This window comes from Aulonocara stuartgranti, assembly GCF_965226115.1.
Source record: "Aulonocara stuartgranti genome assembly, chromosome: 13".
Classification (NCBI taxonomy): Eukaryota; Metazoa; Chordata; class Actinopteri; order Cichliformes; family Cichlidae; genus Aulonocara; species Aulonocara stuartgranti.
In genome coordinates this window covers 16980674-17114004 of record NC_138949.1, presented here as the reverse complement: position 1 = coordinate 17114004, position 133331 = coordinate 16980674, and the positions used below count along the sequence as shown (strand labels likewise).

The window sequence follows — 133331 nt, the reverse complement described above, 5'->3', positions numbered from 1 at the left end:
ATTGTATATTGTGTTTTAAGTGGCATCTGGGTGGTTTTCTGACTCCACACAGATTATCAGAGGAGTTTTAAAGGTGTGTGGTGAGATGCCAGTTTTGTCATGCAGGAAGTTTGCAGCTTGGTTAAGGAATATTGGTCCTAAAGAACAACACACGAGTCTAGAATAAATAAAAGACCAGACACTTGGAATAAATTAGTTGTAAAATTGTTTCATGGGATTTCTGAAATCTGTGGATGACACCATCGTAGCTATGTCCATTTTTATACTGTCTATTGTCATTGTTTGGTCAGCTTTTACCTTTTGTGTAAGCAAGCAAAGACATAGAAATGAACGAAAACATTTCTATATTTTAGACTTCTAAAAATAAAAAGCAGTTCGATTCTTCTGAGAGACTGCAAAAGCTGTAGTTTAGTAGTGCTGGTCAGTAGTGTTAATGCAATATGTGGAGAAGCAGGAATAACATGTGTAACATGTGTACCTTATATACTGTAGGGTTTGATTGCTGGATGGCCATTGGGTATGCATGTAGATTTCAGTTCAGGAGACAACTGGAAGGCCAAGGCCATACTTGCAATAAACACGAGGAACAAAGGAACTTTCTATAACAGAGTGGTGTACCAAATGGCACTAAAGGATCAAGTTATGTAGCAATACTCTTATCTTACTACCAACAGGGTATAACACTAGTTTCAGGGTATTATTTGTGCAAACTTGATAAAAACAAAATAAATATTTGACAGAAAGCAAAGTATTTAGACACCAGGCAGCTATCAGTGTAGGCTGTTTAGCAGCAGAGTTGGTGAAAGGTCAGAGGACTTTATAAACTCGTATGGCACATGACCAGTGGTTTTTGACAGCTGTAACAAGAGTCAGTTGATCGTTTTTTGGACACTGTCGCTTCAAAATATTTGTCTCTTGCTGTCACTCTGGCCAAAGCCACATCTCAAGCAGCTCTCAGCAGCATTGCAGTACTATTATAAATAATCAGAGGGGTGTATGATGAGCACCAAAATGTCTTTCTTCTAAAACCTGGCTGCTGCACGATGCCTGGGAGGAAGGAAGTAGAGGGAGATGACAGCTGACAGATGCATCGCTCTTGGTGGCCACTAGTGCTTTTTGGGGACTTGGATTGGATCAGTGGTTGATACTGAGCAACCACTTTTCAATGTCTCCTTCACGAAATGCAGCTGAACAAGGTCCAGAGAGTGTGTAGTGCCCAGCCATGTGGCCTGAAGAAGATGAGAAACTTTGTCCTTCGTTTTCAAACTCCCACGTCTTTTATCTTAATTCTGCTCTTCTGCTTGAGAACTTGCAACTTTCTGTAAAGGCTTTCACGGTGGGTGGGTCATCGGGACCATATGAGTTCCCATGAGAATGGTTGATCTGCCCACTGCTCCAGAAAGGTGATGTAGTTCAGCCGTTTTGTTTTCTTGCTTTACTGCAGCAAGCCTCTCACATGACATGACCCACAGTTAATTTGGATTCCTGAAACCCCAAAGCCAGCACTTTATTCTTTCTTTGTGTTTTATGTCCTTTTTTTCTTCTGTGAAGCTGCTTCGGATTGGAGGAGCTTTATCAGCCTTACTTGCCTGCTGGGATGATAAAACCCCGTGGTGCCGAGTCTAATGAGTCCAGCTTGTTGATTTATTCCTGCATTTAGACCTGCATGTCTCTCTCCAAATCAGTGTTTTCATTCTTTTCCTCTTTGGTTAGGTCAGCGACACAGGGAGGAGTGGATAAAGTTGTTTTTCTTTTACAGACATTCTGTGTTTCACTCAAAACACTCATACAACCTTAGTTTGCCCACTCTCACCAGCTGGCAGCCTCAGACTGTGGAAGAAGAGGGCTTTGTGATTTGAGGGCGGCCTGCTGAGCATGCTCTAAACACACCCACGGTGCTTCAGGGGAGAGGAGCTGGGAAAGGAGAGGCCTAAGAGAACACAGAGGCCTCAAAGCAGCAACTAGTGACCCGGCCTGCTGCTAACACTTTACATTACTGGCCCAATACCATTACAACAAACAAATAGAAACTACTGTAAAAAAAAAAAAAAAGAGTTATAAGTGCTAAAGTATGTGGTGAACTGGCTGCCTCCAAGTCAGGTGAAGAAGCAGAGACAGAAAGAAAGCAGAAGTTTGAGGCTCAGCAGACTTCTATAATGTGCAGGGCACCTCGGCGTTTAAAAGCATAGCCAAATAAACTGAGTGCCAGAGCCAAACGTATAACTGGACCTCAAAAAGTCTGCATGCATAACTCAAAGATAAAACATGTGAGAGGAGAAAGAATAATAAACTCCTGGCAGGAGGAGGCCCGAGCTGAGCTGAGAAAGGCCTGTCAATCGCTTTGTGTATGTGTTGGTGTGCGTATTTGTTCAGAGACAGAATAAGATTGATGAGGCTGTCGTCTTTGGTGGTATCATGGCATCATGGTAGCATGGTAACACTGTAATAGCGTAATGGGGTGGAGATTTGAACTGGGGCGTAATGGCTCTCAGATGTGTGTGTGTGTGTGGCAGCACTCAACAGGTGTGCCCTGGCTTGTCATCACATCATAGTCTTTCTTTTCACATTCATTAGTGCTCTATTTAAAACTATTAGAACCCATATTGACCATGTAATGTGGGAACTGAGAAATTGATTCTGATTTGAAACCCAGAATTCTGTCTGCAAGTGAACATTATTAGATTTCTGTGAAACGTTGGGAAACATCTCATCAGCTGCCAGGGAGCTTGGGTTTCGTGTTTTTCCACGTTTTCGTTTCATGGCCAGGCAGTATAGTGAGATTTTCATACCCAGAAACCATCTGACATTTACACCTGGAATCGAGTTTAATGACAGCAGTGAAAGTGAGCAAAAACAATGAAGAAACAATGAGAAAGAAAGATGCAAAAATAGAAAACTGAAGGGAGTTCCATTTGAGTTTGGTGGTGGCCTCGTTCTAAAAGTCATCCAATACAAAGGTGATAAAAATCTTGCCTTTTAACCATGACATCAGCTGCCAAATGATCCGTGATATTCCATGACACAGTTCATTCTGCCAGTCTGCATCAGCCAGTCTGCTTTCTGCATGTGTGACAGTATGGAAAGAATTAGTGTTGAGATGTTCGGCTTCAGCTTTAATATATTCCAGTCCAAAACTTTGTCCTTCATGAGCAGCTAGTGCCATTTTTTGTTTATCTAAAATCCAATGCTAGGAGTCACCAAATCAATGAAAATGTCATTCTTTTTCATTTGTCACCCTCCCACAACCTCACCAGTGCTAGTACCGTATATCTATTAGTTTCCATTGACTTTTTAAAGCTGTATTTCTGCCTTGATATGTATTCACACTAAAATGGTCCCTCTTCCCCACTTCTCTTGTTAAATGTTATGTTTCCAGCCTGTGTTCTCTCTGCAGGCTTTACCTGGTAAACAGCAGAAACACCTAAAATCGTTGGAAAATGTGCGTCATGGAATTGGGGAGCACCCCTTCCCTTTACCCAGCATTCTGCTAAAGTATAAAACACTACAGCCAGATGGAAACCATAAACCAAATAAAACAATTCAAATAAAGTCAAATAAAGTAAAAATATGGATCTAATGAGAAGCAAGAAGGAATATTAATAGTACGAACTTTTCATCACACCCTGGGCTGTCAACATAGGTCTAAAAACTGTAGGAGGTCCTCAAATACACTTCTGGGATTGTTTGTGTCTGTTTTTGTTTATTGTAAATTATTGTATTTTGAAATGTAATGAATAAATTCAAAAGTAAGGAGGAAATGGATTGACCTTTTTTGCTTCCACCCTGACATATCTGGCTAATAAGTGGACTGAGCTTTGTCATGTGGTTTGTAGTGACCAGTTGTGGTCCAATGAGAGTTTTCTCTGTGCAAATAAAATCCAAAACACAGGAAAAAGCTACAAATTTATGAACTCATCACCTGATTCAGATCAGAGTAAAGAAACTATGGGTGTGAAACAGCCCCTGAGCTCTTGGAATGGTTGGGAAAACGAGCACTTGACTTAGAGACTTGAGAGGGTTCAAAAGTATTATGGAGTTTATATTATTTCTACTGTAATCAGTAAGTTACTAATTCTGTGTACTTACAAGCCCAATACAAAATACTCATTAAAGTGATACTTATAAATGAGGTATATTCATAGATGGTACTATAGGCCACCCCATGTGTTATTTTAGCTTCTGTTCAATATGCAAATAAGGACCCAGATTTACGAGTATTTAACATGCTTGCAATGCACTCTGAAAAGCTGTAGGTGTCTGGTACTGCAATCACTTGAGGTTCTCAGACAATAAAGAAGAATGAATTAGAGCTGCACTGAAGTTCAGTGCTGCTGCACTTCTATGCTCCAGCTATTTGATGTCTTAATAGCATCAGCGAATGCAAACAACCTGCCGACTTCCTGCACGGTTTTATCTTTGTCCAAGAGAAGCAGAAATTAGCATACCTCACTCTCTCTGCATGTATGCATGTCACTGTCTATTAGTGCCTATGAGCGTTGGTGACTGCACGGGTGGAGGAAAAAGCTGTCGGGGAAAGCCCTGGTGAGGTGTCCCCCTCTAACTGTGGCAAGCTAGTTAGAATTTCCAGGCACTTATAAGAAACACTGTTATTTTAACACGCACATGCACACACGCACATACACGTGACCTTTTTTGTTGAAAACAAGGCATCAATGTTCTCAATTTTGTCTTGGCCTGTCATAGGTCTGTGACTCAATATACATCACAAGACTGTCTACGTAGACGAGAGGGTCGAATAGTTTTTTTTCTCTAAAGGAGTGCGATAGGTGATTCCCGAGAAACTGAAAGAAGTGAATAAAAGCCTCTTTATGTGTTTTACGGCCCCTGTTATAAGGTCACAGGCTCAGAGTAGTCACAGCTCAGTAACGGTTTGACACGGTTGATTTCAGGGATCTGATTGATGCTCTGCAGTAATGATCCCCATATCCCACACTCTGAGGTGTGAGCTTCACTAATTATTAAACAGAATGAAATATGGGTTTGTACTTTAGCAGTAGCATTAGAGGCTTTTGACCTGGGCCCACATGTTTGTTGTTTTAATTAATTTTCTGCTTTTGCAGAGGCTCTGCCTCATTGCATAAAGGTGTAAAAATTGGATTTTTATTGGTGTTACCCCGTTTTCAGATAATAATGTATTTCACAAATATAGGAAGCATTTTTATTAGGGGATGCTCCCCTTACTTACTCGTCAGCAAACATAATGCTTTGCCTTAACTGGGTGTAGAAGAAATTTGATTGATCGTGTGTGTGGGTGGAAAGAGGAAGATAATGAATTCATCAAAGCATTTTTGGCTGTCAGCTCCAAACTTCCTTGACATGTGTGAGAAAATGTCATAAAGTCTGGGTAAGGTCACATACACGCTCACTCACAAACAGAACACACTTACGAATAAAATAACATAAAATACACACTTTTGTATAAAAGTTTTTTACTTAAGCTACATGATTGATGACCGTTCATGCATTTTTTTCTTAATTGTGACAAATGCTTCTTTAAATGGGAATTAATGAGCTCTGCTTTTCTTGCATACATGCACCTAAATGGCAATTTGCACCCATAATGCCTCGTTTGAAAATGAAGATATTTAATGGCAGCTGTCAAAAAATCCCAGAAGAAGCATGTGTCTGCCTTTGCTTGTGGTTTCCCTTTGCAGCATTAGAAATAAACAGTAAAATGCAATGTTTTTATAATTCTGTGGATTAGCATCACTGTTCCATTTTCATTGTTAATTTACATTTACAGGAAAGAAAATATTAGATGCAAGGAAAGTCCATATGAAACACACCCAGCAGATACAGATATACACATCTCTATCTTCTCCTGTCTCTGGCATGGTCGTGCTGCCTTTGCTTTGTGCTCTAAACATCTTCCCATCCTCAAAGAAAGCCTCTGATGGGCCTCTTTGACATGCATTGTTTGTGCAAGAAAATTTAGACCCCTAGCTCCTGGCCTTGGCCCTCATCTGCAATCCAGTTATAGGCGGGGCCGCCACTGTGACTAATGCCTAATAGATCAGCCTCTTTGAGTGTGTGCGTGCATACATGTTCGTGTGTGTGCCCGAGAAAGAGAGTAAGTGTGACTAATGTCTAGAGAATGGTATTTATACATTAGGGGGCCATTAGTGGCTTAGACTCCTGGGTGGAACAGCAAGGGGTGAGACAGGCATTGTCGCGGCCCCCATCACCCCTATCACACCCACTGCTATCCTTGCGGCACCCACAGCCATTTTTAGGATGTTGGAGAAACAAACAACAGCTGCCTAAGCACTGGCACATACTAAATGAACATCCAGACAAGCACTTAGATGTTTAATCCGATTTTAGTTCAGAGTCTTCAACTGAAGAGTCTTTTACATGGATTACATGTTCCAGTACTACGCTTACGTCACAATTTTATTCATTTTAAGCTCTTCTTTTTCTCAGAAACATCCATAGAAGATGAAAACTTAATTCATTCATTGCAAAGAGTTTTCTTTCCCTCCAATTCTGGGGAAAAAATTACACTATCAGAAAGACCAAAATAGAAATATTACTAAAACACAAGCTAAACAAAGATTTTAAATCTTGTCAAGCAAGCAACATAACATTTTAAATGTGAGCAAGCAAACCTGTGTTTTCAGGTCTTTTTCCCCATGATATAGCGTGAGTAACACCACAGAAAGTAATGTAGCTAAAGTTAGCTAGATAGCTAGGGCTAGCAAGCTGACCCTGCTGCTGTAAAACTAACATGCAGAGACGAGAAGATTAGTTTGTGCACTTAAATAACTTTTTTCTATGACTAAAGTAAACACCCTTCTTTTATGATGTTTATTTTATAAAGTATAGTCCTCATTAAGCCCAAAAAGGAGGACAACGCAGGGTAATCTTTATAGGCCAACCCTGGGCTTGTGACGTCTAATTCGAAAATGTCAAGATGGCATAAAGGACGATGCTCAGCTTGATGCTTCAAGGTTCTGCACCATCACACAGTATGCTGCCTTAATTTTTTATGTTTAGTTTGTGCCTTCATTGAATGCTTTTGGACACAATTACAAATAGAAAGAGTTACTGATGGCTGCTCCCTTTCCACGAGGTCACCGGACTGGGTAGCTCTGCATGTTTTTGATTTGAAAGTTTTACACTGGATGTCCTTCCTGACACAAACCTAATGGGGATTTGTATCTCCAGCTAGAATCAAACCAGCGACCTTTCGCTTGCAAAGCAAAGGTCTTACACACATTTACGCAATTGGAAACATGTTACAGAGAGCTTTTTTTTTTTTTAACTTCCTGTAAAAGAGAGTAAATTGGAATAACTAAGACTGTCTACTTTTCAGAAACACACAAAGCTGCATGCTAATATAAAAGTGCTCCAAGTTACACTTCCTCTATATAGCATTCATGCATAAAAAAAGATCTTAGTTTCTTACTGTATTACCCGAGAAGAAAAGTTTTATGTATTGTTATTTCTTTTCATCGTGTTTTTGCAGTCCATACTAGTTGTCACAAAAAATATTATCATTCAAGGGAAGGAAAGGCCAGCAGTTCAAAATACTCCAATAGGTGCATCCAGATAAGGAGTTTGTGTAACACAGGAAGTCAGTAATTCCCCAGTGAAGCTTGGTTATGGTGGTGAAAAGCTGTGTACACTGATAACAGAAAAGAACAGAAAAATGTTGAATGATAGTATAAATGAAAAAACACAAGGAGGCAAAAGAACACAATATTAAAAAAAATAAATTTGTGCTTAAAATGAACATGGCTTCCTGTTTTAATTCTAAAATAAATAAAGCAATAGTTGCTGGCCTGACTCACAATAGACATCAGTTTGATCAGTTAACAGAACTCAGCACATCTGTGTTATTTCTTATCGCATCGCTGCATTATATTTGACTGTTTGCTGCCATAGACTGGCTACTGGACTGGTAATGGATGATAAGGTTGTTGCTCAAAAAGTTAATCTATTACAGATTACATGGTATTTTTTTGAACTGCATTGCATTACTTAATTATGCCCCAGAGAAGGTAATTTGTTACTTTACTTTTGTGTTACTCTGTAACATGTCCTAAAATGTCTGTCACATAGTTACCAGTTAACAATATAAGCCTTGGGCTTCAAACACACTGACATAAACCTTTGTCCTAAAGTGGATGCATCCTTAATGTTTAAGTTTAAATGCAAAAATTAAACAACAAATCGAACTTTAGAAGTTGCTAAAAGAGGCCTCAAAGGGATTCTATTGTAGAAATATATGCAGGTATGGATGGAGGCTACAATGAATGCTCAAAACTGCCTTTATTACCTGCTGACTGTTGGAGCCAGTTTTGTGGCATCATCTTGTCTGGGCAGATGTTTCCAAAAGAGCGAACATCTGCACAGACAGCATGATATGTTGATGTTGTGCTAACATTATAAAGCAGTTGCTTCTGTTCTGAAAGTTAGTAAATTTCATATCTCTGGTCCTCTGAAGTTATAACCTCTCCACCACGTTCCTTCCCCCTGCATACAAACTGAAACCAGCCGATTGTAGTCCAAGTATGCGAAAAGAAAAATCTGTTTGATGTTTTTTTTTTCATTCTATCTACTCACCATGCAGCTTATTGAAGAACTTTTGTAGCTCAAATAAATACATAATTATAACTGTAACATTATTGCCTTACTGAATCATGTGATTACTATGAGTCACTTTGTAGCATTATGCCTGGTAATAATGGTGAAATTGGCTCTTTTTCATGGTGCCTTTCATCCAAGGGAGGGTCTGGACTGAATTGAGTGAGTGTGGCTTGTCCTTATCCTATCAGGATTAATGGCAGAGTTTACACATATATACTGGATGAGTTGAATTTAAAGTTGTCCATCCAAATGTAGAGTAGACTCATAAGATTTCTAAATTAGGACTTTTGTTTACCTTAAAAAGCTTGTTGTGGTGCTGGGCCCTGTCACTTGTCTTTATGTTTAATTGCAAAGACATGAGAGGATGTCTTAGAGTAGTATTATGCATTATGCACAGTGAGTTGAACTGGGTGGGCAGTGTTGGAAAACCCAAGTGTGTGTGTAAGAGTGAGGCAGTAATGAAAGGTGTAAAAATACCATCCCACTCCAAGATAAACCCTCTCTCCCACGGTCTGACATTTACAGAGCTCAGGATGGAGCGTGGGAGTACGTGAGGGGTTTGCCCTATGAGGGTGTGCCTGTGCTTGCTGTGCGTATACTTCTGTGTATGAGGTTTCCCTCCATCAGAGAGAAAAGGTCCATTGATGTAAGATGGTGCTGCTGATCCTGTGTCAAGTGCAGCTCAAGGTCAGATGGAAACTCTGGAATTTTCCACCGGTATATAGCTGTTTGTGTTTGTGTGTTTTCAGTGTTTGCATAGAAATGTATGACGTTTTAGAGTGTGTTTCATTCATAACTGAGAAGGGAAATCTGTTTTCATACTGCAGAGTTTTAGAAGCGGGGATGACGCTGCCTAGGAAACCCCGTGTTAGAGGAATGTGTCACAGCGATGCATACATAGTGAGATATACTGTATAACCGCTCTTACACAGATCTTAATGAATTTTAGAAAAATGTCAGTCATTGCAGCTTCTCACTGGTGTTTTGATGAAACCTCCTCCAGTGTCTGTCTTAGGGAGTCAGAAAATGGGTTTTTCTAGTGACAGGAATTCCTGTGTAAAGACAGGAAAGTTGCAGCCAGCTGTTTAGCAGTGAAATGTGGACTTTGATTGTAATCACTCTTACTTACACCTTCACATCTGCTCATGTGATAAAAGTGTCTATAAAAAGCAAACATGCATATGTGTACATATTATGTATTTTAATTGCTTCTTGGAAGTCTCATTCCAGCCACTTGCACTTGACCACTATGGATCTCGAAATTCTGTAAGCACGAAGAATCACTAAATGAGTTAAATGGACCCAACCTTCATGTAGTGGTTCATTTAGGGCCCCTGTTACATCCCAGAGACCAAACAGCAGTCCACAATTTCAGAGCTAATGACAGAACATCAGCTGTTTGCTAAGCAGCATGCTTGTCCTTTTTTTTTTTTTACATTCCCTGGGATTTTGTGCTGTGAATTCATCCCAAATTTTTATAGCAATTTGGGGAAACAACCCTTTGCTGTGGGCAGTGGCTCATCCACAGCAAATTGAAAAGGCTGGAATTTTCCCTCTTGCACTGTTGTCTCCCGCCTAAAGTGAAATTCAAGTTAAAGGGCTGCCTTTTCTGCAAAGTGTCAGGAATCCAGTGCACATCGTGTATGCTAAAGTGCAAGCAGTCAGTGCAAAAATAGCAGTGATCCCAACGGCTGAGGTGCAAAAGGAGATGCACCAACATGTTCAGTAGTTCACCTTATAATGATTGTCAACAAAAAATACCTCTGGCCCCATGTCAGATTTCTTTTTCTTTGAATTGCATTCATTTTTAAGAAACACTCTAATGCAACGAATTAGACACACTAGAAGCAAAAATGGACAATAAATGCTGATTATGAAATGGAGTTTACCTTTGCTAACACAGGATTTTTGAGGAGCTTGAGTGTATCAAAAAGCAGAAACGGAAAAAAAAGCCCAGAAAGACCTTGTTGGTTTCCTTCTCTCAAACGGCCATGTTTGACATTTTCATGTCAAGCACAAACAGCCTTTAACCATCAACCTTTGCTCCAACACTGCAACCCACACAGAAGACCCACAAACGCAAACTCACCAGAGACCTGTCAGGTCACTAAAATATGACCTTTGGCATGATACATCTGATAAAGTTCCCCACTTTACACGCTGACAGCCTTTGCTGAAGTAATTTACTGGGCTTCAATAAAGGAGCACTCAGCTCTTTTGCCTCTTTTGGCTCAGTGGTTTGTGACAGGCGGGCAAGTGGAGGAGCAGCCCATTCAGTGACCCGCCATAGTTGATGTTCATCACAGTGACACTGACCTACTTAACTGCCATCTCCTCTTGAATGTCAAAGAAATCACTGCTTGACATTTGGAGGAAAGCTTGGTCAGTATTAGCCAGGAAGGACAAATAATAGCCTGCACACCCTCTGATAACGACTACTGGCAGAAAGGAGAAAAGAATGACTTTTTAGTGGGTAGCTGCATTGTTTGCGTGTGATTGGTGTTATATTTCAGAAGCTAGGTTAATTTGCCTGGAAAGTGCGCTCAGAGCATAAACACAGGCTTAGGAGAGGCCATCACCGCTAACGTCTCAACTCGAATCAGACACAGATTGATGGTGGTGAGGCAAAAAAGGCTCCTCTGCTGCGTATTTAGCAAGCGGCGAATGTGGGAAGCAGTGACCCGAAGCAGAGGTCTCATCAGTGCCTGTCCCTGTCTGAGCCCCCTCTGCCTGTCAAAGTCACATTTTAATCGCAAACATAATTTGAATTTACACTAATGAATACAAATGACTCCCAGGACTCCACAAGCTGAAAGTAATAAATTATTATCGATGCTAACAATCGCATTTCTGAAGCCCTTTTTCAATTAGCCGCCCCTGTGGAGACGATCGTGGAGGGCCCACTCAAATGAAGATAAACGATGCCCCTCGTATCGCCGTGCGCCTGCTTCCCTGATTTAATAGCTTTCTAATTCAGTAACATCTTCGACGTGACGAGGCATGAGGCTCTTTCCCAACCAAAGCTTGATGAGAAAGTCACTTAATTGAAAGCAGGTGTTAATCAACCTTGCTCTGATGTGGCGTGTGATTTAGGAGGGAGTTTGACAAAGAGAACATCGTCCTTGCCACTCATTGACACAGACCATCCAGTTCACAAAGGGCCCTTTTTGCTACACTTAACAGCTTTTGGAGTATATCCTGCGCCATTTAACCAAATATCCCATTATCACTGACTAAGATGTTTAAATGTGACCATTCAAATATTTGCAAACTTTATTTAGTAGATTATAAATTCATTTATTTTTGGCTACACAAGTAGCCCCCTAAAATTGCACTAAATTGTAATGTACTTTTAATTTCTTGTGGCACATATGTACCGTTGTTCCTTCTGGTAAAGCTCATCAACAAAACCAAAGTTTATGTCCACTGACAGGTGCTCGTTTACTCTGGCTGCTTGGAGAGGGCGCATGATAATTACGGCAAATTATGGTTGTGGAAAAAGGTCTTTGCTGAGCTCTGTTGATGGACTCGGGACTTGCTGCTCCAGAACATACAAACCAACATCAAGAATGCAAAATTATTCACCTCCTTTAGCCTATAAGGACTGCTATGGCTATGTTGTGGTTTGCTTCTAATGTAGCTGTGTGGCTAAAAAAAAAAAGACACTGTTCATGCTTTATTTTAGACAAAATACTCCACAATGCTCTGTGCCCATTTCCTAAAATTCAAATCACCTGGACCTTATTCCAGAATTATCCAGCAATTTTACATGGATCAGTGGCCCTTGTGATATTGGAGACTAACTTTGCTTTCTTCACTACATAAAAGAACTGTACATTGTACAATAAGTCTTATAACAGCGTCTTACAACTTCAAGCCTTTTATAACTATGCTTTTGTGTTGTCTTCTTGACTAGATGTGTCATTTTTCTCAAAAGAAATACATTCTGTAAAGCTGTTAGGAAATTCCCTGCTCATTTTATTAACTGGGCACATGAACCACAAGAAAACGGAGACCAAGCTGTAATTGTATTTAGTTTGTCTTTTGTTGTATGTTTGTTGTTTTCACATTTAACAGGCACAATAGAACGGAGCAGGAAATGAAACAAAATTTACTGGATTCCTCAGTGAATTAGATCATTTGCACAAAGCACCATAGGGTGTAATTATAGACCCCACTTGCAAGTCAAAACAGAAAACCTAATGACGAGCCCAGCTTACCCATTACCTAACCAACTTAAAAGGGGTCCTTTAATCATAACCATCTTCCTTTGACAAGTCTGTGGTTTTTGAAAATCTTGAAAGCCACAAAAGTGACAATCTGCTCCGAGAGCGGATGAATGGCTCTCTGTGTCTCTGTCAGTGGGCCGTCATCACAGTGGAGCCTATGGGGTCGACTCGCAAAAGGGCATGGTCAACAGCAAATCAGAAAATCACATTAGTGCGCATTTATTTAGCCTGAAAATGAATTAAATGCCAGGTTTTGAAGTCCAGAAAGAGCTCAGATTTCTTCTGTGATGGTAGCGTGTGACAGCTGATATCTGTAATGTGGGAAAGCATATTAGGTTGTTTCACTGCATTGATGACAATGAGTCATCTGCTGTAGCACACACATAGATAAACATTCGTTTTCTTTTCAATGCTCTCACTCAGCACATGGCTATTCAACAGAAACAAGTAAAAGTGACAGTCAGAGAGGAAGTGTCAGGGATGGCCGCAGATGTAACCTGAATTTTTTATATCATTATAGTAACGACTGCCCGGTCCTTTCAGCTCTGCAACTCTTTGTGGCATCTTTTTGATGACAAGTGCCGGTGTTAGGTCACTTATCACTTGCAGAGCATTCTTCTTGGGTTCAAAGGGCAGCTGTTTTCAACCAGTTAGATTCAGTATGTTTTCATTATTCAGAGCAGAGGCAGTACAATGAAATTTGCTGCATCAATCAGGGCAGCACAGCACAACAACTAGCATTCAGAAGACAGAAGGCTAACTGCACTACAGTACAATACCATAGAACATGAACAGTTTAAAGATAATGTGTCAAATAGGTTTATTATTCATCTGTTATCATCATTGATAAATTGGTGGTGCGTGTCAGTCATCATGTTACTCCATAACATCAAAGACAATACAATATTTTTTTCCTCTCATTTTTGCTCAGTGCTTGTTTGTTATCAGTTATTCTTCCTTCCAGCATACACAAGGATGTCATTAAGTCTTCCAGAACCACATTCAACCATTGCGTCTTGACTCAAGCTACTCAGGAAAAGAGATAAGGTGAATATGCAAAACCATGCCAGATTTTTTTTTTCCATATCATGCAAAAATATCCATCTAGTGTTCTTGAATTTCAGGACAGGACACGGTGAGTGTTATTCCTGTTTTAGGGACACTGTGAAAGCTGAAACTTTCATATCATTTGTTCTGGTCTAGCAGTCAGGGATAGTTACACTCTGATGATTTTCTTCTGCAGTACTGTAACACACCTCATTTCTTCACCTCAGTGTTTACAACAAGTTTCCTGATTTGTGGCTGCGGCTCAGGTGGTGGAGTGGGCAGAGGGTCAGTGGACTGATCCCCTGGCTCCTTCTATCCTTGTGTCAAAGTATCCCTGGTCAAGATAAGAACCCCAGTTATTTCCCTGGCACAGCTATCAGAGTGTGAATATTAGGAAAATGCACTTGGGCAGAGATAAAAGCACTGTAGGAATGACACCTGCAGTAGGAGGTGCTTTGAGTGTTCAACTTGAGTAGAAAGGTGCTATAGAAGTAATACTGCATTTTCCAAGTAAGATCTTTTGTTTTTTGTAAAAATGCATTCATTCTTTTAAGAGACCACATGTGGTGTATTTAAATGTTTCTGAGCAAAAAAAGTTCGAGTTTTTTGTGAGCTGAGCTCTGAATCTAAACAAACACTTAAAAAATCCAGTGGACATCTACATCATTTATAGTAAAAATTATGACTTTACACTTCTATTAAATCTATGTTTGTGTGTAAATTGTTTATTAGATTTAAAAAAAAATCATATTACTTAAAGTGATGCATCATCCATTAAATGCCTTGATTTAAGGTTTTCACCCCATGTAATGTGTGAAGAGATACACAGAGGTGAAATATGAGGCGACAGCGAAGCTTTAAAGGAGGATGGTTAAGTGTGTCTGTGTGTGCATATGTGCTGCAGTACATAACTTATGTCCATTTAAAAAAAAATGCTACACAGGTGGAAAGTGAACTGGCTTGTTTCCGTGTTACACTGTGAGAACACAAGATTTACCGTTTTCTTCAAATTTTTATGCCTTTTAAACACATTTTCTGACTCATTGCCTCTGTTAAGAATTTACTACCATTTTTGTTCCCAGTTTGAAATGTCTGTATTGTCAAACTCTTAAGAAGTGTTCCATAAAATATATCCCACTTTGATCCTTGGCCCTTTTTCTTGAACTCATCTGTTTTCACAATGACAATAGGACCCAGCAGCTTTATTTTAATGGCAGTGTTGAGTCCTTGAGCCTGTCAGTAATTCCTGCCTTGTGTTGTGGTTTGAATTTGAAACTGACTATTTAATAAAATGACACACACTGAATTGAGTTGCTGGTGTTTTTGCTATAACTCATAGCAATAAGAAGGTCTGAGCTGGGGAGTGAAAAGAAATAGGAGGAATGGGGGTGGGTAACTGGGGGATTGTATGTGTGTGTGTGAGTGGATCTGGTATAGATATCGTACACAAGAGCAGCGGCTGAGAAAGTGGAGAGAGGGCGAGCAAGTAAATCTGCTCTGTGGCTTCCCCAGCATCAGGTTTAAACGTGCGCAGAGTGTGCAGCGTTTTCCGAGGGATTTCCATGCTGTCACAAAAGACCCCTGTGAGACCAGCTTATTTACTCTGCAGTAAAACTCGAGAGGGAGTAAACCGTGCAGTAAAAGTAGAAAAAGGGGCACAGTGAAGTTAGATTTAGGGTTGCCTCCGCCTCTCTGTTCTGTGTGTGCCATCAGGGAAAACCCAATCTGCTGCCCTTGTTCCGTTATTCGAGTTGAATTATGTTGTGTTTGGAGTCAAGGGGTAAAATGTGTTGTATAACACACAAACAAGCTTCAGAATAGCTTTTAATTAAAGAGAGAGGTATTACATTGTTCTCAGTTATTGGTTACATAGTGGCTGGTACAGTGACAAGATATTAATTCAGCATAAATAAGCAGTTGTGCAATCAGAGGTTATTATATTTCACAATGCTACGCATAAGCACTTGCTTAACTGTACAAGATGCATTTTCACAGATGAATGCAAAATGTGCTTTTCTTTTGTTCTTTCAAGAATAACCATTTTCAAATATATCAACGAGTTTCAAATAGAACGCGAACTTGCACATAACAGAGGGTTAGCTATCGTTGGAAACCAACCAACCAGCGTGGAGTGAAAAGATGTTTCATACACAGTACAGAGGCTGATGGCTCTGCATGGCCATCCACATGGCAAAAGTACAGTACTGCATATGTCTAACCAACATGCTCCAAACAGTTTGGAAAACTGGGTAACCAATCCAGACATTCAGTTTCCCTCCTCCTCAGGAGTATTGCTTTGTTACATTCCACATTTTGATCATGTTCAAGTCATTTTGTCAAACTCCAGGCTGTACTGTAAGAGTCTGCATGCAATAAGAGAGCTGGTGTGTGTTTGTTAGCAGCTACAGGAACAAAGCTCACAAGCAGTGACATCCAAAGGTTGAGGTTCAAACCAGCAGCTAGAAATCATTTTAGATTTGACTTTGACCGTTGCTTTGTACAATATCTAAAGTGGCAAAATGGAAAGTTTGTAAACCTGGGAATATTTTTTGCATTTTTGGCTGAGTTTGTATTAAAATAGCCAAAGAATACAGAGAAACGATGCTATCACGTAACAACTTACATGTAATAGCCCAGCAACTAATAATTTAAATTACATCTAAATCATTTTTGTACATTTTACAAAAAAAAGGGAATATTTAGAGTTCAAATTTTAGCAAAATAGTGAATTGAAAATTTATGAATTTTCAAAAATTTGTTATGTGGGGTCATTCTTTATCTGTATTTGGGATGAGCAAGTTGTGATAATGTTTAATAAAATGTTCTTTGTGATAGATATTGTATAAAATGAGCACACAAATTAAAAAGAAAAAAAGACTGGAAGGCAGTGTGCGAACACCACACTGTTTCAGAGTTACAACTTAACGAAAAGGTGAGATGTAATGTTCCTCTGGTTTGAATTAACCAAAGTCCACCTTACAAACAGACCAAAAGCTGCTCGTTCACTCCAACCACTATCAGCTGCTCTCAAATCTGTTTCTTGTCCTCCGTCCCTGACCGCTTCAGACAAGTGGGCTGGGGTCAGTATGGAGCAAGTGATGCGTATCTTTCCAAGGCACTTAATGCTTTTCATTCCCTTAGATGATTAATTAAAGACAATCAATAATGTTCTTTTGCTAATACCCTTTTCTGCAGGGTACAAATGCACTTAAATGAAATGATAACACAACCTTGAATCAAACGCTAGTCATCGAGGTTTGAAACAGACACTAACTTTGGTATGATGATCTTACACTTGTGCACTTTGATGACATTACTGCCAAGATGTAAATATTACCGGATTTAAAATAACATGCAACATAAAAATGTAAAGAACATGGAGAAAAAAGATTAGATTTAAAAAAACACAATGTTTGAGACAGAAGGCAAATCACTAAACCTGAAAAGGCAAAACAACCTCAGTGATCTAAAATAACGTGAGATAATCACAGCACCAAGAACACATACACAGACAAAGTCAGTTGAAATCATTGTAGCAAAGCTGAGAAGTACAGATTGCATATTATAGCCAGCTAAACTAAAGGAAGCCAAAGAAAACTGTATCATCAACGTATCGCTCTGCTGGGCGCGACTGCACGCGGTCGAACATTCACAGCTTGTTTCTTACAGGTATGGTGGAAACATTCTCAAACTACTTTGTGGTCTCTTGGGTCTTCTGGTTGCCACTGGCTGCCGTGAAGCTGTAAAATCCCCTGTAAAACCTCCAACCAGACTTTGTAGCAGAAAAGGTATTGCTCCTGAAATAAGGGGGACAAAGGACACGTCTAATTTTGCTCACCATCTATTCCAAAGCCTGAATTTTAACCCTTCTGCTGGCACTGACCTTGGTTTGAATCATCCCGTGCCGCTGAAGTCTCATCTCTTTCACAATGTTGCTTACGTTAATCTAAAGGTAAAAAAAGAAAACTGTTAAGTACAGATGAAAATGCATGCATGTTTTATTTCAAATAACAGTGATTAATGAAGTGGCTGCAACCATGTTAGTGCTGCTGGGTCGCACTTTGGCACAGCGGTGGTTTAAGAATAGCCAGTTATAATAGGATCTGCCCCTGCTGACCTATGTGAAAAATTTCACAGCAGTCTATCCGATAATTGTTTTTTATTTTTCCGGAATGTGATAGAACTGTGCCAGTTGCATGACTAAAACCACTAAATGCCAATGAAAACCCATCAAAGTGGATTCCACTCACAGGCAAATCATTCTCGATGAGGCTAAGGATGATGTCAGTACAAATAAGAACTCCTGTACGTCCTATGCCAGCGCTGCAGTGCACAGTGACAGGCCCTTTATGGTGCACCGCCCTCAGGTAGCGGATGAAGCGAACCAGCTGCTCGGAGGAGTGCGGCACGCCGTGGTCAGGCCAGTGTGTGAACTTCAGGTGTCGAACAAAATGTGTTTCGGCAGTCTGGAATGGCAATTCATCAAAAATTTGCACAAAACTTGTATTTATTCATTTTTTACAGTAAGTCAGAAAAGAAAGTGCCCCTCTCTCACCTCACTCTCCACCATACGGATGATCTTGATGTGGAAGTATTCCAGGTACTGTTGGTTCTCGAGGTGAAGCTGGTACCTGCCTACATCCAAAGGCACACCCAGCTTCTCTGGCCAGTATTTGTGACATTTAATCCTTCCCCGCTCTACTTCCTGGGTCATCATGGAAACGACATCGGATTTATTTTCCCAGATCATCTGCCAGAAGGTTTGCACAGTAGAAGGTAAAGGGCCCTGACAGGAGATGTAGAAGAACTCTTCATCGCCAACTTGCATGCGGATGTAGCTGGCATTGATATAGTCCTGATTCTCTCCAACCACAACACGAGTTTTGTCGTCTAAAGGAAGAAAGAGCAAAAATAACACGCAAAAATAGTCTCGGTGTGTTTTTGAGTTTGAGCCACAGCCACTCAGTGGTTAATGAAGCCTTGACTTGAGCATTTTTATCACCAGCATCTCGATGTTTTGAAACCAGACGTGATGAGCGAGCGGTGCATCTGACTTAGAAGTCGAAGACACTGTGAGTTTATGAGGTAGTGATTAATTCTATCACAAATCAGACAGCAAACCTCTGGAATTCATGGTGATAACACAGCTTGTAATATTATTTGTTCCTGATGCTCCTTCATTTATTAAAAATATAAATCCTAGATAATTACAACATCACATACTTGGCAGACTCAGAGAAAATTATAAGTGTGGTACCAGTGAGTTATTGAGAAATAATTTGTTCTGTGTAAATTAAATTGCTTAACTGTTGTACACAAACATCTTCACTCCCTTCTTTTTTAGAGTCAGCTTAAAGTGAGACAATGAAACAATGGAATGCCAAGTCCCTGAGTATCCATTTTTACGAGCTTTAAACCATCAACGAGAAAGATGGAACCCCTAAAAAAGGGAACATAAAAAGTGCAAGGTTTGAATAAATAATAACATTAAATTTTTACACTCAACTTACAGGGTAGGATGTCTCTGTAGCGGTTCTTGTCTCTGTTCTCAGGAGCTTTTCCCACTAGGCAGTTGTCAGAAGGCTTCAGATGCTCCAGAGCCTTAAGTATAAACATGGACATAATAACCACAATAACTTAAGATAATGCATTTTATTTATTTTAATAAACGCTGATTTTCTACAGCATGGATGTTTGTCTGCCGCTTCACAGTGGAACCCATATTGTAGTAAGTTACATAATAACTTCCTTTTTATGAATCCAGTAGTTCACACAAACCATGAACTCTTTGACCAGTTCCTGCTGGTCCAGTTGATGCTGGAGAATCTGGATGAGAGCTTTGACTCTGGAGCCTGAGTACTGGCTGGTCTTTGCAGGGGTAATAAGAGCTAGACTGGCCAGTTCCTCCTCTGATACTATGGGAGGGCCTGAGAAAAATATAGATTAAAAGAAGTGGAGAAAAGGGTCACTTTAACCCTTTAATGCAAACATTTATCTATTTTAACTCAGACTTGTCATTACAGTACTACAGAAACAGGCACCTGTTTGGGATGAGGCCATTTCCTGACCTTTGGTGCTGAATACATCGTCGTCATCATCTTCACTGCTCCAGCCGTCTGACTGGGGTTTCCGGATGTCTTTGCAGGAGTGGTCCAAAAGTTTGCTCACAATTTGTTTCCTGGGGGAGTCAGGGGGCAGGGCAGGGGTGAGACCAGACCATTTTTAGTCTTCGGTAGGAGGGGATGAAATCATGCAAGGCTGAGCTTCCTTTCCCTGCGCCTTTTCCACCTAAAATACAGTATAAACAAAAGGCTAAAATATATTTTTACTACTGCTGTACCTTTCTTTTTTTAAGCCTGCATGGAATAGTACTATACACTTCCTAGCTGTTACACTAACTGACATTTTCTTCTAATGGGGATCACAGTTTACAAGCGTCAACGTTTATCCCACAGTCATCTTTTATTTATTGCTCTTTGCTGCCTCCTTATGGATAATGCTGGTACTCCAGCATACAAAGATGCAGGAGGAGGGGGGTTGAAGAAGAGGACACGAAATATGTAGACAATACAAGAGAGTAGTACTACCTTTCAGAAGCTCCATGCAACATGTCAGTGACATTGAGGGATGGGCAGCAAGCTTGATGAGAAGGGGTGCTGTTACAGCTCTCCTGTTCCACAGACAAAAAGCCAGAGGAGGCAACAGAGGGAAGGAGCAAGATGTTAGCAGCAGATGTTAGTAAAGATGTAAAGAAGGGTACGATTTAATTTTAATAGTTAATAATGTTGCAGTTAGTTTATATACAGTACTGTACAAAAGTCTTGGGCTGTCTTTTCTTTTTATTTTACTAGGAAAATGAGAAATAGGTGTAGTCGGGTATTGAAACATGAGCAACCACACATGGAAAATGCTGCATACAAGACAAAAACAGAGTTTGTACAACTGTAATGAGCTTGAAAGTCAATATTTGGTATCACCACTTTTATTCTTTAACACAGCCTGAACTCTCTCTGTTTTTGGGATAATGGTCATGCTGAAAAAGAAAGCCTTTCCCAATCAGACGCTTTCCAGGTAGTATTAAATGGTAATGCATTGTACGTCCCCCAACACCCCCAAAGCTGAAATGCAGCCACAATGACAGGACCTTTACCACGTTTTACAGTTGGCCGTAAACCTCTGCTGTGCTTCTTTCCTGACCTCCTTTGTACACACTGATAAAGTTTTGAATCAAAACGTTCAAATTTGCACTCATCATGTCATAAGACCTGTTGCCACAGATTTTCAGTCCACTTCTTGTGTAATTTTCCAAAGCTCTGACTCTTCTCCCTGTTCCCTTTCCTCAAGAATGGGTGAGTGACACTTATTCTTCCTTGAAGACGATTTCTAGGCAAGTTTCAGCAAACAGTAGACAGATCAACTGAGATGTATCTCTCATGTTAACCTTGATTAGGTACCTTTTTAAGGTTCACAGGTCAGGGTTAAATGACTTAACATGCAAAAAACATCCCGCTGAACATGATCAGGTACAGGGACTGGAGCGAAAATGAGTAAAAAAGCAGCCAATGTCCAAAGAAATCTCTGATAGGCCTTCAGAAAGCTGGAGAACGATTGCTCAAGACCACTTTAAGAATTACAAGAAAGTCTGGCTACTTTGAAGCAAAGTTTAAAGAAATGAGAAGTTGCTCAAGACTTTTGCACACTTCTGTATGCTTGTTAGTGTCCACATTACCTGTTTACCTGTAGTCTCATCGGTTACAACTGTCAGTAGGTGAGGTGAGGGAGGGGGCGATGTTAGAACAACATCTGCTTCATTAACCACAGGGTCTGACGTTGCCTCTAAAACAGCAAATGTAGACAAAATGTCAACAAATAACAAGATTAAAATAATCACGCTTTTTGTTAATGAAATATTACAAATCTCTCTGAGTCTACAGCTTGTTTTAAACATCTGCTTTCTACAAATCCTAATAATAACACTTTATTTTAGAGTAAACTAATAAGACATAAGAGGCTGTATTTGTATCAAATTACACAGAGCTAGAAATAATGTTTTTATTAGGCAAATTTTACAAGCCATACCATCATTAGGCATTATTCAAGACTTTGCATGAGCTTATTTGACACTACAGTTGTGCTGTAATGTGTTGCCAATAACCCTCTAAGAAAGTGTGAGCCTCTAATAATAGGAGTTAACGAGGGATTTGACTTTATGTCTCAATATAGAGTTGTAATGACAACATAGTAGCTATCATAGCCTGGTATTAGGGGATTGGAAAGTGGCATGATATTTTTAAAAACGTGTGAGAGTAGACTGTCAACAAAGTACCACCTACACGTTGTAAAAGTCTGGACACCATCAAGATTTTAAGGGATGACTGAACATGTGATCCACTATGCTTTAGATTTCTTCTAATGACCAACGAATGATCCAGTAGTAAGGTGAAAGTCAGAGACAATTTGTAAGTATATCTTACGGCACTAAATCTGGTTTTCAAAGCGATCTTAATGTATATGTAAGGCACTATAAACATACTATTTCTAATTCTAGTTATGCCTAATTAGACACAAAATATGGATTTTTACATCTTTTACCATAAAATTTAGCGCAGCTTAGGAAATGTATTTGTCAGAGAGCATACCAGGGGGACGGTCCACTGGCCTGTTCAGCATGAGGTCAGGTGAAGAGCAATTATCAGGGTTGGACACAAGAGCAGGCTGCTCAGCTAAAATAGCTTCAGTTTGAGCTGACATGTTGGGCGGTGTAGGTGACTCGGAGTAGGTCAGGGGCAGGACGTCTCTGCAGATGGTGAGCTGCACAGTCCCTTCAGCTTTGCGCAGGATTTCCACCACCTTACTGTGGCTCAGTCCAGACACAATCACACCATTCACCTAGCATGGGCACAAAGAAAATCAAAGCCTCCCCCTGACTATGGAGGTAAAAAAAAATTATTTGCATTACATACGTTGTGTTGTTACCTCTAACAGAATATCTCCCACTCTCAGGCGACCGTCCTGCTCAGCTACTCCACCTGAGCAAATTTCTCTCACCCTGAGCATGCTGCCATTTGTTCCCCCGACCAATGCAAAACCGAGACCTCCTCCTTCTGGTTTAGTGAACTCCACTTGCATGATGCAATTCTAAGAAGACAAGAATTGAGAAATAAGGAAACAGATTCTCTTATCAGTTTTATAGCTGTGTATTTACAAGGCCAGATTGTATTCTACATTAATAAATTGCCACTGTGTCGTGTACATAAATGAAGAGTAAAGAATGCTTGTCAAACACACAGATAGAGAATACATTAACAGATTGACACTCAGCAGACTCATGTTACAGTGTCCCCTTAGACGGACAATTGTTTAAGCAAAGCAGAAGGTGTACAGGAGAAAAGACCAGGCTAGTGGACAGAAAATACATTTGTTAGTAAACTTACATCCTGTTCTTGGCCGAGAGAGAGACATCTGAATTGTCCAGCAGTCTGATACACAGCTTCAGCTGAAAAAAAAGCCCATTCAGACAAAAAAAAGAGTTAACATGTATATTATTATGCTTTTAGAAAACATCAAGCAAGTTTAACAAAGGGAACTCCTGGAGTTTGGCTCTAAACCAGCAGTGGAACTTTCCTTCTCTACCGATTTGCATCCATGCCACCTTCTGCATCAAAATAAATTTCAAAACAAGACACTTGGAGAAAAAACAGTAACACACACCAACCTCCCACCTCTTCGGACATTTTGAAAGAGAAGTGTTGAGCGGTGTATTTCTTCTATGACAGCAAAACAAAGCTGATCTTTTCAGACTGACCCTCTCCACTTTATACACCGTCACCAGGCAACTGAGATACCTGCCCTATAGACCACTGGCTGTATGGTTCTGACTCTGTGTGCATGTGTGTGCGACGCCTTTGGCCTTGCAGTCCAATACGCCAGTGGAGGGCCAGAGGCTCGCTAATTATTAATCCTGCTGTGAGAGCCCAGGATCTGTCTGTCAGCATTCAGATCACACACATGTAAACGCACACACAGCTGCAAAGAGAGCTATCTGTCAGCACCAAGCTCATGCTTCACCCTGACAATGGGACAGCCATCAAAGGGATGAATGGTAACTAGTTACTGTGCTGATGATGAAAAGAGTTTGGAAGAAGCAAAAAGAGAAATAAATGAATGCGAGAAAGAAAAAAACTCACCATCTTCAGTAGGAGAGTCTTTCTCTGGGGATACTGGCTCTTCAAAACGAGCAAAGGACTTCCTGTCCTTTTTCCAGTCAAACAGACCTGTCGAAGAAAACAAAGAGATCAAACACTAAAAAATACCTTTGCATTACACACAAGTAATTGTTTTGCTTCCCAGAATTTTAAGGTTTTCTGGTAATGATTGAACCTAAATTATCATTGTTGAGCGCAAACATATTTGGTTTCTAAGCAATGCATCATTGCATATACTGCATAGAAACCAAACTATCCTGTTTAGCTGTCCTTGGAGTCCCGATCAAGTGAAGTCATGCCATAAATTCTTTGGAAGCACTTACCGTTCCACTTACCCCTGGGGGTCACTGGCTGCTCTTCTCTGTAACAGACACAAGAACAGACTCATTCAAAGAAAGAGAGGCAAACACTAAAAACATTATCTCTCGAACCATTAATACCTGATGACTTTTAGTTTCACTTTACGTGGAGCGATCTCACAAGCTTTAACTGCATCCTCTAGTGTCATTCCCAGCGTGCACCTTCCACAGATGTACAGGATCTTGTCATTGGGTTGGACACTACCCTCCTCGCTGGCAGGGGAACCTGGCACCACCTCCAGACAGTAGATGCCCTGCCATTTACTACCAATGCCACCTGTCAGCTTTATTCCTGGAAAGGGCACGCACAGAGATTAATTCAAATAATATATGACTGATGTGCTTCTATGCCGTAAGTCGAAGTTTATATAAAGTCCCACCCAGCTGTCCTGAAGGTGTCTTGTGTAGGACAATATCAGGCAGGCTGTCACAAGAGGGTGGAGCCACCAGGTTGCTCACTGCTCTCCCTATTGTCATACTCAGTCTCCTTGGAGATGACCTGAGAATAGTCATGGCAACGTCATCTGCCACACTGGTAACATCGTGGCCATTTACCTGGTAAAAGATGACAGACAAAGAACAGTTGTCATATCAACAGGACACGCTTAATGATTACTTTAAATGTGCAGGCGCAAGTTTTGGTGCATACTGTGACGAGCCTGTCTCCTGCCCTGAGTCGTCCATCTGCCTTGGCTGGATTGTCCAATATTTCCTGTATGTAGTAGCAGTTGTCTAGTTTGCTTCGAGTGATGGTGAACCCAAAGCTTCCACTTCTGGACTTAGTCAGAACCACTGACAGCTCAAATTCTTTAACCAATCCCTGTGAGAATAGAAATTAGAAGGTCATGATTTTAAGAAGAAAACAAGAAATTTTTTAATTTGATGGCAGTGGCAAAAGTTTGTGTGGGGGATATAAAAAGCTTCAAAAGTCAGTGGTCCTAAAAAGAAACACCTGGAGGAACATTTGACACTAATAAGGTTCATTAGCACCAGGTCAGTAACATGTATATAAAGAGTATATAAAGATAATCTTAGAGATGCAGAGGTTCAGAGAATCTGTGGCGACGCTTTTTATATTTTAATGTTTTTTGGAGATTTTTATCACAATTTCTTCTGATAATGAGTAGGTGGCACTCACAGGGATCTTTTTCTTTGGAAGAAGAATCATATGATCCATGCCTTTTAGGTTGGTCAGATGCTGCCAACACCAGCCCTTTGATTTTAACATAGAGGGGAGACCCTGGGTTAACTTAGCCAGTCGATAAACAGCGTGATGTAACTGCTTATCCTGATTGCCAATGTTAGTGAATCCAGAATGGAAAGATACCCGGGGTATGTCAAACTGTCTTCATAGTATAGGGCAGAGTAGCACTGCATTAAAAACAGAGCTGACTGTCGTTCCTGTTTTTAATGCAGCCTGCTCCATAGGCTCAGGAACGCTTCCAGAAATCATCCTCTGTGAATCCAGAATGTAAATTCAAGCTTACATATATGAACATGATACAGAAACACCACCATCTCCTCTAGATGTCTTATGAGGGACCATACAGCTTGTTATTGGCACTGAGTTCAAAAGCCTGCATCTCCGTTGGTTTAGGGTTACATTAGTGCCTATGGAACTGGCACCTTGCATATTTGGAAAGGCACCATCAATGCTGAAAGGTATATACAGATTTTAGAGCAACATACGATCCCATCCAGAACACCTCTTTATTAGGGAAGACCCTGCATATTTCAGCAAGACGATGCTAAACACCATACTGCAGCTATTATAACAGTAGAAGAACCGAGGCGCTGAACCGGCCTGACCTTTCACCAGTTGAAAAAATGAACAACATAAGACATAAAAATACAAAATAAGACTCTGGACTGTTGAGCAGCTAGCTATTAGACAAGAATGGGAAAACATTAATCTCTCAAAAGTCCAGTGATGGTTCTCTTCAAAAAACTTAATGGAAAACTAGCAGGCAAACTAATATTGATGAAAACACAGCTAAATTTAAGCAGTGGCATAAAAATAGAACATCATCGACTTGCCTTTCTTCGACTCTCTTCCTCTTCCTCATCATATTCGTCATCATCATAATCTTTGTATTCCTTTTCTTTCTTTTCTGGTTCTTCTCTAAATTGGATCGGAGAAGCCGGGGGCAGCAGTCTGGGGGGCAGCACTGGGGGAGGTGGACTAGGACAGGGAGCCACAGAGATAATCTGAGCTGTGATAGGGGTCAGTGGTGGAGGTTGAGGTGGGGGCACCATGGGGCGGCTGATCTTGGACATGGCTTTGTAGTGACTTGGAAGAAGCCCCTGCTGGATTGGGTGGTGCTTGGTTTTAGGGGGCTGTGTTGTGAGTGGCTGGGAGGGATGTGCCAGGGAACAAGTGGTGGGGGTGTCAGATAAGAGGTTGAGGGCCAAGGTGGTGGGGTTGGGGTGTGGATACTGCAAGCTACTTGATGTTTGAGAGCTAAAGTTGGCTGTTTGAGTGCTAGCGGTGGGAAGCATGTGAGGAGGCTCCAGTGTGGAGCTGATGGTCAGGTACTCTTCATCTGCCATGATAGTGAGTCCATTTCCCATGAGGCAATAGGTGACACTTCCATCTGCCTCCTCTCTGACTCCACTGCCGATTAAAAAAAACATTTATTTTGTAGTCTACTTAAAATTAAGCCAAATGTTCATGTTCATCCTAACAATAAAACTCTGTCCTGATAAAAGACATCTGCACGAGTTTTGAAAATAACCACACAACATGCACATCAACACATGACAGCTGGCATCTGAAACATTACCTGGTATACACAGAGTTGGAGCCAGTCTTAGGACAGACATCAATAAGCATCACAGTAGAGCTTGAGGTTGTTGCGTCCTCCTCCTCCACATCTTTGCTCTTCTTTTCTGCTTCTGCTTCCTTTTGTTGCTCGAGCTTCCCAGCAGCTAGTTGGGCCTCTGTTGGAGCAGGTGGAGACCCAGAGCCAGGCGAGGTAGGTGAGGCAGGTGATGCTGGCGAGACTGGTGAAGGAGGAGATGTAGGTGATGTTGGTGAAGGAGGTGAGCGAGGGGAAGATGGTGGAGTCTGTTGTGTCTGCACTTCTGCCTTGAGATCCTCCTGGCTCTCTGGGAGTTGTGAAGCTGCAGGAAGTTCTGAGTTTTTCTCTGTTTTGCTGGTCGGCTCCTCCTCCTGGTTGGAGGGCTTTTTGAGGAGCTCGCTGTAGTCCTCCCCCAACCTGATGTCCAGAGACCGCGATCGAGCATCACGGAGGGATGTAAGAGTCTGTAGAGTCAGACAGAAAGTACAATGGTTTGTCTAAAAATGTCTGCCTTGGGACTGGATTTACAGTGATTCATGAGTATATTAGCTCACCAGTGAGTTATTATCTCCATCATTCAGTGCTCCTGGTCCAGGTCGGCAGATCAGCAGATGAACCTCAGAAGGAGCACCACGTAGCAAAAGCAAAACCCTCTGAGACAAACAGAAAAGAAACTTTGAATTGGTTAAAAATGAGACAGACTTACACTCAACAAAAATATAAACACAACACCTTTGTTACTGCTCCCATTCCCCATGGGATGGACGTAGAGACCTAAAATTCATTCCAGATACACAATATAACCATCCCTCCCAAACAGTGGTCACAAATCAGTCCAAATGTGTGGTAGTGGGCACATCTGCTATATTGAGATAATCCATCCCACCTCACAGGTGTGCCACATCAGGATGCTGATCTGACATCATGAGTAGTGCACAGGTGTACCTCAGACTGCCCACAACAAAAGGCCACCCTGGAATGTGCAGTTTTGTCTCACAGCAAAATGCCACAGATGCCACAAGCAATGAGGGAGCGTGCAATTGGCATGCTGACAGCAGGAATGTCAACCAGATCTGTCGCCCGTGCATTGAATGTTCATTTCTCAACCATAAGCCGTCTCCACAGGCGTTTCAGAGAATATGGCAGCACATCCAACCGGCCTCACAACCGCAGACCTCGTGTAACCACACCAGCCCAGGACCTCCACATCCAGCAGGTTCACCTCCAAGATCGTCTGAGACCAGCCACCCAGACAGCTGCTGGAACAATTGGTTTGCACAACCAAACAATTTCTGCACAAACTGTCAGAAACCGTCTCAGGGACGCTCAACTGCATGCCCGTCGTCCTCATCGGGGTCTTGACCTGACTCCAGCTCGTCGCCGTAACAGACTTGTGTGGGCAAATGCTCACATTCGATGGCGTCTGGCACGTTGGAGAGGTGTGCGCTTCACGGATGAATCATGGTTCACATTGTTCAGGGCAGATGGCAGCTGAGAATGTCCCAGTTCTTGCATGGCCAGCATACTCACCGGACATGTCACCCATTGAGCATGTTCGGGATGTGCTTGACCGGCGTATACGACAGCGTGTACCAGTTCCCACGAATATCCAACAACCTCGCACAGCCATTGAAGTGGAGTGGACCAACATTCCACAGGCCACAATTGACAATCTGATAGACTCCATGCGACGATGTGTTGCACTGCATGAGGCAAATGGTGGTCACACCAGATACTGACCGGTTCTGGGTCCCCAGACCCCCAATAGTGCAAAAAACTGCACATTCCAGGGTGGCCTTTTGTTGTGGGCAGTCTGAGGTACACCTGTGCACTACTCATGATGTCAGATCAGCATCCTGATGTGGCACACCTGTGAGGTGGGATGGATTATCTCAATATGGCAGATGTGCCCACTACCACACATTTGGACTGATTTGTGACCACTGTTTGGGAGGGATGGTTATATTGTGTATCTGGAATGAATTTTAGGTCTCTACGTCCATCCCATGGGGAATGGGAGCAGTAACAAAGGTGTTGCGTTTATATTTTTGTTGAGTGTAAAATGTGCACAGATATCTGACCAACATATGTGTAAAAGCAACGCTGCTAATACCATTGTAACTTCTTGGCAGTACAGAGAAGATTAAATGACACAAGCACAATGACACAAACTGCTTTCTATTTCAAGTGGTACAAGATTAAAGGATTAGTGAAACAATGAAGTGAATGAGACTTGAGAGAGAACAAGGTCACTTGTGTTACTTATACACTCGGCAGTCCATTCATAATTATCCATTGTTCTTCCACAGGTTTACACAGTTTTAAGGCTACATTGGCTATTTTGCAAACAGGTTTATTTTGCTTTTTAGCTTCTTATGGTCCAATTGTCCACACACATTCTTGTCCTCTTATAAATATAAGAAATAAAAAACAAACTAAACAAAAAATACACTATCTGATATAAACATATAAATTCTACCTGATAGGGAAGATTCTTGAGAGGCTCTTTGTTGACAGTCAGGATGATGTCTCCTTCCCGCAGCAGGCCACTTTCCTGCGCTGGCTGACCTGGGAACAGACGTTTGATGCGGACCACGCTGCTGCGGTCTGGTCCTGAGTGCAGCTGGGAGATATAAAAGCTGAAGCCGAGGCCAGACAAGCTCTTCCTCAGCACCACCTCACGTGTGTTTTCTACGAACGAGATGAAAGGAAACACTTGAGCATTAACATGTGAATTATGATCTTTAGCAACGTGCTAAGAACATTTTTCAATTCAGTGTCACAAATGCATGTATATTTCTTTTCTGTAATTATTATTTGGTAATACATTTTTCCCAATTTATTTGACTTTTTTTCCTACTATTACCAGTAAAGAAGGGAAGGCTACGTGCCAGCGAACAGGAAGCTTTAAGGTTTCAGTGGATGCAATCCCAAGGGACTGAGGCGGCATCAGCCCTAGATGACTCTGACAGCAACCACAATGTAGCTGTCAGATGACTCACAGTCACCTCTGGGCCATGTGTGCATGAGTGTGTGTCCCTGACACTGTCTATCTTTTCTTTTTTATTACGAGGGTAAATGCCCCTTCGTCTCCCCTCTCACCATCCGTTACAAAGCTGTAGTCCTTGGCTCGACCACTCAAGGTCGTTTCCATGGAGACTTCAGTCCTGAGGGGCTGTGTGTGTGATGCACTGTGGACCAAGGTAGGGCAGGGCGAGTCAGGTCTAGGCTCCAGAATTACTGTGGGCTCCCTCTCGAGCAGCAGGCTCACCACCTATAGGGAGCAGATGACGCACATACTTCCCCTTAATATGCTTGATAAATTTAATTGAACAAATAGCGTCACAGCGGGAACAGAGAATAATGTGTAGCAGCACTGGTTCCTGCCATTTTTTCACTGTGAATAACGCTTCCTTAAAAAAGGTTATGGTGGAAAGGTCTAAAGAGTCAGGTCAAGTCCTTGTAATAGTGAATTCAATAGTTTGGACTTTAGTGCTTTTGTCATTATGTTAACTTTTATGGTTTTATATTTAAGTTAATTTAACTAAAACAGACTCATTAGGGAAGGATTATCATCATGGATCACGAAAACATGGATTTAAAGAGATGAAGAAATATGTAACCTCTGTGAAGGACAGTCACTTAGCACTGATATTAATGTAATCATATCAGCAAACGAGAACATTTGTGTGTGTGATTGTGTTTCATTGCATGAGCAAGTGTTCATGCCCGTGTATGTATACCTCCCCAGTCCTCTTCAGGAACTCGACAGCTTGATGGTGAGTCACGCCCCTCAGGTTGGACCTGTCAACCTCCAGCAGTCTGTCACCTGTCATACGCACAAACACAAACCTCATCATCATTAGCAGCATCCGAACCGAAACGGTTTGCGATGTGTGTGCGTGTGTGTGTATATGTGTGATGACATATCACCAAACTTTAAAGTCTCTCCTGCTCACTGAGGCACGAAACAAGTCACAGCACAGAGGTTTACAAAATGTAAATAACAGCAACAGCAAATGTTTTATAATATAATTTCTCAAATACATTTTTATGATCTTTGGGGTTTAGACTTTTATTATCTTACTGTTCAATACACAATCACTTATGTAATATGCTGCATATGGAAGCTTAAGAACTTTTGTGTCAGATTCATACTTTATAATGCTGCGATGATGATGATGATGTTAGGGGGACTGTTATTAAGGATATAATTACAATGTAACAACTGATAAACTTAGAATTTATCCAGAATTTAGAAGTTTGATATGGATCCTGCACATTTTAATCATTTATTTTTTTATAACCCTTTACCTTTTTCAACACCTGATCATATCTTCTACTTCCAAATTAAAAGATTACCAATTTGAATGCGACCATCCTGCTCAGCAGCACCTCCAGGCACCAGACTCTTGATGTAAATGCCTCCATCATGCACATTAGTGTTAATTCCTCCCTTTGGCAAGATAGAAAAAAAGAGGAAATTCATTTGGCTGACAGTAAAGCAGTGATCTTACAAAGTTTATATGATTCATATCAATTCAAATTCAGTAAGTCAAGATAAAGTATTTGACATCATATCAAGAACATATTGTATTTTTACAGCTTCCTTATCCAAAATGATTTTTCTTCAAAAATGATTCCGTAAAGAAACCAAACTCTACTTTCTTTTACAACTAGAGAAAATGAGGAAAGCACTCTTCATTAAAACATTTCACTCACAGCAACACTGATGCCAAGGCTTCCACTGCTTTTCTTCAGCTCCACTACAAACCGCTCGCCTGTTTTAAGGCTCAAGATAGAGGGCGACCGAGAGTAAATGTCCTGAAAAAGACGCAGAACAGAGGATTAATGTTAGATTACAAGAAATGATTTCATGAAAAATTACATACAGTAACATGAAAATGTATTGTAATGTTTAGAGGTTATTTCTGCAAGTAAAATGTGAAATTAAAAAACATTTTGATTTAGAGTGTTCGTACTTGTTACTTGAGACTTTTGCAAAATGTGGCAGTTATTCAAAACAATTCTGTAAATGTATGCAAGTTTAAATTAAGTGTCTGCAGCCTATAATATTATAGGTAACAGTGTAAATGTTGCAGTTATAATGACTTTGAAATAATTTAACATCTGTACTGAACTGAAAATAAATAGATCGTTAAAGTGTTCCTAAAAAAGAAAGGAATGAATGAGGGCATATCTTTGGGACACTTCTGAATCCTGTGAATGACGACTTCTCTTAGTTTTATCCAATTAATGTGAGCACTTAATCTGTTTATCAGTTGGCATTGGACTCTAATATCAGCTTTGACAGCACTGCTTCTTTTAAAAACAGTAAAGTCAATCGTCTCTAACCGCTGTCTTCTGAGCACTGGTTCTAACCTGGGCATCGTGTATTCGCACCACAGGAATGTGAAGCTTCCTGTTGTGTTTTGGAGTTGCCATGCTGGACAATGTGATGACATCCTCGAGTTCCTCCACTCCGGGACGGTACTCTGTGCTACTCAGGGTAGTCTGTGACCCAAAGTTCCTCTCCAACGCTAATCCAAGAGTACTCTGACTCAAAGAACTTTGTCTGTCCTTCAGTGACTCTGAGAGGAAAACAACCAGGTGGCATTAAAACCATGAAATAACTACTACTCTGCACAGTATGATCTGATAATAATTTATAAATATTTGAAGGATGGACGGAGAAAGCAGTGGGCCGATCTTACGCTTAGGCTGGGACACAATGAGCTCCACCTCATCGGGGCTGCTCTGTAAGATGGCAGCAGCATCACTGAATGTCACTCCTTCCAAACTAGTCTTATTTAGTGAGATGAGACGTCCACCTGGAAAAATCAGCAAATCACCTTCAAGTCCTTATGACAGATCACGTCCAATCTAATTGTGTATCTTGCTCTAGATATTTTATTATACATTTTCATCCCGTATCTATATTTTTAATCTGCATCGTTTGAACTTTGCACCTGGTTTAATTCGTCCATCTTTCTCTGCAGGGCCATCAGGCACAATGGAAGCAATGAAGATCCCAAGGTCAAGTTTGCCTGTATTGTCCTCTCCCACTATCACAAAGCCTGAAACAGGAGCAGAGAATATGAAGACTTTTACTAAAGAATCACTTGTTGTTGCTGTTGTTGTTATACCAGGAATTTTATCTCTCTCAGCTAAATCTGAGCTAATAAACTCACCAAAGCCCAGTTTGGGATCTTTCTTCAGGGTCACGCAGACTATCTCTCTCTCTGGTGGGGTCCGGGTTGGTGTATCAACTGCAAAACGTATGTTTTTAATATGATAAACAGGCAGCAGTAAACTATTTATATACTTTGTTTGCCTCGTTATTGTGCACTGGGTCACAGGGGCAGGTCAAATGTATGGTGTGGGTTTAGGTCATAAACAGACCAAAACATTAAGACTTGTACGCACTTTAGAAATGTTCAAATCAACATATCTGGAATTAGATCTAAACACATGAAGAAAACATGTGGACTCCACATAGGAGAGCCCCTACTGAAAAGAAGAAGAACTATTGTTGTGAGGGGACAATGTCAGCCAGACAACCAGACTGTCACTCTACTTTAACTCTGTGACCATCAAATTTCAAAAACCTAATATGACTTAGAGGCTACCAAACAGATGTCAGGTGCTCCATGCTGATTTAGTGTGTTACTCAAAGACTTGTTGTATTTATATTTTATTTGTCAGCTCACCTCGAATGGAGGATGAGGCATCAGAGTCCTGCTTCTGTAGTGACATACTGGACATCATCCTGGGAAGAAGCTCTGGCGTACTACAACATATGTTCACGGTAACATTTAGCTAAATCCACCTATATTTTTGTGATAATAACATAAAACTCATTATTAAGGGCTACCTCCAACACTGTCGCTCTTTTACATCCCTGAGGTCTCCCGTTTCGGGCAGATCCTTGTTCAGCTCTCTACTCATCTCTCTCCTCATCTCTCTCTGTTGGCGGAGCCGAGCCTCCAATTTGGCAGTCAGGTCGTCACAGGACTTGGACAGGGAGTCTGGTTGACCGGGCGCCAATCCTACATGGTTCAACATGCCCTCTGAGCAGGATATCCGCCTTAAGTTCAGGTTACGACCCCTGTAGGCGGATATGTACTTTTCCATGTTTTCATCTGGAGAAACAAAGTAGAATCAGGTGCTGCTTGCTCTTTGTTATACTTGGTTAAAACCTTTTTTTTAATATTAGCACTGCTAAACCCTGAAACAATATTTTTTGCTCACAGTACTCATTTCTTTCTCCATTTAGGAATAAATATGATCAGTTTTTCCTACCAATCCCATCTCCAGAAGAAATGAGAAAACAATCAATCAATCTAAGACAAGTTATCCTATCCAGTGAGAGAAGAAAAAACAAACACATTTTAAAGTCTTAATTGGGATCAGGCTGGACAGAGAAGAGCTCTTAGTCTGATTTCTCTTTTTTTTTTGTGCAGTTTAAATTTTAAACAATCAAAATATTCCCACCTGGGATTAAGGTGTGGTTTAGCTGTCGTGACGTCATCTCGCTGTGAAACTTGTGCTGTGCTGAGCAAAGGTTCAGGAGGTATTGTGCTATTTTTGAGCTTTCCGTTACAAAACCATGCTTTTTCCCACTGGGGCCACCACACTCTATAATCAGTTTACGCCGCTGAAAGACATAAATCATTATTTAGTTCCTCTGAGCTTCATAGCAATACTACCTCTGCAAAGTAATGTCTTACACAGCTTAGCAAAGTCTGACTGAAAGGCCATATTTTTTTACCCCAGTGGATATGGAGTCAGTTTCCCTCCAGAGGAAGCGTCTGGTAACAGTCCGGACGTGGTTCTTCATCTCGTACACGATGATTCCTTTGGCACAGACTCCCAAGACCAACTCTCCAACCACCGACCTTTTCTCTCGCCCCACACGGTGGAACATAACTCCATACTCTGGTAGCTGCTGTGCAATCTGATGTGCACATGGTTTTCAGATTTTGTGGGACTCAAAATCTGGGAGTTTAGCTCTTGATCCTAACTCTCATATATACATGTATTTATAAACTAAGCAGGACAGTAAAACTGTCAAATTAAAAAAAAAAATAGTAGTAGTAATAAAAAAGTTCACCGAGACTTATGACTATAGCATACATACAGTAACTAAAGGACAATATAAGCTACTTTTTAAACGAGTCTGTGTACATGTGTGGGAATAAATGCATTATTAGTGTGGTTACCTTTAGGTACTCCATTTCTGCCTCTTCTGGCAGCATCTGTGCATGACTTGCATGTAGTCTTGGCAACTCTTCCTTGACGCTGGGCAGGGCAAGCTTCTCAAGCATCCTCTTGGACACATAGTGCTCTGGTTGGTAATAGTTCTTGCCATATAACTAAAAAAGAGACACAAAAAGGATGAGGATACACACTGACAGATAATGCTGCTCCTTAAAGACATGCTGCAAACATGATTGTTATGTCCTCTGTACCTCTGACATGTAATCACCAAACTCAGCCTGCAGCGCAAGAGCAGCCAGGAATAAGCCTGTCTCCTCATTACAGTAAAGCCTGTCCTCCAAGATATCCTTACGCAGCTGTAAGTAGTACTGGTGACGAGTCAGTTTGTGCCTAGGAAGGAGGAACAAAAAAAGAAGAAAAAAGGCAACAGTGGGTTTAACTAAATACATTTCTGAAAATGAGCTTCCCGCATATGAGTTAATCGTGAAACCACTGCAGCACTTACAGAATGAAGGAGATATCATCAACAAAAAATTTGACTCGAAGAAACACCAAAAAGGATGATATCTGCCCTTTTTTCCAACTGTCAGGGGCAACTTTGGAGATTTTTGTTTCATGTTCCAAAAAGAAATATTCATCATCTGCAGAATGCCAAAGAAAAGCTTCTTTAGCCACATTTGTCTGAAGTGACTAAAACATCCAGTTGCGGAAAGACAGATTCAAAGTCATTTCAGTTTTTTCTGGAAAGGTATTCAGATAAATTACATATTCAAATTTTTTTTTTTACTGTCAATCCTTTCTCACAACCAGTGCACTCAAGATAGATCAGGTCCTATTTATTATGGGCTCTTACCATCTAGGAAGGCAAGACCAAAGTAAAAGTGTTCCACCAAGTTTGCGTGCGCGACCACCATGTCAAACACATCTCTTGCTCTGGACTTAATATCACAGCGAACCACCACGTACTGTCCATTAGGCATCACAACAGTCACTTCTCTCTGAGACGAACATGAACGGCCCTTTCTGGACTGTGGCGTGTACACACAAAACACACAGACACACACGTACATGTACATACATATACAAATACTATACATGCAATTATGCAAATAGACACAGTTCAGCATGCGAGAAAGGAAAAGCTAAAAGAATAGGAGCAAACAGAAGTGTAAACCGAAATTGCTTATGGGCAAGTGAGCCGAGATTATTCATTTACCACAATAGATCCTGGAAGCTCAAGAACAATTTGTTGCTCATCTGGCATTCTGACGAACTCGGGACCCAATGCCTGGAAAATAAAATTAATTAAACAAAAAAAAATAATATGTATATATTATTAGCTGGAATACATCTGACAGGTTGTCATTCCTCACTAAATGATCAACTGTATACAGAGATTTTAGTTCACCTGCACTGACTACTCTACAGTTCACTGTCATTCTAATACAGCTACATGCACACAGATCCACAGCATGCACGTTTACTCCGTGCCCTGCAAAAACATTTCACTTGACTTATGTCACTGATACATTCAAGTTCGTTTCTGAGCTTACCTTAGATTTTCTCTGGCTCAGACTAAGCGAGGAGTCGCTGAATGTGATGGAAGGACTGTGAGATCTGCCTGATGTCTTCGGAGAGATGTCGTGATGGGGACTCCTACCGAGCCAACTGCAATTGCTGTCCCTGTGACGAACCCCACGAGGGATTCTGAAGGGAGAGAGGTGGGTGGGGAAGGACAGATTGTGTAATAGTTGTGCAGGCGAGTTGGAAAAGTCAAACAACGAGAAAATGTCAGATCCCCTCAAAGTCAGTACAGACAATAAGGACGGGGGAAATGAGGAGCGGAAAGATTTATCTGTGCTGACATGAATGCACAGATAGCATCCTTCTACACTCTTGGTAGAAGGTCCAGTGATGGTGTGTATATATGCATGCATATATACATGCCTTTCTAAAGAAGATTGGTACAACGATGTGGGAGAGCTTCTCGGTCTTTGTCTCCATGGTCTTTGAGGTAAACTCCCTATAAAACATATTAAAAATGTTGTTGTTTTTTAAATAGTACACATATATATGTTCTGACTGTAAAATGCATTAAACAAAAATAGATACAAAACATAAAAGCATGCATAATTCAAGGATTACATCCAGACACTAAAGTGATGCATTTTGACATGAAACAAACTTCTTTGAAAGACATCCTGTGACTTCTGTTCAGGATTTGGTTTCAGCCAAACGAAACGCATACCTGACTTTGAGTCAGAGTCCGTTGAATATCTTCTACCTTCAGCACTTCCTTCGCTGAAGTCTGAAAATGGCCCTCTCTTTCCTGTCATCCAGGTAAGAAATAAAAGATGACAGCAATGTTTAATCTGGTTCTTTGTCTCTGCTGCCCTGAGACACTAAGATGTTTGGACAGACCTGCAGGAGGTTTTAGCTTGGAGCATCTCGCTCAGTATCTGATTACTGGCTCTCGCAGGATCCTAATCCTGGGCTTGCTTTAGGTTAAGATTTTAATCCTGTTGTCCGGTGTTCAGTCTTGAGTCAAACCAACAGTGACTGCAGCTACGTCCAGGAAATATGTAGATGACACCTCTTAAAGGTCAAATTTATTTAGGACGCATTAGGATTATTTAGAAATTAAATGAAATGACTCAGCTTTTTATGTGTGTGTTGTATGGACCTAGTTTAAATCAAACATTTATCTCAACTGTATCACGCTCACCATGAAGTCTTTCTCTGATCATCAGACTTCTGCCGCTCAGAGGGACATTGCTGTCTGGCAGAGATGTCTGGTCCATCTGGAGGAAAAAGAACCCCTGCTATTCACAGACACTTTCATTTTTTTTTCATTAGTGCACAGTATGGCATTAATTTCACACACAGAATAGGCTGATGAGAACATAAAATATCATCAGACATGACCTTAGTGTAGAAAGTCTTTTTTTTCCGACTCACTGATTCATGAAAAACCTCCTCCACCAGCTGCCTGATGACTTTGGCGGGGGGCAGCAGGATGGAGGCTTTGAGCTGGGATTCGCAGGCTTCCAGGATGGAGTTGAGGTTTACCCGGCGGTGAGACAGGTCCTCACACATGCTGAGGAGGAGGCTGTTTAGATGGTCACTCAACTGAACCGGCTGAAAGTGAGAATTTAAATAATAATTACAACAGCTGAGTTGTGATGGTTAATGAGAAAATAACTGATGATTTTATATAAGGGGCTACTACCTGATTTTGAGGTAGGTGAAAATCAACTGACCAGTAGAGAGTCATACCCAGTGAATACACCAGCATCTATGCAACAGATAAAACCAGGTTTACTTTTGCATTCCTTCATAATGTGTTATAATAGTGACGATACTTATATATGAATGAGAGTGAAGTTTTTCCAGTAAGAAGCAAGTAAGAGTAAGAACAAGATAGATACAGTAGATCAACGTGAGCTGGTTTGCACAGAGAATCTTTAAAACAATAAAAATAAATCTATTTCAAGCATGATTGATTAAATCGGGGGTATGCCATATACTGGATGTATAAAATAGAAATGCAGATTACTGAAGCAAAAGGGAGCAGGCAACAACACATTGTGCTTTCTTTTTTGGAGTTTTAAGGCATATTTCTTGAACATGAATTCTATATAGTGGTTTTTCAAATACGAAATATTGTTATATATATAAATGTATGATCATTTTCGCATTATAATTTGTTTTTAATAGTTACTTTTTTGGACAATGTACACACGTAAGGCTCACAAGTGCAGATTTCAGGTCGTGATTCTCTTTCTTCAGCCACTAGATGGCGCACTTACACCTTATTCGACCTTCAGCTCCAGACATCCTAAGATTTTCCACTCAATGAAAGAGACACATCAGTTTATGTCTGGATTGATTCTTAACGTCGCGAAGTCACTGCAGAGTTTAAAGTTGCTAATAAGCTGTAAAGCTACAGGCTCTAGTACTCTGCACTATTTGAGAAATCTGCCTTCCACTTTCACGTGAGATACGGGTACGAAAACACGCGCACTGACCCTCTCTGTGGCAGGTTTGGTTGAGCTGGCACGGCCCTGCAGCATCTCCGGAGCGGCGAATGTGGAAACCTCATCTGATAGGCCACAGTTCTTAAATGCTAAGGTACCAGTGGCTGACAGCAGCAAGGAGGTGGGGCTTATGATACTGCACATATTGTTTTGACCTGGAAAAAAAGGAAACATTTATGTACTATCGGCTTTACTGTAGTTTTACACTAAAGTCCCACTGAGGGAAGCAAGAATGCACGATATGTTTAAATAGTTTCATAGATTTTCCACTGGCGCAACATGATAGTATGGTCGTGGCGTTATAAGGCATGATGTATGTGAGGCTAAAATAACAGGGAGTGAGGTGGGGAGGGTCCTAAATGCTTTACCCTTATAAGAGACATCCACTAAAGACTCTGCAGTGCCCAGCAGCAAGGACCAGACCTCCTCCTCCAGCAGAGGTCCCCCTCGTGCCTCCAGTACTTCAGCTAATGTAACAAACGTGCTGCTCATTCTGCACACACTCCACGTATGCACCTGAGGGGGAATGCACACGGAGAACATATGCATAATACACACCGTTACATATGCAAATTGCGACTCATTATAGGCATTTTTGATAGTAATATTCTAAAGAGAGGGTTAATTTTCCTCGCTTTACATGCAAATCAGGTATGTACAAGAGGCTGTATGTGAAAGTAAGACATGCACACATGACACTTAGTTGTTATTCTTTATGCCAGACTTATTATATATTTCCCTCAATATTTTTGATTTTAGAGGGAGAGCTGTAAGAGATTCTGGGACATTTCATAAACACAAAAATCCTTTTCACTGATTCAGACTACTTTAGTGCTTTGATCTTACTGCCTGTCACTTTCTCTGCCACTCCCATCTACTAATTGGCTTTTCTCTGACCTGGGGGCAGTCCTGAGGAAGCTTTCATTCTTGCACCAAAGCAAGTGTGTCATTATCCCAAGTTAGTTTGTTACATACTATGCAGTTACCACATCTATATACAGCACTTTGAGTGCTGCATATAGATGTATTTTTCTTACTTTGAGCATTATGGTGGTTGCTGAGCAGTTTACTATTTTATATAGATGAACATCCAGTTGGACTGGACCTAAACTTGCCATTGTTTGGGACGACTGTGATAAAAACAAGTAATGACGCTTATGGGTGGTCTCAAATGGATAAACAGTCTTACTTGCTTTCTATGAAAACATGAGGAATAACACTGTGAGTAAAACAGACATGTTGATTTTCCCAAAGCTAAAGGTTAAACTGAGTTTTCTCAGTGGCCAATGGCAGAATCTGGTTGTTATTGGTGAATGATTAAGTCCAGTATAACCTGATCACCCGGCCTCTTATTCTACCAGATCGATTGGTTTTATTGTGACTCTAAGTTAGTCTAAATCTTTCAAAGCAGTAATATAATAGGCTTGTTTCTACAGATACAAACCAACCTAATTACTTTAGACCTGATTAAATCTCCCTCTTAAACTGAACTTATCCTTGGCTTACAAGATTAAATTCGGTAGCAAAAAACAAATACTCTAATCAAATTGTAAGGCTATGAGGTTTAAAATCTAAAATGATACAACTGTAAAATTACATCAATGAGATCATAGAATCATCCTGCTGCAGATTACAGAAGGGTGCTTTGAATGAACCTTAAAAGTATGAAATTTGTCTGTACCCCCACCGATCTAGTCTTCAGTAAAAGTTCAGCAACTGTGCTTCTGTAGAGCTATTAGAGTAACTTTTGTAAAGAGGCACACTGCTACTGGAGCCTGAAGAAAAACCTGGTTATTGGATGGTAGTTATAGCAACAATAGTTTTATGTGTTACTAAATTTGTGAGGAAACTGTAAGGGAATCATGCTGTACATACAACAACATGGATCTGCTGATGGTCTAGGTCAAGTATGTGAACTCACCATCAACATCAAACTTTCAGTTTCTATTAGAACATCTATATTCCCGTGCAGACAATGATAATTACATTATAATTGTAGAACATATAGACATTCATTTAAACTCATTATAATTGGAGCGTGCAAACACAGTGTTTTGTCCTTCATACATTATGTTTGGACTAAGATACGGAACATACTATGATTTAATGAACCACTAGATGACTAGCCTTCCTACACTGTTAGTAAAACATTCTTACTTAATCATGAAGCAGACAGACACTTGATGTAGATTCACATCCAAATGCTGCGATATATTCTGGGGAATTTAGGACATCACGCTTCTTCAAGGATCTAGGTCTCATGCAACCTTCTTTCTGGCTACAAGGTGAGAATAAACCCTACCTTCCAGTAATGTGAATCGAAAGTATGATACAGTGGGCGTAAAGCTATCATGGTGAGTGATTGTTTGTTGTGATTACAGCATAAGCAGTCTATAACATACAACCATTTTCACCCAGACCATTTTTGTCCTTACAGGCCTCAACATCACAGCTACACATTTTATAGTTCGTTCTCTTTACAGTCTTGTGGCTGTATCTCTGGGGTTTGTGCCTAAAGCAGATTAGATATCTTCTCAAATCTGCAATCAATAAAATGTAATTAAAATATGAAGACACCAGTATCACACATGTGGCAAACAGCAGTGTAAAATGAATTGATAAAGAGCGTTACCTGGTACCATATGTAACCTGTGTCAGCGGTCTGATCCTTAGTATTATCTTCAATACTCCCAGGGATTCAAAGTAATCCTCGTGATCATCGCATTGTTGTTTTGATGTCCTCGCTGTGAAGGCTGCTCGGTTCTGGCAGGCAATTCATCAATGACATTAACTATACATGGTGCCCCATTCATTTGCACTATTACCACACTCACCACGCTGAAGATCTGAAACTTTTTACTGTAATTGGCGCTATTCTTGGCGTCTCGTCTTTAAACACTTGATTGGATTAGCCTCGCGGTTTGACAACGACGGGTCAGAGCCACCAATAGCCGGTGGGGTGAGATCAGCTACACCGATTTAACTAATCCGTCTGACGCCCAAAGGTGCGGTGGATCCCCGGTGTTGGTGCGCTACAGAGAAGCCCGGGTAGAACGGACGATCTCGGCCACGCCAGTGGGCAGGAGCTCGCTGCTGTGGGGCTGCTCCTCAACAATGATCATAACACTGCGGGCTCTCTTCGAACAGGGGGTAAGAAACCGTAGTAGCCTCGTCTTGCTGCGGGAGTCTGTACTGGGACGTTTATCCATCGCTGTCCAGGTCGGGGTTTTTTTTTTTGCGCGCAGCTTGTCTCTGCAGGGTCTGTACCTACGCAGGGACAAAGATGAATAACGACCGTCCAGGGTTGTGAGGTGGGCGCTGGGAGAATTTAAACTACTCAGCGCTAAGTTAACATAATTTTATCTCATGTCCTTACTCAGTCACATGCCTTCGCAGGCTCCGTGCAGCGTACGCTGGTGTAGTGTACGCCGGTGTGGGTGAAGGAAGGAACTGATGGATGGACTGTAGATGGTACCCTTTTTCATAATATGCTGTGGATTTCTGCAGAGCATTCATCCTTTACAAATTACCCAACAGCTTACAGGGGATAATAAATATTGACTTCGATTCAATATTATATCTTCTGTTCCGCTACATCAGTGACTATTCCGGGAAAATACGAGTCCAACTTTGAAATAATTTTATTGAAACCACTGTAATATAGCATATATATGATAAATACTGACAGTTTAACTAAGGTAAAATAGAAATTTAAACTAGCATCATTGATGTAAGAAACCCATCATTTACTACGTTGAAAAATGGATAGATAGATAGATAGATAGATAGATAGATAGATAGATAGATAGATAGATAGATAGATAGATAGATAGATAGATAGATAGATAGATAGATAGATAGATAGATAGATAGATAGATTAAAGGAAATATCTTCAGTTCTAGACTATTAAAAATATCCGAATAACCTAACAGACTTGACAAAGGAGGGAAAACAGTATAAAAAACTATGAATTCCCTTTGCTTGAAGCTGTTCCAGAGCTTCACTTCATACCTTCACGTCATACCCCTGTGAAGGATTTGCAACAAGGTCAGTTTTAGGAAGAGGTTGGGATCTGTTTCCAAGGTGTTTTGTTTTGGACACTATTCTGTCTGACCTGTGTGTTCAGTGATCCACACAGCCTGGAACTTCCACTGTCTTTATGGCTGTGTGGGTAAATTGTATGACATTCACTTTGATTATTCACTTTTCATTACAAACTGAAAGCTGGAAATCACATTTCTGCATTGCTGAGCTTTGTTGACTGGAAGTATGATCATTATTTTTAGGGCTCTGATTAATTTCCCTTAACAATAGAATATTTATTAATTTTCGGCACTGCCACTGTGTTCATAACGAGTATAAAGCATGCAGAATAAATATATTTTTCAAACGGAAGTTGGCCAAAACTATTTTTAAATAGCTGGATACATAAGCGGAAGCGAGGATGGATGTAGGAGGAGGAGGTGGGTGTGTCTCTGTGCACGAGTGACGTCTTGTTGGTGGGACGCATGCCCCGTGCGCACTGCGCGTCCCGGCCTGTCAGTGGCAGTCAGATGGAAACGTAGGCAATAAATTTGGTGAGGTCATGTATTTTTAAGCCGCGCAGCCGAATAAATGATCATTCAGCGGCGGCATAAACAAATAGCCCGCAGCCCCGGAACGTTTCACCGCTGAACGAGCAGCCGGGGGATCGATAGTTTGATGATTTGATGACAGAGGTAAGAGGAGGATTCGCACCTCCGCTCCTCAGACGTGCTTATTGTTTGGTCGTGGGGGGAGGGTCACAAGTGGCTACGTTCACGCCGCTTCACCGAGCGGCTGTTGTGTTACATTGTAGCCTCACTGATTAACAGAATCCCTCTTGTTTGTTTTAAATGTCGTCAAAGTCTGATAGTCCGTGTACGGTTCGCTCACAGATTCAGGGAGAAGCCGACCGGTGTCATCACCGACTGTGTCAAAATCAGGGCCTGGCTGTCATATCGCGATGTGGCCGTTATTATCACCGTCAGCTATCTCTGCCATCGACTGGACAAGGCAGAGGGGTCGTGTGTCCAAGGTTAACACTCTGACATGGGTTGAAGATGAATAATAGCGGTCCTTCACTCGGTCTCTGTTATTAATGTGTATCGCTGAGGCGCAGCGCGGTCATTTTCTTCTTGTAGTCTTTTTCCGTACATTCTCTGCGCGTATGCGCTGGAAAGCAGGTTGTCTAAACTTTTGATTGAGCATATTTTAAGGTTGCTATATGACAAAAAGTGTCCACGAGGCAAACTCTAATAAACATGTACATGGCTGACATATCCCTTGTGTCTGTTGATGAGTGATGCATGTAAGCTGGGACAATGGGAGATTGTATTCTGCTGTGGTAAATTGCAAATGCTGGTTTTCTTGTGTTCATGTTTATATGTATCCTAGGAGCTGACTGAATGAAGTATAGACTTTGGAAGCTATTTGTTAAATCGATAGAGTGAAGCAACTTTTTCTTTTTATAGAAAATAAATGGTGAATCATTAGAAGGCAGTGAACTCTGTGAATGACCTGCTGTATTTGTGCTTTTGCAGAAAGCCTGGGGCTGCTCGATGATTCGCAGCACTCTGCATGCCTTTAAATCCGTCCAAACTCCCAGCTTCTTGAGTGCTGCATGAGACTACTAATGTGGCTGCTGAAACCCTTATAAATACTGCAGCTGACACATAACTGCAATCTAGCAGTGAGGCAATTGATTTTAGGGGAATTTGCTGCTGCCACGTGCAGTTCTAGGCATCAATACCGGTTATTTCACATTAGGGACATTGATATTAACACAGTGTGTGACCAAGTATGAATATAGGGCACAAGAAGATATCAAGTGCAATTTCCTCACTGTAATAATCTGGCTCGAATTATCATCACAGATAGCCATTACTGCAAAAAATAATGGCTTAGATCATCCGTCATATGTGCAGCTAATAACTATTCATATCACAGCCATCGCTACATACCAACAGCGGTGCCGTTTAAGCCGTCATAACTTGGATGAGCACAATTGTCTTCCGGTCTGGAATATAAAAAGAAGCAGCATGTCTATTTTCATATTGTGAGGGAGGTGGATGTTATGGACGTCTTTGTGACGTTGGAGGAACAGAAGGAGAGCTGACTCACTTCATTCTGGCAATTATATCCCTCATATGGACTGTCTGTCGGAAGAGTGGAAGAATGAGAATGGGGAGGGTGATTATGTCACTTATGTAAGAACTGAAGAAAGTGAAAGGAAGCTGCTTAGTTTTTCTCCTTTTTTAGGTTTTAGGCGTTTCAGTTTGATGAACATCGTGCGCACCAGTCGGCATCCATGTGTTGTGTATTATCTGGGCTCGCAGTCTCATGGTGGAAACTGACCCAGTTAACATGTGCCCGTGGAGGACCTGCTTGTAGAACTGAGCTGGATTCCTGGGCTGGGGTCCAAACTCAGCGGAATTATCACCGGGCTTGATTTTCCATGTGATAGAGTCACTCTCTGAGTTGCTTCATATGATGAAGTAGACCTCCCCGCGGCCTGCTGTTCTGCCACCACGGCTGACGATATCAAATCTGCCGTCTTGGTGCGTTTCAGAGTTTGCTGAGATGATTTTAGTGTGAAATTCAGCACTCTCTTTTCTCCTTTACTCCTAATCTGCTTTCTCTGGAGCAGGGAAGGACAAGTGGGATATCTATTGTGTAGTTCTGGCTCTGCAAAATATTTAAACGCGTCTCCGTCTCCACAGAGGACATTTTTGGATGCACAGAAGGCAGTAATCAAAGATTTCACCATGAATAAAAACAAGAGAGAAAAGGAGTTCTACAGCGTCGATGTGGGGGACTCAACATTCACCGTGCTGAAGCGATACCAGAATTTAAGACCCATTGGATCAGGAGCACAGGGTATCGTCTGGTGAGTGGTTCAGCCTCATTCTTATTCAGTCAACAGCTGCTTGGAGAAATAGCGGTCACTCTTTCCATTAGTCCACGACAATCTAATTTAATGACACCTTCTGTTACTGATAAAACTAAAATTCAAGCCCACATCAGTTGTAAATTGTGCCACTTTATGTTACAAGCTCAGACCTCGAAGGTGTTGAACTTGAGTATCGTTATTTTTTTATCATGTCTTACACCCATTTATGCTGATTTATGTGCTCTTCAGCTCTGCTTACGACCAAATCCTTGAAAGAAATGTTGCCATCAAGAAGCTGAGCCGGCCGTTTCAAAATCAGACCCACGCCAAGAGGGCGTACAGAGAGCTAGTCCTAATGAAATGTGTCAATCACAAAAATGTAAGTGGGCTAAGTACTCAGATACTTTTCACCAGTAGGAGACATTGTAATGGTTTCAGTGTGTTTGAGTGTGCGTGCGACCCAAGTTGTATTTTATTTTGAAATGTCACGATTTTGATTAATGCAACTTTATACCCGCAGATCATTGGTCTGTTAAATGTATTTACACCACAAAAATCATTCGAAGAATTCCAAGATGTGTAAGTATCAAGTTACACAGGCAGTGTACAATCTAAATATAATAAATCCTGTCACGTGTTTTCTTGAAATGCCTCTTTAGCTTAAACTGTAAATGGTTTCCGCTCCGTCAGATACTTGGTGATGGAGCTGATGGATGCCAACCTGTGCCAGGTCATACAGATGGAGCTAGACCACGAGAGGCTCTCCTATCTGCTCTATCAGATGTTGTGCGGAATAAAACACCTCCATGCTGCCGGCATCATTCACAGGGTAAGCATCAGCTGGCCATGAACACACACACTAATGCCAGGGAGTGTTCTGACCTGTTAAACCTGCTGTGATACTTGACGCTGAGGTGTTAGGGCAAACGGTCATCCGGCACGCCTTTAAGTGGTGAATGCAGTCTTTCAATACAGTTTTAATGACTAAACCCCAACAGAAATCGGATTACCTCATAATTATATTGTTATTATAAAGCATATGTTGTTATAGCTACTAAATGACAGCGCAAACATTCCTAATAAAACATCTTTGAACAAAATCCTGATTTTCTATCCGTTCTTGTAAGCTGATACAGACTTCTCACCTCCTCTGACGATGGAAGCTGAATCATTTTCTCATATGGATCAGTGAGAAGCAGGTGTGAAATGAATGGGTGCGCTGTGATTTACAAGAGCAACGCATCAGTGCTGCAAGAAACATGCAGCCAAGTGTGCTTGTGGCACCCATACCTGACAATTGCCGCTTACTGACACGAGTATTGATCAAACATTGTTCAAGAAAGAAGCATTATTTTCTCCTTAGCATGAAACATCAGCCTGTTGCCATGAGATTTATGTGAAAGTGAGGAAAGCATCTCAGTAAACACGTCTGCCTTTTGTTGAAACGGAGAAGGAGGTTCTAAGCCTTTTTGCTTGTTTGCTCCTCTGTAGGACCTCAAGCCCAGTAATATTGTCGTCAAGTCAGACTGCACACTAAAGATTTTAGACTTCGGCTTGGCTCGGACAGCTGCGACGGGCCTCCTGATGACACCGTATGTAGTTACACGGTACTACAGAGCACCTGAGGTTATCCTGGGCATGGGCTACCAAGCCAATGGTGGGTGATTTCCTTTGTGCTGTATCTTATTAGTCTACACCGTCTGCCTTTTTAGATTTTCAGTGTAAAAAAATGAACTTCCGTTGCACCATAGTATGAGGCTTTAGAGATAAATCTTGCTTGCTTTAAGCTGCATGCTTCTTTACACAAAGGGAAATTGCTTGCTAACTCACCTTTTATATATAACTAACCTGTTGCTGTGCATTCTCCTTACCTCTTATTGGCTTTGTTCAGTGGACATATGGTCAGTGGGCTGCATACTAGCGGAAATGGTTCGGCATAAAATCCTTTTCCCAGGAAGGGACTGTATCCTTGTGTCTTTTAAATTCTTCCTCGCCGTTTTTTTTAACAGTCTTTTATAAAGTTTCTGTCAGATTTTTCTCTGTTTCATCATCACGTCATTAACTGTCTGTTCAACAATGCTTTCTCCCACTCGAGCTCACCCACATCCGGCTGTCGCGGCTTCGCTTCTGTTCTAATCGCCGCACCTCTTCTGTTCCGTTTTACATTCTTCTCACTTTGTTTTATTTTTGTTCATTTGTGTCCTTTTTTTCCCTTCTCTTCACCGTTTTTGTTTGCATGTCCACCTCCCTGCCATCTAAATGTCCACCTCCAGTGGATGTATGGTCAGTGGGATGCATTGTGGCTGAGATGATCAGGGGAAGTGTGTTGTTCCCTGGCACTGATCGTATCCTTCCCCATCATTGATTTATCACTGTGTCATCACTTCATCTAGTGTGAAGAGATCCACCACCATCCCGAGAGTTTTTCACTCCGCCATTCCACCAACATTACCTCTGTCATTCCTTTGCTGCTTCCACATATCGAGATAAAATGCAGGCAAATCTAGATAATAAATGGTGGTAGCCGGCGAGAGAGTACACACTATAGTTATTTATTGGCTGAATAGAAAAGAAGTGAATAGCCATGCCACCATAGATCCTGTGTGCAGATATGTGAGTAGAGCTGTTAGTGTTTGCACCTCAAAGAAAGCTAAATGTCATGTTGCCCTTATGGTCTTTTGGAGCGTATGTATGTGGCCTTTTCCCTTAACATTTACGCTTCAGACATCGACCAGTGGAACAAGGTAATTGAGCAGCTAGGCACTCCATCTCAGGACTTTCTAATGAAGCTGAACCATTCAGTAAGAACGTACGTAGAAAACAGGCCCCGCTATGCTGGATACAGCTTTGAGAAACTCTTCCCAGATGTTCTCTTCCCTGCCGACTCTGATCACAACAAACTGAAAGGTGGTGTTTCTTGTCATGACTTAAACAACCAATAACTGATTCATCAAATGACATCCTTGTGATCAATAGCACGGGATCTTAATTGCCATCATTTTTTTTGTTAACCCCCACAGCAAGCCAAGCTAGAGATCTCTTATCCAAGATGTTAGTAATTGACGCCTCCAAGCGTATTTCGGTAGACGAGGCCCTGCAGCACCCCTATATTAACGTTTGGTATGATCCAGCTGAAGTGGAAGCGGTAAGTGGATCGCCGATACTGCGTGATTCTTGAATGTGTTACATGAGATTTTAAGTGGAAACTTGGCATCACTCTTGTACCACCAATGTGCCATTTAAACCATTTTTCCGTTCTCAGCCCCCACCAAAGATCCCGGACAAACAACTGGATGAACGGGAGCACACTGTGGAAGAGTGGAAAGGTTAGACAGCTTCCTGTGACTGTAAATGTTTGACTCTTAATTTATTATTTACCTGCCAGACAGAAGCCACACAGAAGTGAACCAGAAAGCTATGATGTTTGAAAGTGATACTTAGTATGATGTGCACGCTGTGGCAAATTACCAGGTGGTCAGAGTTTGTGATAAGGATGTTATGAATGGTGACCTAATCAATTTCTATTAAAATAAAGCACAAAAAAACATATCCAAAGAGATCCAGTAGAGCAGGATTGACTGTATAAATGCAAAGAAACATCAGGTGAAGCTCTGCATCTTTGCCATGGCTGCCAGATGGTGTATTTAGTGACTTTAGACACCTTTTTAAAGCCTCTCAGTTAGTGTTTTCCACTGTGGGAAACCTGACTCTATTGGGCATGAGAGGACTTAAGATTGTGAGTAAATATCACTTTCAGTTATGCAGCAGGATGAGCTCATCCTTATCCCTGCCAGGTGATAATGACCCCTCAATCATTTTTAGAAGGGTCACACCAGCACAGCCAGTCCAAATTAGTAACATGTTGCTATTTGGACCGTACAGTATGCAGTACACTCCAGCTATACGGGAAAGCATATGATGATTCCTCTTTCCCTCCCACCAGATTGAATGAAAACAAATTTCCTTTTTTTTGCAGAGCTGATTTATAAGGAAGTGAGTGAATGGGAGGAATGGAAAAGGAACGGAGTTATAAGAGGCCAGCCGTCTCCTTTAGGTGAGTGATCTTGAGAACTTAGGGAGATAAGAAGGTGGAAAGGATTCATCTGCAATATTTTTTTTTCACATAATGTTTGTTTATCAGATAACAAGACAAGTTGTAGTTTCATAAGATTCAGACACCCACTCTCTGTGCATGACTGAGTAATGCACAAATGGTTTATTAGTAAAGCCAGTGAGACATCAGGATGGACTGCACTGATATATCTTGGCTTTCTAGTCTTACTGACCTCTTAGAGGGCTATACAGTACGAGCTGAAGAGAGTGGGATGACCCACTTAACCTCCCGAGCCAAAGTAAATGATGCACATCCTGCTTGCCCAGTCCCATCCTAATATAAATCATTTGTAGCAGAAAGTAGCTTATTTTCTTGTAAAAGACCAGAAAATATCACTAACCTGTGTATTTTTGACGAAACGTAGGCGTTGATGTGTGTTTTTCGCAGCACAGGTGCAGCAGTGATTGACAGCCCTCCTCAGCCCACATCTTCCTCTTCCTCTTCGGCCAACGACATCTCGTCCATGTCCACAGAGCCCACTGACCCAAGCAGTGACCCCACCATGACCTCGGAAACAGACAGCAGCTTAGACGGTCACACCTCTTTGGGCGCGCTGGCCTGCTGCAGATAACGTTAGACACGCGGTGCACATACACGCGAACAACGCGGAAATGTCCTTTCTCATCAGCGTGTGTGATGGGAGAGGGTTTAGGCCAATGAAACTTGTCATGTTAGTTTGTAGAGCCGTGCTTTTTAATGTACAGATTGTCCCCCCATATAAAGCTGTAAATGACTGTGGTTTGCAATTGTATCATTATTACTGTATTTTTGCTGCAGAGAGTTTTGATGTGAAACTGTGATGTATGTTATGAAAGAGATGGATCTGATTTTTTTTTCTTCTTTTTTTAGCTAGTACTACAAATTCAGATGCCATACCGTTAGCACTACCATTATGTTGAGTATATTTTTGTATAGTTTTTTCTTTTTGGGTGGGGGGTGGGTTGGGTGGGGCATTTGAATGAACACTAATTCTGTCTAACAGTAAACTATAGCACACTTGATCTTGGATCTTGATGCAAACCGATGATTTTATTTTGATATTGTTCCTCATCTTGTAGAAAGTGCCCCTTGCTGCATCCAAGTTAGCATATTTATAGCAAACAGTCTAACGGTCAATGCCCTGACACTGACCTTTTTTTTGTTACTATAGCGTACTGTAAACTGATTGTATTCTGACTAGTTCTTTTACTTAGATGTAATTTGTAGTTGACGGTCTGTTGGATGAGCAAGAGCTGGATGAAAAGAGAGCGAGTAGAAATGTAGAATGAGTCGATGATTACTGTGAGCGCTGTAACAACCCTACTGGCTAGATTGAGTGCTGTTTTGGGGACATCACCAGACACCAAGTCTAAATTAGTCACTTTATCCTACTGTCTGATATTATCTACAGCTGTCTGATATTTAAGATATTTAATTTAAGTGCCCTTACTCAATTCCATGATTTTTAGTTCTCTTCCATTGCCGATGCTCCTCTCTTCTGTGGTGCATCTTTCTGAGTTCTACCTCACACATGCACTCATTCAAACATGTTTGTGAAGAAACAGTATCTTGGCACACATCATTTTGAAAGAAATGCAAAAAAGTATATATTTTTTTCTGTATTGTTTTCTGTATTTATTTATTTATTTGTTTATTTCAAGCTAGGATGCATTGTATGTAATGTACATTTAATCCAGAAGCACTATTTATATGCATTTTGTTTTCTGTGCAGTATAGTTCATGGATTAGTAAAGTTAGTGACAGATCTGTACATTTTACTGTAGATTGCACTGTACTTATGCTTTCAGAGAGTTGGGAAACAGACATTTGCTTTTGCCAGGATAACTTTTTGTAAGGCTCAAATTCCCAAAATGTCCTTTTTGCCTGATTTTTTTTTTCATGGTAGGGCACTCCAGGCAGTAACCCCTAGCATCAGCTCCCAAAATGCACTTTGGGGAATGTGACGCTGTCCTGACTCTTGGCCACAATTCAACTTTTTATTCTTTTTTATTTTTTTGCTCCTCCTTCATTGTCCTTAGAAATAAAACCAATAGAAGAGACTAAGCAGGATTTTGCCTCTGAGTAAATCTGATATTAGTGCAGGTACACGTGGGGAAAAAAGAGCCATTCAGCACTACTGGTACAATGCATTCTTCTGATTGGCCAAACACTGTCAGCAACGAGTTAACCTTTTATGGTGTCTTTTGGGAAGGTCACTTGCCTCACTAACAGACCAAATATATACATCAGAAAATGGAAACTGTCAACCTTCAACTCCTGCAAATAAAAGAGTTGAATTTTAACGTCTCACATTATTCTTTCTTTTACTAAAAGCTTACCTTTCTTTCTAGAATATCAGCATCAACAATAACGTATCTATGTATTATGTACCTCATAATTTTTAGTAAGGCCTTTTCTGGTTTCTTACAAGGAAATTTCAATTGCTAATTAAATGACCTATGGTGTATAACAGCAAGGAATGACAAATAAGAGGTGCTTGGTCCAGAGGAGTTCTTGTTTGGCACCGGCACTGGTCAGTGTAGGCACAAGAGAGCTGTACTAAAAGATGGCAATTAGTACTGCGCTAGAGGTATTTGGTCTTCAAAGCTTTGGGGCTGGTTGGGCGTCCCAGTAACTGAGCTCCTCCTCCACTGATGGACCAGATGAAGGCAGGCTGGTCTGGTCTATTTGGTCCGTGTTGCTCCTGTAGTTAGATCTCCGAGGGTTTTGAAGAATTCCTCCATCTCTTGCTGAAGGAGAATGTTGCGATTTTCTGCATCTTGATGAGCCCGCTCTGAGTTCCTGAGTCGGATCTCCAGCATGTGAAACTTCTTCTTCTCCTGGTCTAGCTCCTCCTCGAGGCGGTTTATCTGGGACTGGTAGTTGGAACAGGACTCTTCCAACCTCAAATGAAATAAATATAATTAATAATAAGTATTACATGTATGAATAATAATGAATAAATAAATAATACATTTTGATTTTGAATGGCTATTCTAAACAGAATGACAAATGACTCATTCGTACTTGCGGATACGGACTTCATAGCTCGCCCTCTGTTTCTTCAGTTCCTGCTTGAGCTGGGCCACCTTGCTTGTGGCATCTTCATTTGTTTCTGCAAGATCATCATCTTCATTGCAGCTTGGACTGTGATCCAAAGTATTTGCACAGTCCTTCAACTGTGTGGGCCTCTCTTGACTCGGTTCTAATTTTGTTGCTTTATCACTCCCTTCTGGCTCAGACAATGAAATTTCGTAAGACGTCCAGATGGACGAAGTGTCAGCAGGTAGACTTAGACTGGAGGGGGCCACGTTGTCATAAGCAGACAGTCTGTGGGATTGGTGGAGAGCTCTGTGAGACAAGGATGTTCGAGAAGAATCTTCATCAGAGTCTCTGTGAGAGTCTTTAAGAGTAGTTTCTTTAAGGGAGAGGGTTGAATCCTTTAGCGATACAGTTGAGTCTTTTAGTCTCTCCCCAGATGAGGTGGTACGTCTGTGTGCTCGGAGGGATGACAGACCATTCATTAACCAGTTGCTCCCCCCGGCAGCCGACACGTCCCCTGCAGATCCCCCTATTTTCCCTCTTGGCCCACCTGAGGTTGCACTGCCCTTGAAGGTGGATCTCCAGGAAGGCAATGCTTTAGCCTGTTTGCTAGGGCTAACAGCTGCATCGCTTCCAACTTTTCCTTCAGTCTTGATGTCTTCCTCTGTCTTGCTTTTGCTCTTCCCTTCAGTCTGACTTTCCTCACCCTTGTCCAGTGTAACAGGGCTCACTGCTGTTACTTTAATGTCTGTAGAAGAAGTGGAAGGTTGGGCTTTTTCATTAGGCATTTTGGAGCTTGTCCCTGAGGGATGTGGGTGGTCAGGGTCTTCTTGTGAAAGCCATTCCACCTTGCACCTTTGGCTCTCCTGGCGCTGTATGGGAACTTTAATCTCTGTTTCTGGCTCCTCACGTTGGTAAAGTCGTGAGTGTTCACTAATCAGCACAGTCATTAGGTGCTGCACCTGCGTACTTCCTGTTTAGAATGGCAAACAAAAATACAACAAATTTCTCAAGTTATCTTGAAACTTTGTACACACTGATTGAAATTCATGCTTTTATTCACAAATTTGCATTAAATTAGCAAAGATCGATGTGCTCTCTAACCCTCCATCATGGTGACTGGATCCTCCACTCTGGGCCGAAGGATATTAGGTCCAAACACAGTGGCCAGGTTCTGAACACTCATCTTATTCTCATTGGAGTGAGACTGCACCTCATCCAGAAACCTGAACAGACACAACCAAAAGCAAAACTTATTTTCATATAATCATCAGTGCTAAGCTTTGCTAAAGCTGGCTTTAAAAAATAATCAGGTCGGATGATTGAGAGGTCTCATTGTGACTGGTGCGTGGGATTTTTTTTCCATAATGTAAGGAGTTAGAGAAGATATGCAATTATGCACAGTGATGTCACTTCCCCTGATGAAGACAATGTGGGTGTAATGAATGTCTCTGGTTTGATAAGCTGACAAATCATCAGTTGTGAAGCCGTGAAGGCAGAATAATGAGTCCCATCCCAATGACATCAGCACTGATATATATATATAGGTGACAAGATACACTTTACGTACTTGCAGATGTACTCAAGGAGGTTGTAGTTGACCTGAGGAAGTGATTTCACCTGTTTGCCGAGCTCTGTAATACCCTTGGAAAAAAGTAGATGTTTATTGCTAAGAACAGATTTTGAAATGTACCAGTAAAGTCTTAAGTAGACAATTCAATACCATTTCTTTATCCTTGGTAAGAAGCTGAGCGCAAGAGAGAAACTGTGTGTATTTGGAGAATGGGATTATAGGCTCTGGCAGCTCTCGTATGTACAGCTTTAACAGTGATGCCACTGTGTGGACGTCTGTGGAACTGAAAGAGAAAAGGACTGCACAATATAGAGTACTATTCCATACAGATAATGAATTAGCATACTGTTGTGGATAAAATTCCCCCTCCCACTGCCTCACCTGTCAAACACTGGCTTCTCACCGCGGTCAAAGGCATCCTGCAGTTCTCTAACATGATTGGTCTGTCCGGGGGCCCTGAAAAGGCCTTCCTCCTTGAGTCCATTTTCACGGATGAAGCATACACACTGCTCAACCAGCACAGGGACTAGTCTCTGAGGGCCACATTGGGATTCATACAACATTGTCTCCTCTAGGTGCTGCCCAAAGACACCTTCAGTCACAAAACCAAGAAATTCATGTGACTAATAGCTCAAAAATTTTCTTATGCAAACCCCGTATCCCTTTTTTAAGGCATGCAGACCCTTCTGTGTTCATGTGTGTCTATATTAGGACATTTTAAAGACTCAAACCTCCACCAAGTGGAGCCCATATAGCTCTACGTATGGCTCTGACCCATTCTTCCATGTCGCTCTGGGAGCTGGCCATCAGCAGGAATGATTCATGGCTTATACCAGTTCGATCCTTTTCTCCAGCCCCTGCTGAAAAGAAAGCCATGCTTCAATTTTGTCTTGGTCCCTATGGAATAATGACTAGCACATTTCAAATTCACTATTAATCATATGGAATCAAACACAAAACAGATAGCACCTCTGCAAATTAGATTGCAAGTGACTTTGCAGAATTACTTTGTTTACAGATCCAGCTGCTAACATCAATATCAGTATTCTCAATAACCTCATTAGCTCAAGCGCCCCTGTAAAGTACAAAGACACAATCATGCAGCTCTGCCTTTTCTTCCTCTGGGTGAACACAGCTTGATGCCACCCGGGATGACATTTCAGTTTGACATTTAGTTCATTTCAGCACAGCTTTGATTACCGTTGTACCCCTGTGCCTTTGAAGAGGTGGAAATACTCAGCAGAGATAAAAGCATAAAACTTAACTCACATATTTTAGAAAAAGCAATACAAAACACAGGATTTGAAAAGTGGGTTTAGCAAGGATTGCACACGGCTCATTGTGGAGAATACATATTAGTACCCGCATTCATTGCTAAGTCCTGCACTGTGGTGCATAGTGTGTTGTGTGTGAGAGACAAACAACCCAGAAAGAGAAGGCTTCCCATGGGACACCAGCAACTGCAGCATGCTTTTCACTCTTTTCTCTCTCTGTCCTGGACCTTTCCTCACATGTGTTTTCACACTGTTTTTTTCAACTAGACAGTCTTTTCCTACAAGGTCACATGAGACTGAGGGCAGTGTATTTGCACATAATAAACCATTTATTACAAACTCTACATTTTTATTGCCAGCCATTTTCCTAAAATAAATGTGTTTTATATATTTCTGGAACAGCTAAATTGAATGTATGAGGGAAAAAAATCCACTTATATTCCAATGGAAATTTGATATTCATGCTTCTGTAAAAAGAAATGAAACAGCTGATTTTATGTAAGGTGGTAAATAAACAAAAGTAAAGTACTCCATAAAAAAATTAAAGTACATTTGGATATTAATATTCAAATCCATTGAGCAGCAGGAAGGTGTTCATGGTAAAAAGAAAGTACACCCCCTTTTAAATTGGGATTTTATGCATCTAGATATGATAAAAAAGAATCTGCATGTCTTAAAATTATGTAAATACAACCTCAGATGAACTACAAAACTGTGTTGTTATTTATTTAACACGTGCTAAGCCATAATGCAGAGGCAGTGTGTCAAAAATTAAGTGCACCCTTACTACTTTGATAGGAATTAAGGAGGTAAGTAAGAGCCAGGTACTGCTGATCAAATGTATTTAATTTCCTGATCATCAGACAGTGATCATCTAGAAAGTAGATGTTTGGCAGTTTGCTTCTGTGGAGGATTCAGATATTAACCAACACAATGCCTAGGAGGAAATATGTCACTAATGATCTTAGAGATGCAATTGTTGATTTCCAAACAATTTGAAGTCTATTATTTTACAGTTAGAAAGATTATTCCGAAGGGGAAAACGTTTAAGACCTTTGCCAGCCTTCCCCAGAAGTCGAAGTCCCAGTAAATTCACCCAATGGTCGGACCATGAAATACTCAGAGAAACTGAAAACAAACAAACAAAAACCTTAAGAGATAAGACTCTACAGGCCTCAGTTAGCATGTTAACAGTTAAAGTTCATGACAGTAGAATGACCTGTCCGAACAGTTGCCAATAAAAAGCATCTTATTTCCAAAAAGAGCATTGCAGCTTGGCTTAGGAGGGTTAAAAACCTTCTTTGGACAGACAAAATCAAACACAGCATTTTAGCACAAACTGTCAATTGTGATTTGGGCTTATTTTGCAGCCAGAGGACCTGAGGTCAAATGTGAGGTCATCAATCTGAAAGATAAAGCTTAGATGAAGCAGCAAATCTACAAGAAAATGGTTGAAAATAAAAATAATCAAAGTGTGAAATGTCCCAGTCAAGGTCGAGACCTCAACCATGAAATACTGTGGAGGGATCTCAAGCATGCTGTGGACAAATGAATGCCCACAAACCTCGATGAGCTGAAGCAATGTTGTAAAGAAGAGTGGGACACAATTCTTTGACAATAATTTAGGACACTGATAAAATCATACAAGAAATAATAACGTGAAGTTATTATTGCTAAAAGTGGTTTTACAAGATCATGTCAATGTGAATCACATAGTTTTTATACACTGCTTTGGCATTTTGGATTCATTTTGGTTAAAGAAATAATCATGTAATATGTATGTGTTGTTGTTGTTGTTCACTTCAGGTTGTATTGAAATGGTTTTAGACCTCGTTAAGGATCAGATTATTATTATTTTTATCACATCGTGATATATGAAGCCTTAGAATTAGCAAAGTAAAAACTGTAATATCTACATAGAGTACAGTGGCTCAAACATACACCTAGTGAATGCATTTAGCATTATCAGTATCAAAAGTAAAAGTGCTCACTGTGTACGAAAATGGCCCCAGTCCGGGATACATTATATTCTAATTACATTAATTATTAATGCATGCATTACTGGAGGATCTTGCTTTTACGTTTAGTTGCAGTGGGGCACATTTATTTACAGCTGGGTACTTTTATCTGTTAGAATTCATTGCACTTTAAGCTCATTGTAAGCATGATTTATGTATATCTATATATAGTGACATTTTGAACAATGACATCAGGGAGGCATCTTAATATCCTAAAATCATTCTTCACTGTGACCATCTAAAACTACCAGATGGTACAAGAGATACTTGGATCAGCACAGGTTAAACAGAGGTTTGCTGCATGTATAGTCTGATCACAATTTTAAGCGACACAGAGAAAAGTACCGCTAGGTAAAACATAAAGTTTGACTTAAAAATCTAAAGGGAGCCAAGTGCGAAGTTTTCTATTTGGCACTCGGTGCTAAACAGATTGTTCAGCATCTCTTGAACAAGGCTTATTTACTTACTTGTTTCCTTATATAACAGAACTGTCACTATGCCAACTCACCTGGAACTATTTCAAAAAGGTGGCGGCCAGGCTCGTCCTGATTGGCAGGCACCTCATTGACCTGACTACCCTGTAGAGGAATACAACCCTGCCGGAGAAAGGCGAGGAAGGTGTGAGATATCAGAGGTTCTGGACAAGGGCGTGTAGTGAATGTTAAATATTATGGAGCGCTGAGTACACGGGACTCTGGGCAATTGTCCAACAGAGGGAGGCAATGATGATGGAGGGAGGAATGACTCAGGGAAACATCTCTTCATCTACTTATCCTACTGGTGCTTCCTGATGTACTAGCATTTTTGATCCTTTCAGCACAGATAGGGTCAAAGGTCAAAAACTAAGTGCTTCAGACACAACCACAGGGTAGGTAGTTACCACATAATCAGTGTATGTGTCAGGGCAGTAACAACACGCTATGGCTTTAATGGAGACTGTGGGGAGGTCTTAATGGAGCTGATTTTCTGTGTTAAAGATAATGATATTTACCCAGCCATAGCTCGACACCAAGTATTTCATTTAGCAAACAGTTTTTAAAAAAAAACACACGGTCACTTTTATTTCACTTGGCTATTTAAGAGAATGGAAAACACATTTGGTTTTATTTTAGTTGAAAAACACAGTCGAGTGATCAGTTTTGGGTTCTAAATACTAATCGGATCAGTTCAAGAAGTTGGCTCAGATGTTTCAGGGGGAATACGATGGAATATAACAGAGCAGCCTTGCAACAGGTGTCAATATCTCATATGTGCTATTTTGCAATACCTGTGCTTTGCTTTCATCCTGATCCTTGTAGAAATACAGAGCTTCGGTCCTCAGGACAAACCAGCGCAGCTGCCAGTTTTTCATGATACTCCGCTGTCTCTTGAGCCAGCCCGCCTTCAGCGCTTTCTCATGATCCAGAGGAGAACAGGGCCTGGAAACCCTTGTCAACTCTCCGAGAACCATGCTTTTGGACCGCGCTGCATGGGTACACACATTGAGATCAGAAAAAGATTGACAGAGACAGTATTCCACAAAGACACGGGATAAGTAATTTTCTAAATCTTTCTTTGTAGTCTCCCTTGGGTACCGCTAAGCCCACAGCATGGGCCATGCATCAAGATTTCATCTGAATTCAGCCTACAAAGGGAATGCCTCCATTTCACTGCAAAGCCATCTTGTTTTAAGAAACCCGTCTATTTCTGTACATGTTTTAATTTGTTTCAGATATTAACAAGGGCATCCATTATTACCAGTCTCATTGCTATACATAGACAGGTTTTGCTTTGGATCAGACTGTGCTTTGACTGCTACAGCCGGAATTAAAATATGGATTATATATTAGCATCTGTATGCCAAAGGAATGGAGCAAAAACTGTGACAGTAGAGCGATCCCTGGGGAGTCAACCAGCAAGAGAAAAGAGAGAGATAAACACAAGGCACAGGCAGAGGGGAGAAGAGAGAAATCAATGGCATCTTTTTTCCTTGTTAATTGCATTTTGCTTTCTGCTGAGGACAGCAGGGAAGGTATCTTTAAAGGCCTGGACAGAGATCTCTCTTTCCTTTCCCTCTCCTGTTTCTTCTCTTCATCTCTCTCTTCCTCTCCCTCCCTCTCTCTTTCTCTCGCTCTGTTATCAGCTCTCTGTCTGGACTCCTCATTTCTATTTCTCCCCTTGCTGGACATCCTTCCTTTGCAGAGTCATGATTGCTGAGAAGGAAGAAGAATGACTGTGTGAAGCAGTCATTTCCAAAATGACAGCTGAAGCAGGCTCATCAAGGTTTATAAATACAGCAGATATAATGTAACCGTGTCTCATACTTCTATATAAAAACAAAACAAAACAAAACAAAACACATAGAAAGTAAAGCTTAAAAATTGTATTACTGAAGTAAAGTACAGCATCTTCAGCAGTATTTGAGTGAATGTAAGCCTTGAACAGAACTATAGTCATACGTTCTGGTGCAAACATGACAGCTATACATCCGCCCACCGTAGTATCAAAAGTAAAAGGGCTCACGCTGGTTAAGATTATTAATGGTGCATTACTGTAGCGTTTTGCTGTTTGGTTTCATGTTTGGTTGCAGTGAAGCTGACTGAAACTATTTTATTCACCACTGAGTAGTTTGCAATTTAAGCCGATTGTAAGTGTTGTAAAGGTATATATAAACAGTTTAATCTAAAGTAACAAGGTCTCACTGTGGTGGTAGCAACAGTAGTGGTATTTGAATATATTCTATGAGGTTTTACCTTGTGGATAGCTGCTCCAACCTTTAAATGATTGAAATGTAAATTATTTATGTATTATTGAAATAATTCAGTTATTAATATAAAATGTATTATATGTCATTACCATTTGAATGAGATAAGGGTGCAATAATACATTTATTAGTGATGATGATAAACACAGCTCAGTTCACAATGGTTTTCCTCTCAATTTTGAATCTATGGTATCTCAAAAGGACCACATAATATTTGCTAAAGCCCTTATGTTATCCACTCAAATGTTTCAGTAATCATCCAACTATACAGATAATAGAGAAGCTTCATCTACATCATTCACAGTTTTGTAAATGTCTTCCAGCATAACAGAGTAGGATCCAGACCCAGCTCTGAGATGCTGTTTGAATTTGCCCTAAAAGATGCTGCATAAAAGGGTCAGTGGAGAGCAGAGCTGGGAATCTAATCAAAGGAGGATACCATTACAGCAAAGAGAGAGAGATGGCAAGCGCACAAGACATGGCAAGCAACTACTGCACTCTCTGACTGTATTCGTGAAGGAGAAAGAGGAGGCACTTCTCCACCCCATCATCTTTTATGATCCGATTTTTACGGCTGGTCTAGAACAAGTGATCAGCTGCCAGGGGGGAAACGAAGGAACATCTTCGCCTAAAGACACAGAAAAATGAAGCTTCACGAAGAAGATGTATCGGAACAGCAATTTCAATAATAATCATTTTTTCCTCAAATTAAGGTGGCAGCTGTCACAACTGCCCGTGGCACCTGCAACAGTGTGCCAAACTGTGTGTTATCTAGCAACCGCTTGCTATGAAGAGCACAGGAAGTATTTATACACTGCATCATGATGATCTCGGTGGCAGGAGCTGTTCCTCTGATTTACAGCTTCCATATTAATCTTCACAATATCATGTGAGAGGAACATATATTTGGTGTCCCAACTTCTGTGGTCACAAATGGATTTTACCCAGCATTAGAGGAACTATGTTTGAGAGTCAGCTGTTGGGATTTACAGGGGCAGAGAGTCACGCATTCCTCCCAATTGGATCTCTGTCACCTGCCAAAAACCCACAGCCGAATAGCTGGGGGAAACCTTGAACAGAGATACAGTCATGCGTTCAGGTGCACACGTCAGAATACAAGTGATTTTGAGACCGATAATTATCTTCCCAGCACCGATGCTTACTACAACGTGCCTCATCTCCATCAGAATTAAATCTTCTAGGAATAAGGGTAGTGTAATCACCTGAGGAAGACATGTCGGATTACATCACCCTATAGTAGAGCCTGTTAACACTCAGTGAGCTCTCCACAGAACAGCTGAAGCCACTACACTCAGGATCATGCAAGAAAATGAATCAAATTGCTAGTAAAATGCTCACTAGGATGCAAGGACACACTGCTCTGCATGTCATTATCAGTGAAAGCACTAATGACAATATTGATGATAGACAATGAAAAAGACAGCAGACTAAGCTCTGCAGCAGCAGCAAGTTAAATAAAAAAGGAAAAGAAAAAAGAAGCAGAAAGCAGCAAGAAAGGAAGGCAAGACAGAAAAATGAAGCCAGGATGAAGGATGGAGGAAAGGGAGGAGGGACTGTGCTTACCCCGGCGTGCCTGTTTTATCTTGGGGCTCAGCATGGTTACCGTTGCTATACTGCTTCTTCTCACAGAGACATGACCGCATCCCTCTGTTCACACACTATTCCTCACATACACGCTCTACCGGCTCCTCTCGCTGTTGCCTCGCCCTGTTACTCCTCATCCTCTTCGAGCATCTCTCTCCCTGGCTCACAGTCTTGCACTCTGTCTGATTTTACACTCACACACACATACACACACACACACTTAACCTCACACTCTCCTCTGGATCCCCTCTTTCCTTTACGTCTGACTCCCCCTCTCTGTCCCACTGGCCCAGTACGCTGTTGTTCCTTACATACCTAGAGCCCTGCCTACTCTCTCCCTCTCTTTCTCTTTGGTCTGTCTCTTTATCAGTCACTCTGCCTTCTGCTGCACACTCTCAGTATCAATTTCTCACCATCTATACATACGTCTGGCTTGGTGTCCTCTGTCTTGTCATCCTTTTCTGTGTTTTTAGCTTCGCTATTGCTCCACAGTCTTCACAATCCCCACAGCTGGTTGTGGAGATTTGATTATGGGCTCATGTGAACCCTGATGTACAACCTCAGATCAATATATTTGATTCCACTGACATCAGTCTCACCACTAAGTGTTATGATGCAGTGCAAGTAGATGTGACACCGCGATGTCGACGTATAGCTGTAAATCTCAGAAGTTTTGCTGATATCTTTAAATGGAATTAAATACATTCAACCCCTGTGACAAGCAGGCATTTAGAAATGTAACATTTATTCAGCTGTTTTAAGACTTTAGAATAGACATATAAAAAAACTGCAATGTATGTGAAAATGTCTGGATATCCTTCTAGTTCTAAATTCATCAACATCAACTTTTTTTCCTAAGGACATCTTCAGAACTTCACGATTTTTCTATTTCTTCAGACCCGAAGAAGCACCTACCGCTGACTCCCCTGAGGTCCTGAGTCAGCCGAGCACCTGGTGAGGATCTAAAAATGAAGCTTATTGATGCACAACAATCAGAGACAAGTTATAAAAAGGTTTCAATTTCCTCTGTCTGAAAATGTCATTAAAAATGTCACTTAGAGGAAGTCAAGACAAGAACTAGAAATCCATTAATAACCTTTAGAAAAAACTGTCTGCTTGGGAGGAGAGATGGTGCATCATCCACAGCCACAAGTCAGTGTATGAAGTTTGTAAGGCAACATCTTGATCTGACAGCTATTATCAGATAAAGTAAAATTAAGTCACAATCACTCGGACTTTGGAGAAAAGTCCATTAGACTTTTCTAAAGCATTAGAGCAGTGGATCCACATAAAGTGGAAAACACTGAAATCCACTTAGAAAGCTTTTCCCCTGTCAGGAGATTAAACTGAGGCCAATCTTGCTGGGAGGCAACATCCCCATCCACTGGACCGCCCTAACATTAACATTTTAAAAGAATGTCTTTTTAAATCTCTGTGTTTTTTGTGTGTTTTTTTAAAGTATGTAAGCTTTGACCATATAATCCATCGCAGACATTTGGCAGAACAGATTTTGGGTGGACATATGTTCAAATCAAACAAAACTGTATTGTAAACACTCATATTAAGTATCCTGTTTCACTCAGGGTGAGATTTACAGTCGGACAGTAAATGCCAAACTACCTCAATCACTCAGTAATTTGTGTGGTAAAAACCAAAAGTCTCGAGGGTGTGATGTTCTTGTTCCTGTTCAGCTTGTTCTAAGGTTGTAGTCTGTTTAAAAGCCTCCAAATCATGAAATCAAGAGGGTGGATGAGACCAATATACATTACAGAGACACTGTAAGAAGAAAGAGCTGACTGAGATTTCTGTAACAGTCCGTTATTTACAAATGACACCAAACGTTAGGACTTTATGAAGGAGAAGCATTTGTAATAACATAACTTTGGCCATAGAAACAGCTTAAACTCTCACAGGCAGTACAAGGATCACACAGATGGATACAGAAACACTGATGAAAAAGACAAAACAAAATTACTACTTAACTTCATTTGAGAGCTCAGATGAAGTTAAGCTTAAAATAAATAATCAGCTTGTATTATATGGTGACATTCAACACAAAACAAGTTAAAAACTGAGCTTTACCTGCTAGTTCCTTTGCTTTGTCACTGATATATGGAGTCCTGTTAGGATTCATGGCATTGAACTTGTGTGCACCGTAGGTATCCTTCTCCACCGGGGCCATCTCTAGAGCCATAACACAAGCAAGCAAGCACATTCAGGCTCTAAACAATGACAATACTGAAGTCTCAGTCCTCTGCTTAATAGCCAATCTCCAAGAAACAAATCAAATGACATTCACATGCTCACAGAAAAGGGACCACTATAGTTGCTATCAGTAACGCCTCTGACTTGTCTCTCAGGAATGCTGATGTGAACAGACGGTGATAGAGGGAAGGAAATAGAGACTGTCATGCGAGCACTTGCCATGTCGTCTTGGATGGATAGACCGGACGACTCTCTCTCTCTGGAGCCAGACTCTCCGTGCAGCGAAAAAAAAAAAAGTCACACTGTCTGAGGCATCTGCAGTGATAGGTACTGCTTTATAGGGAAATAACACACAGCTGTGGGGTTCTCCCACTGTCCTTGTCCTCATTTTTAGTCTGTCTCTCACTCAGGAAGTGAGCTGGCCCGATGAAGAAGTGAAAACTGCTGACTTGTGTACAAAAATAATATTAGTTTCTCCTTTAAATGGCATCACTGTACTGCTCGTATCACTAACAAGACAGCAAAATAAAGCGCTGTAAATGGTTTTCCAATATGTAAATCAAGGGGGTCAGAAAATTGTGTGAAACATATTTTCTTACAGCATAAAAACATCGTCAGTATAAATAAAATAAATCGGGATATCAAGTGGCAACCAGCTGGAGATGAAATCAAGACAAGAGAATACAGAAGGTTAAAAAGCCTTTATGTGATCAACTTGATCACTCCATATGTACAAGCGGCAGTACAGCAGACACTGAATTATGTCACACGACATGGCCACTCACACAGACCAGACACACCAGCCTCTGGGGTGTGTGGAATATCATCTATAATCTAGAAATACAGTCCTGAGGGACACATAGGAAATGAGTGTGTGTAATTGAAGGCATGAAAAAAGCATATCCCATTAATGAGAGCAGAGGAAGTGTCATGGCACAAATGACTCGGAGCAGGTTAGAGAGGTAACGACATTAGGTTGGGAAGAAAGTCTTTTGGGTCGTCTGTTGTTAACCATTATCTCCAGCTAATCACTGGACTTGCTAATTTTATGAAAACACAGTAAACTTTGATCAGTTGTATGTTTTACAGTTTTACAAAAGTTTATTTAGAGCAGCAATAAAGAATGACATTTAAAAATGATTACTGGGATACAAAAACGAGTATAAACACAGGCTTTCATGTAGACGCTCGCTGCTAAAACACAGTGTCAAAAATATTGAGTACTTTACACAAACAATATAAAACAACGAGAAAATAAAAACACTGTTTCTTAAAGTATGAGTTTTCAGTGAGGTCTCTAAAAACTAGGCGAATGTCTACATTTGTGGTAGATACCCTGCAAGTCACTTTGTGAACTATTGTCCTGGCAAATCTACTCTATAGCCTATTTAATATCAAAATATATTAGATATACTAAAATCAAGTACCAGATATGGCATTAAAGTTACTGAATCTAAAAAGGACATTATCACAAACCACCTTACACAGAGGAACTAAGAGTGAGTATTTGTACTTGAGCAATACTGGAAATGTTTTCAAATAAGCTGCACAAAGGTCAGAGTGACAGTTTTAAATGTCTATGGCAGTTTTGTCCTCTCTGGCTTGTCTGCTGCCCACCCGTCTCCGACCCTCCATCAGAAATGACAGCACTATCACCCAGCGCTGTGCTAGTGACCGCTGTCGTGCGGCGCTTTCGCATTGTTTAAAGTAGGTGGTTGTTCCAGTGGCGACAGCATCAAACTGCTCAGTTAGAAGCCACACCTCCCAGATGAGTGTCAGTCCATTCATGATCATCATTACAACAACCCAGAAATCCTCACCTAACAATGTGAGCCACAATGAGAAGCTGTGGCTGCCTCCAGGCATCTTGCTGTACAGGTAACTTATTCCCGTGGCAACAAAAAGAAGGTGGGCAGCCACCATGGAGAGGATGAAGACCAGGAACAGGCGGTGGTTACCTCGGCCAATGCACCGGTTGAGGAAAAGGCAGTGATGGTCGTAGTCTTTAATGCACATTTCACACAGCTTGCAGTGTTTAGTGTAGTCAGGCTGAAAGAGCTGTGATGAAGACAGGAGAAGGTCATCAAAATATTAGAAAGAAGTAATGCATTTTTATGTATAGACTTTACCAAAAAAAATGGACAGGGCTTTAAACCTGCATTCTTTCTAATGACCCACATAAGGCCACTCAAAAAAATGTGTCTGCTTGGTAATATTCAACTAATTTACATTTTTCATCCCAGAAAAAAAATGTATATGTGTGACACAAGCTGTACGGAAGAAGGATGAGAATGAAGATGACAGATTAATTTCAAAGCAAGAACTTTGATTCAGCGAGCTAAATTTTATAATCTGGAAATTTAAATCTTGCATATAAAGTTCTATTTCATTTAATAGTTTTTAATCAGATATTGGCTCTTTACATGATGTGTTACTGAGGGGCTCAATAGAGCTGTGGTTACAGATTTGCCTAACAAGCAAAACATCCGCGGCTTGATCCCGGGAGGAGACACAAAGCCATTTTTGATTCCATCAAGAAGAGCATCTGGCATAGAAATCAAACATGTGGAGCTACCTGCTGTGGTGATATTTGTTAAAAAGGGAGCAGACGAAAATAGGCAAAAAAACTGAAGTATACTAATACTACTACTACTAGTCAGTTTAGTCTTTCTAAACTAGATAGCTTCAGTACTGTGGTGAAGTTTACATCAATTTATGCTGTTGTAAGGAGACATCCAGAGCAGATGGTGATGATGCTGATTAAATTCACTTACTAAATTCTACCTTTTATACTAGCTTTAGGCTGTCTGAATCTGGAATCTATGTGCTAATGTATCTTGTTCAATTTTTTCTTTTTGCTAAATCCACAGGAAACAGTGAATACTTGAGTAGCAGTACATGTCACAGCCTGTAGACAAAGAAAAATATATCAGATCTCACAAATCAAGTCATTATGTGACTTATTACCAAGTGATTCTTTTCCTCTCACCTCACTGCAACATCAGATCTTAGGGTTCCCCCACCTACCAAATCACTGCATATATTACCTGGCAGCTCTGATATCTGTGGTCTTAACACACGTGCGTGAAGACCTTTTCTAATGTGAGGGGAGTTACAATTAGCAGAAAGGCTATGCATAAATTTCAAGATCTAAACAGAAAGAGTGATAATTAGAAAAATAACTACATACAATATAAAGTGTGGCATGTAAAACAAGTTACCAACATGCCCATATGAATGTCTCACCTCACAGTATGGACAGAACCTTTGTGGGCTCTGGTTCTTCTCCACCAGATCAGCGATACAAGAGAACTGAGGATCTGATTCTGCTCTGTCTAGTGTCCCAGGGTCTTGTGTCAGAACCTTACAGAATAACCCAAGGAGTATGGAAAAGTGGACCATCGACACCTGGGTTAAACTACTGGTTGGCCACACACATTCACAACATTAAGGATAAAAATTTTAATAGCACACTTTACATACATTTAAACAGTCTCGGTAGAATACCAAATAAACTAGCTGCAGTTTACATCAGTGTTTGCTGGAATTCATATAAAATTGTAAAATGTATATATATGAAAATGTGAAAAATGTAACAGTCAGTAACCAAAGATTAGTGTAAGCAATTCAAAATGGTAAATATGGTTAAATTTTCATCTTTTCCCTTTCCTGAGTTACACCATTTTTTTTTGTTTTCGAGTGGTTTATAATGTTGCAGTGAAGTTGAGTTTTGACTTCTTCTTCGCCACACCTGCCTCCATATCACCATATCCCTATCCTCTTTTCCTTCAACCCTCTGCATGTCCTTCTTCGCTCCATCTGTGAATCTCTCCCATGTTCTTCCTCGCTGCCCATATTTAGCATCCTTCACCCAGTGTATCCACTATCCCTCCATCTCAGCCTTGTATCTCTAACTTTGTCTCCAAACTGCTCATACTCTTTTCTAACCCTGTCCCTCCTGGTCACTTGCACCAAACTCTTAGCATCTTCATCTCCCCCACCTGTATTTTTGTCAGCACCACCATCCACAAATAATACATCACAGCAGGTCTCACTACCATCTTGTAAACCTTCCCTATGACTCCATCTGTCACAAATAACCTTGTTCACTTTGATTACACCCAATGCTTTGGATGGTTGACCCCCAGGTACTTAAACTTTCACTACCTCTACTCCTCGCATCTTCACTGTTACACCTGCCTCCCTCTCATTCACACATGTATTCTGTCTTGCTTCTAATTACTTCCATTCCTCTTCTCTCCAGAGCACATCCACAGCTCTTCAGACTCCAGACTCACAATCACAATATCGTCTGCAAACATCGTCGTCCACGGAGACTGCTGCCTGACCTTATCTGTCAACCTGTTCATCACCAGTGCAAAGGAGAAGGGGCTCAAAGCTGATCCCTGATGTAATCCCACCTCCATCTTCAACCCATCTGTCACTCCTACCACACACCTCAACAATGCCTTGCTCACTATTGTCCTCACTCTCTCCAAGATTAGATTAAACAAAGGTCCCCTCTATCCTACATATCTCCATATGTGACTATTTGAATATAAAATGTAGTCACTTCATCATACAGTGGCATTCTATTTTGTCATAAATAGTGTATGATTCTGATGTGTTCATCCATGCAGTTGAACAATTGTGCTGAACTCCTCCAAGACTCACAGCTCAGCTAACGTAGGTGTGTGAAAAGCTGAATTATCAAGAAATATGTATGAGCAAAAGACCTAGTATATGCTAGCTTTTCAAAAGGATATTAGGCATCATTTTTCCATAGAAGCAGAGCAGAGAATGGATCAAACCAGCAATGAGGGTTCCCAAGTAGATCGGGTTAGGTAACCTAGAAAGAAGACATATGCTATGTGATATAATAGCAGTAAAGGATGATTATTTACATGCACTGCAATTTTTGCCAAACCTTTGGTATGTGGTCATGCGGTGGTATTGTGTGAAAATGCTTCTGGCAAGCCATGGGAAGAGCAAACCACAGATTAAACCCCCATAGCCTCCCAACATGGCTGCAATCAGCAGGATGGCAGCTCCACTCAGCGATGGAAAAAACAGTGTCCAGTAGTATAAAACTGTTAAGAAAGAAGAACACAAAACACCCTTTTACCTGTTTATAAGATCACATTCAGCATAAAACATCTAAAAAAAAAAAATCCAATTTCAGAGTTGTAACATGAACTGTTTTGCAATTATTATCTTTGTGTTTTTATTGTAAAATAAATGAATAGAGCTCATATACAGATCCAAATGTACCATGAGACTCTCTGGGCTTGTGGTGTATTGGCTCATTAATGTACCGACTCAGTAGTTTGGTGAGTTGCTGATGTCTAGAGAAAAAATACAGCAGAGTAATAATCAGCATCATAATCCCAAGAGAAAGATCGAATCAGGAAAAGCAAACATACTGGATATTTCATAGGTACCAAAGGATGCTAGAATGAAATGCAGCATCCTTCTAGTTTTATGAGGGGGGTGTCACATATTTCTGGAAGCAGCAGATTCACCTAAATGTTTTGCCCTGTTTGCTGAGCTCCAGTGGAGTCAGGCCGCTATGATTCTTCTGATGGAGCATCCCGCACCCTGTTCTCTGCAGTAGTATCCAGCACACTTCCACTCCACCCCTCTCTGCTGCGACGTGAAGCGCTGTCGCACCCTGCTGGTCAACTGCATCCACAGCACACCTCTGAAACATATTTGCAAATCCCAGAAAATGTACATAATTTAAGCCTTAGTTTACATTTTAAACAGTTTAAAAGTGGAAAAGTAAAAAGAAGAAAAAACAAATATTTGCAAAAAAAGTGAAAAAGATAAAAACACCAACAGAATGCCTATTATTTTCAGACGCATTAAAACAGGTACAGGCATTGGTGGAAATCACTGCTCAGGCTCTTGAAAACAGTCAGTGACTACACTTCAATGCTCCATCCCCAAAATGCAAGTTGAAACCATGCATTCATCATGCAAATATATACTCTGTGTGCTACATGCAACACACAGAGTGAGAGACAACCAGTCACACTATTTACATTATTAATAATCCATACTCTAAATGTTTGGGTTAAAGAAGCACAAAGATCAAAAGTTGACTAAAGCATAAAGTCACAGTACATTTTTGTATGATGACGTTCGTCATCCCGGCAGCTTTTACACAATATATATTTGACTCAACATTGTTATTAAAACTTTTAGATTGGGCATTATCTTGTGTATTACTGTGTAATAATACTGTTACACAACTAAAGAGGGTGAAAGAGGCAGACAGTGAAAACTGTATCATACCTGGTCCTTGAGCAAATACCGAATAACTTCTGTGTTTCCTGTGGATGCAGCCAGGTGAAGGGGAGTCACCTGGTACATGTCTGTGTCTGTGAATCTAAACATTCCTGTCTCCCACAAATAGTGCACTGCAATGCTGGGAAAAACAACTAACAGTTAGTGCATGCATAATACAGTACTTTGCAAAAGTCACCCCACATTTCTTTATACTTTCCTTCCAAGAAGCCAGACTTTCTTCTCATTTTTATAAATGTCTTGAGCAATAGTTCTCCAGGCTTTCTGGAGGGTTTTTGTTTTTGTTTTAATTGAATTTTGGCTGCTTTTGCACTCATTTTCTGTTCAGGACATACAGGAATGTTCTGTCTGTTAACCCCCTTAACGCTGACCTGGACTAAAAATCAGTCCAATAGTTTTTTGGGGTTTTTTTGGAGTGATCAATGCAAATTTGGAAATGTTGGTTCTATCTATTTATGTTCAAATCAGTATACATACAGTGAGTGTCTACAGCCATCTGTAAAACTGGCAGAGGCTCTTTCATGGCATGGGACTGCATTTCAGCCAGTGGTGCTGGGAATCGTGTAAAAAATTATGAATGCAGAAAAGTACGGTAGGATTTTCATCCACCATGCAATACCATCTGGACAGTAACTGACTGTCAACAGCTTCTTTTGTCATTGTGACAATGATCCCAAACACCCTGCCAGTGCAGTAAAAGCATACCTGGACAGAAACACATATAGTAAAAGACTATCAGTGGACTGGGTTCACCAAAGCCCGGACCTTCTTATTAAAGCGGTGTGGAATTATTTTGACAGAAAATGGGAGCAAAGGCAGACAAGATTTAAGGAAGAGCTTTGAATGTCCTCCAAGAAGCCTGAAGAACAATTCCTGAAGTCATCTTAAAGAAATTCAGTTCAGGCTGTGTTGAAGAATAAAGGAGATATTAATGACTTTGAAACTTATTAGAACTGTATATCCTCTATGTCAACCTTATATACTGTATTTCTATTTCTATTTATGTTTATACATGTATCAATAGATCACTGCACCTATTTCCCATTCTTATAGCAAAATATAAAGAAATTAGGAGTGGTTCAGGGCTTTTGCATAGCACTGTATATATAACTGTGTAGTAGCCCATGGCAAAAACGACTAAGTTTGTGATACAATGTTTCATCTACTTACATGCTCCCCCCAGTGACCGCATGGTGCAGTGATGTTTTTCCCTGTAGGTCTATGAGACGTAAATCGGCCCCATACTGCATCATTTGATGTATGATGTAGATGTTCCCTTGCCTGATAGTAGTACAAAGTGCACAAGCTCAAATCAAGCTCTCACCTTGAAAATCCAGGCTTTAACTAAATATGCAGCTGCTGCTCACCTGCAGGCAAAATGAAAAGCTGTCTGTCCTGCATCACATGTCAGGTTAGGACCAGCTCCTGCACTAAGGAAAAGGTCGACCAAGGCTCGGTTACCATGCAGAGCAGCATAGTGGAGTGGGGTAAAGCCACCCCAACCTGAATGATGAGAAACGCATTTACATTACACAATCAAGCTTGATGACACTGACCTTCAACTCTGACTTTGACTAACAATATGAGACTGGCATAAATGCATCGACTGTCAGCCTGTTGACGCTGAAAGCCCTCTCAAGTTTGGGGGTTGGAGTAGTTCAGCACAATGTGACTTTGTGCTGTGTTGTCACTGGATCTGTCCATCTCTTCATCACAGGATCTGTGCCAGACCATCTCACAGAAGAGCTGCAGCAGAGTTAGGTTTCTTTTTGGCATTGTGGCAAAATCAAACCAAGAGAGACCAGAAAATGATCAAATATACAATAACATCCGGTAAAACTATAGTTAACTCCCAAACACATTTGCACATTATTCCAAAGTTCTAAAGCCAGGCATGGCAAACAGCATAAAGTGGGTATAAACGTTCTCTTTCTAACTAATGTTTCAGCAGTTTTCTCGCAATAAAATGAGGAAATTGAGAAATCCCGTCGCGATAAGGTTGAATAATGACCTTTTAAAAAAGCCAGATCTGAAGTTTGCACTGTATCTCTTCCTAGCTTACCTTTTTGCTTGAGTATAGATCGGTTACTCTGAACGAAGTGTATACACTCTTCAATATTTCCTCTCTGTATACAATCAAATATGTCCCCACCGCTGACGGAGGACACCGGATGCATTATGATGGGTACACGGAGGCCACCTTCTAGTGTTACCACCGACAGAAACTGCAAAGGAAGCAAAATCAACTCCTGGGAAGCGGCGCTACAACATCATAAGGTAAAGTGAGAAGGGATCTCATGTATCGCTACAAAGCAACCGACATCTTTCATTGTGTCAAACTGATTGAGGCAATCCACGCCCTGGACACCGCATTGGTTGCAAGGTGTCACGTGGCCGCGCTTTGCCCAAAGCACGTGGTCGCTATAAATACCATGACGCCTCCAAAGTAAGCAGTAGCGCTGTGCTGTGCCGCGATACCAACTATTACTAATACCAGTACCAATACTTTAAAAACATAATAACAGCTTATGTGGGGGAAGCAGAATGTCGTTTTGAAAATAAAACATAGATGATCCTATTTCACGATTTCTTAAAAAATAAATAAAAATAACAGTCAAAGTAGCCATTCATTTTTCCTGACTCTTTGAATACCCCCCTTCCTAATTATCTCCCTTCATCTATTTTCTTGTGTTAATTTAGTCTTTCTCCATCTCTTCCTCACTTCTCCACAGATGGTGCATCAGGATCAGTTGTTGCTGGTACTACTGTTCATGGTGCAGCAGCCCAGATAGTTAACATGTTGGTTAATTTGACACATTGGGCTGCATTTCTTTTTCTTTTCTTTTCATTGTTTTATCTCAGCTTTCCATCTTTTACCCACTTCTTCCACACTGAACCTTTTCTACAAGCTGCATGAGCGTGCAGCAAAGGTAGAGGAGGGAATGGGCTGTAAGTGCTTGTATCCACTGGGTCGCTCTTCAGGCCGGCCCATCGGCCGAAAAGTGCATCGGGAAAATGCCCTGTATGCCAGAGTACCTGACTTAGAGGGTAGAAACAACATATTGATCCGATCGCAATGCCAGTGTTGGTATCGATATTGTCGATATTTGGATGGCCCCGCCCACCTCTAGTAAACTGAAAGTGGCCTGGGGAACTTACCAGAATAGTGTAAAAGAAATGCAAACACCACGGTCATTTAATGGAAGTGTAAGGCATATACTGAAGGAAAAGAGAGCATGCCTTTTTTATTACTTGCCCCTTGCATTTAGTCGTGTAAGATTATGTAAGAATAGCATGGTTTAACCTATAGTGCTCAGGAGGTGAGCTTGTTGGAGTCGGAGGCTAAAATAAGAGTCCAGCTTTTTAACTTCAGAAGGAGCTCGTCAGTTACACATGTCGTCAGCTTACAAAGGTTGGTTAACACTTCTCGTTTTGAAAGTGGTTACTATATGACAGCTTGACCCTACAAAAGAGAGGGCAACTTTGACTGGGGAGCTGACTCATATGTGTGAAAACGTATGTGTGATTTCCATAGCCACACTGTTATCTTTACTCTTTAATTTGCATTCGCTAATTCTGGAACCCTCTTTAAGTGCAGGCATTTTCACTTGTGATACTTAATCTCAGTACTAATACTGAGCTATGCGGAAGGACATTGCTAAACCATTTTCTTTGCTACATCAGCGTCTCTGCTCTCTTTACTGAAAAACACCGGTTCACTTAACTTATCAAGCTTGAAAGTCTGTGTAATTTTGAGCCTTTTCTTTTACTCCCAACTGCTGTTGATGACACGTTTCTGTATCGTTAATACTCACAAGATGGCGCCGTTTAGTCATTTAGCTAAACACTTCACAAGTGCCGCACACGTCTGTGTGCAGAGTTTCTGCTGTGGTTATTGGCTTTAATTCACATTCACGAATTGTGGTGTGTTCTGCAACGTTGCTAAAGGCTAGTTTCTGTATTTAAAATACTACTTTAGCATATAAATACATCAACTGTCAACTTGCATGGGTTGCTCTTCTCATAGGTTGGTTTTGAAAAGTCCTTCCTAAACACAAACAGTCCAGCCATTCTATTTATTACCAGCAAACAAACAAAAAGCACTTTGTTTCCAATTGTTTCACCAGCAAGTCAATTCCTTCACGCCAATTCGTGACTAAAAGCCAGGTTTGTGGCTTTTGTTGGTGAGTCATGGGCCATGCCACTGTGATTAAATATCACAATAACCTTACAAGACCGGTCTATAAAAAGAAAAGGGACGTTTCTTTGAGCTGCAGTGGGAGGGCCTCATCTAGCCAGCTAAACAACTGTTATTTCACTTCTGCTTCTCTAAGGAAGTGGGAAAGCACATGACTCGCACCAGCTGATTTGAGTTGCTCAAAGTTCAGTCTACTTGGTGGAGATTAGTAAGAGGCGGGTACTTTTACAAAGGGGGCTGCAATGTATGCACTAGTCATGTCTTAGCAGGTTTCTTCTTGTCCATTCCTCCTGACATGGGAACAGAAACAGACCACTCAAGTAGTTGGAATAACACAGCACAGATGACAACATCACCTTAGTGCCAGGAAAACCCCAGATGGCTCTTACACAAACTCAGGTAAAGAATGATCTGTTGCATCTAAGTATTCATGAATTTTGTGGGAAATATGAAAAATGTGTTGGCTTTAAGTTAAGCCCTCTGATTCTTACCACCATTGTTCGTTATGAGTACGTGATTCAAAATGGAAAGTAGTCAAAATAGAGCGACTATAATATGGAAACGACACTCTGGCTACAATTGCCATGCAGTACAATGGCATGAATGTTTAGCAGTAAAACTCCTCACCTCCTGATATGCTGTTAAGCAGAAGTGAAACACATTGCCTCGCAGTATTTAAATAAAGGGCTTATTCAGAGTCACTTACTCCCAACAATGTTGTCCTATTATAAGGATAACAAGCTTTTGATTTTGGAAGTGCAGTTGTATTGAATTGACTTAGGAGTGCTTATTGTGTCATTTTCACACGAGCGATAACTGGTGCTGGTCATTTAACACTACACTACCGGCCTATTCTTAGCAAAAGATCAGTCTTATTTTTTTGACAAAGCAATGGTGCGTGTGAAGCGTGAAAAGTATCACACAGTAGCTCTCAAAGTACTGAAAGTTGGACATCCTTTGTAAAATGCAGACCCTTCATAAAGATGGTAATCAGTAAATGAGAATGGCACATGACTGCCAGTGGTTTGTCCTTCTGCCTATTTCTGAATTGAGACAGTGTGACCAGGGTTGACGGCAGAAGGTTTAGCTTGGGACAAATTAAACTGAGTGACACAAGTGAAGAAAATGTGATTAGATAATATTGTGAAGATTATATAACCTTGCTGTATCTAAAAAGAAAAAAGATGGAACTGTCATATATATTTTTTTTTCTTACCCCCTCCAGGAGCAAACCTTTAGAGGGGAGAGGATCAATAAGGAAACTGGAGAGCTGAGTGCTTCGGGAGAGTTAACAGTCTCTGTGGAGTTGAAGTCAGAGAAAGTGGAGGGCTCTTGTAGCAACCCTCAACTCACACAAGTGCTCAAAGAACAACTGCAGGAGCTGAGAATTCAAACAGCCTGTACCCCTGACCACAGAGCTGTTACTCTGGAGCAAAGAAAGGACCATCTGCGGAAAGTCCTGCCTCTATACATACAGGTATAGACCACTATAAGCAAATAAGTGCATACTTGCCACGGATTGTTCTTCTGTTTATTGTTTTCAGAATTATGTCTTGCACCTCAGTAGTCTACCAAGCATGTTATGTATTTCTGAATATTGTATAACACAGAACAAATTTTCTTCTTGAGAGCCTTTATTAGATTATGTCATTCCAGTTTGCAGTGGGGCCTAAGTTCAAATTTATAATCAACTTTGAAATGGGTAAGTAGATTGCTGGAGACAGTGTGGCATCTGGAAATGCTTCAAACCACAGGAATGAAGACTTAAAGCAACATTAGATGACAGTCAGATGTTTCAACCTTAGGTGATCTTATCACTGAGTGGTTCCAGAACTATTGTGTATGTTGTTCCTGTATCTTTAGATAATAATAAAAAAACAAAAACTCCTTTAAATTGGTGGCTTCATGCCTTACTTTGATTAACTGGTGAAAGAGGTTTTTCTGTTTTTTCCTCTCTCGATGCATCCCAGTTATGAGGAACCCTTACTGTTTTTTGTAACACTTGCATGCACTGTTTCACCACTGTGCTCTTACAAATGCAGACATAATTAGTCTCCATACAACCACACGGAACCTGATGGCTGTGTGTGGTTGTATGTGAAAACCTCACAACCTCATAAGTCCATCTTTAGCAAACTAAGTAAAATCTGATATTTTCTCATGGAACTGAAGACTGTATAGTGTGTGGTACCTTTCATTATTTATAGTATAAAACAGCGGTCTAAATGTAATATTTTACTTAACTTAATGCCAAGTACTTAGTTAAGTAAAATATTAGTTATCTTAATGTCAAGCTGACGAGATTGGCTACTGAGAGGCAAAAATCAGTTGCATTTTAACTTACTCTTACACTCAGTTTCAAAGTAATTCGCAGAGAGAACTCTTATTAATTAAATTAGTTACATCAAACATGTTGATAGTACATCAAATCCAAATAAATATTTCTGTTCTCAGTTTTTACTTAAAGGTTTTCAGAGAGGTATTGGGACTGTATTTTGTTGTATAGAGAGGGAAATGGTGTGCACAACATGTAACTTAGTACATGGCTACATTTACAAAAATCAGCTTCTTCTTCTTCTTCTTCTTCTTCTTCTTCTTCTTCTTCTTTTATTAGTCTTTTATTTATCCAGGTAAAACATCTCACTGAGATTAAAAATCTAATTTCCAAGAGAGACCTGGCATCATGGCGACATAAGTCAAAATACATGTGATGGTTTCTATCCTCTTCGATTCCAGGCCTGTGAAGATGGTGGCCGATTTGAAGGTTTGGACATCAAGGAGCTCGCAGCTCTCACCGCTGACACTGTCATCAGCATTGTCCACAAGAGACTGGCAGACAGACCTGCAGGTACTGCTTCTTACAGTAAATATAGCACAGTAAATTAAGACTTTGGGACTTTCCTCCACCTACTTCTGCTATTTCTGGGTGTCGCTGTTTTTTTCAGTCAGTTATTTTGGCCACTTGGTAAATGGGATGCATATTGAAAATCAAAAGCATACAGTACAGTGTAATGCAGACTGTTCTAAAAAATTATGAAAACACAGAAAGAGGTTACCACTTTTCTGGTTTTATATTTCTATTTCTCTGTCTCTCTCCCGTCTTACTCTCTGTTCCAACTGTTGCCCGTTGTTTATGAAACTGTATATTTCTTTAGATAAGAAAGAGAAAGTTATTTGAGGAAGTAAATGCTTCTTCTTTTTGACACGTGATTTAATTTAGAAAAAGGCCAGCATGGTCCCTGTAGTAGCTTATTAGTGATTTACCTCTTCTCAAGTTTAACCTTCATTTCATTTTAAATGAGTTTACTAGAAACTGTTGTGTATTAAATAAATTCAATTTAGTTATACTTTACTGAAACACTTCTAACTTAAAAAAAATCTGTTTGTTAATTTGGATTTATAATTATGCCAGCTAAGCACATGGTAAAGAACTAAATTGAGCAAAACCGCCGTATTTAACTGTTTTTGAGTTGCATTAATGCCTTCAGATTGTCACAATAAATCTGTTTAATTTGTTTGTTTTTAATCTCTCAGAGGAGGCCCGTGAAAAGGTGGTGCAGTTCTTCAAGAGGCCAGATAATGACACAAATCATGAAATGGAAGAAAGTTTAGGATGGCTGCTGTTAAAGTCTCTCTTGCTGCTTACAGCTGACAGCTCAGTGAGTCATTAACAGTTTTAAAGCATAGTAAAGTTTCAGTCGGGTTGCTACTCCATATTTTTAGTTGATCAGGTGAATTAATTATGTGTTTGTTTTCAGGATATACTGTCATGTATAAATCAAGAACTCCCTGGTGCTTTGATGAAATGTCTGTACCTTCTAGTGTGCCTTCCATCTAAAAAGGAGAGCATCAAAATAGAAGAAACCTTTCAGGAAACATTAACACAGGTTAGTAACAACTGACTTCTCCCTTTAGATGGCAATGGGTTATTTTTGTTTCTGTGATTTTTGGTTTTCTGTTGTGCAAACTCACATTTTCTTCTTTCCCCAATTTTTGACAAACCATACTTCTCTCGTCTTTCTCTTTTAGGTTATTCTTCAGCTGTGTAGGCTGCCAGTCAACGTGGAGATACTGGTAGAGACTCAGGAACTGCAGTGTCTTATTATTGGTCTCACGTCATTATGGGATCAGACCAGTGCCACCTGGAGGTATCAAGCCTCCCGCATCCTCAAAGCAGTCTCTGCTGTAGCAACAAGCAACACTGTCCCCAGCTTACTAGGTAAGATAAAACACAAATATTTGCAGTAATTAACATTTTTGTAGCAAGTATAGTCTTCTTACTGATTTGCTTCTTACTTGTAATAGGCCTCATTGCACTCTTAAATATTGTGTCAAAACAGGATACATAGTAGCATGAGTGGGAAGTGATTTGTGCAGTAATGAATTAATTATAGCAAGAAACATGATCTAACATCTCAACAGAGTTGTACTGAAAGTCACATGAAGCCTTAATAAGCACAAATAATTCATTCGAATGTTCTAGTGCACATGGGTTTACTCAATTTATTTTGGATACCAAGATGCTATCAACACTTTTCCATGTGGTATTTTGGTCAATTGACTCTGTGCCACTTTGCTGTGGAATTAACATTCTACTGCAGTTTGTGGAACTTTGCACTAAGAAAAACATTTTATTAAGTCACTATTCAAGACTGCTATAAAGATGTATGGTTGAAAAAAATTGTTTGATTCAACTGTAAACTTTTATGCAAATGGATGTTGTTGTCAATTCGCTAACCAAGAACACTGCTTTTCTTATTAGGCAAGAACTGTGTTCGCATCTGCATCCAGAACCTCTTGCACATCACTGGTGATGTCTCAGGATCACTGCTAGCTGAGGTGGCTGTGGCTGTGTTTAGCTTCATTAGAGACACCTATCACCTCAGTCCAGCCCTGTTCATCGAGTTTGACACAAACAATGGTTACAAGGCCCTCGAGAATATCCTGAAACGGTGAGAATAAAGGTCGCTGACACAAAAAACAATGAAACAGAAGCTGAAGTTAATGATACTCAATTAAAAACATATTAAGCAGACATACTTATCTAAAGACAATTAAATATGTTAAAAGAATTGTATTGTTGTTTTGTTGGTCTTTGTAAGCAAGGAGATGCACATTAGTGAAAGTTAAGTGGAATTTATTAGGATACAACCACTTCAAGTAATGAAATGTTTCATATAAAATCAATTTGGTTGGCCAGCACAGAGGAAGCTTTATTTATCTTTAGTAAAGAGCTTATCTTTAAATATTTATTTCTACTCATCATTTCTTATCTTTGTTGTCTCCTATTGTTATAAAATCATTAGCTGTGAGGAGGGCGTGTCCTTAGAGCAGTTTCAGCCTGTGGAGGAGTTACTGGCTCTCATTGGGTCTTTCACTCTTCTTGGAAAAACTGAACTGAAAGTGGCTCTTTGTGTCACCAACCCCCAACCTTCAGGCTTTAAATTTGACCCTCCACTCACTAAAGGTAGGCCAAGCCTTCATAATAAGCTCTCTATTGTTATTCTCAGGACACCTGTCACTAATTATCACTTAAGAGCTGATTGTACCTTGAGGATAAACTCTGTATTTGGAAGAGATGCTTCATATTCCAAACCATCTAATTAATATCAGTTGCATGGCTCAGCAAAGACAGAATCAGATTTCCCTCCCAGAAGAACCACACAGGTCATCCCTCCTTTGCACGTTTGCCTTTATATAACCCACCCAAACTACACTACCCACTTCCTATGATTTCCCACACATCCTGACTCCCCATACAGCTACCCCCACTGCAGCACACAACGCCCCTCGGGTTAACAGGAAGCTGAGGTGATTATGTCTGGGATGATGAAGTGGAGGCTTCCCCTCTAACTCTGTTAGGATGCCCCACATCCATTCACCACTGGCCTACAGCAACCAGTCATCTATCATGGATGCACACACATCTCTATCAACACTCATAAATAGTGTCCATAACAAACACATACATATCATCCCAGCGTACACACAGACACGCACTCAACACCCATCTATCACATCAAGGAGTAGATCTGTTTCCAGCAGAGGGACCAGGGACTGTTTTATGCTGACCTTATTTGGTTTTGATGCAATTTTGTGTAATCGAGAAAATGAATCCTATTACTAACCAGCCTTTTATTTATTCATGACAAACACAAGTGTGTTTTGGCACCTAAATGTAAGGCCTCCTCTTAATATTTTGACAGTACAGTAAACAAACTCTATCAAGGTAGATCATGCTACTTTTCTTTTGCACTTATGCATGCGACACTATCAAATCTTTGCTTGTATAACTCAATAGGTTTGTGAGATTGAACATGTGCTCTGTTGTTTATGTCTTTGTTTTCCTATGACATTCACATTGTGATGCCAGGAATTTGCACGGATAATTCAGGTTTTAAATTCAAAACATCTTTTAGCTAAATTGACCTCAAACTGATATTGTTTCACATTACTCTGTGTCATAAAGTAGTATAAGAGTGCATTCCCTACCCATTCATATAGAACATATTTTCTCAAATCTGATCAGATCTAAAAGCAAAAATCTTATTTTGAGAAGTGTTCTAGTCTTTGGACACATTTTAGTTTCCATACTCGTGTCTCCAGGTTTGGCAGTGAAGAACCTTCGTGCCTTCCACTTGCTGCAGGCCTCCTTGATGCATTCTGAGGATTCTCTGCTTGCCTGCCAGCTTCTTCGAACCTTACAGACAATATGGGAGAGAGACCCAGCCAATTTCTTCCTCTTGGAGTGGACTGTTCAGTCAGTGGCCCAGCTGGCTACTTGTGTGTGGCGTAAACCAGCTCCCGTCCAGAAACTCTTCTTTTCCCTTGTAGAGATGGTATGATTTCTGATATTGACAGTAAAATACATATGCATCCTTTGTCATCAATGCAACAAGCATACAGGGCCTGATTAAATATCTTTTATTTATTTATTTTTTATTTTAAACAGGTGATATTTAAATTGAACTACATCCCCCATGAGACTTTGCGTGCGCTGTTGAATGTGTTGAAGCAGAGCTGGGCTGGGACTCTGGCCGGTGCGGTGGCAGGGATAGAATTTGGAGTGGTGGCTCTTAAGAGTTTTCACAAGTAAGCAGTGCAAGTTGTTAAAATATTTATCTTTTCAGTACGTTCCTGCTTGCTCGTATGTATGTATGTATGTGTGTATATATATATATATATATATATATATATATATATATATATATATATATATATATATATATATATATATATATATATATATATATATATATATATATATATATATTTATTAATTATTATTATTATTATTTTTTTTTTTTTTTTTTTTAAATCCTAAAATAAAAAATATATATATTGTTTTTGGTCTTGTTAGTGAAATTACTTTAAAAAAAGAATGCAGCCAAAAAACAGTTGTCTTTAAAAGCAAAAAAGGTGGGTTATTCAGATCATTTAAATGTCTGTCTTTAAATATTAAAAATGATGTGTACTGCTCTTTTAATTTCTTTAAATAAAATCTCTGTTTTTGAAGGATGACTATGCACAGTGCAATGCTTTCCGAGGCGCTAACTGACTTGGGTCTGCTGGAGCTGCTGCTTGGAGAACTCCGCAGGAGAGCTAAAATCCTGAGGAAGGCTGGAGTAGTCTCTTGTCCTAAAATGGGTATAAATGATTGTTTCAGTTTCCTCAACTTGTCATATAATTAGTTGTACAAGTACTAAGTGCAGACAAAGGGTGCTTGTGTGACATAATGCCTGCCGTTACAAAAAACTTGGGAATGAACAGAACACTTGGCCATGAAAGAGTACTTAAGAATACAAAGTGTGTCATTGTGAAATGAAACTCGTATGCTTCTTTGTATTTGGCCATGTACCTTCGGTCTAGCAGGCAAATGTAACCTGAAAAGTGCATCTTTCATCCTGACTATGTGCCCTGCGGTTCACACCTTCTCTTTAGATTCTCAGCAGCTGCCATGTATCGAGGAAGGCGAGAAACTGCTCACTACTTGCATGCTTCAAGTTGTGTCAGCCCTTACTCTGCGTTCAATCAAAAACACAGGTACATGCAGTCATACTTTCCATATCCAGTCACTTGTGTACCAGGCATAATAAATATTTCTTTCTTTCATTTGTCTTGAAGCTGCACACTGTTTTTGCTAAATGTTTTGCACATGTATTCCAGTTTCAGTGCGAGACCTTGGTATGATTCCCTATATCAAGATCTTCTTGGATGTTGATCAGTATCGAGAGTCCACTTTGAGCATTTTGGAGCAGCTAGCTGAGATTAACCCAGAGGAATTCATGAGTACAGCCATTGGAGCTCTCTGCTCCTCCACACAGCAGGAACTTGGATTAAAGCAAGACCTTTTGCAGGTACTTTACATGGACCCTCCATCAGAGACAACCTCACACACACACACACATCCAGTGATCTAAGTTGAACTGTGCATGTAGCCTCTATATCACATCATAACAAATAGTAATACACTTAAAACATAATAAGCTTCTGAATTTATTTTCTTAGCATGTGGGACTCTTATTCCATTATGGACAAATGCAGATTGATTTGCTAAAATGCGTTTAGCTGTTAACTCTGGACCGATTTGATTAGACCTGCAGCCTTGTGCTGTGGCACTCAGAAGATTACCACCTCTATCAGATCAGTGAATGGGACAGATCTGATTAGACTTAACCAAGTTACACACCTACTGTATGTGTCCATTTTTATAGATGGCAGCAAGAAGACCACTTACTTGCTGATATTATGTGTACTTTGTGTGTGAGCGCGTGTGCTTGTTTGTGCACACATGCACGCTTTTTTTCTGGAAGTGTGGGTATGTGTGTATGTGTGTGTCTGTTCTTTGTGCTAACATGGTTATAGCAGGTGGCAATCAGATTGGGTGCGACCTGGGCTAGCAAGTGTTGAGAGCCATTGTGATTACTCCAGTTTCAGTTAATCACATTTCCCCCTGCGTTCTGTCTCACACATTACCTACCTGATGGATTAGTTCTCTAAATTTGATAAAGGCTAATGGGATTTTGTTCACTTCCAAAAACTAGTTACCAGAAATGATTTATGATTTATCTATACGTTTCATCTATTTTTTATGACACTGTTTTAATTGAATGGGGAGATCTTTTAAAAGCCAAGATTTTAGGCTTAGTGCCTATTACATTGCTTTATCTGTCAATGCTTGATCAGAATCTACTGGGTAAATGTATTATTAAGCTAAAATGTGTTTTAGTGTACATGCAGATTGTTCAAATGGTCTCAGTTCTGTCTTTGGTATTTCAGTCTTTGTTGAAGGTCTTGGAAAGCCCCAACAGTTGGGATGCCTTCAGGAGGGCAGGAGGCTTCACTGGACTGTTGTCTCTGGTGACGGACATGGAAGGAGCCCTATCTAACCCTCCGCAGGGAGAAGTGTGGAAGTCACTGGGGCATCAACCACTAGTTGACCACCTCCTCCTCACATTGCACATTTTGTCTGTGGTTGTGCATCTTCACACTGCAAATGCCCATCATTTTGAGACTGGTGGCTTTTATGAAAAACTGGCAGAGGCTCTACTTCAGCTTGGCTGCTTCCATGCTGAAGGCTCTGGGAGAGAGAAGTGGGTTGGTGAAAAGTGCTCCTGTCCCTGGACTGGAGAAGAAAACCAGGCTCCTGGAAAGAGCTTCTACCAGTTTGTTGATTTGGCAGAATCCCCTGTAGCTTCTGCCTCTCCCTCCACACCACAGCCCAATCTGCCTCTCACTCTTCAGACATGTATAAGGCTGCTCTCCTTTCTCGACCAGTTTGCCACAGGAACATACTCTCCTCAGAAGTTAAATTTGGGACCAGAGCGAGAGGATGGATGTGATGACAATAAAAGAAAATCAAATGGAACAGCAGCACATGAAGGAGTTTATTCAGGATCTCCTCCTGCCCACTTGGGATCAGGCTCACAGTCCATGGAGGACAAACAGGGAAGTTCCAGAAACATGGTGCCCAGGAGTCCCTCAGTTTGCACGGAGTCTCAGTACAGGTGGATATTTCATTTTGGAGGGTTTTTCTTAATATAAATTTATGCATTCACATCTAAATTGTACACATAAATGTACTAATTGTCTGTGATGTCAAGTATTGACCCTTTTCCCCCCCCCTTTTTTTTTTTTTTTTTTTTTTTTTTTTTAAATCTCTTTTTTTATTTTTATGTTGCCTGGTTTATAGTAGGTTCAGTTGTGATCCTGTTATTCTTCACCCAGGAGCAATCAGAGTTATTATGACTCTCCTTCCATCGGTTTTTACTCACGAGGACCCACAGGTACCTTTCCATACCTGACATTTTACAATCTCTAATGTGCCATACTTTTTAATCCTCAAAGAGGCCCGGCATTAGAGAAATTTATTTTCCTCTTTCACAGCTCTCAATGGAAGTCCAACTCTCACTTGCACACCACATCCAGGCAATGGTCAAATCTGAGCGAAACCGTCAGATTATGTGTGAGGGTGGGCTGGTCTCCATCCTCCTGGCCCACTGTCAGAGCATGTTGCTCACTCCTAACCACCCACTACATCTACCTGTTACACGCATTTTGGAGAAGCTCTCTTCCCAGTGCATCACTCCTTCAGACTTCAGGTCAGTTATGCACATAAACTGGAGTTTATATTCAAAGTATTTCTTTTTTGTACTGAACCCACAATATTGTCTATATAACCTTTCCCTCCTCAGAAAATTCCTGTGTTTGGGGGATCCTCTCATGTGTTTGGGAGACAAAACAGCCAAGCAAATACAGTCAGAATGTAACCCAGAAACCAACGGACCTGTATCAAATGGTACACATGTGTCAGGTTTTTTTTTTTTTTTTTTTTTTTTAAATCAATAAATATTTCATTTCATCCTCTTGAGATTTAGCTTTGGTTTTAATACATGAAACACATTAGATTTTGCTTGTTGTCTAAACCAGGTCACAATACAGGGGTAAAGACATTGAAGCGCAGCTTCAGTTTGTTGCGGTCTACAAACTCCATTGGTTCAGCAATCCCTGTCCACCAGATCCTCAGTCTCGTGTCCATGACTTCACCGCGGACCTTTAAACCACACAGACTCTCTTGCTCACCTGCTTTTGTGGAGTTTGACATGAGTGAGAGTGGATATGGGTGAGTTCTTGCTTCACTGAGCTTCTGACTACTCTTGCAATATTAAATAGAGTAGATGATTAGATGGGGTTTTGTTTGTTTTTTTTGTTGTTTTTTGCTGCAGTATCAGATTTCATCAAGTGATAAGAAAGGAAAAATAGTGAGAATACAGTAGTGAAAAGAGATAAGAATTTTAAATCATTATGTTAATAAAATATTGTGCTGTAAGTGTTGCACATAAAATTACCTTATAATTAAAATAAATAAATAAATCAGCCATTTGCTAAATACTTGTAATGTAACATTTTGCTTTGTAGCTGTCTTTTCCTCCCCTCTCTGGCCACAGTGAAAGGCGTGACTGCTGATTCAGTCTCAACAGGTGGAATTGGAGGAGGCAAGTCCCCATACTTTATTATTGCAGATTTGTGCATGATTCTGAATAACTGTTTAATCAGTTCCCTCTCATATTTCAGACTGCAGAAGTTTTCCACCTACAGCTGGTCTTTCATTTACCTGCTGGTTCCAGATCAACAGGTTCAGTTCAGCCTGCGATTCCCACCCAATCCGCTTACTGTCTGTGGTTCGCCACATGTCCCGCACTGAACAACAGTACATCTGTTTGTCCATCTCCTTCTCAGCCTATGACGGCTGTCTGGTAATATCTACAGAGGAGGAAGCATTAACATATCTAGGTGAGAGTACTGTTTGTTCTTGGTATGAACTTAGCAGAATTTGTTTTGAATTTTAATTAATTTTTAGTTAAAAACATCAGTGTTTTTGCAGTGAGGTGTTTAAACTACAGAGACCATTATCCTCCATGTTTTTCAACAGATATGATGGAGCCGGAAGCTGAAGTAAGCAGTCCCACATCTTTGCCTACGTCGCTGAGGTTCCGTTGCTCCAGTATGCTGGTCCCAGGTCAGTGGCACCATCTGGCTGTGGTCATGGCCAAAGACTTGAAGAAGAGCTGTGTAACCTCGGCCTACTTCAATGGCAAAGCAGTGGGGACAGGAAAGGTATGCTGCTGAGAGGAGAGAGGAGCTGCACTGATTCAAAGTCTTACTGTAGCATTCATGTGTTCATTCATGTGTCCATTTCCTGTCAGATGAAGTATATTCAGCCATTCCCTGGTCAGCATGTCTCCATGGACCCCTCAGCTGTGATTGATGTATATGGAGTAATGGGGACACCTCCTCTCTGGAAGGAATATGCTGCTGTAGTGTGGCGAGTGGGTCCGTCTTACCTTTTCGAAGAGGCTTTGAGCTCTGAGGCAGTGGGTGCTATATACACACAAGGCACCGCATACCTTGGCAATTTTCTGGCTTTGCGAAACACAAGTGAGTCAGCGTTGCACTAACTTCACACTTCTCTAATTTGTTCACTTTTAGTGAGTCATCCTAAATGGGCACTTTAGGTTTAGTCTGATTTTGTCTTTTGTCATGAGTTTTCATCATGTGAACCTACAATTAAGTACAAGTTTAATAGTGTCATAACAGTTCTCATTCAAAAAAAACATCATGGTAGATTATTTTAAATTATTACATCAGTTGCATGTAATTGCACAAGTAGTTTTTCTTAATATACAGAATTTGACAGTTTATTGTGATCCATTATGTGAATCCATCCATTGTGCATTGTTTAGCTTCACTCGCTGGACTTGATATACTTCACCGGTCTGTATTTACCTCTCTGCTTGTGTCCAGGCCATGATCGAGATCATGACTCTCTCCCTCTCAGACTTGTTCCTGAGGAGAGGATCTCATTTGGCATTAACCCAGCAGTTTCCACATTAACAACTGTTGTTCAGATCAGAGAGGATTACAACGAGGTGGATTGCAGGCTGATTGCTAAAGAGGTAAGGTGAGCCTTTTGTTGAAACTAATTGTTTGTTGTTTTAATAGATTGTAGTAATCCATGTGTCTAATTGCAGATGGGGATAACATGTCGCGATCAGTCCACCCCTGTGTTCCTTGCTCAAAACATCAGCCAACACCTGAGTGGTACAGCTCGTACCATAGGAGCAGCGCTGGTTGGACATTTTGGTAATTCAAATATTGTCCTGAAACTGTTGTTCCCTATTACTGACACTTTATTTATTCATTTATTCATTTATTGTTTTACGTTTGACTACTTCCTTCTAGGTGTGCGTACGTTCACCCCTAGTTCTGCATCTAATGGTTTTCTGTACGTCGGTGGACCTGCTGTTGTTCTCAGTCTGGTTGCAATGGCACCAGATGATAGCTCTTTGTATGCAGCAGTTAAAGTCCTTCATTCTGTTTTGGAGACCAACTCTGCCATGCAGCAGGAAATGAACCGCATAAATGGATACAAGGTCTGTGAGATCTTCATGTGCTGGAGTAGCACAGTTGATTCATTAAAAGACATAAATATCTGCTGTTTACAGTTGTTATCTCTTTTTATGTGTGTCCTTGTAGCTGCTAGCTTTCCTGCTGAAGATGAAGAGCAGTCTGGTCAGCCACCGAACCTTTCAGTTGGTTCTGCATCTCACAAATTCATTTGAGCCGGGCTATGGATCTGGTTGCCTACAGAAAACACCTGCTTTCCAAGCTCTGCTGTGTGACCTAGATGTGGGTATCCAAATTTTACCCTGTTATTGTTTTATTTTATTTTTGAAGGCTAGTGAGAATCTTAATGTCTCTCTGTTTTTCAGGTGTGGCAGAATACTCCAGACAGTCTGCATCTTTCAGTTCTGAACTACTTTGCTGAAATCCTGAATTCCTCAGGGTAATTTCCACTGTTATCAACGTGTAACCCGACCACAGTGTCTACATATGTAGTAGCTAATTTATTATTAACTCAGATGATTGACAAGGTACGGGGCACAAAAGAGGCTTTTGTTCAGAATTGATGACAGACTTTATCGGTTGTTCTGTCAACATTTATAACGGCTTCCCATCGATATCCTGGAACTGTATGACAGAAAGTCAAGGGAATGTTCAACAGAATCAGCGACAGAGGCTGAAGAGAAGACTGAATGTTTGAGTGGATTGCTGTATTAGATTTTCTGTCTGTGGGAACAGATTGCGATTGATATTAATACTGTTTGCCTTTCCTTCACTGTATCCTCAACAGTGACAACGGGAATGCAGCAGTCATCCACAGCGTGGACATGTTACCAAAGCTGCTATTTGAGTTGTGTGACCCTGCTGTGACCATTCAGAAGGTTGTGATTATTTCTCGTGTCATCACATCTCTCCTTAAGGTTTACTTGACCGCCACTGACATAAGCAGGTATAGACAGGGAACGCACTGTCAACAACAACTGTCCTTTTGTTACATTTTTAAAAAAGTATGTTATCTCATTATGGTTGGTAAGGGCTCATACTTTCTCTGGATTCCTTTTATTTGATTAGACTTGGGCTTTTCCTGGTCTACACTCTTCCTCCTTCCAGTAATGCACCTGAAAGCGGTGAAATATCTGATGTTTCACAAGATGTGCCAGGTACAGCACAAAAAACCAAAACCGTATCTCATAGTGTGTCATGTTTAACTCAAGTTGTTACTTGTACTGAGCCAGGCCTGTCTCCCCTGTGCTGCAGCTCAGAGTACCGGCCCAGCCAGCCTCATCTGGATCCGCAACCAGATGCTGCTTTTGCTTTGCGAAATCCTTGAGCCAGACAACTTTTTAAACAAAGAGTGAGTCTGTTACCTTTTAGCTATCCAAATTCTGAGCATAAAGAATTTATCCATTTTCTTGCTTAACCTTGAAAATTTTTTTCCCCCCTGCTAGTCAACAGAAGGTCGTATTTGATGCCTTGGGCAGTGATTGGTTCCTGTTCTTCCTTCAGCCACACCTTCATCCTTCCACATTTAAACTGGGTCTCATTCTCCTCACACACTTTCTGTCAAGTCCAAGCCAGCAGAGAAGCTTCAGAGAGGGAGTTCTTCCAGGAACACTCATTGGGGGCATGGAAGAACCCTTTGCTGTCATGGGTACATAAAGTTTAACATTATATTTACTTGTTTAATTAGAAGTTTGATTGCTTTTAAGTACTAATACAACCACACTAAACAGCAGTTTTTATAGAGAACGTTACTTATTAATTTTACACATATAAGTATTTCACCTAAAACCAACTAATATCAGTAATTTTTTGCCATGCTGCCAGACAATCTTCAAGCCAATTCTTGGTCTCACGAGTGCGTCAGTACCACGTGTTCTGGTTTTGATGTACTGCGGGAGTTGCTGATCAAACAGTCTCATCTACCTCACGTGTATGAAGCTCTGGCTGCTCTGCTCCAGGGGAAGAAGACCAGTCACACTGCAAAGGGAAATGTGGGTAATTTGTTGTTTATTTATTTTTAAATGTAGTAATCTGTCTTGGTCATAATTTATGATATACTGTAGGTTTGTTTGGATGATATCCTGCAGCCACTTATTGACAACCAAGTGGAGACTCCTGCCCAGCCCCTCTGTGTTGAAGCTGGTTTAATAATGGTGGAATTGGTCAAAGTTGTTGTCACTCAGGTAATATAAATAAGCATAGCACTTCAGTTTTTCACCAGAAATGGATCATGTTTAATAACTTTGCTTTTGTTCTTACAGCCCTTTTCGCCATCGAAGTGCAAGTCAGTCACTGATACATCATGGGAGTCACAGCTTCCAGCAAGCGTGATGCAGTTTCTTTGTCTCATTCATAACCTCCGGCCAAGAGACCCACTGTGGGCATCACCCACATTCCTGCACGCGCTCGCTGGCGTTGTTTTCCCTCTGGATATTTCAGAGGTCTGTGTGGTGTTCTAGTTCCACAAAATTCTTTAGCAGTTCTCCTCTCTCTGGTCTTATTCACTCATTTTCTCATGTCTTTCAGGGGGCCAGGAAGTGCAACATAGTGAGTGAAGGCGAGGATACAGTCAAGAGTCATCAAACCCAGAAACCAGTCCTTGATTTCATCCGTATTCTTCTTATGGACAGTCTTCTCAATGTGTCTGCCAACACCAACGCTCATCCTTTTGTTCTGCTACTGGAGGTGAATTTACATGAGTACAAGTTATTGTGTAATGTTTCGGCATAAAATATATCAAACATAGACAACATGTCCTTATCACAAACAAAAATATATTTCCATTGAAGAGGCCTCTTTATTTTACACTAATACTGTAAAACTCTCATTTGTCCAGAAGGTGCCACTCTATACTCGGTTACTAAAACAAGCATAGTCAAGCTATTCTCAATTAAATTATTCACCACTAGGAGGGCAAAGCACAAAGAGGGCAAGCAGTGCAGAGTTCTACACGTTTTCAGCTAGACACTGCAAGTGCAGATGCTGATGGCAACAAACATCAAATTAAAAGAGAAAACTTTTACCTATCAACATGTTGTCTCATTAATTTCTAACCACTTAACTACTTAAATGTTGCAGTTTTCCCCTGATGGTGCATCATTTGAACAGAGCCAGAGTTTTCAGAGTGAGTTGCTGGAGCTGGTCATAAATATCATCTACATGCTCAGCGATGAGGAAGACAACAACACTCATCTGAGTTCACAAGGTAGAATTACAATCCATGCTTTATACGAATACTTGAATTCTGTACACAAAAGTGTGTTTACTTTTTTTATTTTAATTTCCCAGACTCCAGTAGTGAGAGGCCTGAAGGACGGATGGTTACACTGATGGAGAATGTGGTGCTTTTCAGTCAGACTTTGCTATTGAAACTTTACATCGGAACTTATTTGGCAGACTGTGAGATTTTGCTCAACTTCCTCGCAGATCAGATTGTGGTGGTGAGACAAATGCACATACACAAACATGCATGTAATGGTATGTGAATGTTTCCTCTAAAAAGTGTACATATTAAATTAACAAAACTTGCAAAGCTGCTCTATAAATTGTTAATTTGGAGACAATTTTATAATCAGTGGGAACTTTAAATTATGATGGTGCAACATCTGCCCACAGTGCGCAAATGACTCATTTTGTTTCGGTTTTATTTTAACTGATGATAAATGCACTGCTGTATTCTTCTAGGCTCTAGAGAAAGGCCAAAGTCAAAAAGAGAAGATTGTGTCTGACCTCTACTCATGCACCAATAAAGTCCTCCTTTACTTCTTGTCTCAACCGCGACATTCCCAAGAAGAAAAGGAAGTGGTCATCAAGGCATTGCAGACCTTAATGGAACGCTGGGATGTTGTAATGGCAACTTACAATGGAAATGCCAACTTTGTTACTTGCCTTCTTCACTGTTTGTTACTGATACGTTCTGGCAGGTAACAGAAAAACAAAACCCACACACAAGTGCGCACACAGTGAAACCTGATTCACTGGTAATTCACACTCTCACATTTTTGTAGCTATCCTGAAGGTTTTGGGTGTGTGGCACAAAAACGGAGCAGAAGTTCATCCAGCCTGTCTCTTGCCAAAACTAAGCAATCCAGATCCCTGAGCAATGGAGGAGATGGTTTGACAGGTATATGAATTTTCCTTTACTTTTACCACTTTAGTCTGACATTTTGTCAATTTTAAGTCCACCAGGTCACTCAGAACAATTTGGTGCTTGTGTGTTCCAGATGAGAGCCAGCTAGTGTCCTTAGTGGAGGCCTGCTGGTCAAAGGTCATATTGGAGAGGCAACGCATGCTTGAAGAAACCTATAAGATAGAGATCTCAGCGAGCCACAAAGTGCAGACAGAGCCTGTCGGCATGACTGACATTAGTCCTCTTTGGGAGGAGATGGCACGCAAAGCCTGGCTTCTACACACAGGTTAGTTCCTGCCATGGGAGGTAATGCCTGACCATTAGTGCCATGATACTGACATCTAAACCCTGACTTTCTTTCAGAGTATCAGAATAAGAAAGTGGCCAGCAGCTCTCAGAAGAAGTTTGACATCAGCAGTGCTCTTCGCTCAGCTTTGGGAAAATCAGTTCCAGAGTCAGTAACTGTAGAGGTAATTGTGCACTTACGTTGTCTCAGTATTTGGTTCTTCTGCACAGAGCAGGCCCAAGCTCTGTGACTGTTGCCCCCTGTGAGGATTGTGGGGTTGTTACCTTTCCCATGTGTCTCTGCATCCTAGAGCTCTGTGCCAAACACTCATCCCAAAGTCACCACTATCCTTGTGCTGTGGGCCATCCAGCCCTGTGGGGGTGTTTGATTATTTCTTTAAATAGATTTGGATTATCACAGCTGATTGCCCCTGAGTGGGCATTGTAATTGATATCTGTTAGGCCAATCCATGGGAACACTCACTACAACACACTGTTTGCAGCTGAAGGTTAAAGACGCGTTTATTGTTGTTTTTTTTCCCCCCGAAAAACACGTGGCCCACATCATTAGTTCCCCCACAACGCTTAAGACGTCGAGCCATCTGGAGCAGGGAGCAGGGACATATTACTCAGGCACACAGGCATGAAATTACCGCGTCTGTGTGTCTGTCTCACACCCTTAAAGTGTGTGTGTTCTTGCGCACGTCTCTTGCCCACAGAAATCGGGTTGGCAATTATAGTGGTACCAATCTGATGAAAACATTATTCATTTGATGTTATTCTTTATCATATCAGTCTTTGACAGGCTATCAGAGAGGGTGATGAATTGTTTTTCCATCTGAGATGCAGGAAAGAAGAGGGAGGAGAATTTTTTTTTTTTTTTTTTTTTTTTCCCTCTCTGCAGTGAGTTGCACCACTTTGCTCAAAATAGGTTGCAGCATGCACTGAGTGCTCAGGAAAAAAAATGGAATCATCAGCTACGGTCAGCCAGTCAGCTCCTTTTTTTTTTTTTTTTTTTTTCCCCCATCCTTCCTCATGAAGAAACAAGTGAGTCATTAATTAATTTCTGGATCATCAACTTATGACCTTTGTTTGGCATGTGACGAGCTTATGGGGAGTCTCTTTTCAGACACAGGATCCATGGTTGCATAGAGCACTGAGCATAGTTTCTTGGGCTCAGAAATGTACATTTGTTGAACAAAAAAGAGTTTTAAAGCCCACTGTAGGTAATGAATGAGAATATAGAGACTGATAGGCAGACTGTGTCCTCAGTCAAGCTTCAGTGCAATCCTTCCAGAGATTTATTTCATCACCGAATGCAGTTTCCATAATCATATCTGTGTCCTCATATTAGAAAGATAATTAACAGCACTAATGATCACGTTAAGTTCATTACACATTCACTGCCAGCCCAGAATGAAGTTGACATTATGTTGCCTTATCATCAAAGGTGGCGTATTGTTGGGAAGTCATTAAAATGGAAATGAGTGTGATGTTCTGATGTTAATTGCAGAGGGAAGAGATGAGTTATGTATTTAATGCAGCATTTAAAAAGCCAATGAGGTTCCTATCTGCTAAATGGGGTAATTAATGCTATATATTACTTATGTTTGTCAAAATGAAGGAATGAAATTAGGAGATGATGACGCCGACTTGCTGTTTATCTGTCACAACATGGCTCTAGCTTGCAAACTTCATTATTACACTCTTTTCTGTCTGTAATATTTCTATAATCTCCCCTCAGATTACCCCTTTATTTCTTTTTCCCTACAACTTCTCATTTGAATAGGCAGTCAGTCATTTAGAGAAACACTTTTCATTCTCTGGCGAGCTTGTCAAAGTTTGGAACATTTTTGGGTTTCACTTTTATTCCCCCCCCCCCGAATTCTTTTTCCTTTTTCCTGCATCTCTTGTAATGCAGAACTAGTTGTTTTTCCTTTTATTCTACTTGAAATCAATTATTCTGTTCGTGGGTTTATAGTTCACAAAATAGAATTAGTATCTGTAAATAAGACTCTATATAAAGACTTACCGCATTTTCATTCAGTCAATTAAACGGCTTTCCTGGGTCAGCTGTGAGGATGGACACATGTTGTTTCACTAGTCTCTCAGCGAGCACTGCTGTGATGATGGGCTTAATGAAGCAGTTAACAGTCAGAATATGATCCCAGTGTGTCTGCTGAACATGAGCATCCTGCAGTGTCAACACGGCTTTGTTTTATTTTTTTCCCTCATTTTTCATTTCTATCCTCTTTTAATCGACGCATAAACTCTGACTCGCACAATATAAAAGCATAGACACACACTTACCTTGCCCTTTACGGTGGTGTGGCTCAGCAATATTAATGTTTATGTTAATTAGATAATACCAACAAATGATTACATTTCCAGACAGGGTTATTGTAAGACTGTAGCCACTAGCTTATTTTGCCCAGTGAATGCAATTTAGAGCAGATGTAATTGTATGAATGCATTGTAATTGCATGAAGAAACAACAATACTATTATGCATATACAATTTATGTGAACATGATGTGTACTGTGTGTGTTTGTACGATATGAGCTGGGGGAAGAGTGATTGTGCTGCCCCTCTTTTCATTTGCACCCATCAGGTTACTCTTGTTGCTTTGCAGGAGTTTTTGTCCAACATGGAATCGCATCGACAGAGAGGCTACAAAGTGTTGGAAAAAATGAGGGCAAACCACTTACAGGTTTGATGGAAATTTTTAACATGAATACGCTGCAGTGTATTTTATTACAAATTTAAAAGCGGGTCTAATGCTGTTTACCTCTGTGGCTCTTCACCCCCCACTATTCTGCTTCGTTTCGCAGGTACGTGCCTCTGAGTGGGAGCATTTGAGCTTCACGTGGCTGAAACTGGAGGCCGAGCTGCTGAGGGAAAGAGCCGTTTTCGGACCTGGCCCAGGAGTGCTGTTGAGCCAAGATTGGGTGCAAGACGCTGCTGAAGGACGCAATCGAACGAGATCACGTATTCGCAGAAAGACTCTGAGACAGTCCAAACGGGTATAACACTTTTGTGTGAAACACATTTGATGTTCAGATAGTGCACAGTCTAACCTGTTACAATGTCATATGTTTTTACAACAGGCGCTAGGAATGCTGGGTATAAGGCCCGACATGTCCGAAGTTGGCAAAAACAGATCAGAAAGTGACGCGGGTAAAGATGATACCTGATTGTTTAATTTATTTTTTTGTATTGACTCATTATGCTCAGTGGGGAAATGTATTTTCATTCTAACAGAGCCTAAGCTCTTGTGTGAAGTTGCTGCTGAGGTTAAAGACGAGGAAGAGGATGGAGGACATTTATGTGATCGACTGACTTTTTTCCCTGCACTGAAAGACACACCTGTTATCACCGAGGATCTACCCGACCCTTTAGCTCCTGTGCCCTGCTCCCTCACGCAAGACTGCCCGGACATACGTGTCATCCTGCAGGAGCTGCTCCCAGGAGAGGAGGTACTTTGGGTTGGAGTGTGTGTTGGTATGCTGGGCTGCAAACATGGTCCTAAAAAGAAGCACAACTGCTTCCCACCCTACTAATATTCACAATCATAATTATCTGATGTAGACTAAGGGATTCCAATTGCCCAGTGCTGCTATCAGAATTTCATCTTTCCTCATTAGTATAATGTTTTAATGTTGAGGCCCAGCACAGCTCTTCTCATTCTTACAGTGAGTTAGAAACCAGTGCACATGTTGACAGGGACTCTCATCGCTCCGGCAACCAGCCGCGGCTTTTAATGTTTCTGACAGAAGTATTAATAAAAACAGTAGGAGGTGATGCAAGCTGTCTTACATCCGCTTAGTAAGTGTGTGATGTGTGCAAGTGTGTCCTGTTGTCTTGCAGTGGTTGAGTGCATGAGTCCTGCTGAGCTTCCTGTCAAATGAACACAGTCATTAGCTCTGAAAAATGCACACACATGCACAGACTTAACACACACACATGCAGTAACACACAAAGGGAGACCCACTCATAATTAGCTTGCCAGCGCCAATAGTGTGATTATGACAATAATGTGTGTGGGGAGAAATCAATGGTCTGACATTAAGGCTCTTAGTCAATAAAAGTCCTCCTTTTCTCTCCTTCTTCCCATCATCAGCTAAATCGCTCTCAGACTGATAATGCGTATCTGTCCAGTGCACAGTAAGGAGATAAGGAAACAAGTTTATTGTTATGTATTTAATCTTTGATAACAATAAATTTAACTATTTTTTTTCTGAAATATAGTCATTGTTGGAGACAGTAGGCTGGGTGCCAGTTTGCTTTCACTGTTGGAAACTGCTTCACATGATATAACTCAGTGCAAGATTTCTCTACCATGTCGCTAAGACTCACTCACCTTGACTCTTCTTAAACACTTAAGTGATATTATTCATAGCGTATCCCTGCGTGTGCATTCAGACAAGAGGTTCTGATCACTTATCAGGTTTTCTATTGTGTGTGTGGCAGTGATTAATTCTCCTAATAATGGCCAGGCAGGGCCTTCTCCTCCACGTGTGTGTGTGTGTGTGTGTGTGTGTGTGTGTGTGTGTGTGTGTGTGTGTGTGTGTGTGTGTCTGGGGGTAAGGAGTCTGATTTGATTAGTATAAATTGTGAGGAGCCTGCGGGTGTGTAAGGGCCCCATATGGTTTTTGGGCGCTATGTCTCAGAGGGCCTGCAGAGGGGCCAACACATGGAGACAGCCAGGTGCATGCACTCGTGGTGAAATGAGGGGAGACAATAGAATTATCCACGCATTATCACAATGCAGTTAGCATTAGCTACAACCAGTACTGAAAGCAGCATGTGGGTTCACTTTGGCACTGGATGGAACACACACTGCTGGAAAAAAGGGGGCCGGGCCTGCTAAACCCCATCAATCAGTTCAGATAATGAAGTGTTCAACTGTGTCTTTTTAATAATGATTAAAATATGTGATTAAAATGATCAATCAAATAAGGCCTGAAGTGCCTGTGTTGCTGCCATGTCATGTCCTTAGAGATTGAGTGAGATGGGCGCTGATGTGGATTGTGCTCCTCACATGGGGTTTAATGTATATCTCCTACTCTATGCTCAATGAAATTCAGTTTGAAAGGATTTTACTGGCATGAAAGTTCAAAAGAACAAGTTAATTTCATTTTTATTTCATTTTTATTTATTTAAATGGGACAGTGCAATTTAACATAGTCCAAGTACAAAACATGACACTGATGTAACGCACATACGTTTATAGCTGTTGCTAATTTTCAACAATTGTCCTATGTTGGGCTTACAATCACAATACATACATTGTAAAGTACTTTACACAATAACAGCAGTATGAACATTAATGCAAGAACTCTTTCTCTCTTGCTGTAGGTAATCTCTAAGATATGTGTTGTGATGGTGAGCGGCCTCAGAATCACAGAGGGTTTGCTGCTGTTTGGGCAGGAGAGCCTGCTCTTGTGTGAGGGATTCACCCTCAGCCCTGCTGGAGATGTTTGTTGCAGGAAGCACCACCCCAGCAGGTATAACTGTGCATGTTTACAGTTCTGCACACCATGGATCTTCACTTGTCGGTCATTCATCATCCTGTGTGTCTCTTTCTGCCAGTGTGAGGGATTCCTTTATTTCTACCATGCTAAATAAAGACCTGCCAGCAGCCAGTTGCAAATGCTGGCTGTATGAAGATATCAAGGAGGCACGCTTCATGCGTTTCCTTTTAGAGGTCAGACACCCATACACCTACAGATATCAATCACATTTGATCTTAAACTTCCTCTTCTTACACACATTTTATTTGCTCTTATCTTTGTGGAAAAGCGAATCTGATAGAATTTCTGTTTAAAGTGGGGGAAAATATGCACTTTAAAAAGGCTACTGTCCCTCTCTCTGTAACTGTAAGGATGATGCTATTGAGATCTTCATGAAAAACGGTCACTCAGCCTTCCTGGTATTCCTGAATAAAGACCATGTCTCTGCTTATAAAAGGTAACATATTTATATATACTGGATAATAAGAAAGATTTATTTTCAGCATTCTGATCTTTGTCTTTGGTCTTTTTCTCCCTACAGGTTGAGCAGAGTAGTGCCAGCCTTAAAGGGCAGAGGAGTTGCTGAGGTCATTGCTAATGCCAAGTAAGTGTCATGCGTTTCTTAGAACCACCCATAGGCAATATTTCAACAAATTTCTTTTTAATCATCAGTAGAAACATTAAGCTTACAAAAATAGTCACAGCTTGATATAATGCACACGCCTATTAAATGCTGTGTGACTGACCTATCATTCCATCCTTTCCTGCTGTTTTGTTTTTTGATAAGTTGACATCAGGAGACCTGCTGGTCATTTGACTTGCACACATTCAAGCTTTTCTCGTAGTCTCCACAAATCCTGATTGACTGTAGCCACTGAGTTTGGTGCCACCAGGCCAGGAAATGCGCTTTTCTTTTTCTTTTCAGACATGCAACTATCTACTCCTTCTGCTTCCCTTCCCCTTCTCCCTTCCGCACCTCCTTTAATAAGCTTTTCCCTTTCTGCTTTACACCTTTTAAGGCAGGTCCTACACAAGCTGCTCTCATGGACCAGATACACATCCTCCTTATGCTCTGACTTTCCCTTCAGTAATGTCTCATCTTTCCTTTGATGGTATGATAGAGGATTTCGTTTCACATTCACCTTGGTGAGGTTGCGTAGGCCTTGCAGAAATTGTGGTAACTTTTTAAAGAGATTATCAAACAGGCCCAATTCTTGAAGATTTTCCAAGGCCACCAAAGTGAGAGGCAGGTCATCAAGCTGATTCATTCCTAGATTGAGACTCTTCAGATTAGTCAGGGAGCCCAGGGTGGAGGGTAAACCTGAAAAGGTTAAGCAGTTGTTGGAGAGGTTTAGGTGTGTAAGTCCCCTATGGTTGCCAATGGACTCGGGCACAGACACTAGCTTGTTACTGTGTAGATCCAGCCATCTGAGTGATGACAAGTCCCCAAAGTTTTCTGGGAGTTTCTCTATGAGGTTGCGGCTCAAGTCCAACTCGTCCACAAAGGTTATCTTGAAGAGGCACTTTGGGAATATGGTTATTCCCATGTTGCTAAGAACGAGTCTACGCCGTCCATCTGGGGTCGTGCGTATAGCCTTCTTTGCAGTTTTGAGGGTCACCTTTGTTCCTTTTGGTTCCTTTCTCTTGGGCATGGTACTGCAATGCACAGAGAATTACTGAACAAGTCGGTTTAAAATTTCAACTTGGCCTCCCTTTTGAGATTATTTCACCAAGAGACCAATTTACAATAATTTATCTAATCTACACCACCACACAGTACTCTAGCAAACAAAAGGGTTGTGAGTTTATGCGTAAAGATGTGAGCGTGTGTGTGCGTTGTGTGAGGCTGATGTGATTTATTCAAATACACGGGCTTATGTAGGCCTCGGGCGGTGGGGAAAGCATGCTCTCTGAGGAATGAGAGCTCGAACAGCGTGTGTGTCTCCATGAGTGTGCATGTATCGCAGTGTTGTGACTGCACTAGTGCGTGCTCCCCCAGTGTTGCCCATGGGGGTATTTAAGAGCATGACTCTCTAATTAAGGCTAATGCTGGGGAACAATAGGAGAGAGGCGACACTGGGTAATACAGCAAAAACAAATGAGTGCTGATGCTCCCTCACCATTCAGTGGATTGCGTTGCTTGGCTCTTCTCAGGCAAGAAAAGTGTGTGCGTGTGACATATTGCCATGCAGGTGTGTTGACAGACATGGGTGGGTGTGTGTGTGTGTGTGTGTGTGTGTGCAAAGAATCAAATCAGGACTTTGATAAATGATAGTTGGTGAGTGTTGGGAGTGTAATGAGGGCTTCGCTCTTCTCCCCTCCCTGTCTAAAAGAGCAAGGTGTGTGTCTGTTTGTGTCTGTGTTACACCCCAAGGCCCTCTCTCGCCTCATTCATCATCCTCAGGATGAGAGAGGTTATCCACTGGTGCTTGTTCCCATTATAACTCCTATAGAAAACTATTGCATGAAATTATTGCCTGCAATTAGATAACACGTACTGAGCCAAATGCAATGATTGATTTAGTGCAGTTTTACAAAATATTTGGTCAGGAGTTATTGGCGTTCGAAACGGACACACTTTAAGAGGCTCTTGATCATTTGAACTCATTTCCCACGTGCATCCTTATTTCATCTTTGAGTTTCTGTCTGTACTGTACTTTTAAGACTTTCATCCGCAGTTTGTTTTAGGTGCAATATGCCTTTAATTGCCAAGCCAAATGAAAGGGCGGACAACAAGAAGCAACTAATCCTTACAGTACTTACAATTTAACAACAAAAAAAGCATGGCAGTACATCATATTGATCATAGGTCTCACTTGTAAATGAGACATTGAGTCTCAATGGGGCCACCTGTATAAATAAAGGTATTTGTCTAACAGTTTACAGTTTATAATTTTAAGGGTGTATAATGTCAAAACATAAATAACGTATACATACCATGCTAATGCTAACATATAATTCTAGTTGTCTGACTTTTATTGAAATGTTTTAAGTATAACAACTTTAACTAAAATAGTGTTTTCTGTGTTAGTGTTAGTCTAAGTTTGTTGTTGTTGTCTTGCTTCATGATCATCACTTGTTTCTGACCTGTGTGGCTATATAAGATTTCTCTTTTAAGTTCTAAATTTAGACAACAGTAGGTTATTTGCAAGGATAGCTTTAGAGCTTGGACTTGTACCACTTATTATCAAAATGGATGAAGGCAGGCACTTACCATATTTTTCCCTTTGGATTGTTGTTAATCAAGTGAAGAGCATTCCTTAAGCTTCTGTGAACTGGTTGCTCATCTCACAGTCTCTCACTTCTGTGCAAAAAACAAAACACGTTTTATTGAGATGCAACACCTTCAAAGTACATTTACAATGATCAGTACAATTTGGTTGGTATGTGAAAGTTTTTGTGATTAAATGACAAGGAAAGACCATTCTTCTATATCAAAATTTTCCTTGCCTTCCTGATCTGAACGGGGATAGTTGAGGTTCTTCTTGTTTTATAACGTTACTTAGCAACTGGGCTGCTTGGCGCCTGGACTTTATTGCCCTGTTACTAGTCCACAGAGGAAGAGAGGAGATTTCAGGAGCAGTTGATCACTTTCCTTATTTAGATTAAGCACATTTAGGCAGGAGTATAATACTGAATAAAATGTTTAGTCACACTGTTATTAAGTATCTATTTTCTCAAGCCAGTCACACACTTTCTTGTAATTAGAGATAAGCAAACTGGTTTAGTTTCTTAAAAAGCAGCTTTTATTGTAGTGCCTGAAGAAATGGGGCAAATTCAGCATGTCTGTTCAAACATCAGTATCACCTGATATGGATCTGTCTGGAAATAAGCTGACATTTAGCAGTGAACAGCTAAAAGACTTTAAACAGTTGTTACTTTTTGTGACTTTTTTGTTTCCTTCTCGCAAAGAGTGGAATCAGAACCTAAACAGGACAAATTGACCTGTCAGCATTGATATTTCCCAGTCAGTTATAAAAAATAACTATACAACAATACAATACCTAAATAAAGTAAAAACAGCTGACACCAAGTTAGATATTAACTGTTGTTTCTCATTGCTGGGAAACAGGAATTTCACAAGATGATGGTGCCCCTGTTGTCCAAGTAATCATCAACTTCCGTTAGGGAAAAATGGTGCCACATGTCAAAACATGCCCTTCAAGTCATCAAATCTTCTTTCAAACATTCCAGTTTGCTGAAGTAGCTCCAAGTCAAAGAACCTAGTCTTAATTACCTCGTTTCCTCATCATGTGCTATATCCTTCACATGTCTGCTCACTATTTATGCTACATACTGTAGCTCACATCAGCCCCTTAACTGCTCCTGCAGCTGTGTACACACACTCTGTTTTCCAAGTTCGCTCACTCACCTCAGCTACGCTGCTGTTGCTGAACTCTGCTGTGCATACATTTAAACTGTGGTTGCTAGGCAACAAAGCAAGCAGGAAAACTTTGTGTTGATAGGCACTGCTCAGTGATCAGCTTCTGTTGCTAATTCAAAGTATTTTCTCTTGTTGTGCTTTAGAAAGACTCCTGTGGTTGAAAAGACGGCCCTTGTTAAATGGCAGGTAATGCATGTTACGAAGTTGTTTGTGCTCACAGATTGTTTTGGGAAGACATCCATTGCCAATGTTGAAGGAGCAGCCAACAAAGTTGAATAAATGGCATTGATGTAATCCACTTTATTCTGAATTGACTTGTTTCTAAGTTGTTGTTTTTTCTTGTCTGTCCTTTAGAAGGGGGAGATAAGTAACTTTGAGTACTTGATGCATTTGAATACGATCGCTGGGAGGACATACAATGACTTGATGCAGTATCCGGTTTTCCCCTGGATCATTGCTGACTACAAGTCAGAGGTAAACCTTACACATGACGTCTCTGTCTTAAATATTGTCTCAAACTGTGGTTTTTCAAGAGTCCACAACCAGAAGCTAACGGGTCTGCAAAAGATTTGCTCTAAATTGTAACAATTTACTCTATCAATCAAAAGTGCATCAATGAAGATGGGGATTGTTAATTCTAATTTTAAAAAAGCATTTTGTGTCCATTTTTATCCTTCCCTGCTTGTAACTGCAACATGTCACATCAGGTGTCACTCATTTCTCTCAGGGTGAAACAAATCCTTCCTGCTGCTCTGTAGCTTGGCTTAGCAAGCTATCCGGTGAGCCTGGAGAAATTTCAGTCGGCCCAAGTAATACCAAGTCCAGCTAAATTGGTCCAATAAATGTAACGAGATCCTTTGAGGGAGGTGGGGACAAAGATGTGTCAAATGTATGATTTATCTGTGTCCTTCACAGATTCTTGATTTGTCAAATCCTGCAACGTTCCGGGATTTGTCCAAGCCGATGGGAGCTCAAACAGAGAAAAGGAAACGGATGTTTATCCAGAGATACGAAGAAGTTGAAGGCAAAGAGAGTGAAGGTATCCATTTGGCTCAATTTTATTTACTTGTACTGCTTTATTCATGTCACTGTTAGTATCTTTAAAGTGATTTTCTCTAACAGACCTGACAGCACAATGCCACTACTGTACCCACTACTCCTCGGCCATTATTGTGGCATCCTTCCTTGTCAGGATGGAGCCATTTTCGCACACCTTCCAGGCGCTACAGGTGAGTCCAATAACAGAAATTTAACAAAATACTATTTGCATGTAGGAAAAAGTAGACCTTGTTACTGACATGTCTGTAAAAGTGGTTTAGATTAAAGATGATGACACACAAAGTATAAAATTCAAGACTTTTCATTTGGCAGTCACATTTTTGCCAGTTAGGCATCATAACTTCACATTATTATTAAAGTCCAGAATTTGACCAATTGGAGCAACTCTAGCAGCAAAAAGAAATATTAACCATTTTGCAGAGGTTCATGTCATTGCTGTGGAGTGCTGTGGCTCATAAGACTGAAAACATGCAAAATTTGTTGTGGTTGATAAGGTTACAGCATAAATGAGATCATTAAAGAAGTTTTGTCTTAATTTGTCAGATGAAATGACGGGGAAAGTTGTGTTCAGTATGTTTTAGTAACCCACAGGGCTTTCTGCAAACCCTGTGCTTTCGATGCCCACTGGCATTCATCACATTGTCATTTTTTTTAAATGTAATCTTGCTATTAATATGAAACTAATGTGAGCTATTTTCAGCTGTCCAGATCCCATTTTAATGCTGTTTTTGGTACAAAAACAGATTATAAGGACATTTTAATATGTATGCAAATAATTACACATAGCGTCCAAAAGAAGCCAGTGGAAATAGCCACAGATGTTACCAATTTACAACACAGCATCCAGTTGATTATAATGAAAAGGCATGCATATTTGATAGTCAGAATAAAACAATAAAGATGTTGAATTAGGAAGCCTTTTTGTCTTCTGAAGCACATAATGGGTGTGTAGTAATATCCATAACTGGATTTACATCTCTAACCCAGTTTACCAGTATATATGCTATTTTCATTCATTGAGGTAATTGTTTTACTCTAAATTACATTCACTCTCATGAGATTCGCATCACAGATGATGGAATTTTACAGAAAGATGAAAAGCTTTCTTCTAATGGTAGCAAATATTCTGTGCTTACATAATACAATAAAGAACATAAAATATGATTCTCTGCACTGTATCAGGCAGACTGCTTTATTAATATGCCCAAAGAAAAGTTTATCTCAGTGATGTTCTGCGGGTCTGACAGGGTTTTGTCTGCTCTCCTCACAGGGAGGGTTTGATATCCCAGAGCGGATGTTTTACAGTATAAAGAAAGAGTGGGAGTCTGCCTCAAGAGACAACATGGGGGACGTCAGAGAGCTGATCCCGGAGTTCTTCTACCTGCCAGACTTCCTGATCAACTCCAACCAAATCCAGCTAGGTCAGCTTTTTGAATCCTCTGTGTACCTAATGTTCGTAAATGAAAACAAAAGAATGTAAAGTGATTAATTCAGACTTCCCTACCCTGTCTCTTGTTTTTTTGTTTTGTTTGTTTTGTTTCTGCGAGGTCAGAATGTGTACTGTATGTCCTCAGTCATATATGCTACATACAATCAGCAGTCACTTTATCAGGTGTACCTTGCTAGTAAAGGGTTGGACCTCTTTTGCCTTCTGTGCTGCCTTCATCATGGCATACATTCAACAAGGTGCTGACCTTGTTGAAAACACCAAATATTGACATGAAGTTGCTGCACAATTGTTTGCTGCCCATCCTGTTCTGGTGACGTTTGACTACAGTCTGTGTGCCCACATACACCCAATTGCTATCATGTCATTGGCTTTTTGCATATTTGCATTAATAAGCAATTGAACAGGTATATCTAATGAAATGGCCAGTGTATTTTCATCATGTTGGTGATTAAGCAATGATTCAAATGAGAGGAACTCCATGTGGAGTTATGTCCTGATTGGATTCTGAAGCACTCTATGTTAATTTGCATATGAGTGATCAACGATATTGCAGAATTTGCTATAACTATTCTTCTAAGCTTCTGGATAATAAGCTGCATAAGTGATAACAGATATGAAGCATCCAAAGAAATGGTGTGAAATTTAATCAAATCATTTCTTTATAATTCTTTTGTTGCTTAACTGATGAACTAATTAGCTTAATTTGAATGAAAGACGATACAGTAGAAACTGCACATGTATCCCACAGATTGACTGATTAGGTTTTGCATACATTTGTTCATGGTAATGAGGGAGCATATAACAGATCACACCACAGTGGTTTGCTGGAGTGTTCGTTGGCCATCAATGAAGGTGTGGCACAGAATAATAAGCTATATTAATCTCTGGCCTGTTCCTATTACAGTCATGTCGTTGGTCTTTCTTTATTTGGCAATAAAAATATATAGTATGCCACATGAGGATACCACTTTTTTCCCTTTATTTTTTTTAATCAGAAAGGCCTTAAACATTTGCAAAGCCAATTTGATTGTATATTGTTTCTTGGCACATTTTCGCCAGTTGGTGTCAGTCAGTGTAATTGCATGAAGCCGTTGGCAATATTGTGAATGGCATTATTCAAGTGTTAATGCATGTATATGTGTGTCTCTGCACACAAATGACACGCAAACAAAAACGGTATTTACTAATTAAAACACTGCTTCACCCATGTCACCAGTGGCTCCTCTTGATTTCTTTTTCCTACACAGTTCACGTAGTCAATAATGCATATGTGTGTCTTTTTAGGCTGTATGGAAGATGGCACAGCTCTGGGAGATGTCGAGCTACCTCCATGGGCAAAAGGTGACCCCCAGGAGTTCATTAGAATCCATCGAGAGGTCAGTGACACCTAGACTTTCCCCTCCAAACCGCTAGCCTGGCCTGTTGTGTACTCTGACTTATTTACCCACAACACCTAATAATGATAGTCATTACCGGCTGATGTATACAGAAGATTCACTGTATTAAGTATCTCCGCACATACATTCACTACATGTGTGGCACTGTAATAGTGTAGGTTGCAGTTTGTTGTTCATATCACAGATGTTGGTCAGTTCAGTAAATTCTCAGAAGGCAGTTTTGTCTCGCTGAGTTTGGTTCAGTTATGTTCTTGTGGTACTAACTGTTAGTCAAGTATAATGACCAGTTGTTTTCCTATACAGAAGATGCATAAAAAGGCATTTATCTGAAGCTTAGATGACAGACAATACAGGACAACAAGCCTATTTAACAGGATTTGGGGAACACATACGACTCTCTCTTTTTCATAATGTCATTATTTCTGCCAGTTGTTGATTGGTTGAATATTCTCACTATCTTTCTTCTTCTTCTTCTTCTTTTTTTCCCAGCTTACCCTCATCTATCCCTCTGTGGGGTTATTGTACTCGTCTGTTCATTTTCTTTCTGTTTCTACATGATGACCCTCCCTTTTTCCATTCCTGGGGCATATGTGATGGTTATCACTCTGTAATCTACTGAACTACTCTTATTGCCTACCATTCTCATAAAATTAGTGACTTTAGAAGATTTTTTTTTTCTTCCACAGACAAATTAACTCAGGACAATATATCCTTGTTATGATACTTTTTTTCTTTTTTTCCACCTTTCTGTTCATCCAGGACGTGTTTATTAAAATGTGGCGCTAGGATATAGCTGGTCATAATGCCCACTTTTCCTCATTAACTCTTCAAAACCAATCTCTGGCTAATTCAACCCAAATCATTCTTTAATTGTAACATGAAGATATGCTCATAACACAGCTGTTCGGTCTCTTGCTGTCCTGGACTTCTAAATTGACTTTTGGAAGGAATTGTAGGGTACCTTAATAATTTGATTGGCTGTACAGTCTTAGAAGTTTTGTGCATTGGTGTCATATTAGCAGTTTGACTGATGGTTTGGGGACCACAATAATAACGAGTGCTAAACACTGCTGGGTTTTTTTTGTTTTTTGTTTTTTAAAAGACTGTTGTATGCATGTTTTAATAGCTTTATAATATTATGTGACTAGATGGCTTTAGTTTGTGCAACAATCTCCTGCTCTGTTTGCTTTAGGCACTGGAAAGTGACTATGTGAGCGCCAACCTACACCTGTGGATCGATCTGATTTTTGGATATCGGCAACGAGGTCAAGCTGCAATAGAAAGTGTGAACACGTTCCACCCTTACTTTTACCCCCAGAAACGCTGGCAGGACACTAAAGACCCTGTCATCAAGAGCACAATCTTGGGATATGTCAGCAACTTTGGACAAGTTCCCAAACAGGTTTAAAAAAAAAATGATGATAATAATAATGTGACGATGAATTAGTGTAATTGGAGTATATTTACTGTATTATGTATTTCCCATAGCTCTTCATCAAGCCCCATCCGCCTCGCAGTGGCTCTAAGAAAGAAGGGTCATCAACACATCAGCCAACTCCATTTTATTTCAAACTGGATAAGCTAAAGACCCCTGCGCAACCATTCAGAGGTATACCTAAACACAAAGATGTTCAGAGAATATGAAACATATCTTAGAGAATTTCTGGCTTCCTGCCCCTCAAAAGCTTTTTTCCCCCTTCTTTGCTTTTCCTTTCTTTTCTTTCTTCCTTAAAATAAAAAATCTTTATTGTAAGCTGCTTTGTTGCTACAGGCCTTGGTTTCATATTTGGTGTAATTGCGGCAAAACTGTCAAACTATTCTAGTCTTCAAACTATGGTATAAGATAAAAACAAATCTTAATACAGCCTCATGAATGATACACATTAAACACTTTTATGCTGAGTAAACTAAATTGAATCAATTATAGTGATCTTCGTTGTTTTGCATTGTTCCACCTTTATTTTATTCCCTACTATTTGATGTTGGTTATTATACACCGGATGTGCCCAAATCTTAGGGGAATCATTGAAATGGAGTGAGAATGCCCATAGATTAATTTACACTACAGAAAGATAGAAGCTATCTGTTAGAGCTACAATATGGAGATGACTCTGCTGCTGAGCCCTACTTAATAATCGGAATATCCCTATAGGCCCACTGAGGGATAGGAGATGAATCTGCGAATGCTCAGGGAGAGATTCCTGCATATTACATTTCATATTAAATCTTAGAGTGTCTGATCTGATCAATAAGCAGATAGAGATGAATAGGACGAGGAACACTAAGAACGAATGCAGACAGAGCTTCTTTCTGGGGATTATAGAAGCAGAACTGGCAATCGGATGTAATGATTTTGCCTCTTCCTGCATGAATAGGTCAGTTACAAGCGCAATCACTGCCTTACCCCCAGATGCAGGTGCCCCCTAGGACCAAGCCTCAGCTCGTAACCATGAGGATGGCTGTTTTAATTGCCCAGTTTTTCTGTTCTCTCTTTAATGAAACACTTTACAAGTTTACTGAGATACGAAACTCTTTAATATGATATTTTTGAAGAGCTATTATCTTTATTACAGGTACACGTAATATAGAAAAAGGTCATTTTCTTTACTTTCTTTCTTTTTTTCTTTTCTTTTTTTTAAGACTATAACATTTTTGTGTTGGGTTTGACAAGTTATATATACTGTTCTAAATATTACTGTAGAGCTGTCAAGAGGCCCGGTAGGTCAGATACTGTGCTTGGAAAAAGAGGTCTTGGTTCTGGAGAAAAACCAGCTCCTCCTGTCACCGCTACGGTGCTGCTTCTTCAGCTGGGGATTTCCTGACAACAGTTGTGCCTTTGGAAACCATGCCACAGAAAAGGTATTATGTAATGTCAATGCGTTTTACACATTTCCATAACTAGTTGATTGAAGTTGATGCTCATTAAACTTGAGCTCAGATTTTATCATAATATAGTGTAATTCTAAACACTTTATGTATGTCGACTTGTAGACGTTTGCAGTGTGTGAGAGTTTATGTGACTGGGGAGACATATTGTGCGCCGACTGTCCCAATGTGACCACCGTCATCACTGCAGGAACCAGCACTGTCGTTTGTGTGTGGGATGTGGCAGTCACTAAGGATAAACTCACTCACATGAAACTCAGACAGGTTCGTCTGTCCAAATGTTTGTTTGCTCTTGAAATGTAACAGTATTGTTGACAACTTATTTGCAACACACACGCACTAATACTGACCCCACTGTCCTTCACAGCCGTTATATGGTCATACGGATGCAGTGGTGTGTCTCGCTGTGTCTGAGGTCCACAGCATAATAGTGAGCGGCTCTCATGACCTCACCTGTATCCTGTGGGACTTGGAAGAGCTAAGTTATATCACTCAGTTAGCAGGACACACAACCATCGTCTCTGCACTGGCTATCAATGATCTAACTGTAAGTCCACCTTCTGGGTCCCCTTCTTTCCACTGCTCTGTCTCTCCTGCTCTTTTCCTCCTGTCCTTTGAATTTTTTGGCTCACTGTCATCACGTTGTTCCTTTTCACTCATCTCGCAGCATGAGGAAGGGAGGGTTCTCACTGTTAACAGCATGAATATCCTGTTTGTGTGTGTTCTTCTCCTTTTGTTCCCTCTTTCTGTCTGTATGTCTGCACACCTGAACGTCAACACTATGTTAATATGTCCAAGGGAGAGATTGTGTCATGTGCTGGACCGCAACTCTACCTGTGGACCATGAAGGGCCAGCTGTTGACCTGCACTGACACTTCCTGTGGGCCTCAGTCAAACATCCTGTGCATCAGCTTTACACAGAGACACGAGTGGGATTCCAGGAATGTCATCATCACAGGCTGTGAGGATGGCATTATACGGGTGAGTTTTGTTTTAGTTTTTTCATGCAGGTAAATAACATAATGGTTGTGTGTATGATGTAGAATGTTTTTTGTTGTTGTTGTTGTTAATGCTATCACAATTCTCTATAGCTCCTAATAGATCAGTGGGAGTGTTTCTGTACAGTATTCAACTGTGGCAGTCATTACTTTGGTTTTAGCCTTGCTGGTACCAGCTTGGGTGTCCATCAAAGTATTAATAACAGTATATGAGTTGTGTGCAGTGTGTGACTGTTTTTTGCTTAAGATTAATATAAGCATGTGTTGCCTTTCTGCAATCAAAGCTGCAAACAGTAAATTGTGCTTCACTTTGGAGTGGGTGCCCATGCCACGTGGACAGCACGCACACATAAACAGAATTATTACTGTGTGTGTGTGTGTGTGTGTGTGTGTGTGTGTGCATATGTGCATGCATGTTGGTGCATATATGAGTGTATTTGTTATTATCTTGAATTATATTTATGATTTTGTTACTCGTTATGTGTCTCTCATACAGATATGGCGGGCAGAGTACACCAGAACACAATTACCTGCCCCTCCAGAAGAGCCTGTGTCCCCAGGGCAAGACCAAACAGAGAGAGACGGTAATGGCAGAACGATGGGATATACATGCAGGTGTTGTGTTCATAATAAAATGAATAAGAGTGGTCGACAATAACAAAACTGTGAAACCAATTGAAAAGCAACTGCACACAAAGACCATCATTATTTATAGTGTTTAAAAAATAAAAAAAAGAAGACGACGAAAGAACCATTGCTATCTAATTAGATAAATTCTTAAGTGAGATGATTATTTTTAACCGCTCATCTCAGAGCTAGACAGTGTGGTTTCCAGATGAGAGCTTGTAATGTTCATCCTATCCCTCACTAGCATTAGGGCTAGCAGGAATTATGTTGTTATAAAGTTATTAAACATAGAGGCAGTAAACACTGATGAGTAATTTTGCTGACGTGTGTGAGCGTGTATAATTTAGAAAGCAATAATACCCAGATCCAATTTGGCATACGTTGGTTACAGCCTCGCGTCACCTCATAGGAGTATTATGCTTTCCAATTACATTGAGACAAGTTTTTACGTAACACTGAAGCATTTATATTTGAGGGCTTTTTCTCCCTTTTGCAGCCTGCTGACTGCAGATGGACACATGCTTAATACACTCTGAATTTTTTTTTTTTTTGGTTTTTGGGGTGGGGAGGACCACTGAGGTTCTGATTTCAGGCGGGGTGGACAACTGCCCTGTAATTCACTATTAAGTAGATGCTAATGTATTCTCACGAATCCACAGTGAGCAACTCCAGCCAGGCTAAAGGCTGGGAGAGACATCTGGTGTTACATCAAGAGCTGAACAGAAGTCAAGCTGTGTCACAGCGGCGCTACAAAAATAATCCAGCCATCACAGCGCTGGCTATGTCCAGGTACAGTAAATAAAAAGCACCCACTCATAGGAATGCCAGCTGGGGTTTAGTTTCTGTTTATTACTGTACTTTAAACTTTATTCATCTCTGTGTTCGAAGAAAAATAGTATGAGTTTATATTTAATTATATGCAGTATTTGAAAGCTTCTAATTCTCTTTGTATGTATATCACTGCATGCTTTACAGCACAACACTGCATTTCCCTTGCTGTATTCTTTGCAGGACTCATGCTACTCTGTTGGCAGGCGATGCCTGGGGCCAAGTTTTCACCTGGACGTGTGAGTGAAAACACAATTTCTGCACGCCCTTTATCCTCCCAGAGAGACTCTGATGGGAAATTCATTAGTATCTCAGGTCTGACTGCAGCTGAGCAGCAGAAGTGCTGTGTGTGTGTGTGTGTGTGTGTGTGTGTGTGTGTGTGTGTTTTCTCAGAAAACAGTGTTACAACATTTGATGCATTTAGACGAAACATGACTTTTACCTTCTACACAAATATTTAATTTTGTATTTTTCTGTGTGTAAATACAGAATTTCAGTATATTTGAATAAAATTATTGATAGACACTTGCCAAAACCTTTTTCTGCTGGTCTCCTTGATTTTTGACTGAATTCTGTGTTGGATTTAATTGAATTTAATTCGAGTTAAACCAGAAGGACACTGGCTAAATTTTTCCAGAGTTGGTGGAAGGATACGGATGAGAGAAACACTCGTACAGTCATTTAAATGGACCCTTACTGCTTTAGCAGAGCTTTCTAGGGCCCACAGCAGAAGCCTGTGGTTGAAATGGGCACTGCTAAACTGAACATGAGAAGGAGTGTATGAATGATGACCAGGGGCATGTGCGCTTCATAAACTGTTCCTGAGAAATGCAGCTTTTTCACTTAAACATCTCTGAGAAAAACTGGAAGTCAAGCAAACACTGTTGTGAAGAGACAAATAAGTCAGCGTTTAATCAAGTAAGCGTTGTAATGTTTTGGTCTGGTAAATGTTCGTGGCAAGAAAAATTCAGGCTGTTTAGTTTGATGTGAATAGTTTGCTGGCTTTACTATTTTGAGTTTCACAATGTGCTTTCATTTTGCTTTGTAATACGGTATTTATGAGGGTTTTTTTGGACAGCCCATTTTGTACCACTTAAATTTTGCACCGCCTTAAATTTTCTGTGATCATATTATGTCTATAATGGGTGATTTTCTCTCTCTCTGTGTGTGTGTGTGTGTGTGTGTGTGTGTGTGTGTGTGTGTGTGTGTCCAAAGATATTAGAGACCAAATAAACAGAGTATCTGACAAATTTCACAAGATGTGGTATGAAACTCGTCCCAACTTGCAGATGAAAAGTGTAATAGCAGCATTATCACACTTGCACTCCAGTGAATAAGTGGGCATGTTAGGCTGTTGATTGTGGAGGTTTGTTTGCTTTCTGTTTCCTACTTGCTCTCTCATGCACATGCGCCACTCCTCTCTATCATAAAGGAAGAGGTCTCTCTCTTTAACCTTTGTGTGTGTGGCTAATTGTGCTAAGTGGAGTAGCTTAATAGAGTGGAAAATAGTCCTCATAATTTTCCCAGAGAGCTAGCAGTGACCTTCTCTAAAGACAACGGCTATCTCCATTCTCTCTACATCGCTGGTTTTATGATATGAAATGTCAAACCATTGGGTTCCTCAGAATAATTAAATCAAATAAATTATTGCACCTAGGCAGAACCATCTTGTAGCCTAACCCAATTATAATGCACTGTAAAGCTAATTATTAACCATGATTACAATTAGTCTAATTTGAATAAATGTAGTCATTAGTGGGTTCATTGTAGTCAGTGAGTATGAACTGTGGGGGATGATGGTCTCTCTCAATCTCTCCCACTCACCAAGGGAAAGGTGTGGATTTGCATCATTCTCTTCCTCCATCTTCATCCCATTTTTCACACAGTGACCTTCACAAAATGGCCTGCACCCTTCACCTTTCCTGAGCTTTATGTCTGCTGCTTCTAAGATTTATATTTGCTATTTATGCTTGTGCCACAGTGAGTACACTTTGAAATTAGAGGCACTTTGTGCTGTTTCTATTCTTTCTACTATTTTATTAGGAATCATGCATGTTTATTGTTGATGGATGAGAAGATTGATACGTATATTAGATTGTTAGCTTAGCATAAATACTGGAAACTGTTGGCCTGCCTTTTGTCTGAAGGTGGCAAAGTATTGGATCCATTACACCAGTTTATTAAATGTTTCATCTTATCCATGCTATTGTGTTAATATAGACCAGAGACATGATAGCGTCACGCAGTCAGCTGCACATCCACGATCAGAATCTCCGGTTTCACCACATGCCCAAAGTGCACCGTTGGGTTGAACTTGATTTGATGATTTGATCTTTGTACCATGTTGGAAGCAGCTATCAGAAGATGGGTACACTGTGATCATAAAGGCATTGGCATGCTGAGCAACAACACAAAATATCTTCCATGCCGTTACACCAGCAGCAGCAAACTCGAATCATTGATCCAAGACGGGATGAAGACATCCCACCAAATTCTGAGTCTTCTATCTAAATGTCGCAGGACAAATTGAGACTCATGAGACCAGGCAACTTTCTTCAAATCTTCTGTTGTGCAATTTTGGTTAGCCCCTATGAATTGCAGCCTCAGTTTCCTGTTCATAGCCAACAGGAGTGGCTGCTTCATCATTCAGAAACGCTTTTCTGTGCACCTTAGTGTGAAGCAGTCTGTCTGTTCTCCAAACTCAACAAGGCATTTTGACCACCTTTTTTTTTCCCCCTCTCTTAGCCGTTCTCTGTAAACCCTAGAGACAGTTGAATGGTTTCAATCTTGTGTAACTTTCATCATTAGACGCAGAAAGGACATTTCCCAACTTTGAAAGATTATCAAACATTCCTGTTATGTTTGTATATGTGTCTAAAATTTCCAGATTCGTAAGCAAACTGGAATCCACCCTTCTTTAGAGAAAAGATGCACTTAAAAACTGTATTTACAGAAATCAAACACTGTACTCTTTAGCATCTCTTAATATGATGTATTAGTACTGTAATCATAAATGCATTTCAAAACTGACTTTTACAATGCCTTATTACACTGCGGTAAGAGAGCCTGGACAACAGTTTCTTCCCACACAGTCTCCTGAGTTTATAAAGAATAGTTAACGGTAAGAGCATTCTATAAACATCTGGCTCACAGGCCAGTGATGCCAACAAACAAAGAAACAAAGTTATGAGACCCGAAGCTGCTGTGCTGGAACTGAACACAGCAAGCACAAGCCTCCCATTTACCCACACATGACATTCTTGCATCCAAAAAAGAAAACCAATGTCATACTAACAGTTCATAAATATAGTCCTTCGGCTGCTGCACGGTTCCGATCGGAGAGCTGGATCTCTGCAGGAGGTACCAAGCTTACATGTTTACAGGTATTTCTCCTGGAAGAGGATCTGAGCATAGACTGTGTCGGGGCTGGAGGGTGTGGGGTCGGGGGTGGAAGGGACCGGGGGCTCCTGTCTTGGTCGGACAAGCTCCAGCTCTGCATATGTCAGGCTTTCTTCCTGTGATATTCGAGGCTAGAGGAGAGAGGAATTGGATAAAAGTAAGTTCAGCTACAAAAAAAGAATTGCTGCAGTATATACAGTGGGGCAAAAAAGTATTTAGTCAGCCACCGATTGTGCAAGTTCCCCCACTTAAAGTGATGACAGAGGTCAGTAATTTGCACCAGAGGTACACTTCAACTGTGAGAGACAGAATGTGAAAAAAAAAATCCATGAATCCACATGGTAGGATTTGTAAAGAATTTATTCGTAAATCAGGGTGGAAAATAAGTATTTGGTCAATAACAAAAATACAACTCAATACTTTGTAACATAACCTTTGTTGGCAATAACAGAGGTCAAACGTTTACTATAGGTCTTTACCAGGTTTGCACACACAGTAGCTGGTATTTTGGCCCATTCCTCCATGCAGATCTTCTCGAGAGCAGTGATGTTTTGGGGCTGTCGCCGAGCAACACGGACTTTCAACTTCCGCCACAGATTTTCTATGGGGTTGAGGTCTGGAGACTGGCTAGGCCACTCCAGGACTTTCAAATGCGTAAGAAGCATTTGAAAGAGCCACTCCTTTGTTGCCCGGGCGGTGTGTTTTGGATCATTGTCATGTTGGAAGACCCAGCCTCATTTCATCTTCAAAGTTCTCACTGATGGAAGGAGGTTTTGGCTCAAAATCTCACGATACATGGCCCCATTCATTCTGTCCTTAACACGGATCAGTCGTCCTGTCCCCTTGGCAGAAAAACAGCCCCATAGCATGATGTTTCCACCCCCATGCTTCACAGTAGGTATGGTGTTCTTGGGATGCAACTCAGTATTCTTGTTCCTCCAAACACGACGAGTTGAGTTTATACCAAAAAGTTCTACTTTGGTTTCATCTGACCACATGACATTCTCCCAATCCTCTGCTGTATCATCCATGTGCTCTCTGGCAAACTTCAGATGGGCCTGGACATGCACTGGCTTCAGCAGCGGAACACGTCTGGCACTGCGGGATTTGATTCCCTGCCGTTGTAGTGTGTTACTGATGGTGACCTTTGTTACTTTGGTCCCAGCTCTCTGCAGGTCATTCACCAGGTCCCCCCGTGTGGTTCTGGGATCTTTGCTCACCGTTCTCATGATCATTTTGACCCCACGGGATGAGATCTTGCGTGGAGCCCCAGATCGAGGGAGATTATCAGTGGTCTTGTATGTCTTCCATTTTCTGATGATTGCTCCCACAGTTGATTTTTTCACACTAAGTTGCTTGCCTATTGTAGATTCACTCTTCCCAGTCTGGTGCAGGTCTACAATACTTTTCCTGGTGTCCTTCAAAAGCTCTTTGGTCTTGGCCATGGCGGAGTTTGGAGTCTGACTGTTTGAGGCTGTGGACAGGTGTCTTTTATACAGATGATGAGTTCAAACAGGTGCCATTCATACAGGTAACGAGTGGGGGACAGAAAAGCTTCTTACAGAAGACGTTACAGGTCTGTGAGAGCCAGAGATTTTCCTTGTTTGAGGTGACCAAATACTTATTTTCCACCCTAATTTACAAATAAATTCTTTACAAATCCTACCATGTGAATTCATGGATTTTTTTTTTTTTCCACATTCTGTCTCTCACAGTTGAAGTGTACCTCTGGTGCAAATTACTGACCTCTGTCTTCATTTTAAGTGGGGGAACTTGCACAATCGGTGGCTGACTAAATACTTTTTTGCCCCACTGTATGTGCAACAATTTCAGAATTTACAACTGGGAAAAACAGTCACAGACAACTGTAACTGTCAGCATTTCATCTTGTCAGCAAATTGTAGTTTTTGTCAACTTCCATGGTAAACATCTTTTCTGTTTCCCAGCAGCAGAATCTGTGTACATTGTTTTCAGGACCTCTTGGAACATTTAGTTTACCCGGAAAACATTTGGTACAACAGGAGCCCTATCCAAAATCCTCAGATCCTCCTGGCTGCACTAATCTAATCAGCATGTTCGTGCTAAAGAAAAGCTCACATCTCCAGTGCTTCGTTTCAGTACAAAATTACAAGAACGCCATTAGACGAAATACTGATGATGCTTAGTTTGAGTAGTTTTCTTCTGTACACACTTGTTTGACACTTTTATTGAAGATATAAAACCAATGAAGCACTATAAATAAATAATTGTGTTTCAGAAGCAATAAAGCTAAATAGAATTATCAAGCTCATAACTGAATGAAGACATGGCAATAAACTGCTGTAGACAATCATGCAGTCGTGAGACAAATTCCCTCTTGCATGCATCTCAATAACAACTGTGCTCACGGGAAAAAATCTTTTCGAAACATTAAGAAATACATTCTAAAGGTATTAAGTACCTATGTTTCATAACTGATCTTCATAGTTTTAGTTCACATAGGTTTTGTGCTTGAAGGAAGAGACTTACAGTGGCAGATCTCCTTGGCTGAGTCTTCAACCTTCTGGGCTTTCGAGGTCTCTTTGCAGCAACGGGCACTGAAAACGGAGACAACCTTAATTGACTCAAAATAGCAGCCAGGAGGAATGAACTGGCAAGTATTAAATTGTGGTTGAAGTCAAAATTGTCCTTCACAAGCACTTTGTGTTAAACCTAATCACAGTGTTGTTTAAAAACGGATGTAAATGCTTTCTTCTGCTGTTTTCAGTGACAGTGTTCATTTAATTCGTAACACACTAGGCAGGAATTTCACATTCTCTGACTGTTTTTGTGCAAGCTTAATTCCTGCTTTTCTGCTTGCTGACAATTTACTGTAATTTACTGTTCTTTGCCAAATTCCTGCTCTTGGGGCTAGGGCCTCTCACGCCACTCTGTGACTCTGGTACCTCTAGTATGTTTCATCTTAGGTTTAAAAGCTGAAACCTTTATATTTTACTTTGTGAAGGACTCTGCAGGACATTTTACCTTTGGCTGGTATGTGCAGTGGAGGCTCTTCAGGTAGCTTAGGTGGCGCTACTGCTTGTGTTCGGTTGGTTTTCTGTCTCATGTCTCTCCTTTGTGCGCTTGGGGAGGAACTGGAGCAACTACTAGAGCTTGTTACAGTCTCTCCTGAGCTGTAAGGAGTAGATAAAGTTGATCTTAATTTATATTAAAGCTAAAAATGCTCTTTTAAAAATGTGTAAATAAATAGACATTTAAAAATACTTCTGAAGCTCAACATAATGTTTGTTTGTTTTGCATATATATATATATATATATATATATATATATATAATTAATTGGCAAATACTGTGTTTGTCCACACACACACACACACACACACACTCCCCCAGCTTTCTGATTTCTAAATAAAGAGCATACTAGTACCTGCTTTCTGGACATTTGACCAGAGGGTAACTGGCTGTAGAGAAAGAAGCAATAAAGACAAACATTTGATGTGATGGTTTGTTTTAGATACAAAAGTGGGAAACATAAAGCTATAAATCTACGGTTGCTTTGGGAAAACAAGTGGTTTTACATTTGAGCCTGTGTCTTCTGTAGAAGTACTGGCAGATTAGGACGAGAGTGAATAGGAAGATGGACAGCAGGCCCAGTGAGCAGATCAGCACAGCACACAGATACACATCTAAAAACAGAGACATCAGAATAGAATAAGCTTTATTTAAGCAAGATGTGTAAATGAGACAGAATTAGGAATAGAGCTGAGAACAGTACCTGCAAACAAAAGCCACAATCCTTCACGTCTACCATCCTCGGGTGTAAAGTGCACTGTAGAAACAGACAGTTTAAAATGTCATCAGAAACTGTACATAAAAGATGGAAACTGTGCCCAGACTGAGTATCTTTATATTTGTTGATGTCTGAGGGCTGTGGCCCTGTACAACAAACCCCAGTGGTTCTTGGAAATATCCAAACCACTGTCATAAAGGGAGAGTCTGCTTCACCATCAGCCAAACACAACATTAACACACACACACACACATATATCAGCTGTGTTGCTGTTCTTGGACCATGTTTGGGGGTTCCCCATTGTTCCACATATCAGCTATCAACAGTGTTCTCTTTGTCCTTATTAACTAAGGAAAAAAACAACAAGGGAGCTGTCACTGATTTTGTACAGGTCAGGGGTATTTAGGGAGAGGTTGAGGAGAGTGAAGACTGTCTCTGCTCTCCATAATGAGATTTTAATATGACTTTTCCACACAGGTTGATGCATATTGTAAGATATTAACTCTAATTGACTTTTAGCCTGTTTCCAGACCACTGAACTAAATGCAAAATTGTCAATGTGTCTTCACTGTTCTGTTTCAGTAACACATAATTAATGTGCAACACTGTGGGTTAGGGAATATTTCTAGGATGGAAAAAAGGTATAAAAAGTAAATAATCATGTTTTTGTTCTTCTTGAAATGGAAGATTTTTTTTTTCACAAATATTTTTCCATTTCATCAAATATAACAGCTTGTTTTTAAAAATGCTCTTACCACATGCTATCTTTGCCATGAATATAACTTTCTTTTAAGACTAATAAAGGTGTGATGGGCCAGGCTATCATGTCTTTGCACTGTTAAGCTAAGATAAAGACTTGTGAAGCAGGCAAACTTTACCAGTCTTGTTCACCAGACAAGGCGACAGTTACAATTGGCTGGAATCTGGGCTGAGGTTAACCACCAGTTAAACCGCACATCTGATGAGAGCAAACACACTGAGGTCACCAGCTTCTCTGTAAGGGAGCTATTAAATGTAAACGCTCACTAAAAATGTTTCTACATCATACCAATAGTGATACGTTTATGTGAAATGTAAATACCCTATACCCCTGTTACACCATCAGGTCCAGATTTAGGCTTATCTGAGGTCTTTCAGCTGTGAAGGTAAATGTGGAAAACAAATTACCAACCACTGAAACTGGCAGCTCAGTGAACTTGAACACAGTGTCTAGAAAGTTTACCAGTTTAGAAAATCAGCACAAAGCAATCAAACTTTCTTATTAAAGGTCTGAAGCTGGGAACTAGATATAAAGAAGAGGTTGGAGTTTTGTGAATGAAAGTGGTCCATTGACCTCTTTAGGGTGTAGTCTTTGCTCTATGCCCTGCAGACTGAGATCTGCAGACTAAGGGGTTCCCTCAATATAATTTTTTTCCCTCTTTGTTTACCCTCATAATGTCAGGTCTTCTGTTTCTGGTTCTGTGGTCAATGCATGGCGGAGATGCCTGAGGTTGTGTGGCTTCCTTAGTGGGACATTGCCCTGAATATAGGGCAGGGCGTTGTCAGGCTCTGTCTGACTCGAACCTCTGCGCTTTTCTTGCGTAAAACTATTGAAAGGTAAACTGAGTCACACACGGCCTCCTCAAAGTGTGGCAAAGCCTCATAAATCTCTAGTAAACCCCTTCACCCAGTGCATCTCACCGATGATCGGTCCAGTGTGTTGCACAGATAAAAATAAATATTGAAGAAATATTTATTACTTCATGTGATTTAAATGATTTCTTAACAGGTTTCTCTTTGTTTTGTTTGTTGATTTCTGCAAGACCATTGGCACACACTGAATAAGCTGCAACTAAACTCTCCAGTATTTTTTTTTTTTTTTCCTGAGGCTTGCATAAAAGTAAACCCAAAATGCTGACATCAGAGTTTTTGAACCCTGCCAGCTCAACAACACCCTACCTTTTACTCCTTACACGCACACAGGCAGGGATTTTGTTAAGTGTGGTTTGGCTGTGTGAGCTCATTGTTTTGAGATGGAAATGCCAGAGGACTGGGGTCGCACTCAAACATATAGGCATGACCGTCTGCAAATATTGCAAGTTTAAGTTAGAGGACACATTTCTACACAATCTTTGTTTCTTAGTAGAAGAAAATCGTGGCCCTTCCTTAATTTGGTTGTTTTTATTTCCAGATAACTTGGTCGACATTTTTACTAAAACGAATGTGGGCTAAGGGAATTCTTTGAAAAATAGCAGTCTGAAAATATTCTTTTTAATTATCTCCTGAAACAGTTTTATAGTTTTAATATGCAAATAAACAAACGGATCATCAGCTTAAATAAAGGTATTCATATACATATGATTACATGTGTATATGAATACAGAACAATAACTAGGAACATTGACAAGTCTCAAGTCCTCAATTCTCAGCATCCACCTCATAAGTCAGATGAGTCCATGGGTCTGTATTTTAAGAAATATGGCACAGAGATGTGAGGGAATACATCTTTTTACCTGTCATCTGTGTGGTGCTGGTACCATTGGAAGTGATTCTCCATATGTCTCTGTGTTTGCGGATCTCCTGAACTTTACAGCTGTAAAAACCCTGGTCCGACCCAGTCACGCTGAGAATCCGCAACTGGTACACCTCTCCCTCCGTTTTCTCGTGCAGATGAAACTTTGGTTGTGGGAAACGGTAGGTGTAGTTCCCATACAGCTTCCTTCTCCTTAAGCCCATCTTTACAATCAGAAACTGCGGGTGGTCGAGTACGGGAGGAGAGTTGGGTGGAAGGGAAGCAGGAGGCACAGGAGTAGGAGCGGTTAGAGGAGAGAAGAACCAGTGAAGAATCAGGACACTCGTGGTCCTCTTCCTTTGAGATACCAGACAGGACAGTGTCAGGTTGTCGTTCTCTGTTGCCAAGACGACAGGCCCAGGGGTCACTGTCACATTAAGAGCATGGCATACCTCTGTTGACAAAAAAAACCACAAACGCTTTTGGTTATATATGCACAAATGTATACAGCTTTCATTTTAATTCGATTTTGTACATATATCATTTAGTTTCAATCTACTCAGTATGTTCCTTTTCCAAAATGTCTGCTTCTGTTACTGTGTAATACTTTCCGAGTAAGATATCTAGGTAAATGTGTGTCAGAATAAAACTAAATCAAACCATAAGCCTCACAGAATGCTTATATGACTCAATCCTTCTTTCGAAATTAGTAATAAACGAGTTAAAAGTTTGTCTGCTGTCACAGCTTCAAACAATCACTGGTTCTATTTGTGCATCTTCCCATGATTGTATGTGTATTCACTCTCTTTTAGCAAGGAAGCGTAAAAGCACTGCGAAAGAAACAGCTAAAGTATGACTTTACTTTCTTGGATGTGCTCTTGGTTTAGTCTGCTGTGAGCCAGGGCAGAGACAAAGGGGTCTGGACACAATATGTGTGACCAGACAGGCAAAGAATAGCTACAGGTGGGAAACATTCATCCTCGGTATGGAACAACCCAGAACAGGCAAGGAGAAACATGGAAGGATAACAGGGACCATCTGGTCTTCCATGCTGCTTTTGCTTAATTTTTTCTTTTCTTTTCTTTCTTTCTTTTTTTTTTTTTTGGTCTTGTTTGTTGGGGAATCTCCCTTAGGCTCTCTGGGGCTTGTCTAACACTATTTAATGTGGCAACAAAAGCAGCTGAAGTACTTCAAACAACATTATGCACAGCTGAAAAAAAAATATAGGACATAAAACACGAGTTGTAAGTCTGCTTCACAGCAGTTTTTAGGACACAAATTATATGTAAAAACTATACTGAGGTTTTCTCTGATCACAGACAACAAACCACCCTAACGCCACAACTGGTTGGTTTTTTTTCTCTTTTTTTTTGTAAACAACTTTTCTGCACCACACTATTAACACAATAACAAATGCACTAGCAAATTGTGATTATTTTAGATATGATGACCTCTAGATGCTAACTGTAGTTGTATGCTTTCTATTATTTCCTTACCAAAGGTCCATAATGCACTGAAACTTTGACGATGGTGTGTGATGACAGCTCAAGTTACAACTCAAACACATATTGCCTCTTTTACGCCTGCTTGCTCACTTTCTCATTGCTGTATGCTGCGGTAAAGAAGGCACACTTACCTGTGACCAGAGCCTTAGTCAGGACAAGGATCACTACAGAGAAGTACATTTTCCACAGTCAGTGAATCCATAAACCCAGACAACTGCACAGCAACTTACACAAGCAGCTACATTCAAAACAGAGCCTGACTGCACAACCCACCAGAGCCCTTACCCACCATTAACTCTTCTCCTCTTTCTCCTCTTTTCTGTGTAATATGAAACAGTAAAGGCTCTGTTCCCACTTAGAAACTCCCACTCTCTCCCAGTACTCTCTGCCTCCCTCTCCCTGTGGCTGTCTCTCTCACTCTCTTTCTCTTGTGTGTCCTGCAAAACGTAGGAAATGTCATTTCCTGTGTTCTGAGTGTGTCCTGGACCGTGGCCCAAAACCCCCAGAACTCCAAAGTGATGGTCAAGTCTCGTGGTTTGTGTGCACGCGTGTGTGTGACATTGTGTGCAGTTCTAAGAAGCATACACAGTAAACTGCTGAAAATGCATTTCCATCACCTCAGTCACCAGGAATAATGCTCATCTTGCATCTCGGAGTAAAGGCCAAATGCTGATGTTTATTTGTGTGAGGTTCATATTTTTGTGTATGTATGCATGTGTTTATGCATTTATGTTGAGGCACATTTGTCCCCGTGTGTGTGTGTGTGTCTGTGCTGGGACCTCTCCCAGCTGCTGGACAGAGTGGCATGGGTTTGTCTCTGGCTGTGGTTGTCAGACTGTCCCAGTGGTATGAAGCCTGCTGCTTTATTGGGCAGGCTAAACTGCTGAGGCAGGGCTTCTGCTGGCGCTTTGAGCTCTGCCAAAGCCAAATGGAATTACACAACAGATTTAACCCTTAGTCGTATGTAGTGTTCTCTTAAGAGGAACTGAGTCTGTGGGAATCTACTGGTTTGTTTGTTTGTTTGTTTGTTTGGTTTTTTTTTTAAAAAACAGACAGCTGTAATATAAGGTTAAGCCACAGTACAAGTTTTATAAATTGAGGATCATGTGTTAAAATGATACTTCTGATTTTGACTTCTTAACAAAATCTTGTGTTCAGGGTTTCCTTCAGGTTTTTCTCTTCCCAGGTCTTAAGTTCAGGTCTTTGCTCCAGCAGATGAAGCACTCTGCTCTGCCCCACAGTGGTCAAAGCAGGTTACTGCTTCTCAGGGGATCAGCTGTATGGTTATGTTAAACTGGAGAGTATAGGCATGCATTCTCACCACAGCACCGTACATTTAATTGGAGTGTGTGGATCAAGGGAAATAAAAGAAGGCACATTTTCACACTCTCGTGGGTATAATATTAAAAGATTTAAACATTTGGATTGCTTCATACAGTAAAAAGGACACAAAATAAATGCCATCAACAAAGTGTTATTTTCCTTTATCTCTCAGGACATATTACTGCACATTACAATAGCACATTGTAATTGTCTTATGCAATCATAAAAAGACTCTTCATTTTGAATCACTCAGGCCCAGGGTACATTTCAGAAGTCAGAACAAGATGTCATTATATTACATTATATTATGGTTGTAAAATAAAATCAGCCTCTTGCATGAACCTTTTTATCTTTTCCTTTTGGGTTATTTCTAACTTTTACAAAGAGGTTTAAAATACACCGTGATGAGAAATTATTAATCGATTATTATCTGATTCAGCCCATTTCACGCTACTGTTTCACAGCAACCAAACAATTTTTACAAACATTCAGCTATAAAAATAGACTACTGTATGATATTAATTCTTAAAAACAGCAACAGCCACATCACCATTTTTTCACTTCATACATGGCTGAATTAAAAAACTATGCTTCTGAATCTCAAAATCTCCAATTTGTGCTTAAAGGTAAAGCAGGCTTGTCAGTAGCAAAAGTTTTTCCAAACAACTTTTGATATACCGTATGATATATAATAAAATGCAGTTAGGTTGAACAGGCAGTGCTAATGACACTGTTTACACAAGAAGCATAGCTTAGCTTCTCACATTCAAAGTCAAATGGAATGGTGAACTCTGTAAAACAAGTAAATCAACAGCGAATCTCCAAAAGCAGAAACAATATAACAGTTTGCTATAGAGACTTATTAAAACTACAAACCAAAAACATTCTGAGACTATTTTCACTTGAAAAAGTCATTTGCAACCACTTAAAATCATGTATATTATGATCCATTCACTCTTTACTTTATTAAATATTTAATATCAGTTTTTACTCTCACCAATCAGACACCTCCATAAAGTCCTCCAGTTCACTCATAGCTATTATATCACGAGGATTATATTGCGAGTGGGCTGAGTTATCATTTTCACAAACTGAGCTTCCTGCAAGCTGGCTGTTTGTGTCACACTCTGGGAACGACTCATATGAGCCATGTGTGCTGTAAATTGTGTTATATGTTTTGTCTTTGTCATTAACCGTGTCCATGTACGGGGTCTTCTCTGGACTGTAGCGATGCCCTTCAGAGTTTTGTCCCAGTTCAAAAGCCTGATGTCCAGGCTGCTGGTTCTGGTGGAGAGTTGCAGGAACCTGCGACTTGTTGGGATGCAGGGAATTGATACTTGCAGGCTGGTAGTGTTGGGGATAACCGTGGGACCCTTGATAAAGCACAAAGGGTTTGCCAGCAGGAAAAGTCTGGGAGAAGGGCTGTTGCTGGGACTTGATCTGCATCTCAGGCTGTGGGCATGTTTGCTGGGGTTGAGGTTGTGAGATGCTCTTGCCAGACTCGCGCACATTCAGTTGGATATACTTTCCTGTCTGTGGGTCAAAGAAAGTCTTCTTTTTCACTTGAACAGGCAGGTCCACTACAAAATACTGACCAGAACCGGGGTCTTGCAGCACCTTGCGCTGGGTCAGAGGGTAGGCCTGGGGATAGCTTGACTCTACATGATACTGTGTCACTGGAGCTGGGTGGTGGGCTTGGTGGAAAGTGGGAGAAGAGGGAACATGAGCAACAGTCTTAGGAGCAGCAGTATGGGAAGCAGGGCCAGTAGCATAATGAGACACACCAGGGAGGGAAACGGCGGCAGTATGAGGGATAGAAATAGGACCAGTGGCATGAGGGGAAGCGTGGAAAGAGTGGTGTTCTGTATGGGTGGAAGGCAAGCTGGACCCTGACACAGGAGCATTAGCAAGGGAGACAGGTGAGGAAAAATGAGGGGAAGCCATAGCATGGCGATTAGAGGATCGTACCTCAGTGGATGAAGAGGAACGAATAGTGGAGACATCTTTCTCAACTCCAGAAAGGCTGTCTGCGCCAACTTTGGACAACTCTTTCTTCATTCTCCGGGTAGTTAGCCTTTGAGCCCTCCGTAGGGCTTTCTCGCTCTTTGGGGGAACAGCTGGAGGCTTGCCCAAAGAACGGGACACATCACTGCTGAAGCTACATGCTGATTCTGGTCTCTCGTAGTCATAAAGACCTCGTATGTCTGCAAGGTCTCCTGCACTGGTGGCAAAACTTTCCACATCTTCAGACATATTGCTGATAAGAGAGCGTGAGTCATCTTCCTCCATAGCAATGCTTCTCCTGGAATAGGGCCTATAATGAGGGATAGGGGCTGAGTGATCCTGTGGTGAAGATGCTGACTGGAAAGTTGAAGATTCACTGACAGCAGTGAGTCTATTTAAACCTGTGTGATGCTGGACAGGAGTTCCAGCACTGTGTCTTATTTTCTCCTGTCCTTCCTCTCTTTTCTCTAATCCCCTGTCACTGGGTGAACCCACCCGGACATCGTCTCCAAAGCTCTTATAGAATCGTGGCTTAACCGATTTGGTGGAAGCGGAACCTCTGAAGGTGTTGTCCTTTACTCTGAACATTAAGGGCTTGACTCCTAGAGCAGGTGAGGAAGTGTTGGATCGGGGCAGAGATGGAGCTGGAGATGCAGGGGCATGGGGTCTATAAGATCTCGTGTGGGACCCGTGGGACTCAGTTGACTCATTTTCTGATAGATTGTTTCTTTGTTGGGAGGGTGAAGGGGAGCATAGTTGCCTTTCTCTTTGTTTTGTCTCTGATTCTGTTGAAGTAATGGCATAGTACTGGAGAGCATCCACCTGTGCTACTCTTTTTTCCTCTCTCCGATTATCTCTCACCTTCTCACTGTCAGCTGTTACCTTTTCTTCTTCCCTCTTGTTAGCCTTGATGTTATTCTCTCTTTGAGCTAGCATGCCTTCTTTTTCCACTCTCATCTCATTTTTCAGTGCTTCTTGGCTGTTTTCATGAAGTTTAGGTCTCTCGTTGGCTTGCTTTTCTTCCTTTATGATGTTTACTCTTTCTACAGCTCTCATTTCTGCCTCCCCTGTTTGAGTTCTCATCCATTCTTCCTTTTTCTGCCTTTGTCTCTTTTGCTCTTCCATTTGTATCTGTTCAATCCTTTCCTCTTCTGAAATATGCAAAACTTTATCTCCTTCTCTTGGTTTTCTTTTATTGTCTGCCTCAGTATTGGCAAGTATCTTCTCCTCAATCTGTCGTTGTTCCTCAATCAAAGCTGCTTTCCTCTGTTGAATCTCCTGAAATGCTCTCCTTTGTTGCTCTCTTTGAGCTACTCTCATCTGTAGCTCTTCTTCTGCAGCTCTCTGTAGCTTTTCTTGTGTAGTTTTCCTCTGTTGCTCTTCTTGTGCAGCTCTTCTTTTCAGTTCTTCGGCAGCCCTTTGTTTTTCTTGTGCTACTCTCAGTTGCTCTTCATGCACAGCTCTTCTTTGTTGCTCGTCTTGTGCAGCTCTCCTTTGTTGCTCTTCTTGTACAGCTCTTCTCTGTTGCTCTTCTTGTGCAGCTCTCCTTTGTTGCTCTTCTTGTGCAGCTCTCCTTTGTTGCTCTTCTTGTGCAGCTCTCCTTTGTTGCTCTTCTTGTGCAGCTCTTCTTTGTTGCTCTTCTTGTACAGCTCTTTTCTGTTGCTCGTCTTGTGCAGCTCTCCTTTGTTGCTCTTCTTGTGCAGCTCTTTTTTGTTGCTCGTCTTGTGCAGCTCTCCTTTGTTGCTCTTCTTCTGCAGCTCTTTTCTGTTGCTTTTCTTGTGCAGCTCTCCTTTGTTGCTCTTCTTGTGCAGCTCTCCTTTGTTGCTCTTCTTGTGCAGCTCTCCTTTGTTGCTCTTCTTGTGCAGCTCTTTTCTGTTGCTCGTCTTGTGCAGCTCTCCTTTGTTGCTCTTCTTCTGCAGCTCTTTTCTGTTGCTTTTCTTGTGCAGCTTTCATTTGTTGCTCTTCTTGTGCAGCTCTTCTTGTAAGGTCTTCAGCAACCCACTGTTTTTCTTCTTGTGCCATTCTTAGTTGCTCTTCATGCACAGCTCTTCTCTGTTGCTCTTCTTGTGCAGCTCTCCTTTGTTGCTCTTCTTGTGCAGCTCTTCTCTTCAGTTCTTCTTCAACCCTCTGTTTTTCTTCTTGTGCTATTGTTTGATGCTCTTCATACACAGCTCTTCTCTGTTGCTCTTCTTGTGCAGCTCTCCTTTGTTGCTCTTCTTGTGCAGCTCTCCTTTGTTGCTCTTCTTGTACAGCTCTCCTTTGATGCGCTTCTTGTGCAGCTCTTCTTTTCAGTTCTTCTGCAGCTCTCTGTTTTTCTTCTTGTGCTCTTCTTAGTTGCTCTTCTTGCACAGCTCTTTTTTGTTGCTCTTCATACACAGCTCTTCTTTGTTGCTCTTCTTGTGCAGCTCTTTTTTGCTGCTCTTCTTGTGCAGCTCTTTTTTGCTGCTCTTCTTGTGCAGCTTTTCTTTGTTGCTCTTCTTGTGCAGCTCTTTTTTGCTGCTCTTCATACACAGCTCTTCTTTGTTGCTCTTCTTGTGCAGCTTTTCTTTGTTGCTCTTCTTGTGCAGCTCTTTTTTGCTGCTCTTCTTGTGCAGCTTTCCTCTGTTGCTCTTCTTGTGCAGCTCTCTGTTGCTCCTCTATTCTTCTGTTCTTCTTTTCCTCAATTTCTTTCATTCTCACTTTTTCTTCTCTTTGTTCTGCTCTAATATCCTCTTCTTTCTGTTTGAATTTTGTTTCTTCATCTGATCTCTCTGCTTCCCTCTGCTTCTCTCGCCTCTCCTTGATCTTAATAGCTACGGCTTCACGCTCTTTTGCTCTCCTCTCCTCTTCTCTCTGAGTGGCTCTCCTCTCTTCTTCAGCCAGAGAAGCTCTACTCTCATCCAATATATGCTTTATTTTCATGTCTTCTTCTCTTTTTATCTCTTCAGACATGAATGCTTGCTCTTCTTCTAATTGTTTTTTCGTACGCTGCTGCTTTGCTATGATTATTCCATGCTGAGTTTCAAGACTTTCTTCTTTTAGTTTTTCTGTCCTCTCATCGTCAGTCTTAGGCCCCAGGTCTTTATTTTGATGTTTTTCAAATCTCCCATCTTGCATTTGTTGGGTAAAATTTTCTTTCCTGTTGCGCATTTGCTCCATGGTTGGATGTAGAGAGTCGTTAACTACAAAAGATGATGTTGCTGGTTGCAAAGAATGACTATTTGGCTGACAAACGGTTTGATCTTCTTGGTATCCCTTTTGGGAGCCAGCTTCAGATATTTGTATTGTCTGAGTTTTTGGTGAATGGTTCCTTTCTTTGTGTTGGGTATATTTTGCTGCATTGTCTGCCGGGCTTTTCTTCACTTTGGAATCTTGTCTTTCTTTTTCTCCCAGTTTGAACATCCCTGTTCTTTGATGCTCTTTGTCTGTGATGGGAAATACTAGTAGTTTGGGTACTTTATTCACCTTAGCACTCATTTCTGTCTTATCTGGCAAACTTTTCTCTTTTACAGAGTTCTCATGTGGGTCAGTAGTAAACACAGGACGTCTGCTATGACGGGTCTGTATTAGTGGAAAGAATCCTTCCTTTTTGTTGGGTGGGTATTCCTGAAAAGTATTTGCTTCTCTGTCCTCTGAAACAATTACTTTTAACCTTGCATAGTCTGCAATTGCTGATATCTCTGGTGTTGTGGATAGCTTTCCTTTTGGTTTTGTTTTAACTTCAGGTTTTTCTTGAAATGTGCTCTCCCTTGCTGGGAATGAATTTCTTGAACTTTGTCTTTCGGTTGCCGATACAGTGGAGTGGTTCTCAGTTTGTTTTCTAATGTGATTAGCTTGTTCTGCCTTAGCATTTTCATTATTATTCCATCTCTTCCTAGATCTGTCTGTCTGTTTTGATTCTAGCTTATCTTCTGCGTCCCAATTTTTCCTTTTAGCATCTTCATCTTGAACTGTACTTGAATCGGTTGTTTTTCTTTTACTTTGATCCACAGTGAACACAAAGGCTTCAATCTTTCCTTCATTGTGTGTTTCATTGCTGGCAGCTGTTCTGTTTGGTGGTAACCCTGGAAGTCCCCTTCCCTCTGATGCATCTCTATCAGTTTTGCTATTGTACTGTGGCTCATTACTGGTTTCTGTTATCCCTTGTACTTGAAAGTAGTCTCCATTTGCTTGTTGTTCACTTGATTCACCCACCAGTTCCTCACATTTCTTTACTTTTTCAAGCTCTTCATTCTCAGATTGAGTATTCTCGCTTGTTGCATTGTTGCTATTCTGTTGATTGCTAAATTTCAGCGAATCAGACAGTTTTATAACACTGGACAGCACATGTGTGTCATCAGAACTAGATCTCTCAGTGCATGCTTGTTCTTCTGTGCTTAAAGTGATAACTTTTTCTTGGCAACTAGATGATGTAACTTCTTTCTCTTTATTACCTTGCACTCGATCAAATGGCAAAGTTGCACCATCTTCTTTTTCAACTATCGCCATGTTATCCGTCTCAGTTACTGATGGTACAACTCTGATGGCGATGCTGTCAATGTGCACGTTATCGTTCTCTTTTTTATTATCCCTGATTTGGTTGTCATTATATTGAAATTTGTGTGATCCATGTGTGTTTTCATTTTTGAATAACTTGTTGGAAGGACTGGTGTTTAACATTTTTGGAACTATAGAGTCATGTTTGTTTTCCTCAAGTAGCGGTGCTGTTTTGCCATCTACATTGCTGATGCTGGCCTGATTGTCCACATTTGTCATATCTTCTTTCAGAACTTGCTTAGCGACCTGCTTTATCAGCATTTCAGCATCATTCATGTTGTTGATTCCAGTGTTCACTGTTGTGACAGCTAAGTTCTCATTGCTATGAGCTGTTTGCACTTTTTGTGGATTTTTCTCTTCATCTGTCCTCTCTCTTAGCATTTTATCTGTGTTGTCATCCTTTCCTTGTCTTGCTTTTATGTCCTCTTTGTGGTGAAGGGGTTGAGTTTCACCTGGCACTGTATTTTTAGCGGGTACAGTGATGGTACCTTTTTTGGTCAAGGTTTCTGGCTGTGTTTCCCCCTGAGGTTTTGTATTCATAGTAGAACCATCCTGCTGTGGATGTGTCCTTTCCTGACACATCTTCATATTGTTGTTTACTGCTTCTGAGAGTGGTGTTTCTTGCACATTTTCAGGATGACTTTCTCTAACAAATTTAGCCTGATCTTCTGTTTCCTGCGTGTTATTTTTCTTTATGACCTCATTTGAAGATGTGTTTCTTTCAGTTAATTCTAGACATGAGTTGGGAGAACACTTATCCAGTTCTGAACTGTTGTTCTCTTTCTCTGTTACATTCAGATGGTTTTGAGCATTGTTATTCCCTTGACCAGTGTTCACAGTTGGCTTTCTTTCGTGTACAGTTACCATTATTCCCATAATCTGCAAGCTATGATCAGCTGCAGGTTCTTTTTTCTGACCAAAGACAATGTTTAGTGAAGGTGCTAAGTCTACATAAGCTTCTTCTTTACTTTCAGCCTTTTCTGTCATCACAGGTTTGGAGCTTGCAGCATTGACACAGGTGGTGTCTGCAGGATCTTCTTCCTTTTTGTTGGGAATGTCAGCTTTTATATCTGAAGAGTCTTTACCTCCATCTTTTGGTTCTCCAGATATTTCTGCATAAACTGCTTTCTGTTCTTCTTGGTTGATCGTGAGTGGCTGCTCTTTATTTTGCATTGGTTTGGACTCCAGCTTTTGATTTTGTAGCAAGCATTCAGTTGTGCTCATGATATTATGAGTGGTGGTTGCTGCAGATTTAACTGGTATAGTAGCAGAGCTTGAAGGTGAAACAGACTTGACACGGTCCATCTGTACTCCTAAAGATCCCATCTGAGGTTTCAGTGTTGCATTACTGGGCATTATACTTTCATGCTTTTTAGACGCCTCCTGCGATGGCGGCCTCTGTCGTATCTTAACTGTCTGACTACCAGCTAATTGCTTGGAAGAATTTTTGGATATGAATCCATCTCGTATAGCACAGCCCTTTTCTTTAATTGCTGAAATTTCCTTTTCAGCATGAGCTTTTATCTTGGAAGTCAGAATCTCTTGCTTGGTCATGGCTCTTTCTTTATGAGACAGTGATTTGGGAGGCATAAAATGCTGATCTTTACTTGGGCCTACATTGTGCTCAGCTGACTTAGGTTTCCTTTCATGGGGTAGCAGTTTCACCCAATCAGAATCTCTTTGCTGTGAAACCTCAGTGTCTTTCACAGGGGTGCATTTTTCCAATTTTTCAACACTGTTGTCCTTCATGTTATCGCTAACAGTGTCAAAATTTGCTCTGTTATTTACATTAGTTACAGAATAATTGGCACTGGGTAATTTGGATTCTTTGGCTGACACATTGTAAACAGGCTGACTTTCAGAGACTTCACTGGATTTAAA

The 133331-nt window shown here is 40.7% G+C and overlaps 8 protein-coding genes across 24 annotated transcripts; 2 read left to right on the top strand and 6 right to left on the bottom strand.

Moving 5' to 3' along the window:
- Positions 1-15695: 15695 nt before the first annotated feature.
- Positions 15696-42209, bottom strand: ptpn20 (protein tyrosine phosphatase non-receptor type 20). 6 transcript variants are annotated; one of them, XM_082556467.1, is made up of 47 exons: positions 42144-42209; positions 39880-40027; positions 39503-39666; positions 38704-38769; positions 38433-38612; positions 38200-38275; positions 37723-37803; positions 37422-37497; positions 37028-37181; positions 36691-36762; positions 36328-36502; positions 35980-36115; positions 35726-35864; positions 35477-35629; positions 35026-35211; positions 34749-34911; positions 34129-34396; positions 33965-34044; positions 33446-33523; positions 33224-33331; positions 32969-33085; positions 32637-32845; positions 31977-32078; positions 31617-31710; positions 30998-31083; positions 30357-30528; positions 29734-29945; positions 27809-27907; positions 27237-27718; positions 26491-27067; positions 25103-25273; positions 24834-25008; positions 24535-24745; positions 24418-24455; positions 24077-24163; positions 23324-23385; positions 22866-23027; positions 22529-22778; positions 21619-21725; positions 20477-20559; positions 19931-20067; positions 19668-19816; positions 19400-19490; positions 18445-18779; positions 18140-18355; positions 17773-17835; positions 15696-17686 (listed from the first exon to the last, which is right to left on the bottom strand). In XM_082556467.1, the coding sequence occupies exons 2-47, from the start codon at positions 40001-40003 to the stop codon at positions 17576-17578; spliced, it is 7077 nt and encodes a 2358-aa protein (XP_082412593.1). In that variant the 5' UTR covers positions 40004-40027; positions 42144-42209; the 3' UTR covers positions 15696-17575. The 6 variants fall into 6 exon arrangements, 5 of the variants coding, with proteins under 5 accessions (XP_082412593.1, XP_082412594.1, XP_082412595.1 ...); XM_082556468.1 differs by having other exon boundaries at positions 19958-20067; XM_082556469.1 differs by lacking the exons at positions 39503-39666; positions 39880-40027; positions 42144-42209 and adding an exon at positions 39284-39432.
- A 368-nt stretch (positions 42210-42577) lies between these two features.
- mapk8a (mitogen-activated protein kinase 8a) lies at positions 42578-51465 on the top strand. Of its 6 annotated transcripts, none has more exons than XM_082556482.1 (12): positions 42578-42661; positions 46253-46419; positions 46672-46801; positions 46943-47001; positions 47113-47251; positions 47914-48079; positions 48696-48767; positions 49147-49329; positions 49443-49567; positions 49685-49748; positions 50399-50476; positions 50929-51465. In XM_082556482.1, the coding sequence occupies exons 1-12, from the start codon at positions 42626-42628 to the stop codon at positions 51105-51107; spliced, it is 1398 nt and encodes a 465-aa protein (XP_082412608.1). In that variant the 5' UTR covers positions 42578-42625; the 3' UTR covers positions 51108-51465. The 6 variants fall into 6 exon arrangements, 5 of the variants coding, with proteins under 5 accessions (XP_082412608.1, XP_082412609.1, XP_082412612.1 ...); XM_082556483.1 differs by lacking the exon at positions 48696-48767 and adding an exon at positions 48314-48385; XM_082556486.1 differs by having other exon boundaries at positions 50924-51065.
- Positions 51466-52354: 889 nt separating this feature from the next.
- arhgap22a (Rho GTPase activating protein 22a) lies at positions 52355-65071 on the bottom strand. 5 transcript variants are annotated; one of them, XM_082556476.1, is made up of 11 exons: positions 64853-65071; positions 59690-59886; positions 58931-59018; positions 57458-57532; positions 55862-55990; positions 55512-55722; positions 55281-55413; positions 55128-55201; positions 54662-54783; positions 53543-54530; positions 52355-53419 (listed from the first exon to the last, which is right to left on the bottom strand). In XM_082556476.1, exons 1-11 carry the CDS (start codon positions 64983-64985, stop codon positions 53200-53202), a joined length of 2370 nt encoding a protein of 789 aa, XP_082412602.1. In that variant the 5' UTR covers positions 64986-65071; the 3' UTR covers positions 52355-53199. The 5 variants fall into 5 exon arrangements, with proteins under 5 accessions (XP_082412602.1, XP_082412603.1, XP_082412604.1 ...); XM_082556477.1 differs by lacking the exon at positions 57458-57532; XM_082556478.1 differs by lacking the exon at positions 57458-57532 and having other exon boundaries at positions 55862-55987.
- A 590-nt stretch (positions 65072-65661) lies between these two features.
- Positions 65662-74395, bottom strand: LOC309719998 (uncharacterized protein). Its single transcript, XM_082556481.1, has 10 exons — positions 73347-74395; positions 72652-72787; positions 72455-72565; positions 71273-71405; positions 70498-70676; positions 70247-70320; positions 69903-70065; positions 69742-69824; positions 68222-68412; positions 65662-67033 (listed from the first exon to the last, which is right to left on the bottom strand). Exons 1-10 carry the CDS (start codon positions 73459-73461, stop codon positions 66545-66547), a joined length of 1674 nt encoding a protein of 557 aa, XP_082412607.1. The 5' UTR covers positions 73462-74395; the 3' UTR covers positions 65662-66544.
- Positions 74396-74410: 15 nt separating this feature from the next.
- On the top strand, positions 74411-112980 carry wdfy4 (WDFY family member 4). 3 transcript variants are annotated; one of them, XM_082556465.1, is made up of 65 exons: positions 74411-74696; positions 75788-75881; positions 76708-76959; positions 78219-78330; positions 79017-79141; positions 79241-79369; positions 79512-79701; positions 80245-80434; positions 80789-80949; positions 82089-82321; positions 82435-82574; positions 82999-83129; positions 83424-83525; positions 83649-83839; positions 84762-85489; positions 85678-85768; positions 85869-86083; positions 86177-86280; positions 86412-86604; positions 86901-86977; positions 87057-87275; positions 87415-87599; positions 87689-87920; positions 88287-88438; positions 88514-88625; positions 88725-88915; positions 89019-89171; positions 89255-89328; positions 89677-89835; positions 89958-90046; positions 90144-90240; positions 90335-90537; positions 90714-90880; positions 90953-91072; positions 91151-91330; positions 91416-91574; positions 91968-92094; positions 92178-92329; positions 92574-92812; positions 92897-93012; positions 93113-93304; positions 93382-93488; positions 95936-96013; positions 96135-96326; positions 96411-96480; positions 96565-96779; positions 98662-98810; positions 98896-99010; positions 99188-99273; positions 99358-99420; positions 103344-103386; positions 103555-103674; positions 104116-104239; positions 104323-104429; positions 105530-105680; positions 106994-107085; positions 108299-108508; positions 108595-108715; positions 109808-109965; positions 110098-110256; positions 110360-110539; positions 110791-110973; positions 111487-111574; positions 112277-112406; positions 112629-112980. In XM_082556465.1, exons 2-65 carry the CDS (start codon positions 75861-75863, stop codon positions 112690-112692), a joined length of 9708 nt encoding a protein of 3235 aa, XP_082412591.1. In that variant the 5' UTR covers positions 74411-74696; positions 75788-75860; the 3' UTR covers positions 112693-112980. The 3 variants fall into 3 exon arrangements, with proteins under 3 accessions (XP_082412591.1, XP_082412592.1, XP_082412590.1); XM_082556466.1 differs by having other exon boundaries at positions 85675-85768; positions 90977-91072; XM_082556464.1 differs by having other exon boundaries at positions 85675-85768.
- lrrc18a (leucine rich repeat containing 18a) lies at positions 99438-102084 on the bottom strand. Its single transcript, XM_082556487.1, has 2 exons — positions 102031-102084; positions 99438-100472 (listed from the first exon to the last, which is right to left on the bottom strand). Exon 2 carries the CDS (start codon positions 100466-100468, stop codon positions 99626-99628), a length of 843 nt encoding a protein of 280 aa, XP_082412613.1. The 5' UTR covers positions 100469-100472; positions 102031-102084; the 3' UTR covers positions 99438-99625.
- A 2442-nt stretch (positions 112981-115422) lies between the features above and the next one.
- Positions 115423-123894, bottom strand: vstm4a (V-set and transmembrane domain containing 4a). The gene is made up of 8 exons (XM_082557410.1): positions 123740-123894; positions 122105-122557; positions 119598-119651; positions 119401-119508; positions 119250-119283; positions 118848-118996; positions 118353-118420; positions 115423-115975 (listed from the first exon to the last, which is right to left on the bottom strand). Exons 1-8 carry the CDS (start codon positions 123786-123788, stop codon positions 115823-115825), a joined length of 1068 nt encoding a protein of 355 aa, XP_082413536.1. The 5' UTR covers positions 123789-123894; the 3' UTR covers positions 115423-115822.
- A 1183-nt stretch (positions 123895-125077) lies between these two features.
- cUnh10orf71 (chromosome Un C10orf71 homolog) lies at positions 125078-130819 on the bottom strand. Its single transcript, XM_082557807.1, has one exon. The coding sequence runs from the start codon at positions 130389-130391 to the stop codon at positions 125925-125927; it is 4467 nt and encodes a 1488-aa protein (XP_082413933.1). The 5' UTR covers positions 130392-130819; the 3' UTR covers positions 125078-125924.
- Between the last annotated feature and the right edge of the window lie 2512 nt (positions 130820-133331).

Excerpts from the sequence above, each read along its gene's own strand:
- ptpn20 (XM_082556467.1), bottom strand. The coding sequence starts at position 40,003 with ATGAGCAGCACGTTTGTTACATTAGCTGAAGTACTGGAGGCACGAGGG. Across the intron at positions 39,667-39,879 it reads AGTGGATGTCTCTTATAAGG|GTCAAAACAATATGTGCAGT; the intron begins GTAAAGCATTTA and ends CTTTTTTTCCAG. Across the intron at positions 18,356-18,444 it reads TCCGTATGGTGGAGAGTGAG|ACTGCCGAAACACATTTTGT; the intron begins GTGAGAGAGGGG and ends TTGCCATTCCAG.
- mapk8a (XM_082556482.1), top strand. The coding sequence starts at position 42,626 with ATGATCATAACACTGCGGGCTCTCTTCGAACAGGGG. Across the intron at positions 46,802-46,942 it reads AATGTGTCAATCACAAAAAT|ATCATTGGTCTGTTAAATGT; the intron begins GTAAGTGGGCTA and ends TTATACCCGCAG. Across the intron at positions 50,477-50,928 it reads AGGCCAGCCGTCTCCTTTAG|GTGCAGCAGTGATTGACAGC; the intron begins GTGAGTGATCTT and ends TTCGCAGCACAG.
- arhgap22a (XM_082556476.1), bottom strand. The coding sequence starts at position 64,985 with ATGTGCTTGCTTGCTTGTGTTATGGCTCTAGAGATGGCCCCGGTGGAG. Across the intron at positions 55,414-55,511 it reads GAGAAGCCAGTGTTTGACAG|TTCCACAGACGTCCACACAG; the intron begins GTGAGGCAGTGG and ends TTTCTCTTTCAG. Across the intron at positions 53,420-53,542 it reads TATGAAGTCCGTATCCGCAA|GTTGGAAGAGTCCTGTTCCA; the intron begins GTACGAATGAGT and ends ATTTCATTTGAG.
- LOC309719998 (XM_082556481.1), bottom strand. The coding sequence starts at position 73,461 with ATGCATCCGGTGTCCTCCGTCAGCGGTGGGGACATATTTGATTGTATA. Across the intron at positions 70,321-70,497 it reads AAACAGGGCAAAACATTTAG|ACATCAGCAACTCACCAAAC; the intron begins GTGAATCTGCTG and ends TTTTTTCTCTAG. Across the intron at positions 69,825-69,902 it reads CGCATGACCACATACCAAAG|GTTACCTAACCCGATCTACT; the intron begins GTTTGGCAAAAA and ends TCTTCTTTCTAG.
- wdfy4 (XM_082556464.1), top strand. The coding sequence starts at position 75,861 with ATGGCTCTTACACAAACTCAG. Across the intron at positions 88,916-89,018 it reads ACCGCATAAATGGATACAAG|CTGCTAGCTTTCCTGCTGAA; the intron begins GTCTGTGAGATC and ends GTGTCCTTGTAG. Across the intron at positions 96,481-96,564 it reads CAGATCAGAAAGTGACGCGG|AGCCTAAGCTCTTGTGTGAA; the intron begins GTAAAGATGATA and ends TCATTCTAACAG.
- lrrc18a (XM_082556487.1), bottom strand. The coding sequence starts at position 100,468 with ATGCCCAAGAGAAAGGAACCAAAAGGAACAAAGGTGACCCTCAAAACT.
- vstm4a (XM_082557410.1), bottom strand. The coding sequence starts at position 123,788 with ATGTACTTCTCTGTAGTGATCCTTGTCCTGACTAAGGCTCTGGTCACA. Across the intron at positions 119,284-119,400 it reads CAGAAGACACAGGCTCAAAT|CCAGTTACCCTCTGGTCAAA; the intron begins GTAAAACCACTT and ends CTTTCTCTACAG. Across the intron at positions 115,976-118,352 it reads AGCCAAGGAGATCTGCCACT|CCTCGAATATCACAGGAAGA; the intron begins GTAAGTCTCTTC and ends TCTCTCCTCTAG.
- cUnh10orf71 (XM_082557807.1), bottom strand. The coding sequence starts at position 130,391 with ATGAGTGCTAAGGTGAATAAAGTACCCAAACTACTAGTATTTCCCATC.